The sequence below is a fragment of the Pleurodeles waltl genome, chromosome 11 (genome assembly GCF_031143425.1).
Source record: "Pleurodeles waltl isolate 20211129_DDA chromosome 11, aPleWal1.hap1.20221129, whole genome shotgun sequence".
Taxonomy (NCBI): Eukaryota; Metazoa; Chordata; class Amphibia; order Caudata; family Salamandridae; genus Pleurodeles; species Pleurodeles waltl.
The window spans coordinates 819,681,871-819,826,049 of record NC_090450.1 but is presented as its reverse complement, the minus strand read 5'-3'; the positions used below and the strand labels follow the sequence as shown (position 1 = coordinate 819,826,049).

Genomic DNA, 144,179 nt, shown 5'->3' with positions numbered 1-144,179 from the left:
CGCAGGGGTTCCGAAAATAGACCAGTGTAAGTATTTCCATTCAAGGTGTCATCTTAGGGATGGGGAGAATAAACAAATTTTGTAAACTTCAAGAAAAGTAGGAATTACAATCCTCACAATTTCACAGATGCCTAGAAATAAAGCATGCAGTGGACACACTAGAAGAGGATTGGTTGTTACTTCCAGACTAGAGCCCTCTGTAAAGAAGGGTGCTAGATGAAGCACTGGGAAAGGGTGTGGTTTTCCAAATTTAAAACATATACTAATTAACAGCGCCCAATACAGCTTATGAAAACGCAGACAGAAATAGCAGGAAGATACTGGACTGAGAACAGCAATAAGTCATACAAGAGAAAGACCAGTTTGATATCACCTGTCTCAAATGTTAAAGCACCTGTCTCAAATGTTAACCAGAATAGGGGTGTTTGGACAAAATATACAATTTTTAATATTGTGATACATAATGTTTCTGCCACAAATATCATTAGTACAGAAATATCAACTCCCAGAATATTTTTGTCAAGAACATTTCTTGGTATATAATATCCTTTTCAATACTATTATGTTATTTCATGTTGTATACTAAAAGATAGTTGTAAAAATACAGTATTTTTAATTAATGTAAGCATTATGCTGTGTACTATAACTTGCAATTCAAAACATTTAATTCCGTTTTCAAATGAAGTTAGTAATTGCTAATGTATTAGTGGGTTCTTGGGGAATACGGTGGGAAGTAATTTAAACTATAATATTTTTAATTGTGCACTGTAAATTAAATATTTAATTGAGAAATGTTTATTTTGATTGCTTAACAGTTATTTTATGCATTTAAGTTTAATTTATTATTTTTAATGTTTTATTTTAATTTTGGTTAATTATTTTTAAAACAGGAGGGGTTGTTTTCTGTTGGACTTCTGTTGGGGAATAGGGTCAGAAAATATTTAACTTCATAGCAATTCTATGTTAATCCTGATTGAGATTTAATTGTTTATTAATTATGTAATTGCTTATTAATTGTTTCATTTTTTAATTGTTTGTTTAATGTTTCATTAAAAAAAAAATTATAGGATAGTGTGATGGGTCGCTCCGTTCCGACCCACACAGTTCCCTTACTTGTGCTGACTCTGCCACACACGACCTGGTGCATACTGTAGACCCCGGCGATTTGATTGGTCGCTTATGGCAACCGCGGGACCAACTGCGGGTTAAAAGCGGAGCGTCAGAGATATCGAGGAGAGAGGCGAGCGGGAGTGAAGATATACGAGTGACAAAGGAGGAGCAAGAGGACGAGGAACCCACCATCGAGGAGGAGGACGGCCGGAAGACGGAGCCGACGGGAGCTGGAGTACCACGGAGGAAACTTGGAGACAGCTGGCCCGGGGAGCCTGCTCCTACGCCGCCACGCTTCCGGAGAAGCGTGGCCTCTCCAGGTACGGAGACGAAAGCGGGGAAGGGAGGCGGGAGGTGAGAGGAGTGGGGAAGTGTACTGCCATTTGATAAGTTTTGTTTTGACCAATGACTTTGTGTTTCACCACTGCGCATATTAGTTGCTCAATGTTCACAAGTAGCACATGGTATGTTTTTTTCAGTTTAGCCGCCTATGGGCTTTGACATTGCATTAGTCATTACATTCTGTATTCTGCCTATTGGCTTTGACATGGCATTAGCCATTACTTTCTGTATTCAGTTGAGCCGCCTATGGGCTTTGACATTGCATTAGCCATTACATTCTGTATTCTGCCTATTGGCTTTGACATGCTGTATCCAGTCTAGCCGCCTATTGGCTTTGACATTGCATTCCTATTGGCTTTGACATGATGTATTCAATTTAGCTGCCTATTGACTTTGACATGCTATTAGATATTCTGCCTATGGGCTTTGACATGATATTATATATTGCATTTTGTATTCAGCTTAACTGCCTATTGGCTTTGACATGATATTCAGCTCCGCTGCCTATTGGCTTTGACATGATATTATACATTGCATTTTATATTCAGCTCAGCTGCCTATTGGCTTTGACATGATATTATACATTGCATTTTATATTCAGCTCAGCTGCCTATGGGCTTTGACATGATATTATACATTGCATTTTGTATTCAGCTCAGCTGCCTATGGGCTTTGACATGATATAAGACATTGCATTTTGTATTCAGCTTAGATGCTTATTGGCTTTGACATGACACTAGACATTGCATTTGATATCTAGGTTAGCTGCCTATTGCCTTTAACGTGGAGTTAGACATTGCAGTTGAGAATCCAAGCTGTATTTTTCCAAGCTGTGTTTTTGCACAAGAGAACCAAGATGTTTTTCTCACAGTAGACTAGACATGATAAGAGAGAGTACATGGGTGTTGTTTTCTTTGCTTGAGCTTGGGAACAGGAGTAGTCTTGGAGACCTGGCCAGTCTCCAAAAGGCTTGCTCAGTTTCCCAGGTCTGAGAGGAGGGGGCACACCTTTGTAACGAATGTAACAGGCTGCAGAGAGTCAGATTCGAATCTGCCGGACCTCGTGCTGGAGCTTGGCGCAGGCTGCCAGCAATCCCGTGTGGGTAGATGAATCTCTCTTTCTCGCGGCTGACAGGGGTCATCAGCTTGCAGACCTTAGAAAGATGAAGCTGTAGATAGTTCCCACACGGTGAAGTATTTGTTTTGCTTTGCATTCAATATCTTATAAATATAACCTGCTGTGTATATTGCAAACTGATATATTTTGTTTGATTAACGCGGACTTGAAAGCTACTAATTCGTCATTCATAAATATTGTGGTTGGGGAAGAATTAACAACAATAAAAGTCTTCTTTGACCTCAGAAGTGCATTTCTGTTGTGTTATGTTAGTGCTTAGAAACTAGATAAGAGGAAAGCACTACAGGAAGAGGAGGGGAAAGAGGGGAGAAGGGGAAAGGGTGAACGGGCACTTTTGATGGTGAGCACTGTGGGGAAAAGGGGACGGGGGCAAGAAAACAATAGCAGTCATTCAGATACAGAAAAGAAAGGGAAGAGAAATATAGGAAATACGATACCAAGAAGATAGAGCGTACGCAGGAAGAGATTCACGATTAAGTACACTAAACAAATAAACGAGAGAAAGAGAGAGAGAGAAAAAGAAGAAGAAAGACGGAAAACAGTACATAAGCAAGAAGCGCAGGACGCAAAGAAACAGGCAGGAAGGAAGTCTGCCAGGAGTACCAGAAGAGAGACAACACAGGCGAAAAGAAGTAAGACAGTCAGAAGACAGCGGAGACAGGGACAAAGAGAGTGAGAGAGAAAAGGGAAAGACAAGAACAGTTAAGCCTTAACAAGCCCCCCCACTTACCGTATCTATTTATTTTCTTGTTTCCATGCTCCCCGCGAGGCCTGGGAAGGAAGAAGGAGGACGAGCCAAGAGGTCAACCCGAGGACTACTCTACAACCTACTGCTATTCCATAAACTTTATACATATTACTCATCGTATAAACTGTTTCAAGAACCAATAAAAGACAGTTCTTTGAAACCACGATATTGCTATTCAGCGTCATAAATCTGCCATCCTCGCACAAGTGGTGTCAGAAGTGGGATTTTGAACCCCACACACACGGAGAAGAAGATGGAAGAAAAACCCACCATGGCGGATGTAATTGCTCAGCTCGCAGAAGGACAACGACATCTACAGTTGATGTGGGAGCAGCAAATGAAAGACGCCAAAGAGGAGAGAGAAGCGTTACAGACGGCCCTTAAAAGTCAGGCCACAATTATGGCCAACAATCAACTGGTCCATGAAACTGCCATGAGTAAATTAACAGAGACCATTGCACATACCAAAGTACATCCGAATGTGCCGAGCAGTGTTCTACAAAAATACCAGGATCAGGAAGATCCGGATTCATTTTTTCTTAATGTTGAAAGGGTGGCCAGTACAGCCAACTTGCCCGAAGACAAATGGGGCCAATATATAGCCCCATTATTGACTGGACAATTACAGGCCACTTATCAAGCCATCAATCCCATGGGCACACTCCCCTACAAGGAGATCAAAAAGACTGTCCTAGAAAGGATAGGACTAGACCACGAAAGTTATCGGAGCAAATTCCGACATATGAAATGGGGATTACAAGAAAATCCGCGTGCCTTATATTACCGGGTCCAACACGCGGCGGGACGTTGGTTAAGGCCCACCGAAAAGACTCGGGAAGAAATGTTCGATGTGATTGTATTAGAACAATTCCTGGATGCACTGCCCTCAACCACAAGAAATTGGGTTCGGCAACACCCAGGATTAACTAACGAAACGGCAATTGATTTAGCCTGTGCCTTCCACAGGAGCCCAGATTTCAAAACCACCCCTTATCGGAACCCTGGACCATCTCCTGCACGGCCCAATATAGGGAAAATAACGCCTTCACGACCCCTAAGTTCCCATGAGCCAGAGAGAATCCGTAGTCCCCATCCACCTCCAGCCTCGTATACGTCTAGCGGACCTCAATGTTATAATTGTTCTGAATGGGGTCATATCGCCCGCTTTTGTCCACAAAAAAAAGACATAGAAGAACCCATGGAAATTGGCGTCACCAAAGGCAGCGTTTTCTGGGCTGGGGAGGCTAGGCCTACCTATACGCTCCCCATTTGTCTAAATGGACAAGAAAAAGTAGCTTTAATTGACTCTGGATGCAGTCAGAGCGTCATTAGACAAAACCTAGTAGAAGCAAGGCACACCATACCCCATACCCAGGTATTGATAGCATGTGTCCATGGTGATCAGTCATATTATCCGGTAGCTAGCATTCGATTTCAGTGGAGGGGTGAAGAAGAAACCCTCAGGGTTGGGGTGTTGCCACATCTTGAAGAAGATATTATTATTGGGACCGACTATGTAGCCTTTCCACAATTATTGCACAAAGCCGGAGAAGAACATCTGATGAGAAAATGGTGGGAGGAAATACCCTATGATATTGAAATAGCTGAGACTCGCCCGCTCAAACCCCACGTAAGCAAAAGACAGAAAAGAGTCCAGAGACAGCAATATTGGGAGGAGAACCCAGGGAACAAGAACTCACCAAAAAGCACCGGAAAGGTATATACCGTTGCCGGGGACTTTAGACAAACACAGAGAGAGGATCCATCCTTAAAGAATGCCTGGGAAAAGGCCCTTAATCGGGAGGAAGTAGGGGTAGGACCCACATTTCACATACATAATGAACTGTTATATAGATTGCCCCAGTCAGGAAATATGGACCGGAGACAATTATTAGTCCCTGGGAGGTACCGAGAGCAGGTCTTACAACTAGCCCATGGGGAGACAGGGGAAGGGCATCTCGGAAGAGATAAGACTGAGGCAGCGGTCCTCCAGCGATTCTATTGGCCTGGGGTATATGGGGATATACAGCGGTATTGTCAAACCTGTCAGAAATGTCAATTCTATAATCCAGGAATGCAACCCCCTGCCCCTTTACAACCCCTCCCGATTATAGAAACCCCTTTTTCTCGTGTAGGAATGGATCTTATTGGTCCCCTCACCCCATCTACTAGAGGAAGACAGTATATATTAGTCCTGGTGGACTACGCCACGAGGTATCCCGAGGCAATCCCGCTTCCCAGTATGCATACAAAGGTAGTGGCCCAAGCTATGATCGAGTTCTTTTCAAGGGTCGGGTTCCCTAAAGAAATTCTGACTGATCAGGGTACTCCTTTCATGTCTAGATTAATGAGGGAGGTCCGTGACACGTTGGGGATAAAACAAATCCGGACCTCGGTTTACCATCCCCAAACTGATGGACTTGTGGAACGATATAATCGGACCATTAAGTCGTTACTTAGGAAGAGCGTAGCAGAGGACGGAAGAGACTGGGAAAAAAAACTACCACTCGTATTATATGGCATACGTACACATATCCAGACTTCCCTTGGACATAGTCCTTTTGAGATGTTATTTGGTAGACCTCCTCGAACCCTCCTTGATATGTTGGTAGAACAATGGGAGGAAAGAGATGAGGACATAAAGGATCTACTGACCTATACTAAAGACTTAAAAGAGAATCTACAGGCGGTTTGGGATAGAGCCCATGAGAATTTAAGAGAAGCCCAAGACAGGCAAAAGAAGAATTATGATGCTAAAAGTGTGTTTCGTACCCTTAATGTTGGACATAAGGCTCTAATCCTTCTCCCCAGTTGTGAGAATAAATTGTTAGCCCGATGGAAAGGACCATATGAAGTGTTAGAACAAATCAACCCAACAACATACCGGTTGGCTCTTCCCCATCGACCCCAAAAAGAACAAATCTATCATATAAACTTGTTAAAAAAATGGCAAGAGACTGAGCATAGCCATAAAATCCAACATATCATGACAGAGCAGATAGAAGACATTCCTATCCCGCTCTTTCCTTTTTCCCCAATGAAGGAGACGATAAACCCCGGATCAATACCTCTCTTGCTGACAGTTATCAAACCTCTCTCTCTCGAATACTTACCACCTATGCAGATATATTCTCCCGACAACCTGGCCACACTAATTTAACCGAACATAGTATCAGAACCAAGAGCGAGGCAGTTGTAAGACAAAGACCCTATAGGATTCCGGAAGCCAAGAAAGCTGTAATCGAACAGGAAGTTACTAAAATGTTACAATCCGGGATTATTGAACCATCCAGTAGTCCCTGGTGTTCCCCTATAGTGTTAGTACCCAAGCCAGATGGAACCACGCGCTTCTGTGTAGATTATCGGAAGGTGAATGAGCTCACCTACTTTGATGCTTACCCTATGCCTCGCATCGACGAACTGTTGGAGAGAATAGGGCATGCCAAGTTCATGTCTACTTTAGATCTCACAAAAGGATATTGGCAGATCCCCTTAAAAGAAACAGACAGGGAAAAGACCGCATTTTCAGCACCCTCTGGGTTATATCAGTTTACAGTTCTCCCTTTTGGGCTACACGGAGCCCCTGCTACCTTTCAACGGCTAATGGATATGATTTTAAGGCCCCATCGCTCCTATGCCTCAGCCTACTTAGATGACATTGTAATATTTAGCGACTCATGGACTGACCACCTCCAACATTTATCAACAGTGCTACAGACATTGAGGGAAGCTCACTTAACTGCCAATCCTGAAAAATTTATGTTAGGCTGTACATCAATCAAATACCTGGGGTATGTCTTAGGACAAGGAAAAGTCCGCCCTCAAATTGAAAAAGTTGCAGCCATAAAACAGATTCCAGTACCTAAGTCAAAAAAAGAAATACGCTCGTTCCTTGGGCTCGTCGGTTACTACAGGCGGTTTATTCCTGGGTTTTCGACCATAGCTGAGCCTCTTACGAATCTGCTAAAGAATGGGTCTCCTAAAACATTCTCCTCCTTACCAGAAGCAGGTATGCACAGTTTTTTGAGGCTTAAGGAGGCCTTGGCTACCGACCCTGTGTTGTGCTGCCCGGATTTTGGTCGTCCTTTTATCTTACAAACCGACGCTTCTGATGTTGGTCTAGGGGCCCTGTTATCACAAACCCAACCTGATGGGTCGGTTCACCCTGTTCTGTTTATCAGTAGGAAGCTTCTTCCCCGTGAGCGTCCATATCCCACTATTGAGAAGGAATGTCTTGCCATTAAGTGGGCCATTGAGTCTCTTCGGTATTATCTCAGTGGCCGTCCTTTCACCCTCCTGACTGATCATGCCCCACTTACTTGGCTGTCTCGTCATAAGGATACCAATCCTAGAGTCCTGAGGTGGTTTCTTTCCTTACAACCCTTTTCGTTTCAGGTGTTTCATTCTCCGGGACGTCTCATGGCCAATGTTGACTTTCTCTCCAGATGTCCTTCGGATGAGCGTCGTCTACAGACGCTCTCTAGGGGGAGTGTTTGTGATGGGTCGCTCCGTTCCGACCCACACAGTTCCCTTACTTGTGCTGACTCTGCCACACACGACCTGGTGCATACTGTAGACCCCGGCGATTTGATTGGTCGCTTATGGCAACCGCGGGACCAACTGCGGGTTAAAAGCGGAGCGTCAGAGATATCGAGGAGAGAGGCGAGCGGGAGTGAAGATATACGAGTGACAAAGGAGGAGCAAGAGGACGAGGAACCCACCATCGAGGAGGAGGACGGCCGGAAGACGGAGCCGACGGGAGCTGGAGTACCACAGAGGAAACTTGGAGACAGCTGGCCCGGGGAGCCTGCTCCTACGCCGCCACGCTTCCGGAGAAGCGTGGCCTCTCCAGGTACGGAGACGAAAGCGGGGAAGGGAGGCGGGAGGTGAGAGGAGCGGGGAAGAGGAGGGGAAAGAGGGGAGAAGGGGAAAGGGTGAACGGGCACTTTTGATGGTGAGCACTGTGGGGAAAAGGGGACGGGGGCAAGAAAACAATAGCAGTCATTCAGATACAGAAAAGAAAGGGAAGAGAAATATAGGAAATACGATACCAAGAAGATAGAGCGTACGCAGGAAGAGATTCACGATTAAGTACACTAAACAAATAAACGAGAGAAAGAGAGAGAGAGAAAAAGAAGAAGAAAGACGGAAAACAGTACATAAGCAAGAAGTGCAGGACGCAAAGAAACAGGCAGGAAGGAAGTCTGGCAGGAGTACCAGAAGAGAGACAACACAGGCGAAAAGAAGTAAGACAGTCAGAAGACAGCGGAGACAGGGACAAAGAGAGTGAGAGAGAAAAGGGAAAGACAAGAACAGTTAAGCCTTAACAAGCCCCCCCACTTACCGTATCTATTTATTTTATTGTTTCCATGCTCCCCGCGAGGCCTGGGAAGGAAGAAGGAGGACGAGCCAAGAGGTCAATCCGAGGACTACTCTACAACCTACTGCTATTCCATAAACTTTATACATATTACTCATCGTATAAACTGTTTCAAGAACCAATAAAAGACAGTTCTTTGAAACCACGATATTGCTATTCAGCGTCATAAATCTGCCATCCTGGCACAGATAGTTAAATCCTTTTATTGTTGATAATTTCTATTTTAGTAGTTGGCTGTTGGTTTTGAAGGGAAATATGGTGTGAAGTTAATTAAAGTACACATAATTTTATTTTAATGCTAATTAGTTTTTGATTTTTAATTAATTTGTAATTGTTAATATTGTGTGTAAAATGTTTTGCTTTGTAATTGTTCTATTTAAAAAAAAACAATTATAGCATATTCAATGTTCACATTTTTGTTAGTAATGTACGTTTTAGTAGAGGGCTGTTGGTTTTGTGGGGGGGTAGGGTGGTCGTATATTGAAATGTTATATTATTTGTTAAGAATAGGTAATTGATAATTGTTTATGTATCTTTTTAATGGTGGAAAAAGTGCATACATTAATTGTTTTACTTAATCATTTAGGGCCTGATTAGGAGTTTGGTGGATGGAATCACCTGTGCGCCGAACGTCCGACTGGGAGGATGCTGCCATGCTGGCTACCTACCCGCCGGACTTATTACAACTTTCCCCTTGGGCTGACGGTCAGAAACCAAGGTTTCCACCCGTCAGCCAAGCGAGAAAGTGGCGGCAGCATTGTCGCCAGCTTGTAATCGAGCCAGCGGCAATGCTGCTGCCACAAGAGGCACCAGCACAGCAGACACTGAGCATTGCAAGGGTGCTGGGCAGCAGACCCCTGCACTGCCCATGCGAAGGTGGGCATGTTCGAGAGAGTGTTAGAGAGCAAACATTATTAATAAAAATAAATCACTAAAACGCAATGTGAACAAACGTGTACTGAAACGCCTAACTGAAAAACGTGTGTTACAAAAATAAATGTGCAACGTTTAATATGACTGACATGGTGGACACCATAAACAACATACATTATATGAATTAGTAATGTCTAATGAAAACCTATTTTGATTAATCATAATTATATGTACTAAAGAAAATGAATTATTTTCAAAATAATGTTTAAAATTATTACTAAAAAGTTTTATTTTCTTCGTGTATTAAGCATTAAAGAAAAGGCCTACGTTTTAGTAATTTTCTAGAAACACAGGGTTTAAATGTGTGCTAACTTTCCAAAATAATGTTTCTTCAAACATCCTGTGTGACTTGCATTTTTCTGTCTTGTGCTCATGTCTCATTTTGTGTAGTTCCTCAAGTTAATAGTTGTATCTTTTTAACAAAAAGCTTTAGTCTTTAGCTGGACGCAACATGTCATGTTTTAATGTAGTTTAAAATGTAATTTTTCTACGGAAATTGCTGACTGGGGAGAGGGACGTGAACTAATCCTGGTTGCAGAGAACGAAAAGAGATACATATGAAGCGCAGATAATGTTTTATTGGCTGTACACTAACCCACCTCATAGTCTTGTCTGATAGAGGCTTAGTTAGTAACATTTGGCACTGTAATATAGAAAAGTTTTAGGAGAAGTAAGTTCTTAGAAGATTCCATTTAACTTCAATTCTATTTAGATGGATTTCTGTCTTTGCTTATGAGTCTATCAGTTCAGATACATTAAGGCCCACTAAAAAATAGGAAGTTTTCATAGAGTAAATGGCGCTACCTGCCCTTGATTAAGGCCCAACTTTACTGAACTGTTTTCCAATTCATGTTTCTAAAATTGTTGCTGCCCAATGAAGACCAGATGCTTCGTTGATGAAGACATCGCTGCCTTCTGATCCATTTAGGAGAGGTATAACCAATGTGCATTTGTCTTTCTTGCAGTTCTTTCTCTTTAGAAAATCCAATAGCTTATTTTGGTTAGCACCATAGTTAGATGTTTTCCAAATTCATTTTGCCTTACTTTATTTTTGCAGAAAGCCCACACATGCTTTCCAATTACATTAATAGTTAGGAATGCCTAACCCAATGTTTAAATTTGGTTGTTTATAAATGTATTTGTGGTTATTTCAACTGCACAAACTAAATGTATGATGTTTCTATTTTCCACTTTATTCTGTTGTTATTCTGCATTGTTCTTTTGGAGTGTCTAATGATAAATGCTTTGTTTAGACTGAAATTCTTTAGATGTTTTGGCCAACCTATGATGTTTTGGTACTTCTATCATTTGGTCTTGTGTAAGATTTTAGCATTGTTATTCTAAAGGGCAATAAATGTACAAACTTGACTAAACTGGTGTGGAGATACATGGGTCATGGTGTGTATAAATTACTGACTCTAATTTGGCAATGGTTTTGACGGATTTTATTGTTAAACTTTCTGATTCCTATTGGTTCACAGTTTTATTACTGGTTGTAGACTAATTCACAATGTTAGGGCATTTCATTACCTTACTAAAAATACCCACAGCTTTCGAATTAGCCATCATCTTTTTGGAAAATCTCTTCTGGCTTTACGACTGATCAGTTTCTATCATCCTAACCCTTGGTTCTCAGTCAGTCAGTCAGTCAAATAATTTTTATTTGGCAGAATAATAGCCATAAAATTATGCAATAAAATGATCAGTTAATACACAAAAAACTTCCCACTTATTGAAAATAATTAAAAACAAGTCTTAAAAATTTCTGCAACCACATATATAAAACAACTGGTATTCTTATAAACATTACAATGCCCCTTATCTGTGTCTAATCCCCACGACACAATTTCCACAGCAACAAGAAATGTTTCCGAGCATCAGAATATATGTGACAAAAAAGAGTAAAGTGCAATGTGCTTTGTTGGGAAACATTGTCACATGGGCAACTTGGTGAAGCTGGGCTCCAGTCTGCTTCCCTGAGAAATGCCACTAATAAATGTAATATGTTAACATGGAATCTTGTAAAATAAAATCTGAAATTTGCATCAAAAGTTGATTGTAAATAAAATTCACAACCCAACAATGTTTTAATTATATTGAATTATATTGTAATTAGCACTAGAACAAAGTTTATTGAAATTCACCTGAAGAAGTCTAACCTGCCTTTTGTTAAACACCTCCTTCACCTGAGACACAGCCTTGCCATTTCAATTCTCAAGATTATAAAATAGTTCCGGGAGACCTAAATCTATGAAGTCCATTTTGTTTCAGTTAATCCAAGGAATCGCCAAAGCATTATCCAGAGAAAGACAGTCAACCAACACATCCCTTGATAGGTGTGCTCCTGTGTTTCCCCAGACTCTAAACCAAAGTAGCAAAGGTTCCAGCTTGATTTTATCTACCATAGGGGTCAAATCCACCTCAGAGTGACATGTAAAGGATGGGGTAGATTGAGGAACAATAAGTAAATGTAAGTACCCCGTTCCATAGTAGCCAACCCTCAGTTCCAACTGGGATGAAGTCACCTAAAGCATTTGCTTGATAGGGCCGTGGACTATGGGTAGGTCTCATGACCGCAGCCTCTGTACATGTAAATTTGCAGTTGCTGTAAGGTCCATGATAACCCAAGGGGCCCTTTTCTTACTACAGGAAGGTCACATGATAAAGACGTACAAATACTAGTGTGAATGACATTAGATTGTAGGAACACTTTCCCGTGAGAGCGCTCTTACTCTCTTTCAATAAGGATTAGGTTCATGTTTTCTTTTTTGGTCCTGATGAAAAGCCACTAGACTTATAAGGCGTGCTAGAAATGGGGTCTCTAGTTGGCAGTGGTTTGCACCCTGTCCAAGTGGAGACCCTCACTGTAGTCAAGGTAAGGGAGTCACACAGCTAAGATAACCCCTGCTCACCCCCTTGGTAGCTTGGCATGAGCAGTCAGGCTTACCTCAGAGGCAATGTGTGAAGTATTTGTTCACACACACACACAGCAACACAGTGAAAACACCAAAAAAGTACTCTACACCCGTTTAGAAGAATAATAGCCAATATTTATCCGAGTGAAACAAAACCAAAACAATAAAAATCCAACATACACAAGTAAAGTTATGAATTTTTAAAACCAAGGTTTCAGCCTGTCAGGCCAGCGGGAAAGTAGCAGTATCATTGTCACTGCCCGCAGGGGCACTGGCACCCTCTAAATGTGCACTGTTTGCACAGCAGACAGTTCTCATTATGAGGGTGCTGGGTAAGGGGACCCCTGCACTGCCCATGCCATGGGCTTGGCCAGTGCAGGGACCCCCCCTGTGCCCCCATGCACCTGTTCTCCACCAGCATTTTCATGATGGTCAAACTGCCATGAAAAGGCTTGCGGAGAACAAGGTTGTAATTAGCAGGGTATGCAGCACTGCCCTGGCTGATTACAACCTGCATCCACTGTCAGCCCATTGGGATCACCAAACCCGGTGTAGGCGGCGGTACCCTATTGGTCGAAACACCAAGGTCATAATGTGGTGGTTGGACCGCCACAGCAGCATGGTCCAGACTGCCACCGTGAATCTGGCGGCCTAGTCAAAAGACAGGGGAACCAGACCAAGAGCTGACAGCCCTAAGCAAGGAGTGGAACACATTGGCCATTTTTTTGTAGTATTTTTAGTTAGACACACAGGATTACATTTAGGAGAAGCTCGGAACATTAATTCCTGTACCTTTCCCCCTTGATCTTAATCTTGACATTGGTACCAGCAACCATATTAAAAATATTGCAGCAGTACCCACAGCCAATTTTAACATTCACCTTTTCCAGGCTTTCACCTCACTATATACTGGGGCAGAATCTTCACTCCCACTATCACTTTGGCACACAACGAAAATACATCCAGCAAAGAGCCATAGTGGGGCCCGTTTGGCATTACAACGACAGCCGGACAAGGAGCAAGCCCGATTATGTAACATATCACCTAATGATGGGTGAAGGCACTTGCTCCTATCAAGCAAATGTTTAGGGTGACCGTGGCCTCACTCCAAGCTGGAACTGCGGTTTAGATACTATGAAACAGTGTACATTAGGTTATTTATTTGTTTAGTTTTGGTAGACTGTACGTTGGACCGTTCAAAACCTCCCAGTCCTTACTCGTCTTTGGTAGACTAAGGAACAGTCAAGATTCTTTGCTCATATATCCTCAGACGCCTGCTCCATAAGTTGTCACAGAGGTACACTTACTTTTGTAAATGTTAATCATTTCTTCTACTGGCTTGTATACCAGCTGGCTAGCAAAGGTGAAAACTGACACCACAGCTCTTTAGCATTGAATTGTCCCATTAGTATACAGTCTGTGCCAATTTAGGTTGTAATCCAAAGAAACACCAAGATAAGGAAAGTTTTAAACCTACCTGTTTCTGACCCACCCAAATAAATCACTGTTGTTTTAACGTTTTTGGGACCGATACTCATCATGAAAGATTTGCTAAGATTAGTTTTACGGTCTAACCCCCTCTCCCAAAAAGATATAAAAGGCATCTAGTAAGATCTGCAGACCATTTGCTGTTCTTGAAATTAGAACCAGTTCATCTTGTACCGTAAAACCAGTAAAACACTAGACTTCAATTTTGGTAGATCTTTACCTGCATTACTGAAATGAGATTCTAGACCATGGATATAGATGAGGAACAATACAAGGGCCATTACACAAACTTGGCTGACTCCAGCGGAGATTTAATCATAGGAGAAAGTGCATCCTCTGTTCCCTATCTGACCCTGACTATACAATCCTAATGCATCCTTTGAACTACTCCAATTATAGACTAGTCGAATTCCCATCCTGGCCATAATGTCGCAGAGCTTTACTCTATTAACCATGTCAAAGGCAGAGGAGAGGTCCATAATTGCCTGGTGAATGGAAACCCTCCTGGCCTTGACATACATATCAATATTCAACTGGAGATTCAGGCACTGCTCAACTGTGCCACTCTTGACAGGGCATGATTTTTCCTTCAACCATACCTCAAGTTTGGCTGCAATGATCATACCAAGTATTTTGAGTGAACTGTCAAGAAGGAGAATTGGGTAATTGGGTGGTAAGAAGACGGGGAATGCCTAGCTCATTTTTTTAAAATGGGGACAACTACTGCTTACCTCCAGGATGAAATAAGCTCCCCTTTTATAGAAGCTTTAAAACATTAGTTAAAATAGGAGCCCAAAGTGCATTATTGAATTTAAAGAGATCTGATGAGACTCCATTGGGTCCAGGGACATTCCCACAAGGTTCTGATTAATGACAGCAATTACATATTTAATTCCAATAGTTTCATTGAGGTTGGAATGTAGCTCCAGGTTACAAGCAACTGCTTCTCTACTTTCTGCGTTAGAAGCCCTGTTTCCTGGATTAAAAATACTGTTAAAGTGGTTTATCCAAACCTCAACACAAATAACAGTATCCATAGAAAGCAGAATCAGCTACAACCGTTAATGAGATCCTCTTTCCTCAGGGCCTTCTTGTGTCCTACTAGCTCCCTCCCTGTGACGGATCGGACCAGGCCGACCCGCACACCAGTATAACTTGTGATGTCTCTGCCCCTGGCAGCACGGAAGCAACCCTGGGAGACCCCCTTCCCATTGGCTCCCTGCCGAGGCCACGGAAAATTGACACCGTAAAAGGGGTGGTTCCACCCATTCAAAGTGGAAGAGAAGGGATCCGGAGGAGGAGATCGAGGGAGCCGACGGGAGAAAGAAAGGAAGAGCAACGGGGGACGACTGAAGAGGAAGACACGAAAGACGCCTGGAATCCTCTTCAAGAGAGCGGATCGGAGCCGGAATCAGGATCCTTGCGGACCTGACGCAGAGACGAGGACCGCTGGCCCCGGGGAGCCCACGAGTGAGCCCGCCACGCTTCAGGAGAAGCGTGGCCAAACCAGGTACGGGGTTTCGGGACAGGGAGAAAGGAGCGGGCGGCGGGCGGCGGGAGGTGGGAGGAGAAGGGGAAAACCATGGGCACAGCACTAAGAGCACAGACAGGGAGGGGGGGGATAAGGAAACAGAGGGAAAGATATGAGGACCCAATGTAGGGAGGTAAAAAGGAGCCTAACATAGGAACAAGAAGAGAGAAGGAAAGAGGAACAGACCAAAGAGGAAGAAAGAGGACACTAGCGAGAACTTGTACGCCAACTATATAATGGACAAATAAAAGGAGAAGAAACATAAAAACAGTACGAGTGAGGGAGAGGAGGGGAAAAGGAAAAAAACCCACCAGCACCAGGGAAGAGGGGTAAGACAGGGGAAACAGAGTGACAGAAGAAACCAGAAAAGGCGAAACCAAGTAGAGTGGAGGAAAAGAAAGATAGAGAAACCGCGTATTGAGACAGTAGAGTGGAGAGAAGGGATAGAGAGAAAAAAAGAAGGGTGAAAACCAAACACTTACCGAACCTATTCTTCTTCTGTCCCCACACGCTTCCTGCGAGGACTCTGGAAGAGAAGGAACGAAGGAGACGAGATTAGCGGCCAGAAGAAAGAAGACACTCATCAACTCCTACCTACAAAGCATCTTACAACAACAGTATTTACCCTGTACAAAGACCAATAAAGACAACCTACCTAAACAAAGATAGGTAGTCTGGTGTATTTGTTTGGCCAACCTCGTACAAAGTGGTGTCAGAAGTGAGATTTCCGTCTACCTAAACCCCAGAATGGAGGAAAAACCCACCATTGCGGACGTCATAGCCCAGCTGGCGGAAGGACAACGCCATCTCCAGTTGATGTGGGAACAACAGATGAAGGACACTAGAGAGGAGCGTGAGGCCTTACAAACTGCCCTTAAAAGTCAGGCCACAATCATGGCGAACAACCAACTCGTCCATGAGACTGCACTTAGTAAACTAACGGAAACCATTGCCCACACTAAGGTATACCCCAATGTACTGAGTAGTGTGCTACAAAAATATCAGGACCAGGAAGATCCGGACTCCTTTTTACTTAATTTCGAGAGGGTAGCCAGCTCAGCTAGTTGGTCAGTACATTACCCCACTGTTAACAGGACAGTTACAAGCAACATACCAAGCCATTAATCCTACTGGTACTCTCCCATATAAAGATATAAAAAAGACCATTCTAGAAAGAGTAGGACTTGACAGCAAGAGTTATCGGTCAAAATTCCGACACATGAAGTGGCTCCTGCAGGAGAGCCTGCGCACCCTCTATTATAGGGTACAACACGCTGCTGGGCGATGGTTATGTCCCACAGAAAAGACTCGTGAAGAGATGTTTGACGTCATAGTATTGGAACAATTTTTGGATGCCCTGCCTACTTCCACCCGGAATTGGGTTCGCCAACACCCCGGGCTGAGCAATGAGACGGCCATTGAGCTAGCCTGTGCTTTTCACAGGAGCCCAGACTTCAGGGCCAACCCCAGCAGAAACCCCGTTCCCTCCCTGGTGCGCCCCAGTATAGGAAAAGGAGCCACTCCACGACCTCAGGGTTCACATGATCTTACACCCCATCCGCTCCAAACCTCATTTCCCTCAACCGGACCTCAGTGTTATCATTGTTCAGAATGGGGTCACATCGCACGGTTTTGCCCTCAAAAAAAGGACGTGGAAGAACCGATGGAAATAGGAGTCACAAAAGGAAGGGTATTATGGGTAGGAGAAACAAAACCTACATATACCCTCCCTATCCTTCTCAATGGAAAGGAGAGGATAGCTTTGGTAGACTCAGGTTGCAGCCAGAGCGTTATACGTCAAGACCTGGTTGAGCCCAGACAAGGATTACCCCAGTCCCAAGAATTAATCGCCTGTGTCCATGGGGACCAAGCCTATTATCCAGTGGCAATCATTAATTTTCAGTGGAGGGGCGAGGATGAAAACCTCAAGGTGGGGGTGTTACCTCACCTTGAAGAAGACATTATCATCGGGACGGACTATGCGGCCTTTCCTCTGTTGTTGATCAAAGCAGGAGAGGAACATATGATGAAAAAATGGTGGGAAGAAGTACCATATGACACCGGGATAGCCGAAAACCAGCCACCCAAACTCCGTTTAAGTAGACAACAGAAAAGGATTCAGAGACAGCAATATTGGGGAAAAGACTATGAAAGCAACGAGACAACACCAGGAGCCATGGGCAAGGTATACACAGTGGCAGGAGACTTTAGACAGAGCCAGAGGGATGATCCCTCCTTAAAGAATGCATGGGAGAAGGCACTGAGTAACGAGGAGTCTGGGGTGGGACCGACATTCCACATACATAATCACCTATTATATAGGCTTCCCCAGTCTAGTAATGACAGACTGAAACAATGATTAGTCCCTGGTAGCTACCGACAACAGGTTTTGCAGTTAGCACATAGGGACCAAGGGGAAGGGCATCTAGGAAGGGAGAAGACCAAGGAGGCAATACTCCGGAGATTCTACTGGCCCGGGGTCTACGGAGATATACGTAGATATTGCTCGAATTGTCAGAAATGCCAACTATACAATCCTGTCACTCAACCCCCTGCCCCGTTACAACCCCTCCCAGTTATAGAGACCCCATTTTCCCGGGTGGGCATGGACATTATCGTCCCCTCATTCCGTCCAGTAGAGGTAGACAGTACGTCATGGTGTTGGTGGATTATGCCACTCGCTATCCCGAGGCTATTCCCCTCCCCAGCATGCACACGAAAGTAATAGCCCAAGCAATGATTGAGTTTTTTTCGAGGGTCGGCTTCCCTAAAGAGATCTTAACTGACCAGGGCACCCCTTTTATGTCCCAACTTATGGGGGAAGTCAGCAAAACCTTGAGGATAAAACAAATCAGAACATCAGTGTATCACCCCCAAACTGACGGTCTCGTGGAAAGATACAACCGGACCATTAAATCTTAACTCAGGAAGAGCATTGCTGAAGATGGAAGGGTTTGGGAAAAAAACTACCCCTTGTACTCTATGCAATACGCACACATACTCAAACATCCCTAGGTCATAGTCCATTCGAACTGTTATTTGGCCGACCACCCCGCACTCTTCTCGAAATGTTAGTCGAACAGTGGTAAGAGACGGACTAGGAAGCCAAAGACCTCCTTACTTATACTAAAGAATTGAGAGAGAATTTACAATCGGTCTGGGAAAAGGCCCACACTAGTCTCCGAGAAGTCCAAGAAAAACAGAAGAAAGGATACGACACCAGAAGTGTGCTTCGTACTCTTAACATAGGAGACAAGGCACTGGTCCTCCTCCCCAGTAGTGAGAATAAATTGTTAGCCCAGTGGCAGGGACCATACGAAGTACTAGAGCAGATCAACCCCACAACTTATAAATTGGCTCTTCCACATAGACACAATAGAGAACACATCTATCACATAAATCTGTTAAAAAAATTGCAAGAATCTGATAGCATAAAAAGGGTTCAACACATCACGACTGACCATAGAGAAGATATCCCATATCCATCCTTTTCCCCTTCCCAAGGACAGGAGGAGACCAGGCCCCAAATAAATACATCCCTTCCCGAGTCACATAAAAATTCCCTCTCTCAGACCATAAATTCCTATACGGATGTATTTTCCCGACAACCCGGACATACCCCATTAGCAGAACATAGCATCCGCACCAAGAGTGAGTCAATAGCAAGACAAAGACCCTATCGAGTCCCCGAGGCCAAGAAAACCCTAATTGAGCAAGAAGTCCAAAATATGTTACATACAGGGATTATAGAGCCATCTAGCAGTCCCTGGTGTTCTCCTGTGGGATTAGTACCCAAACCGGAAGGGAATACTCGGTTTTGTGTAGATTACAGGAGGGTCAATGAACTCACATATTTTGACGCATATCCGATGCCCCGTATAGACGAGCTGTTGGAAAGATTAGGACAAGCCAGGTTCATGTCCACTCTGGACCTGACGAAGGGGTATTGGCAGATCCCTTTGAAAACAGGAGACAAAGAAAAAAACACATTTGCAGCACCCTCCGGGTTGTATCAGTTTATTGTCTTACCCTTTGGGTTAAACGGAGCCCCCGCCACATTCCAAAGATTAATGGATAAGGTCTTACCTCCCCACCAACCATATGCGGCAGCATATTTAGATGACATTGTAATATTTAGCAAAACATGGTCCGACCACCTCAAACACTTAACAGCGGTCCTACAGGCATTAAGGGAAGCCCGGTTAACTGCTAACCCCGAGAAATGTAGACTGGGATTTACCATGATTAGGTATTTAGGTTACGTCTTGGGACAAGGACAGGTCCGTCCACAAATAGAGAAGGTGGAAGCCATTCAACAGATCCCGGTACCGACATCAAAAAAAGAAGTACGTGCCTTCCTCGGTCTGGTAGGGTACTATAGAAGGTTTATACCCCAATTCTCAACCATAGCCGAACCACTAACCAACTGGCTGAAAAATGCTACTCCTAAAACCTTCCACTCCTTACCCGAGGCAAGTCTACACAGTTTCATCTGTCTCAAGAATGCCTTGTCTACTGACCCGGTGTTGTGCTGTCCAGATTTCCGTAGCCCCTTTTATTTACAAACTGATGCTTCAGATGTGGGACTGGGGGCTGTGTTATCCCAACCACAACCGTACGGTTCTGTCCACCCCATCTTATACATCAGTAGAAAACTACTCCTGAGGGAAAACCACTATCCCACCATTGAAAAGGAATGTCTGGCCATTAAGTGGGCCATTGAGTCCTTACGTTATTATCTCAGTGGACGTACCTTCACCCTCTTGACAGATCATGCACCGCTCACCTGGCTCGCCCGCAATAAGGATACCAACTCACGGGTTCTAAGATGGTTTCTCTCTTTACAACCCTTTTCCTTCCAGGTGATCCACTCTCCGGGCCGTCACATGGTGAATGCTGATTTTCTCTCCCGACATCCTGCTCCTGAGCGTCATCAACAGACGCTCTCTAGGGGGAGTGTCTGTGTCGGATCAGACCAGGCCGACCCGCACACCAGTATAACTTGTGATGTCTCTGCCCCTGGCAGCACGGAAGCAACCCGGGGAGACCCCCTTCCCATTGGCTCCCTGCAGAGGCCGTGGGAAATTGACACCGTAAAAGGGGTGGTTCCACCCATTCAAAGTGGAAGAGAAGGGATCCAGAGGAGGAGATCGAGGGAGCCGACAGGAGAAAGAAAGGAAGAGCAACGGGGGACGACTGAAGGGGAAGACACGAAAGACACCTGGAATCCTCTTCAAGAGAGCGGATCGGAGCCGGAATCAGGATCCTTGCGGACCCGACGCAGAGACGAGGACTGCTGGCCCCGGGGAGCCCACGAGTGAGCCCGCCACGCTTCAGGAGAAGCATGGCCAAACCAGGTACGGGGTTTCGGGACAGGGAGAAAGGGGCTGGCGGCGGGAGGTGGGAGGAGAAGGGGAAAACCACGGGCACAGCACTAAGAGCACAGATAGGGACGGGGGGGAATAAGGAAACAGAGGGAAAGATATGAGGACCCGATGTAGGGAGGTAAAAAGGAGCCTAACATAGGAGCAAGAAGAGAGAAGGAAAGAGGAACAGACCAAAGAGGAAGAAAGAGGACACTAGCGAGAACTTGTACGCCAACTATATAATGGACAAATAAAAGGAGAAGAAACATAAAAACAGTACGAGTGAGGGAGAGGAGGGGAAAAGGAAAAAAAAAACGCCAGCACCAGGGAAGAGGGGTAAGACAGGGGAAACAGAGTGACAGAAGAAACCAGAAAAGGCGAAACCAAGTAGAGTGGAGGAAAAGAAAGATAGAGAAACCGCGTATTGAGACAGAGTGGAGAGAAGGGATAGAGAGAAAAAAAGAAGGGTGAAAACCAAACACTTACCGAACCTATTCTTCTTCTGTCCCCACACGCTTCCCGCGAGGCCTCTGGAAGAGAAGGAAAGAAGAAGACGAGATTAGTGGCCAGAAGAAAGAAGACACTCATCAACTCCTACCTACAAAACATCTTACAACAACAGTATTTACCCTGTACAAAGACCAATAAAGACAACCTACCTAAACAAAGACAGGTAGTCTGGTGTATTCGTTTGGCCAACCTCATACACTCCCCCTTTGCTCATTCTTGCCCCCACCTAGATGCAATGAGAAAGTACTGGGCAAAGCAGTGGGCTCCGATGGAGTAGGCTGAAAGACATAGCCCTTGTAGGTGGAGCAACAGAACACACAACTGCCGGTGGCTGGGCACACAGAGTAGTTCAACTTGGACAATTTGGACTCAGTTTTCAACAGACGATCCAGAATTGGTTCGACCTTGCCCATCAATAACTCAAGGACCTTGTTGCAGAGATCTTCCATTACATCTGTAGGTTTGTCCTTTTTTACAACCCAGTCCCATACAGGTGGAAAACCTGGACAAGCATGGCCTCTTTGTATTTGTCCCACCTTCAGCTCTCTTTCTTTTGCCTGCTCTGCCCCTTTTTTTTTAACCCCACAAAGATGAATGTGGGATTTCACCCCCTTCCCCTCAGGTGTCTCAGAAGGGGCACTAAATAGGGCAGTAGGTGGATCAGTTGTGGGCTCTACCTCCCCTGCATGAGTGTTTACATCCAAACTCAAGTTAATGGTAAGGGTTTCTTGTGTTGCCAATAAACCACAGGGAGATGTTAAAGAAGGGGAAGCAGGGACAGGTGGCGCTCCACCAACTCAGACTCCTTTTTGATGACTCCAACCGCCCTTTGCAGATAGTCATCAAGGGTGGTGCCAGGAGCAGATTTGGGGGCGACCTCATAGGGCTTCTGCTTCCCCATTTGATGGACACAGGAGAAATGTCACAAAAGAGTCCACATAAGAAAAACAGAGTAGTCATCCAGCATTGATGAAAGGTGATGAAAGAGGGCCAGCCCAGTCTCGCCTACACTGGGCTCTGAAAGGCACAGATGGGCCCGTTCTTGGCCTGGTCTTCACCTTGGCATGTGCTGGATGTGCCACGCAGTAGTACTGTGCTGCTTTTAAGCACTTGCCTGGTACTGAGTGGGTGAGCTCTCTGTCACGCAGGATACTGGTCTCCATAGTCCTAGGCCTCCCAGCAGTTAAATTACTGTCCCACACCGTAGACTTACTGTGCTGTTTCTTAGTGCCTGCCTATCACTGAGGCTGAGAGGGGAGGCCTCCCTGCTGCACAGGATACTGGTACCCATAGTTCTGGTCCCCAGGATGAAAATTACTTTCCTGCACCGCAGGAGTACTGTGCTGTTTTTAAGGGCCTACCTGGTGCTGGGACTAAGAGGGGGAGCCTCCCTGCTGCACAGGATACTGGTGCCATAGTCTGGGGCCACTAGCCTTCAAATTACTGTCCCAATTGATTGAAAATTTTTGGGGAAAAAACTAATCAAAAACAACTAGTTACTATCCTCAAACAGGTGGACAAACAGGTGGACTTAATCAGTCCATTAAAGAATATCTTAGATGTTTCCTGATGATTCTCCCTGTGGAACTGAGTATATCTATTGCATTGGCCGGGTTCGCTTATAATACCTCTTTGCTTTCTTCAACGGGCACATCTCCATTTTGCTGCACCTAAGGATATGCCCCCCCTTATGCTTCCTCACTGTGCTGCTACTTCCCCTGTATTCCCCTAAAAGAAATCAAGCACATTCGGTATAAGAACATTTGGTGACTCCTAATACAACTTACAAGAAATATAGGGACAGAGTCAGACAGGCTTCCCCACATTACAAAGTGGGAGATCGGATGTAGTTATCCACAAGAATTCTCTCACTCCTGGGCACAGATAGGAAGTTATTATCTAAGTTTGTGGGATCCTTTTGGATAACTCAGTTGGTATGAATTATGCACATTTAGCTAAAGTTGCCAGAGAGGTGGGAAAATCCACCTGGTAGTTTATGATTCAAGAGTCAAACTAACTGGGCAAATCACAGAACGTTCTCCTCCCACAATGGTAGATGTGTACTTATAGCAGGCAGAAGAATATTTTGTAAATTCTTAAAATAGACATTGGCAACTACAGTGTGTGGTATTGTGTCTCTGATAGTTTAGGGGAACCTGCCACTTTTGTACATGTACCACGTTTGATAGATAATGCATTGCTAGGTATCCTGACAAGACTACCCCTGAAAAGACATACTGGGGGTACATTTTTCAAGCAGTGGGGGAGGGTTACTGTCAAAATTAGTATATGGAAAGACTCAAATGATTTGTTTGCTGGTCTAAAGAGCATTGTGAAAGCAGGACAAGAGAGGAAACAGAAGCTACATGTCCCAACAAGCCTCACTCGAGGGAGCTAGAGAATGTGGAGAACCAGTAGTTGGTAACTTCGGGGAAAGTCTAGACCACTAACGTGGAAGTGTACTTGCTTCCTGGGCAGACCTATCACTTCAGAGGTTTAGTAGCAGAGGGTTTCATAAGCCTCAGGTGAGCATGCAGTAGCTATCTGGCAACATTTTGTGTTGTTTTACAGCTTCCTGTTTTGAGTTTGTCACAGTGTACAATCCCTGCACTTTTATTGTGTTGCCACTGTGCAGTTCCTTGGTGTAGTGGGGCTAGACAGGATAGTTCCCTTGTTTGTCGGTGTCTTGCATGTTTCAGTATTTACACACTCTGTGGGTTCCTGGGGTTTGAAATATGTGTCCCAGTCAGTATTAAGTTCATCAAAGCACCATCTGCTACAGAGTTTGGTAGGACCCTTCTGTGTTTTGTAATGATTCTGTCACCTTTTTGTACCCATGGTTCTGTGATATTCATGTGTTTGCTTGTTCTGATTAAGTTCCTACTATACCACTTACCTGTGCGGTTTCCTTCCCAATTATCCAAAGTAGACAAAAATCAACCAGTCTCTCTCTGTCCCTTCCTCCTTTTCCCTACTGAATCTCTGTATGGTCTAAGTATTGTTTTGATAATCAGAGAGCAGGAGAAGCTGGATTCTCATCCGAACCACAGGTCGACTCATAAAGCTTGACACCTAGCCTAGGGGGATGCATGATGATAAAACATTCTGGGAAAGAGTAAAGAGTGAAATGCTCCAGGATAGGATGATCTAACATATACAAGATTATATTCTGTTCCTTGGTGTTCGCGGTTGCTAAGCGTCACAGTATGAGAAACTGGGGAAGTTTCATGACACACAATATGGAGCAATGAAGGTGAAGGATGGATAGGTGCATGGAGGCTGAAAAAGTAATACATAGGGAGAAAAGGAATGCACAAATGCATAAGAAAGTTTCACAAATATGGAGGTTATGGAGAGAACACATAAGATTGACAAAGGAAGAGTAGCCTCTAAAAGAACAAATTGCCTGTATTGAGGTTTTGTAGTGCTGTGTTACTAAATAAAAAGCAATCAAAAAGTTTAGAAAAAATGAGACTGGACTGGGGATATCTAAAGGAATACTAGGATCTCTAGGGGCTCACTGAATGACATCTGCTGGTGGTAATAATGAACTGAAGGCATTTAATGGTGGGTTGAGGGGTTGTGAAACATCTAATGTCGTTGTTTGAGGACCAACTGAGCTTAACGTCTCTGAAGGCATGCTCAGGATCTCCAAGAGCAGCTCTCTGAGTGTCTGAGGGTGGGTGTCATGTGTCTTAGAGTTGACTGGAAGGGCCTGCTGACGGACCAAGGATGTCTAGGTTTTGCTAAATGAACTCCTGAGAGCTACAACTACAGGAGGTGCCAGACAGTGAGCCTTTTGAGCCTTATGTACTCTGACCCTGGGGGCCACGGGATGTTGTAGGACTAATCTGATGTGCCTGATAGACAGTGGAGAGCCTCAGATGATGTTGATGGTCTCTAGGTGCTATCTAAAGGTGTACAAGGGCCAGTTGGAGGTTGTTAAACCTCTCTGAGGGTAGGCTGAAAGTATTTATGGGTTAACTGGATATGTCTGAAGCAGTGTCATTATTAGGTTGTGCAGCTGGATAATTCTACCTGAATACAGGTCCTTGGGTCTGTGATAAATTCCTGGACCCAGAAGGCAAGCAAGTGAGCAAGAAGGAAACAAACAAATCTCCCTTTCTCCAAGCCTAGAACATTGCTAACAAGAATGGACCATGAAAGAATAACATTTACTTTAAATGTTTCCTATATCTACCATGTTTTCAGTCTGCCTATGTCTGACATGTCAATACTTTATGTGCAGACACTTTGTACGACACTTCATTACAATTTAAACACAGTATTTCATGAGATCACTAAAACAATGAATCCCTTTTGTGGAAGGTAATTTCCTACAGCAATGTAAAGGGCTACAACACTCCTAAAGTACGAAGTAACTCACCAATATCTCGTTTCTAATATGATAGTCAGGGAAACATCTGTGTACAATAAAGAAGACAATATTCACGTTATTTGTAGGCAGTATGATCAATGGAGAGAGGTCACCTGTAGTACCTTCTCATCTCCTACCTCCATTCCTTATACTTTGGCAACACCAGTCTGGCTTATGCTTAAGAGTTGATTGTACGCTACACTCTTATATATCGAGATCTCTGTTGTACTATATGTCTCTTTTTTCAATCCCCCCCAGGGACGTCTGGCACACATCAGTTGCAGAGACTCCTGACAAATGTATCCCTATGTAGACCTTTCACATGCACTCGGCACCCCCTGCCTTCACATGGACCCCTAGCATACAGGGCTAACCGCAGAGACAAATCACCTGCCTTCCCTGTGTCTACAGAGTTTCCTGACACACCGTGTACCCTCAATTAATTTATTAACACATCCTTCAGTTTCTATTCTGAGTCTACTTTTATTCTAACGGCAATACAAAACCATAACACCTCACTCCAAGGACTACATTCCTCCCTTTTTGCTGAGACTCGCCCACTCACAATCTTCTCTCCTCCTTGCTAGAGTCATGGAGGGGGCTGAGCCATGTAGGGTTTTTTCTTTGAGCAAAGGGAAATGAAGAGGCTTGGAAACATCATATCAGAAATCTAGGGAGGAGAAAGGATTATTGCCTAGAAGTACTATGGTTCTGGTTACAAAAAGACATCACAATTGAGACCAGTCCTTTTGTGACCAGAAGTGTATGTTTTGAACTGGCCTATTTTCTACTTGGTCGGTTCACAAAATAAAGATTCAAATTGGGCCACAATCTGACTTAGTGAATTGATATTCATTAGGTAGGTTGCAAATTGTGACTCAATCTGATTAGTCATAATCACAGGGTTGGTGGGCTGCAAGGGTGATCAGACCACCATGTATGTGATTGAGTTTAAATAAAGTAAAACATTTTTTTAAAAACAGACACCATCGTTAAAGGTAATAGGGCTGCTTTAAGAATAGGAAAAAAAAAGTTTTTTATTTTTAAGTTTAGCTTGGATGTTGGTAGTGAAGTTAGTAGTGATCCCCTGGACAACTCCTTACTCCCCCTGAAAGGTTGACCCCAGCATACAAAGTGGACCCCTTGCCTTTTGCAAATAGGTTACCAACCAAGCTTGCGAGTTTGTAACTTTTCAGTGGTTTTCAACCCAAATTCCGGTCACAAACCATTGATACATCCGATACCAAATTGCAACTTGGAAGGGATGTCTATAACATGTCCCTTTTAAATTGTGATTTGTTATCCAATCGCAAATCCATCTTAGAAGTCAGTAAAACTTAACTTACTCCTAAAATGGGTTTGGTCCATGGAAAAAAAAAACTTTTCCTGTCACGAACATGGAATCTGAGTATTTCTGATTGCAAAATTGTCTTATACATTAAGTCCACGGTGTGCAATTTCTCTTACCCCATCTCCATATTCAGAGCACCTTTATGATTGATGTGCTCACTGACGGGGCCCTGTGCCATTTCACCACAACACACTCTCCAGGCCTGGGAAGCTGTGGCTAATCATTGTTTTTGTAGAGTAGATGACTGTAGTTTCCCAAGCAACTGGTAAGCATGGCTGGAAAGACTAGCTCAGAAAGGAGTTGGTGCTGATTGTGGCTTCGTCAAAAGGGAGAGCAAAGATTTAGGAGGAGCATGGGATGAAGGCTGTGACTGGCTGGCAGCAGGTCATGCCTACCTAAAAAGGTTGCAGAGTTCATGTATGATCTAGTCAAGGCAAAGATCCCTTCTGGAGCCAGCTATTCCAATTGTAATAGTATTATGTTCCTGTAGAAGAGATATTTAGTAACTCTATGCTCAGCTGAATACTGTGGAAGGATTCTTATTTCAGGTTCCATTTTGTGACACTTAGAGCCTCATTTACAACTGATGCATCGGCTCTGATGCGTCAGATTTCTTGCGCTGCCCTGCGCACCCCCCCCCACGACTCCATGGTAGTGCTGTATTTACTATACCAAGCTCAATGGTGCACAGCTTCCACAGATGCGTCAGAAATTCTGACACATCTGTGGTGCTACAGTCACGCATTGCTGGACTAGCATCAAAAAAATCCAGCAATGCATGGAAGGCTCCCATTTTAAAAAGCCTTTTGTCTGTTTATTGCCTGTTCTGAGCAGGCATCAAATTTTTGATGCAGTGAAGGCACAAAACGATGCAGTGAAATCTTGAAGATTTCACTGTGCCAGTTTTGCGTGGCTCTTAACGAGAGGATGCTATTGTTATATACATTGTACCTGGTGCAGGTATAATGTGGCACAAGGCTTTACAAACTGATGCAATGGGCCCGTTGTGCCAATTTGTAAATGTAGCGCACTGTAGGGGACTGCTTAGCGCCACCATTGCATAAAAAAAATGATGCAATGCTGGTGCTAGGGGCTTGTAAATAAGCCCCTTAATATATAAGCTCACCGATTGTCTAAAGGCCTGACGGCCAGTACTGAGCATGCAGTGACCACAAGGCCTTGAGAAATAAAGGAAATCATGAAACAATGAGTGTACTGCCGCATTGCTTCAGTTGTCAGATTGCATGTCAAACAATTAACAGAAAGTAAATTGAGGTTAACACTGTAACATGGCTGAAAATGTTGAGCAACCCCTCCCCCAACCCCGCCCTCCACGTTATACCCCAGTATATTTTTTCAATAGCTCAGATGTGTAGGCCCTGCAGCTAGAAGTGAATGTGATTTACCAGGTTCCACAGATGATCATAACTAAACCTACCACTGAGCAGGAAGAAAAAGCAATGATGACCATATTCATGCCAATCTACTTGTATCAAGACATTACAGAAAAATATATTTGAAAGTAAACCAAGGGCAGAGTCTAGTGGTGTCATGACCTTACCAGATCCTAAATAGCCCTACTGGGATACAAGCACATTATATCTAGGTTTGACATTTATTCTAGCCACAAGAAAAGCTAAACTAACAGGTGCATACATATATATATATATATATATATCTTCCAACACTCCTTCAAATAACAGGAGACCCAGGACACCTCCAAGGTGCAAATCAATTTATTTCAGCACACAAATCCAACGTGTTTCGGCAACAGCCTTACTCATGGATCCAGGAGTAAGGCTGTTGCCGAAACGCGTTGAAATAAATTGATTTGCACCTTGGAGGTGTCCTGGGTCTCCTGTTATTTGAAGGAGTGTTGGAAGATTTATGAGGGCCTCTCGGAGCCCACCCAGGACCGCTGTGTGGAGTTCCTGCAGTCCGAGACTTTTTTATGTGAATATATATATATATATATATATATTTCCTAGTGGCGGTTGTCACTAGCTAGTTATAATTAGGACTATGTTTCCCTAGAAAAAGCCTTTTTTGACTTGCCTATATCTTTGGCACCGTTTGACGAATCTTCACAAAATTTTCCCCACAAAGTGGCCCGGTGATCCTTGTTGCGCACAGGAAGTTTCGGGGTAATCCGTAAAACGGGGGCCGAAAAAAAGGGGGCTCAAAAAATGTTGTGTTTCCCGTGTTAATTCCCATAAGACATGTGAACACATCTACAGCCCGAACCACTGGACGGAATTACACCAAATTTGGCAGAAAGCTAGCTGCCAGTATGCAGATTGTGCTTTTTGTAATTTGGTGTAAATCCATTTAGTAGTTTAAGAGATATTTAAGGTCAAGTAAATTTGTAAATTTGTATATCTCTGGCGGTGAATATTTCATGATTATTTTGCAAATAATTTGTGAAAATTCACAAATTTTTACGAATACACATGCGAAAACAAGCATTAAAATTGGCTGTCTGCAACCTGACTAGAAAGTTGTGACTGCCATTTTATTTCACTGGACATGGTCCCAGAGGGTGACAATTCAAATTGAAAGTGGCATGAGGGGTCAGGGTGAAAGTACCCTGGCCCCAAGGGTGTCATAAAGGTGTGTTTTGGGGCATATTATAAGTTCAATATAATTTTGCATCATGGCGTGCGATAATCACAAAAATTCGCAAATTTCCAAGAATTATTTGCAAAATATTCCTGATTATTGAAAACTTTTAAAGAAAAACCACAGACTCATTCATACACTAATTCATTCACTCATACATTCACTCCGAGGCTCAGGCACCTACTCACACACCCACTCTGACACTCATGCACTCACTCAGATCCACTCATAGACTCACACACCCACTTTCAGACACATTCAGACACTCACGCACCCACTCACATATCCACTGACTGAGACAGGCCCTGTGGCCAACCTGCGCTGCACACGACCAAAGGCGGGGTTGGGTGGTTATAAGGACTTGGCTGCAAGGCCTTGCTGCAAGGCCAGGCCTTGCAACAAACCCCCGCCGCGCACGGCCAAAGGCTGTGAGCCGCAGGGGTTTGAATAACGTATACAGTAGTAATTTAAATTACTTTATGTTAAAAAAACATAGAAATTCACCGAAAAAACAAAGGTTACAGGGACGTTATAGTAATGTTCTGAGTTTACTCGTACAAAACCATAGAAATTCAGAAGTTATGGTTAGAGTTCTTTCAAGTAACTATAACTCGAGCCCTAAGGTAACTATAACTCATGCCTTCACCATGCACAGCTAATTACTCCACATATTATGTCATTCATGAGATCTTATATGGTATCTTTGATATCACTGCAGCGTTTGCAATAACATTAGTGATAAGAAAACTGTGCGTGGCATGGGCGCGAGTTATAGTTACCTTAAGACAAGAGTAATAGTTACTTGAAAGAACTCTAACTATAACTGCTGAATTTCTATGGTTTTGTACAAGTAAATTCAGAACCTAACTATAACCTCCCTGTAACCTTGGTTTTTTTCAGTGAATGATATCTATATTGATCAAGGGAGCTTGTACTCCAGACGAAACGTGTTGGTTGGTTGATTGTTGTTTTGCCTAAATAAACTGATCTTTGGATGAAGACATCGTGTGACAGAGGCGTTTTTTCTGCTGGAGAAAACACAAGAAGTTATTTTGGAAGGGATTTGCGATCCCGTCTCTGTCTGCCGTATGGGCGCAGACGGACGCGAATAAGAAAGGAAATATATATATATATATATACATATATATATATATATATCGGTCTGCGCCCATACAGCAATATATATATATTACCTACTGGCAGTCGCCAGTACGTAGGTATAGTTAGGACCATGTTTCCATAGAAAAAGCATTTTTTCACTTGCCTGTATCTTTGATGCCATTTGATGAATCGTCATGAAATTTTCCAAAAAAAAAGTGTGCCAGTGATTCGTGTTGCACACAGAAAGTGTCTGGGTGATCCGTCAAGCAGGAGCCAAGAAAAAGGAGGAGTCAAAAAATGTGTGTTTCCCATGTTAATTCCCATAGGAGCTTTGACCACAACTACAGCCTCTACCACTGGACAGAATTACACCAAATTTGGCAGAAAGCTAGCTTTCGGTACATAGATTATGCTTTTGGTTATTTGGTTTTAAACCGTTCAGTAGTTTGAGAAATTAATGGAAATCCAAATTTGTATATCTCTGGCCACAACAGCTTCCCAAATAATGATGAGCTTGTGCAGGGAAATCCAGAGCTCTGATTGGCTGGCAACACTTCAACCAGGAAGTGTTGGCAGCAATCTTGGGACACAAACAAAGTTAAAAAATAAGACAAGAGGGCAGGATAGGGACACCCTGACTCCTTAGTTCTGGTGCTGGGGTCCCAGAGAGACCCCCCTCGGCAAAAAAGCACTTTTAAAAAAAAGTTTTTGATATGTATAATGCGGGGGCTGCACAGCTCCCCCTCACCCCAGGGACCATTGCCTCCCCAGGGCAAAATGTAGTAATTTAAGTTGAGTGGCAGTCCTGTGGACCACACCTCCCAGAGCCATGGGTACCCCCACCTCCCTGGGGCTAACAGAATTTAATGAGCGTTGCTGCCTACCCGTCCCCCCTCCGTAACCCCAGGGACCGCCACCTCCCTGGGGCTATATTTAAATGAGATAGGGGATCTATTGCGGACCCCCTGCCCCGGGGACCACCATCCCCCAGTGCAGAATAGAATGTTGAAGGAGCGCCGCACCCCCTCCACCCCCCCATTGTGGAGCCATAGATGGCCCTGAGGACCACCACCCCCCAGGGCCAGCTCCGGCTATGTCCCAGGATGCCCACCCCCAGGACATAGCTGTTTGGTCTGACTTGGCAGCAACTTTGACAGCTGCCACCAAGTCAGAGCAAATACTTTGCTCGCAGCAAGGGCTGCAGACTGATTTTTAGCAGCTCTCTGTGTGCAATGCCAGCTACCACAAGAGGTAGGGAGCTGGCTGGGGCTGCGGGGGTCTTCAGGCTCCCCCGCGGTCCCCAACGCACACTGTGTGTCCTGCAGTGCACCAAGGATTGATGGCTGGGCCCCGGTTGATGGGGTTCCCGGAGTTGAAACTGGCTGGGGAGAGGGGCTGAAAGGTCTATCTATCTATCTATCTATCTATCTATCTATCTATCTATCTATCTATCTATCTATCTATCTATCTATCTATCTATCTATCTATGTTAGATAAATAGATAGATAGATAGATAGATAGATAGATAGATAGATAGATAGATAGATAGATAGATAGATAGACAGACATATATATGTGTGTGTTTATATTAATACCTACCCATACTTATATCTGTAGTCCTGTTCATTGTAGAGACTCCCTATGTTACTGTAGAAAAACTCACCTAGGTTGCCGTGACTCCCAGTGTAGTGCCTGCATTGTAATGACTCCCGTTGTAGAGCCTTTTTTGTAATGAGGACACACAATTTTTAATAACATATTGTATAGTCATAGATTGTAAATTCATTGCTGGGTTTTACACTGGCTGGAATTGGAAAATCGCTGCCCTCACATACTGAAAATTCTGTGTGTATCAAGTGTAACTGAACTGTCAGGAGAAATAGTTTAGCAGCACACACGAGCAGCAAACTTACTGGAAAGAAAAGAAGGGATGGCAAGATATAGATTTTGCATTTCAATGCCATGACAATTATTTTGTGTATACACGTATGTGCTCAAATATATTATAAAAGATTCCAAAATAAACAATTCATAACAACTTAAACAGAACCAAAACTTTTTGGGTAATTTCCTCACAGTCACAATACATTCTCATAAATTGCTTTACAGTTTATTTGCCCCCATGTTAAGTGGTATTTTCATCCAATTAGGTTAATGTGTTTGAAAATGCACAACCCTTAGTGCTATGTCAGTGCTGGTATGCCTGCAGAGGTATTCTTTCCGCCTCTCATTCGGAAACCACAAGAGCGTGGGTGAGACAACCTCACCCTAGCTCACCCTTAGAACACAGTTGGGTCTTTGGACTTAGTGAGGAGTGTAGTACTCAGATTCGGTTCAACACAAATCAACAACATAGAAATCATAAACAAATTTGAACACCGTGAGTAGTTTCACACTAAATCAGACTCTAAACTGAATAAAGTTTCAAAGCTTTATTACAATCCCGATATCATGGTAACGTATATGGTGCGCAAAACTAAGTTACAAACATCCATGAAAACCATAGGCTGACCGAAACGTCTAAAAAGATTTAACCTATTAAACATTTATACTGTTAAACACTCTAAAAGAGTAACATAGGTTAGCAAAACCACAATATGCTCATCAGTATCAAATTTCAAAGCAGATGATGGGGACATTAGCAAATCATCAAAATTCAGTTAATAACATTCAGATTTCAGGGCTGGGCCATTCCTATCAGTAATGCGAATTTGGACTTGCATGTGTGGGAACGGGCTAACACATGCGGACAAAAGCAACAGAAAAGGACAAAAATAATTTGGAGAAAAGCATTAACTAGGGTAACTCACTATAAAATATGCTGGTGGAAGTATCTAAGCTGAAAAGGAAACAAGAAGCCACATTTAGTTATACCTCTTCTTATGGGACAGCAGGCAGAGATACTTCATCAGACAGAACGTTCACCTTCTCCCGGCATCAGTAGACAGCAGCATCAAGAAGGTGCAGAATACGGGCTGCACATAGGATAGGTCAGCAGTTCAGAATTGATTGGGCGTATTAATACTGAACAGCATAAGCAAATGGGACACTTAAGTATACAACTGTATTCATTAAAAGTTAGCTAAAGGGTGGAGGGATTTAGAAGAAATAGAGAACAGCATTCAGACTGGCTCTAGTAGGGAGTGACTAGAAGGACTGATGAAGCTAACAAACTCTGGGTAACAGACAGACACTCCCCAAAATCCAAAGTCACTCACTAATTAGAAATATCCATGGTCCTCTTGATTGGTCCTTCAGGTGGGGTCATCTCACTCACTAGACTCGACATCCAATGGCTGTCAGTGGCACCATCAAGTTCGAACCTTTTCCAGATTTTCTCAGGAAATTGCATTGTCATTTCAATTAATTCATACAGTTCCAACATAATATTACACTTTCTATTTGTTTGTTACTTCAGAATTCTTTCTCGCAATACACAAAATGGGCTAGGCAGTTTTCATACAGAAATCATGAGTTTCCTGTCTTGTTCAACAGCTAGAACAAATATTATTATATAGTTATCATTGAAACATGTTTCTCACCTTCAATACAATGGGACATTCAGTATCCAAATCAGCAACCTAGGGAAAGATTTCAGGTCAGAGGGAACAGAATTAGACAAGTAATTTTCCTCTACTGCTGCAAGAATGAAACTTTGGCCCAGTTCAGCTAAGGAATCCTAAATGCACATTAATACAATTAATAAACATTAATCCTATTGCGCACCTACCAATTTAAATCAAAAAAGCAAAGCAAATTATTTTATTGCAAAGATTATTTATGACATATTAGAACAATTTAAACGTGCATTTATTTTTCTGCACACATATAACTCATGTTAATAGAGTTAATTTAAACCAGTACAAGTACGATTAATTGATATTTATTTAATACTCATGATATGCTTCACTTCTACCGTTCCTCTTAAAATAATACTTTTACCATTAATTCATGTCAGTAACCCACTCAAATATGAATGCATGTTTGCAGCTTCATGTTAAAACATGATGTTAAACTACGAGTGGCGAACAAATTGTCCACCATGAATTAAACTTGCACATTTTACATTTCTGTGTTATTTCTCTGTTAGGAATTGTAGGAAGTTGGCTCTGTATGTGCTATTTCAAAGTAAGGAATAGCATGCACAGAGTCCAAGGGTTCCCCTTAGAGGTAAAATAGTGGTAAAAAGAGATAATACTAATGCTCTATTTTGTGGTAGTGTGGTCGAGCAGTAGGCTTATCCAAGGAGTAGTGTTAAGCATTTGTTGTACATACACATAGACAATAAATGAGGTACACACACTCAGAGACAAATCCAGCCAATAGGTTTTGTTATAGAAAAATATCTTTTCTTAGTTTATTTTAAGAACCACAGGTTCAAATTTTACATGTAATAGCTCATTTGAAAGGTATTGCAGGTAAGTACTCTAGGAACTTTGAATCATTACTTTAGCATGTATACTTTTTACATAAAACACAATAAGCTGTTTTAAAAGTGGACACAGTGCAATTTTCACAGTTCCTGGGGGAGGTAAGTTATTGTTAGTTTTCACAGGTAAGTAAGTCACTTACAGGTTTAAGTTTTTGGTCCAAGGTAGCCCACCGTTGGGGGTTCAGAGCAACCCCAAAGTTATCACACCAGCAGCTCAGGGCCGGTCAGGTGCAAAGGTCAAAGAGGTGCCCAAAACACATAGGCTTCAATGGAGAGAAGGGGGTGCCCCGGTTCCAGTCTGCCAGCAGGTAAGTACCCGCGTCTTCGGAGGGCAGACCAGGGGGGTTTTGTAGGGCCCCGGGGGGGACACAAGCTAGCACAGAAAGTACACCCTCAGCAGCGCTGGGGCGGCCGGGTGCAGTGTGCAAACAGGCGTCGGGTTTTCAATGGAAGTCAATGAGAGATCAAGGGATCTCTTCAGCGTCGCAGGCAGGCAAGGGGGGGGCTCCTCGGTGTAGCCACCACCTGGGCAAGGGAGAGGGCCTCCTGGGGGTCACTCCTGCACAGAAGTTCCGTTTCTTTAGGGGCTGGGGGCTGCGGGTGCAGGGTCTTTTCCAGCCGTCGGGAAATGGAGTTCAGACAGTCGCGGTCAGGGGGAGCCTGGGGATTCCCTCTGCAGGCGTCGCTGTGGGGGCACAGGGGGGACAACTTTGGTTACTCACAGTCGTAGAGTCGCCGGAGGGTCCTCCCTGAGTTGGTTGTTCTCCACCAGTCGAGTCGGGGTCGCCAGGTGCAGTGTTGCAAGTCTCACGCTTCTTGCGGGGAGTTGCAGGGGTCTTTAAATCTGCTCCTTGTAACAAAGTTGCAGTTCTTTTGGAGCAGTGCCGCTGTCCTCGGGAGTTTCTTGTCTTCTTCTAAGTAGGGCAGTCCTCACAGGATTCAGAGGTCGCTGGTCCCTTGGAAAGCGTCGCTGGAGCAGGTTTCTTTTGGAAGGCAGGAGACAGGCCGGTAAGTCTGGGGCCAAGGCAGTTGGTGTCTTCTGGTCTTCCTCTGCAGGGGTTTTTCAGCTCAGCAGTCCTTCTTCTTGTTGTTGCAGGAATCTAATTTTCTAGGGTTCAGGGTAGCCCTTAAATACTAAATTTAAGGGCGTGTTTAGGTCTGGGGGGTTAGTAGCCAATGGCTACTAGCCCTGAGGGTGGGTACACCCTCTTTGTGCCTCCTCCCAAGGGGAGGGGGTCACAATCCTAACCCTATTGGGGGAATCCTCCATCTGCAAGATGGAGGATTTCTAAAAGTTAGAGTCACTTCAGCTCAGGACACCTTAGGGGCTGTCCTGACTGGCCAGTGACTCCTCCTTGTTTTTCTCATTATTTTCTCCGGCCTTGCCGCCAAAAGTGGGGCCTGGCCGGAGGGGGCGGGCAACTCCACTAGCTGGAGTGTCCTGCTGGGTTGGCACAAAGGAGGTGAGCCTTTGAGGCTCACCGCCAGGTGTGACAATTCCTGCCTGGGGGAGGTGTTAGCATCTCCACCCAGTGCAGGCTTTGTTACTGGCCTCAGAGTGACAAAGGCACTCTCCCCATGGGGCCAGCAACATGTCTTGGTTCGTGGCAGGCTGCTAAAACTAGTCAGCCTACACAGATAGTCGGTTAAGTTTCAGGGGGCACCTCTAAGGTGCCCTCTGTGGTGTATTTTACAATAAAATGTACACTGGCATCAGTGTGCATTTATTGTGCTGAGAAGTTTGATACCAAACTTCCCAGTTTTCAGTGTAGCCATTATGGTGCTGTGGAGTTCGTGTTTGACAGACTCCCAGACCATATACTCTTATGGCTACCCTGCACTTACAATGTCTAAGGTTTTGTTTAGACACTGTAGGGGTACCATGCTCATGCACTGGTACCCTCACCTATGGTATAGTGCACCCTGCCTTAGGGCTGTAAGGCCTGCTAGAGGGGTGTCTTACCTATACTGCATAGGCAGTGAGAGGCTGGCATGGCACCCTGAGGGGAGTGCCATGTCGACTTACTCGTTTTGTCCTCACTAGCACACACAAGCTGGTAGCAGTGTGTCTGTGCTGAGTGAGAGGTCTCCAGGGTGGCATAAGACATGCTGCAGCCCTTAGAGACCTTCCTTGGCATCAGGGCCCTTGGTACTAGAAGTACCAGTTACAAGGGACTTATCTGGATGCCAGGGTCTGCCAATTGTGGATACAAAAGTACAGGTTAGGGAAAGAACACTGGTGCTGGGGCCTGGTTAGCAGGCCTCAGCACACTTTCAATTGTAAACATAGCATCAGCAAAGGCAAAAAGTCAGGGGGCAACCATGCCAAGGAGGCATTTCCTTACACAACCCCCCCCCAAACGAAAGAGGATGAGACTAACCTTTCCCAAGAGAGTCTTCATTTTCTAAGTGGAAGAACCTGGAAAGGCCATCTGCATTGGCATGGGCAGTCCCAGGTCTGTGTTCCACTATAAAGTCCATTCCCTGTAGGGAGATGGACCACCTCAACAGTTTAGGATTTTCACCTTTCATTTGCATCAGCCATTTGAGAGGTCTGTGGTCAGTTTGAACTAGGAAGTGAGTCCCAAAGAGGTATGGTCTCAGCTTCTTCAGGGACCAAACCACAGCAAAGGCCTCCCTCTCAATGGCACTCCAACGCTGCTCCCTGGGGAGTAACCTCCTGCTAATGAAAGCAACAGGCTGGTCAAGGCCATCATCATTTGTTTGGGACAAAACTGCCCCTATCCCATGTTCAGAGGCATCAGTCTGCACAATGAACTGCTTAGAATAATCTGGAGCTTTTAGAACTGGTGCTGAGCACATTGCCTGTTTCAGGGTGTCAAAGGCCTGTTGGCATTCCACAGTCCAGTTCACTTTCTTGGGCATTTTCTTGGAGGTGAGTTCAGTGAGGGCTGTCACAATGGATCCATATCCCTTCACAAACCTCCTGTAATACCCAGTCAAGCCAAGGAATGCCCTGACTTGAGTCTGGGTTTTTGGAGCTACCCAGTCCAGAATAGTCTGGATCTTGGGTTGGAGTGGCTGAACTTGGCCTCCACCTACAAGGTGTCCCAAGTAAACCACAGTTCCCTGCCCTATCTGGCATTTGGATGCCTTGATAGAGAGGCCTGCAGATTGCAGAGCCTTCAAAACCTTCTTCAGGTGGACCAGGTGATCCTGCCAGGTGGAGCTAAAGACAGCAATATCATCAAGATAAGCTGTGCTAAAGGACTCCAAGCCAGCAAGGACTTGATTCACCAACCTTTGGAAGGTGGCAGGGGCATTCTTTAAACCAAAGGGCATAACAGTAAACTGATAATGCCCATCAGGTGTGGAGAATGCTGTTTTCTCTTTTGCTCCAGGTGCCATTTTTATTTGCCAGTACCCTGCTGTCAAGTCAAAGGTACTTAAGAATTTGGCAGCACCTAATTTGTCTATGAGCTCATCAGCTCTTGGAATTGGATGAGCATCTGTCTTGGTGACAGAATTGAGCCCTCTGTAGTCCACACAAAACCTCATCTCTTTCTTTCCATCTTTGGTGTGAGGTTTGGGGACTAAGACCACTGGGCTAGCCCAGGGGCTGTCAGAGCGCTCAATTACTCCCAATTCCAGCATCTTGTGGACTTCCACCTTGATGCTTTCCTTAACATGGTCAGACTGTCTAAAGATTTTGTTTTTGACAGGCATGCTGTCTCCTGTGTCCACATCATGGGTACACAGGTGTGTCTGACCAGGGGTTAAGGAGAAGAGTTCAGGAAACTGTTGTAGGACTCTCCTACAATCAGCTTGCTGTTGGCCAGAGAGGGTGTCTGAGTAGATCACTCCATCTACTGTGCCATCTTTTGGGTCTGATGACAGAAGATCAGGGAGAGGTTCACTCTCTGCCTCCTGATCCTCATCTGTTACCATCAACAGATTCACATCAGCCCTGTCATGGAAGAGCTTAAGGCGGTTCACATGGATCACCCTCTTGGGGCTCCTGCTTGTGCCCAGGTCCACCAGGTAGGTGACCTGACTCTTCCTTTCTAGCACTGGGTAAGGGCCACTCCATTTGTCCTGGAGTGCCCTGGGAGCCACAGGCTCCAGAACCCAGACTTTCTGCCCTGGTTGGAACTCAACCAGTGCAGCCTTTTGGTCATACCAAAACTTCTGGAGCTGTTGGCTGGCCTCAAGGTTTTTGGTTGCCTTTTCCATGTACTCTGCCATTCTAGAGCGAAGGCCAAGTACATAGTCCACTATGTCCTGTTTAGGCTCATGGAGAGGTCTCTCCCAGCCTTCTTTAACAAGGGCAAGTGGTCCCCTTACAGGATGACCAAACAGAAGTTCAAAGGGTGAGAATCCTACTCCCTTCTGTGGCACCTCTCTGTAAGCGAAAAGCAGGCATGGCAAGAGGACATCCCATCTCCTTTTGAGTTTTTCTGGGAGCCCCATGATCATGCCCTTTAATGTCTTGTTGAATCTCTCAACTAAGCCATTAGTTTGTGGATGGTATGGGGTAGTGAATTTATAAGTCACTCCACACTCATTCCACATGTGCTTTAGGTATGCTGACATGAAGTTGGTACCTCTGTCAGACACCACCTCCTTAGGGAAACCCACTCTGGTAAAGATACCAATGAGGGCCTTGGCTACTGCAGGGGCAGTAGTCGACCTAAGGGGAATAGCTTCAGGATACCTGGTAGCATGATCCACTACTACCAGGATATACATATTTCCTGAGGCTGTGGGAGGTTCCAGTGGACCAACTATGTCCACACCCACTCTTTCAAAGGGAACCCCCACCACTGGAAGTGGAATGAGGGGGGCCTTTGGATGCCCACCTGTCTTACCACTGGCTTGACAGGTGGGGCAGGAGAGGCAAAACTCCTTAACCATGTTGGACATATTGGGCCAGTAGAAGTGGTTGACTAACCTCTCCCACGTCTTGGTTTGTCCCAAATGTCCAGCAAGGGGAATGTCATGGGCCAATGTTAGGATGAACTTCCTGAACAGCTGAGGCACTACCACTCTCCTAGTGGCACCAGGTTTGGGGTCTCTGGCCTCAGTGTACAGGAGTCCATCTTCCCAATAGACCCTATGCGTTCCATTTTTCTTGCCTTTGGACTCTTCAGCAGCTTGCTGCCTAAGGCCTTCAAGAGAGGGACAGGTTTCTTGTCCCTTACACAGCTCCTCCCTTGAGGGTCCCCCTGGGCCTAAGAGCTCAACCTGGTAAGGTTCAAGCTCCAAAGGCTCAGTTCCCTCAGAGGGCAGAACTTCTTCCTGAGAAGAGAGGTTCCCTTTCTTTTGCTGTGTTGCAGTTGGTTTCCCAACTGACTTTCCTGTTCTCTTGGTAGGCTGGGCCATTTTTCCAGACTCCAGCTCTACTTTTTCACCCTGTGCCTTGCACTGTGCTCTTGTTTTCACACACACCAGTTCAGGGATACCCAGCATTGCTGCATGGGTTTTTAGTTCTACCTCAGCCCATGCTGAGGACTCCAGGTCATTTCCAAGCAGACAGTCCACTGGGATATTTGAGGAGACCACCACCTGTTTCAGGCCATTGACCCCTCCCCATTCTAAAGTAACCATTGCCATGGGATGTACTTTTCTCTGATTGTCAGCGTTGGTGACTGTGTAAGTTTTTCCAGTCAGGTATTGGCCAGGGGAAACCAGTTTCTCTGTCACCATGGTGACACTGGCACCTGTATCCCTCAGGCCCTCTATTCTAGTCCCATTAATTAAGAGTTGCTGTCTGTATTTTTGCATGTTAGGCGGCCAGACAGCTAGTGTGGCTAAATCCACCCCACCCTCAGAAACTAGAGTAGCTTCAGTGTGGACCCTGATTTGCTCTGGGCACACTGTTGATCCCACTTGGAGACTAGCCATACCAGTGTTACCTGGATGGGAGTTTGGAGTGGAATCTTTCTTGGGACAGGCCTTGTCTCCAGTTTGGTGTCCATGCTGTTTACAGCTATGACACCAGGCCTTTTTGGGATCAAAGTTTTTACCCTTGTACCCATTGTTTTGTGAAGAGGCTCTGGGCCCACCCTCCTGTGCAGGTTTTTGGGGGCCTGTAGAAGACTCTTTACTATTTTTAGTTTTGGTTGTCTCATCACCCTTCCCCTGGGGAGTCTTTGTGACCCCTTTCTTTTGGTCACCCCCTGTTGAAGTCTTGGACACCCTTGTCTTGACCCAATGGTCCGCCTTCTTTCCCAATTCTTGGGGAGAAATTGGTCCTAGGTCTACCAGATGCTGATGCAGTTTATCATTGAAACAATTACTTAACAGGTGTTCTTTCACAAATAAATTGTACAGCCCATCATAATTACTTACACCACTGCCTTGAATCCAACCATCTAGTGTTTTCACTGAGTAGTCTACAAAGTCAACCCAGGTCTGGCTCGAGGATTTTTGAGCCCCCCTGAACCTAATCCTGTACTCCTCAGTGGAGAATCCAAAGCCCTCAATCAGGGTACCCTTCATGAGGTCATAAGATTCTGCATCTGGTCCAGAGAGTGTGAGGAGTCTATCCCTACACTTTCCTGTGAAAATTTCCCAAAGGAGAGCACCCCAGTGAGATCTGTTCACTTTTCTGGTTACACAAGCCCTCTCAAAAGCTGTGAACCATTTGGTGATGTCATCACCATCTTCATATTTAGTTACAATCCCTTTAGGGATTTTCAACATGTCAGGAGAATCTCTGACCCTATTTATGTTGCTGCCACCATTGATGGGTCCTAGGCCCATCTCTTGTCTTTCCCTCTCTATGGCTAGGATCTGTCTTTCCAAAGCCAATCTTTTGGCCATCCTGGCTAACTGGATGTCCTCTTCACTGGGGCTATCCTCAGTGATTTCAGAGGTGTTGGTCTCTCCTGTGAGGGAACCAGCATCTCTGACTATTATTTTTGGAGTCAGGGTTTGAGGGACCCTGTTCTCCTTAGATAGGACTGGTAGGGGGGAATTGTCCTCCAAGTCACTATCCTCTTCCTCTGAGTTGCCACCCTCAGAGGGGTTGGCCTTTTCAAACTCTGCCAAAAGCTCCTGGAGCTGTATTTTGGTAGGTTTGGGGCCCATTGTTATTTTCTTTATTTTACAGAGTGACCTTAGCTCCCTCATCTTAAGATGGAGGTAAGGTGTGGTGTCGAGTTCCACCACAGTCACATCTGTGCTAGACATTTTGCTTCTAAAAGTTGGAATACTTTTTAAGAATCTACAACTGGTTCTAGAATCTAATTCAAACTTTTACAAACTTTTAAACTCTAAAAGAAATGCTAAACAGGGACTTAACACACAAGGCCCTAGCAGGACTTTTAAGAATTTAGAAAACTTTTCAAATTGCAAAAATCAATTTCTAATGACAATTTTGGAATTTGTCGTGTGATCAGGTATTGGCTGAGTAGTCCAGCAAATGCAAAGTCTTGTACCCCACCGCTGATCCACCAATGTAGGAAGTTGGCTCTGTATGTGCTATTTCAAAGTAAGGAATAGCATGCACAGAGTCCAAGGGTTCCCCTTAGAGGTAAAATAGTGGTAAAAAGAGATAATACTAATGCTCTATTTTGTGGTAGTGTGGTCGAGCAGTAGGCTTATCCAAGGAGTAGTGTTAAGCATTTGTTGTACATACACATAGACAATAAATGAGGTACACACACTCAGAGACAAATCCAGCCAATAGGTTTTGTTATAGAAAAATATCTTTTCTTAGTTTATTTTAAGAACCACAGGTTCAAATTTAACATGTAATAGCTCATTTGAAAGGTATTGCAGGTAAGTACTCTAGGAACTTTGAATCATTACTTTAGCATGTATACTTTTTACATAAAACACAATAAGCTGTTTTAAAAGTGGACACAGTGCAATTTTCACAGTTCCTGGGGGAGGTAAGTTATTGTTAGTTTTCACAGGTAAGTAAGTCACTTACAGGTTTGAGTTTTTGGTCCAAGGTAGCCCACCGTTGGGGGTTCAGAGCAACCCCAAAGTTATCACACCAGCAGCTCAGGGCCGGTCAGGTGCAAAGGTCAAAGAGGTGCCCAAAACACATAGGCTTCAATGGAGAGAAGGGGGTGCCCCGGTTCCAGTCTGCCAGCAGGTAAGTACCCGCGTCTTCGGAGGGCAGACCAGGGGGGTTTTGTAGGGCCCCGGGGGGGACACAAGCTAGCACAGAAAGTACACCCTCAGCAGCGCTGGGGCGGCCGGGTGCAGTGTGCAAACAGGCGTCGGGTTTTCAATGGAAGTCAATGAGAGATCAAGGGATCTCTTCAGCGTCGCAGGCAGGCAAGGGGGGGGCTCCTCGGTGTAGCCACCACCTGGGCAAGGGAGAGGGCCTCCTGGGGGTCACTCCTGCACAGAAGTTCCGTTTCTTTAGGGGCTGGGGGCTGAGGGTGCAGGGTCTTTTCCAGCCGTCGGGAAATGGAGTTCAGACAGTCGCGGTCAGGGGGAGCCTGGGGATTCCCTCTGCAGGCGTCGCTGTGGGGGCACAGGGGGGACAACTTTGGTTACTCACAGTCGTAGAGTCGCCGGAGGGTCCTCCCTGAGTTGGTTGTTCTCCACCAGTCGAGTCGGGGTCGCCAGGTGCAGTGTTGCAAGTCTCACGCTTCTTGCGGGGAGTTGCAGGGGTCTTTAAATCTGCTCCTTGTAACAAAGTTGCAGTTCTTTTGGAGCAGTGCCGCTGTCCTCGGGAGTTTCTTGTCTTCTTCGAAGTAGGGCAGTCCTCACAGGATTCAGAGGTCGCTGGTCCCTTGGAAAGCGTCGCTGGAGCAGGTTTCTTTTGGAAGGCAGGAGACAGGCCGGTAAGTCTGGGGCCAAGGCAGTTGGTGTCTTCTGGTCTTCCTCTGCAGGGGTTTTTCAGCTCAGCAGTCCTTCTTCTTGTTGTTGCAGGAATCTAATTTTCTAGGGTTCAGGGTAGCCCTTAAATACTAAATTTAAGGGCGTGTTTAGGTCTGGGGGGTTAGTAGCCAATGGCTACTAGCCCTGAGGGTGGGTACACCCTCTTTGTGCCTCCTCCCAAGGGGAGGGGGTCACAATCCTAACCCTATTGGGGGAATCCTCCATCTGCAAGATGGAGGATTTCTAAAAGTTAGAGTCACTTCAGCTCAGGACACCTTAGGGGCTGTCCTGACTGGCCAGTGACTCCTCCTTGTTTTTCTCATTATTTTCTCCGGCCTTGCCGCCAAAAGTGGGGCCTGGCCGGAGGGGGCGGGCAACTCCACTAGCTGGAGTGTCCTGCTGGGTTGGCACAAAGGAGGTGAGCCTTTGAGGCTCACCGCCAGGTGTGACAATTCCTGCCTGGGGGAGGTGTTAGCATCTCCACCCAGTGCAGGCTTTGTTACTGGCCTCAGAGTGACAAAGGCACTCTCCCCATGGGGCCAGCAACATGTCTCGGTTCGTGGCAGGCTGCTAAAACTAGTCACCCTACACAGATAGTCGGTTAAGTTTCAGGGGGCACCTCTAAGGTGCCCTCTGTGGTGTATTTTACAATAAAATGTACACTGGCATCAGTGTGCATTTATTGTGCTGAGAAGTTTGATACCAAACTTCCCAGTTTTCAGTGTAGCCATTATGGTGCTGTGGAGTTCGTGTTTGACAGACTCCCAGACCATATACTCTTATGGCTACCCTGCACTTACAATGTCTAAGGTTTTGTTTAGACACTGTAGGGGTACCATGCTTATGCACTGGTACCCTCACCTATGGTATAGTGCACCCTGCCTTAGGGCTGTAAGGCCTGCTAGAGGGGTGTCTTACCTATACTGCATAGGCAGTGAGAGGCTGGCATGGCACCCTGAGGGGAGTGCCATGTCGACTTACTCGTTTTGTCCTCACTAGCACACACAAGCTGGTAGCAGTGTGTCTGTGCTGAGTGAGAGGTCTCCAGGGTGGCATAAGACATGCTGCAGCCCTTAGAGACCTTCCTTGGCATCAGGGCCCTTGGTACTAGAAGTACCAGTTACAAGGGACTTATCTGGATGCCAGGGTCTGCCAATTGTGGATACAAAAGTACAGGTTAGGGAAAGAACACTGGTGCTGGGGCCTGGTTAGCAGGCCTCAGCACACTTTCAATTGTAAACATAGCATCAGCAAAGGCAAAAAGTCAGGGGGCAACCATGCCAAGGAGGCATTTCCTTACAGGAATTTTAATTGAAAATTAATTAGTCACCATATGCTAACTTCTATGCCACTAATATATTAGTAAAATTTGATCTCTCTCCTTGGCAATGAGAGGTTGAGTCCCATCAAGTAATAACTAGTTTAAAATGGAGCAGAGGTTGGGATGTTTCAGCTCATTGATAACAAAAGCATTTCAGATTCTCTAAAACTCTCTAAAATTCTATGATCTCTCAAGATCTTACCAACCACTGTAACACCAACATACTTCCTCGGGTGTGGCCAACTCTATGGAAAACCTGTTTTTATTCAGAGCTTTTACTACAGTCATTGCTGTTTCAAATCACTGTAATTAATAGTTGTTTTGTGAGCTCTTTTAATAGGACTCAAATCATCGACTTTTGAAGAATGAAGGATTTCAGCAGTGAATGCTTATTTAGCTTAGCTATCTTGCTGGATCTGTTCAGTAAATCTATTTAATTCAAGGTCATATGGTCACATTTATATAATTAACAATCTAATGTGCGTAGTAATATCTAGTCTTCTCTATGCAATGGATGTTATAACTTTCTATCAAGCATCTTTTTCAATGCAATGTACATCCATAGATGTAAAACCGTAACGAGTACAAAAAAACACTGACTTGGAAATCAAAGTCTGAAAATAATGATTTTATAGAAGAAGCAATATATAATAAGGAAATATCAATGGTTGGAACAAGATTATTTCAATGAATTTTGCATATTTTAAAAACTAAAACCATCAGAAAACAGGGAAGTACCTCTCTGCATATATATAGGCTCCGAAACTCCTTCATTTGCTTCCACCCTAGCAGCTTGAAGCAAGACCATACTTCATAACATTCAGTTGCTCTTGAGAGTTGTAGTCTGGAATATCAAGTAAAAATACTGTTATTCCATAACATTGTAGACAACTTACTGAGGATAAAAATATTGCAAGGTAAGTATGTATAGGGAGATATAGATTTAATCTTCTGAATTCCACTTTTACATACCTACAAGATACATTTATCATCATAAATACCTGTTGATAATTTTGTAGTGAATGTTTTGGCTGTGATATTAGGGTAACGATATTCAGTGCTCAATATTCAGGACCAACACCAGAAATGAGGACCATTGGCCAAAAGGGAGACACCACATTGCCCTTATACATATTAAAATATGGTTACTATATACATTTACAATTCTTTCTACCAGCTAGGATCAGTGTTGTAAGTCACTATCCGCTGCATGCCCCTGAAGACGGAAATAATGCCAATCCAACATAAAGAGAAGGATCAAAGAGGTATTTCCACTGCATTCCTTGGTCGGAAAGTATCAGTGTTTTAGTGATCCTCTGCCTATCATCTAACAACCTTTCAGTTCCATTTATCCTCTTTAGAGTGGACATCCTACAAAGGACCCTTGCAATGGTGAAGGCAGAACATTTGTTAGCTTCTCTAGATCTTCCCCCTTGTGTACATACACGGTAAATTTCACCTACATTTCCAAAGATATCAGTGATTTGACTTACAATATCGGTTTAGTGCTCTCCACTTTTATTCTCAAGTAATTTCCATCAGTTTTCGTCAAGATTGTAGCTCCCTTAGTATTGAGTTCCAACACCAATGGCAGCATAGTTTTCTCCGCAAACCCAACAATAAGCTACTCTATTATTTGTCTGGGTATGAGAGAGAAAAGTGCAGGATGAGGTTCTGCGTCATTCCTCAGATGCACAGTTCCTTCAAGACTGGGAGAAAGCTCATCTACCTCCCGTCCAGGAGTACGGTCTTGTCAGGGCCTTTCTTTAAAAAAACTGGATGACAAAGGAAAGGATTATCTGCTTTGATTCTTAATGACAAGGAGTCACATGATTGGACATGGGTTAGAGTCAGGTAGACCATGACTATTGATTTTTAGGTCTAGGTTTTGACAGTGAAACTGCCAAAGAGACTTACTGATAACAGGAAATAGAAAGTGGGCTTTGGATCATTTCAACCATTATCTTTCTTCAACCAGCCTCTTTTAGTTGTTTGTTTGAGACTTTGTCAATCATGTCTTCGTTCAAAACAGTAGCGTATTCATATTTCACCTTATACCATTGACTGTTTGGGTGTATCTTTCCTCCTCCTGTCAACTGTGTGCATAGAACAGTATATATTGCTATTGTTTACAACAATAACCTGTCTGCTCACTTTCTACTGATTCCCTCTCATATGTCTCACTCTAAGCATATTAAACCCAGACCCATCCTCATGGACTTTGTCAATTAATTGTTTTCTAGTTCTGTTCGCTCAAGTGTACCTGCAACTCCTGACCTAGAATCTGCTGCGCTTCTTACATCCTTTTATGTAACATTTGATTCACATATTAAAGAAACAAATTGACAACTGTCAGCCGACATATTGGCAGCTGTATTCATGCTCTAGTCTCCCCTACTCGTATTGATATTGATATATTTATATAGCGCGAATGCCTGAGGGCATCTTGGTGCAGTAGTTTGCTAAATACGGTGCTGGACAAGAGGACTGTTTAAAATAACCTATCATAGGGGAAATGAGAACAGCCACGTTTTGAGAGGTTTTCTAAAACGGGACAGGTTTGACTGGCGTTTGAGAAGTCCCAGCATATTGTTCCAGAGTTGAAAGGTAGTGTAAACAAAGCTTCTACCATCCCATGCCATTTTCTTGCTTTTAGGGGCATTGACTGTGTTGAAGACTGCAGAGTGCAAAGAGATTCTCAGCATGTAACAGGAGATTATTTTTTTCAGGTACTTAGGGCCTATACCATGGAAAGATTTATGTGCCAAGCAGTGTCTTAAAGCCACTTTTTTTGAGTGGGAGCCAGTAGAGTTCCACTAATGCTTCTGAGACAGACTTGAATTTAAGGATTCTCTTGTGGGGTCGGGCTGCTGCATTCTTAAGTGACTGCTGATGGATATTCAAATATAGGACATTACAATAATCCAGCCTGGACAGAATCAGAGCAGTGACTACTGATTTCTGCAAGTCGACTGGAATAAAAGAGAGGATTTTTCTCAGAGTTGTCAGCAGAAAAAGAACAAGATGAAATAAATGTATTAATCTGGTCTATAAAGTATAATCTGGAGTCAAAAATCACCCCCAGATTCCTGACTGTAGACACTGAAGTTGGGGGAAGGCCCAGAGTCTGAGGCCACCCAGATTGGTTCCAGAAGGCAGTGCCCTTACCAAAATGAAGAATCTTGGTTTTATCCGAGTTCAGCTTGAGGCTGTTATTACTCATCCAATTAACAACTGCACCCATGCAGCCATTAAAATGGTGCGCAGCCTCTGTTACATCACTGGAGATTGACACTACGATGTGTGCATCATCTGCATATCTACTGACTGGAAGCCAAATGTACAATGAGCGAAGAAGATCAAGAGCTGATTCACCAACCCCAATCTCCTCTAGGAGCTCCAACAGGACAAAATGGCTCACGGTGCTGAAGGCTGCGGAAAAGTCCAACAGGATCACCACTGCCTTCCCTCTGTTGTCCAAAATGCTTCTTAGTTCCTCGGTATCCACTACCAAAGCTGACTCAGTACTGTGGTTTGGTCTAAAGCTGAATTGTGCACTATCCAGGATTCCACTTTTATCCAAAAAACTCAGAGAATGCAGTGTTCGTATGCTTATTGAGGACATATGCTGTAAAAGGAAGGCAAGAAATAGGGCAGTAGTCAGTGGCGTAACGAAACTGGAAGGGGGCCCCTCTGCACAGAACATGGAGGAGGCCCCCCTCCGGACTCATTTGGGCGAGGTGCTGTGCTGGGGAGGGGGGGGGGGGCTGGAGCGCGGGGGCTGCGGAGGCCTTTGTTGTGTCACTGGCAATAGTCGTTTTCCTCATTTGGGCCGAGAGAGAGTTTTTTTTACGGAGGGGAAGAATTGAGGCATTTGTCCACTTAGAAGGAAAGTGACCAGAGTTAGTAATTGTATTTAGTAGAATGGTAGGTGGAATGCTACCGACTGTGCTATGTCATGTAGAATTTTTGGTGGGCAGGAATCGGACGGGGCTCCTGACCTCGTATGTTCAATAAGTTCTATTACTCCTTCAGTGGTAAGATGAAGAAAATTTCAGAATACCATTTTTTGGGTCTGTCCAGTCTACCCCAGAAGTCATAGCTGTAACAGTTCGGCTAGAGTCCAATTTTCCTCGTATTTCCTCAACTTTATTGTTAAACTATTCCACCTACTTATTGCATGGCAATTGGCCGGGAAAAAATGTTCTCTCATCGGGTTTTTGGCTTTTGGAGAAATAATTGGTTTTGTGAGCAATAATCAGTTTTTTGTAATCCTGGATGTATTGATTGTATCTCTTCCTTTCCTCAGTGCAGTAGATTCTTCTCCACACATTCTCCTGTCTATGACATTTCTGTTTTAGTGTCCCTGAATTTAAGGGAGAACCAGGATGCTGTGGGCCTTCTTCTACAGCACTTAATTTTTTGAGAGGAGCGAGCTTGGCCACTGCTGCGTTAATCCATTCAGAATAGTTACTTGATTCTACATGTGTTTGTGCTCGTAAATAGAGTATGAGTCTTATCTAAGATGTTGATCAGTTACGATTTATTGATTTTATTTCAGGTTTGAACCTTCTTGCTTTGCACAGTTGTTTTGATTACGGGATTTAAGGTTGGGATTTTTAAACTAAAGTCAACGGCCTTATTATCTGACCAGGTGATTGGTAATGTGGCATGGATATGTAGATCTGGGTTATTTGAAAAAATTCCATCTAGCTTGTGCCCCGCTACATGTGTAGTGGTATTCACCAACTGTTTAAGAATAAAGCAATTCAGAATGGCAATTAGTTGTTCTGATTCTTTGTTATTAGAGTCTTCCAAAAGGAAATGAAAATCACCTAATATGGTGAAATTTGAATACTGCATACATGAATCCAAAACAATCACCTAATTCATCTAAGAAATTAACTTTTGGGCCCGGATACCTATAGCTCAATAATCCATTAAAATTGGATTTGTTAGTTTACATCTAAAGGAAAGGGTTTCATTGTCCACTCTTGCAGACTGTTCACAGGTGACATTGAGGTGGTCACAATGAACCACCACAAGGCCTTTGCCACGCTTGCCAGCACAGTCTAATCTAGTGATAGCATATCCTGTTGGTAACACCATTGCTATGTCTGGATTCGAAGTCTCGTTTGCCCAAGTCTCAGTGAGAAAGGCTACATTGGGGGTATGGGTAGCTAAGTGATCGAATAATTCATATTTATGCTTGATAAGAGAGTGAGTATTAATCAAAGTACATTTTAATCTAATAGCACCAGAGTCTGAGGGCAGGGGAGATAGAATGTTGCCCAGGCATGCAGATTGGCGATAAATGTTCCACCTGGCAATCAAAGTGACAATGACTGCAGTGAACATTTTCTGGACCCTCACAAGGGTTAAAGCTATAACAAAGCAAATGCCTACCTGTATTAAGTTGCAGCAGCAATTTCCTAGTGTATTTCTGGTGGTAAAATTGGCCTGGGGTCCTGGCGCATGGTGAATTTCGGGTGCAGACGGGAGCAAATGACCTTGCCTTTGACTCGTCAGTGGCGCGCCTGCTGCGTGTATCCACTGCGCATCCGAAGGATAATTAAATAGGGAGCCCAAACAAAAGACTAGGCCGCCTACCAATATGGCGTCTACAAATGGCTCACCTCAATACCAGGTTCTGAACACGGCCAAGAGCAAAGTGCGAGGTGCAGGTATGGCGCAATGTGCAAATCTGTAAAAAACTAATATTAAAACAAGTATCAAAAGGTTTGTAATAGATATTTCAGCCCCCCCTCAATACAGTACCAATGTGATTTTTACAGACTCTGAGTCCCCATTTGAAGGCTCCTTAGTGATAACAGATGGCCATGGTTGAGGGGTGGCAACTTGGCTGCTGCCAGGATCAAAGGTGTATCAAAGAGATGTTATGTTGTGGTGTGGTCAGTTTTATGTATCCTTTGCGCGTTAGCTTTAGGCTTTAGGCCTTCGTGCACTTTGCCCTGGATGTATTTTATTCCTTTGCTCGCAGCATAGAGCCTCTGTGCACTTTGCTCTAAATGCTTTTTATTCAGCTTTGTACTGTTATTTTTCAAATAGCCAGTTCTACGGTCTTGTTTTATTTTTTAGATCACACTGTTTAGCCTACTTCAGCACTGGAGTTTTCAATAACACATTCTTGTTCACTCTGTGCTTCAGTCAAGGATACAGTCTGGTACATTGCCGATAGACGTGGTAGGAGTTTAGTCTTTGGCATTCTTGCGCAGGGACATTTTGTGATCACACTGACATGTTAGTTATAAAAACACTTCCTTGTCCTAATAGAGGCAAGAGGGAGATTCCGACCAGGGAACCACAACTAGACGCTGACTGCCTCGTTGCAGTTGCTGAACCAGATCACAGGCCTTTGCTCAGGTATGAGGGTTGATGGCTTCCCAGGGAATCTAAAAGGCAAGTTAGAAGCTTAACATGCTGTGCTCGAAATAGAACTAACTGAGAGAGAGTAGAATTTATTAACACCATGATAGCGTTATTCTTATGTTTCACTCTCCTTGTGACTATTTCAATCCTACTGCGTTGTATGGTTCTGGTTATTGCGGCTCACGCCTTAATATCTAAAATACAGTCGTTTTATCAAAACAATCTATAAAACTCAAACTGCCTTTGTCATTTGTATATGAGATCATACTGTAAATGAGAGAGCGGGTTTGGATCTGAGTGACCACGACTTCCCTGAGAAGTTCCCAAGATGTCATGCGCTCGGCTGCCCAATCATCCCTTCCCCATGGGAGAGATGAGGCACTGCTAGTTAGCCGGAGCAAAACCAGATTTAGGGTGACAGAGGTCCTTCTAAGTGGGTCAGACTCAGTCCCCCACACCAGGAACGATCCCTCTACCTAGAAATCCAGTAGTCTCATTTAGGATAATGAGAGCCCACGCGACATGGCGCCGCCAACGATTGGTCTGGCTCTAATTTTCGGGTCCGGCTGCCTCTCTCGGTCTCATATATATATTGACTCCTCGGTTCCGTTAACAGAGACGTCCGTGGGGCTGAGGATTTCCGCCACCACAATATAGGTACATCCTATTGTTTTGTGGTCGGTTGTTCAAGCTTGAACTCTGAAAGGAAAACCCCGATATTGGTGTGCCTTCTCTGACCTAGTGCTGTTTTTATAATGGCGAATCCTCAAGTAGTGAATATAGCGCTTAATATGCGACACCCGCTCACGGTACATCTGCTAGCACATGGTCTAACGAACCAGGGGGGTCCAGTCACGTTTGTGGTGGACGCCCATGCAGCCTATAGAACAGAGCTTTTTTATTCTTGGGTCGCATTTCCAGCAGTTGATGGGGGTACACACACTTTTCATGATTACACTATTGCGAATGTCCCTGGACAATACAGGGCGTATGCATACTTAGAGATACCTTTATCTTATCAAGAACACCATAATTGGCTTGATGGCGCCCTCCCACACACAGAAGCACAAGTTAGGTTAGGTCCACTGAGTAATGATGGTCCTACCTGGCCTTTATTGGCTACATACACATCATATCCTGCGGTTGCTAACTTGGCGGTAGCTGAAGTTCGTCGTTTATATATAGACTTAGCGACTACATGTAGAAGATTAGTTCAGTTTGTAATGCAGACACTAAATACAAACACAGCGCGTGCTGCTCCGGCGCAACCACATGCGGTGGTTCCGGGTATCAATCCGGCCACTGTACACTCAGTTATGGGTAAAGTACCGGCAAAACGAGAGGAAACTCCATTTTGGCTGGCGCAAAAAATTAATACGCTGGAAGCAGTGTTTCCCCATACGGGACCTCAGGATAAACATAGAATATTGACGATGTGTTTGCCGTATGGAATGGTTCCTACTGTGGACCATTGTAATACCTGGGGCACGGTGTTTGCCGCGTTCTACACTACAGCACACGGTACACCAACATTGGCTAATCTACCGGAAGTGCTAAAACAAATTCAAGATGAATATGGGGCAGCCCCAGCCTTGGATTTAGGGATGCAGCTGATGGGCAATTTTACCACAGTTTCTTCTATTATATTGAGTAATCTCAAGGGGGAGGCAGTGGCACTAGCGGTGCGTATGCGTCTTCGAGACGCCCCGAAGCTTAATCAAGAGCGGGAGCTGCCGAGAATAATAGCGGAAACATATTCAAGTATCTGTCGGGATAGCCTAGGGACTAGACCGCAGAAACCACAGTTGCAGGGTAAAAGTAGTAAGGATACTACTAAACAACAGCAACCTGAGGGTACTGAAAAGCGCTGGGAGAAAAAACAGCAAACACCTAAAAAAGACAGAGGACAATCTCCGCAACCGGAGACTCCACAGAATAGGTATAATTTCAGGAATAGGGATAATTTGAAGACGCCTGATAGATATCAATATACTGATGCACGCCAATCTCGTTCCTTTCAGGACTCATCGGAAAAGAGAAATGAGAGAGGTTGGCGGTCAGAGCGGAGAACAGAGTACGTGAAACCGAGACAGGAATCACAACGCTCAACTGAGGTTTCTGTCAAGAAAGAAGAGAAACCGATCCAACAAAAGCAGCAATTTAAAAAGAAGAAGGTGGCGGCAGTCTCAGTTAGACATGCCACACAAGAAGAGAGTTCTCTTGAAGAACAAGACGTGGGCGTTAGCACTGTTAGACAGCGCGGCAGAGGTCACAATAGTTCGCCGGAATCTTCTAGAGCATCTGGAGGTGAAAGCAACTGATGACTTCCTACAAGTCAAAACAGTAGATATGCGTGTCTCTGATCCCGATAGAGTTTATACAGTAACTTTACAATTAGAAGGGGACATTGAGCGCACTATAAACGCCATCTTTTGGGACCGTATGGTCAAATTGTATGACATTCTGCTGGCCGAACGGGATTGGTCCCCAGACTTTGTTCGCGACTGTCCAGTTGGGGAGGAGGTTATTACACCTTCATTCTCACCACTTGTTCCGGGAGAACTAGCAGAGTCCTATAGTAATACATTGGCTCTGGCACAAGCACCCGCCTTATATAGAAATCATGTGGGGTGGGATATGGATTCACCTTATCATGTAATTCCGATAAAGGGCGAACCTCAGCCGCAACCGCAATATCCTATAAAATTTGAGGCAAGGGCATCGGTGAGGAAAATACTTACTCAATTGGAGTACCAGGGAGTTATTGAACCCTGTGTCTCGCCGATGAATAATCCCTTATTTCCTGTAGCTAAACCGGACCATTCTTATAGGATAGTGGTGGATTACAGACATTTAAATGGACATACACGCACATATGCAATACAAAATTCACACAGAGCAGCGCTCATGAATAATATTGTGCGTAAGAAATACAAAACGACATTAGATATCTCGAATGGATTCTTCTGCCAAAATATTGCGCCCAAAAGTAGAGACTTTACGAGCTTTAGTGCGTTTGGCTCTCAGAAAAAGTTTTGTTGTTTGCCTCAGGGGTATAAGAATAGCCCAGGACTGTTTTCGGCTCGTGTGACTGAAATTCTGCACGAGTTGGACCCTGAAGCTTTGTCATATGTTGATGATATATATCTGACAGATGATGAGTTACTGCAACATTTAAGGCGGGTAGTCCGCATTGTTGTGGGATTTGCCGAAATTGGCTACAAATTTAAATTTAAGAAATCAAAAATTGCCTTCTTCAGCGTCATTTTCCTGGGATATGAGTTGTCGAATGAGGGCAAGAGCTTAGCGCCACACTTTTTGGAAAAATGTGCACAGTTGCAACCTCCTAATACGATTCGGAAACTCCAGTCGTTATTGGGGTTTCTAAATTTTGGCAGAACGTACATTCCTGATTATGCTACACGTATAAAACCATTATACAAGTTGATTCGCCCGAATTTCTCGAGTAGATTTTGGACGAATGAACATACACATATTCTTCGCGATTTGCAAACTGATCTCTTGATTCGCTCGAATTTCTCGAGTAGATTTTGGACGAATGAACATACACATATTCTTCGCGATTTGCAAACTGATCTCTTAGCAGTAAAGCATTTACACACTCAGGACAATAAAACGCATCTGGTCATCAGGGTTATACCTGGGGCCGTTGGGTTTACGTATGTCACCTTTAATGAGGGTGAGACGGTCCCGATAGCATACAAGTCCCACTTGTATTCTGCTGCAGAACAACGTTTTGCACAGACTGAGAAAATTCTCACTGCAGTACAGATGCCTGTGATTAAAGAACGACCTCTTGCCCAGGGCCAACGCATCATTGTTGTTTCCCCAGTTCCAGCCTTAGAGGCTGTTACAAAAGCGAGTGTTCCTAATTCGAAAGCTCTACACCCACGATGGATACAATGGGCAACGTCTTTAACAGCCACTGATGTAGATTACATATTTGACCCTAAACTGCAGACTCAAGAATTTCTTCAATATGAAATAGAGTACCCAGTTCCCGCTGGCACATTGCCTATTGATCGATATCAGGTGGTCATGTACACCGCTGGTTGGCTCTGCGCAACCAGCGGTTGGGAGTAAACAACAGTATTCTGCTGCATGTGCGGTGGTGAGCGGCTATATGGCGGGGGAAAAGTTCTGCCCCCAACATACTTATACACAGACCTTGGGAGACTGTACGGCACAGTTGGCTGAGCTGAAAGCTCTGTTGTTAGCCTTGGAACATGCAGATCCCGCAATATTTACACTGCTGGTTTGTGATTCCTATTATTGTGTTCAGTCTTTCAATTAATATTTACATTACTGGAGGTTGAATGGGTTCAGAGATTCCAAGGGTAACACCATAAAACACAAATTGCTGTGGGGGAAGGCTGCGAATCTGAAGGAAACGCTTCCTAAAGTCCATGTTGTGCATACCCTTGGACACCAGCGCATTGGAATACACGTTGCTGGGAATACTTTGGCTGATGAAGCCGTGAAATCGGCAGTGGCAGTTGCCACTGTGGCCGCAGTAACTTGTTCGAGTTCCAAATCAGACACAGAGATTTTGGCTGCCATAAAGGCTATGGCTGATGGCACACCATTTCCTAAAGGATTCCCTTCTAAATATAGTTCCTGCATGGGTAGTATGCTGAACGATGTAGTTAAAATTCCAGGCGTTGGTGTGCGTGAAATGCCCAATAAAATTGAGCGACCTCGATTAATTAAATCAGCACATGAGGGGGCGGCTTCTGCACATGCAGGCGTGGCTGCCACCATTTCACTCTTACAGGCTCGTTATTGGTGGCCTGGTCTCTATAAGGAGGCAAAGCAGTATGTCCTTTGTTGTGATATCTGCCAACAAATTAAAGTTTCAACGGCTAGATGCCTGCAGCAGACGTCCCTTCTGATATCAAATAAACCTTTACAATGTGTGTACTTGGATCATTGTGGTCCGCTGACACCAGATAGTGCATACAAATATATATTGGTAGCTGTAGATTCGTGCTCCAGATTTGTGTGGGTCTGGCCACAGCGCTCGGCTGACGCTCAAACTGTTATTAAAGATTTGTGCATCTTTGTCGATACATATGCAGTTGCGGCTTTTCATTCGGACCAGGGCCCTGCTTTTGCCTCTAAGGCATTCAGGGACACCATGGCTTTGTTGGGGGTCCAGCTCCAGTTCTCGTCTCCATTTCATCCCGAGGGAAATTCTGTTGTGGAGCGTTTAAATCGCAATTTAAAGCAATCCTTAACGCCCAGAGTTATAGGTATGGGTCGTAGTTGGCTAACTCACCTGTATGGAGTACAGAGAGCACTTAATAACTTGCCTAGAAGGTCCCTGGGGGGTCGTACTTCATATGAGTGCCTGTTTGGAACACGAATGTATGTTCCTGATCTAGATGGTCCTGATGTGGAGTCGGCAGATACGCCCTTTGACATAAATGATCGTGTCAGTGTTTTACAGGATTTACAACAATTCCGTGAAGATAACTCTTCTGCCAGTGCTGCCTCCACAGGAATTAAGGATGAACCAGTAACGCCTACTGGTTGGATTCCCAGAATTGGGGATCTTGTGCGTGAGAAGGTCGCAGTGAAAAAATAATTTGGCCCTTCATATCGAGTGCCAGTCCCTGTGCTAGGGATCCACGGCACAAGAACTGTGATTTTGCCACCGCTGCAAGGGGCCAAAGGAAATCGCTTTGTTTCCATTGATAATGTCAAGTTACAACATGTGGCCGATTTTGCACAGCAGACCAAGAGGGACGCCCAGTAGTTCCGGAATCCCTCTCACTACTGGGGACGAAGTTCCGCTGCAGATGATTTGCACCGACGATATTTTATCTCCGAGCTTGGGGAGGGTGGAAGCTGATCTTGCGATTGTTCCACTGACGGCGAATAATTTGGAATCTTTTGATCAAGTTGCTGTGAGTTCTACTGATATTGCTGAACGTGTAGTCTACAGCTTGCCAAGGCGAGAGCCACCATCTGCTCCTTTGTTTACGGTTGCACCTTTTGCGAGAACTGCCTCCGGCTGCTTCAACACCACTGATGATACCGTGTCGGACTCCTCGTCCTCTTCAACACCAGCCCTGGGTCCACGTAAGCTGCTGTGTTGGCTCAAACATACATATTTTGTTGTTCCTTGGAACTATCTGTGGCTTTTCATGACTGTGATGACTTTTTTCCTATGGCTGGTGTTTGTTGTTACCTTTTTTCTGGTGATACATGGTCATTTTCTTCCTGAACGATCTGAGATCGAGCACGTGGAGAAGGTGTTGAAACCTGTGCATTTTTCATCACATATGGTTCGTAGAGACTTGTCCTTTGTGAACATTTCTGCTGTACCAATTACGGATGGGATTGTGTGGGATAGAGTAATGTTTGATATATATGGTCCCACTGAAATAATTCAAATACCGTATGTTTTCAAATTGTCGATGAATTATATCATTATACCAGGCATTGTATTTGATGATTGGGATGTAAAGACGGTTGATTCTATGTTGACAGAATTGCAATATTATACTGTCTATGAAAATGAGGATGCTTACCAATTTAGAGATAATTATAGTGACATGTTTTGCTACAATTAATATGGACACCACTTTATTCATAAAGCTAGTAGCCCTAAATCAATATTTGAGTATATGCAATGGGAACATTGCCCGACTCCTCCACAGGGGAGTTCTAAAACGTATTCGATAAATTTGCATATTTCTCTGGGCATAATCAACAGAGTGCTAAGTCTTACTATTTTAAGGTTACTCCGCATGCTAATAAGCAAATGTTATTGACTGATACTAAATTACTGTATTCAAATTTGTTTGTATCCAAACTTTCGTTTGAGGGGTATGAATACTGGACCAAAACTGTTGATTTGAAAAGTGTCTGGGGAATGAAAAATTGGCAAATGCGGGGTATGGACACATTGTTTAGGGCATGTATTATTCCTGTCCAAATGATTTTCTTAAATGATACTGTACAACAGACTAGCTGTTTGGGCTTAGCAACAATTAGAGACTTGAATTTGCCTAGCGTACCTGTCCCTTCCAAATTGAAAAATTGGCAGCAATATATTAATGCCACGTTTAGTGAGCTTACAGACTGGGTCCAGAATGGTACGCTCAACACTTCATTGAGACGTCCGGGCGGGTGGTTATTGTGGCCCATAGACACTAATGAGTGTCATCAACGTTTTGTCACCTCTTCGGGGGGGTTCAGGACTAGTAGGGCAGACCCTCGCTACATATCACCAGAACATGCTGATATCATTACTACATATAGTGTGGGGAAACTTTGTCAACAATGGTTAAAGTCATCCACGCTAGATGCAGTTAAGTCGCATCTCACGTTACTGTCTAATAATACTGACTTGCAAGATTTTTTGTCAGGTCCAAGAGTGCCCCGGAAGAAACGTTTTTTTTATGAAGTGTACAATGAGATTTGGAAACTTTCACACCAAGAGGCGGCGGCCCGGTTGAGGCAGATAGATCAGGAGAATTTAAAACAAGCATTGTCTGTTGTGGATAATGGAATGCATACCCTATTCGACCGTGTATATACGATTGATAACATTGTTTCCTCTGCTGTAGACATTATTAAATCAGATATGTCTTCTTTATATCATGGGCAGAGTGAAACGCGGTCCATCATGCAGTTGGGTTGGACTCTACAGACGTTAAAGGCAGGTCGCGTTCCGTGGCAGCACATCCGAGCAAGGGAGATATTTTTTTCCTTTAATTTGACACGTCAACAACAGCTGATGGCTAAAAAGTAAGCGACGTATGTTATGTTACATATTGAAAAGTTGGAGAAGTTGCCTTTTACTGTGGCTGAGATTCCGTCTGCTGAGTGGTTGATTCACGGTGTTATAAATTTGCCTATTTCCACTCTGCAATTCACTTCTTGTTTGAAGCATATTCCGGTGGGTAGATATGAGAAGTTGGGAGACAGTTACATACATGAGGTGTGGGAGCTTCCCTTTTTATACAGATGTCTTAGTGGTATGAGGGAGGTTTTTCTTAGCGGAAGCGAATGCGAAACTTCTGTCAGCCATTCGATGGTTTGTAAGCAGCTGTCTTTGCATGGGGCGTGTAATGCCTCGGTTGCGAACTTGGCTTGCTATCTTAAGGGAGTTCCAGTCCCAGTAATTAAAAACACTTTCCAGGTGCTTTCAAACGGCAGCTAGGTCCTTCTTAACAGTGAAGCCTGTTGTGGCATGTGTGCCGGAATAGCTTACCTAGTCTTTGTCACCAAGGCCGTTACGTGCTGCGGGAATGTGTTGTTTCCCCCCACTCAATTTAGGGAGTTTGCGGACATCTGGCCTCATATTGCTATTTCCAAGGTGAATTTCGACAAGTTGAGTTGACTAAAGGCTCTATTGTTTCAAAAGCATGTGGCTCTTACATCTGCACGCGAGACCTACGCACTTCAGGTGGCGAGGTCATCAGTGGAAATACAGTCCCTAGTAAATACTAACTTTCCGAGCCACTTTGGTGAACTAGTGGGACGTATATTTAATGCGTCCAGCACTTGCACATTTTTTCAAAGCCGTTGGTGTTGGTTTTGCTCATACCTTCTCTTCCATATTCGGTTTGATACCTTCGGCTATTCATTCTATTTTCGGAAGCATTTTGGGGGGATTTCCGATTACTTTGGCTTTGTTGGCTGGTGTTTTGCTGTTGCTGTTGTTCTTCCACAATGGCTGTCCCACCGCAACGAGATCCAATATTGGCGCTCCCGTCAGCGCAGCTGTGTCGTGAACGCATGATGCAGCATTTTGGAGCAACACTCCTGGGACCATTGGAGTGTGACTGGTCTCTGTCATTCCGACCAGTTTTGGATTGTGTGCAACCCGTGTTTCGTTGCCTTTGGTGCTCGTTTGGACATGCACTGGCTCTCTGTCTCTCACTGCAGCGCCCCCCAGTGGTTGATGCTAATCTGTTGATGTTCCCGATTAGGGCTTATTCCCAGACTTGTGCACTGCGGTTGCGTTTGCTTCGTGAGGCAGTTTATGAGATTCCCTTCCTGGAGGAAGATGGTATTGTCTCTTTCATTGGCCCTGCACGGGGTGCCGCCCTGGATGGTTCTGGGGCTTTGGAACACACCTGCTCCATGATAGTATTTGGCATGGATTTTCCAGTGTTGACATCTGTCGAGGTGGAGGATCTCCTGCTTTCCGTGGCTTCCATTTAAGAATTGGATTTTTTGTAATTGACATTTTAATGATTTGGCTTTACCGTCACATGCTTACAAATTAAAAATTTGTTTTATGCTTTGGGGTCCTCTGGACTTGTCGAAATGTATTTTGTATATTTTTGTATCTGGGGCATATTATTATTTTTCATTTTTGATTAGAACCACTTGCTACCGACAAGGGGAGGGTGTAGTGTGGTCAGTTTTATGTATCCTTTGTGCGTTAGCTTTAGGCTTTAGGCCTTTGTGCACTTTGCCCTGGATATATTTTATTCCTTTGCTCGCAGCATAGAGCCTCTGTGCACTTTGCTCTAAATGCTTTTTATTCAGCTTCGTACTGTTATTTTTCAAATAGCCAGTTCTACGGTCTTGTTTTATTTTTTAAATCACACTGTTTAGCCTACTTCAGCACTGGAGTTTTCAATAACACATTCTTGTTCACTCTGTGCTTCAGTCAAGGATACAGTCTGGTACATTGCCGATAGACGTGGTAGGAGTTTAGTGTTTGGCATTCTTGCGCAGGGACATTTTGTGATCACACTGACATGTTAATTATAAAAACACTTCCTTGTCCTAATAGAGGCAAGAGGGAGATTCCGACCAGGGAACCACAACTAGACACTGACTGCCTTGTTGCAGATGCTGAACCAGATCACAGGCCTTTGCTCAGGTATGAGGGTTGATGGCTTCCCAGGGAATCTAAAAGGCAAGTTAGAAGCTTAACATGCTGTGCTCGAAATAGAACTAACTGAGAGAGAGTAGAATTTATTAACACCATGATAGCATTCTTATGTTTCACTCTCCTCATGACTATTTCAATCCTACTGTGTTGTATGGTTCTGGTTATTGCGGCTCACGCCTTAATATCTAAAATACAGTTGTTTTATTAAAACAATCTATAAAACTCAAACTGCCTTTGTCATTTGTATATGAGATCATACTGTAAATGAGAGAGCTGGTTTGGATCTGAGTGACCACGACTTCCCTGAGAAGTTCCCAAGATGTCATGCGCTCGGCTGCCCAATCATCCCTTCCTCATTGGAGAGATGAGGCACTGCTAGTTAGCTGGAGCAAAACCGGATTTAGGGTGACAGAGGTCCTTCTAAGTGGGTCAGACTCAGTCACCCACACCAGGAACGATCCTACTACCTAGAAATCCAGTAGTCTCATTTAGGATAATGAGAGCCCACGTGACAATGTAATGCTGTCTTATGCCTAATTGTATAGCGCTCAATCACTCGTGAGGGTATTTAAGCGCAGTGGCGGCCGTCCTTTAGGGCAGAGGGGCCACACCCCCCCACCTTTTGCCCCTCATGAAGAGTGTCTGTCAGGCTGAACAAAGGCCAGCCTGACAGACACTCTTCATTTTCAGCTCAGACAGCCAGGAGTGATCCATGCCCGATCTGCGCAGACTCCTGGCTGCCTGAGCTGAACTTTGCTGGGCTGAGGAGGTCACAGCTCCTATGGGCATGACCTCCTCGGCTCAGCAAAGGTGCCTCGAGGCCCTCCCCTGGGTGACGAGGAAAGCGTCACCCATTGACACTCGCCCTGGGCGCTTCAGGTTTAAGCCGTGAAGCGCCCAGGGCGAGTGTCAATCAGTGACACTTCATCACAGAATGGGGTGGGGTCAGCAGTCTCACTGACCCCATCCCACTCTGTGACGAGGCTGGGACTGCTGCCTTCCCTCAGGGCAGTCCCCACCCTCCTGGGACCTGGAGGCTGAAGGTAAGTGTGTGAGTGTGTGTGTGTGTGTGTGTATGTGTATGTGTGTGTGTATGTGTGTGATGTTTTAAATTGAATGTTTGGTGCGCGCGTGCATGTTTGAGTGTTATGAGTGTTAATGGATGTGCGTGTGTGTGTGAAAGAATGAGTGTGTGAGATCTTTTAAAATGAATGCTGCATGCGTGCCTGTTTGAATGGTATGAATGTTGTTAATGAATGTGCGTGTGGGCGTGCGTGTCTGTGTGTGAAAAAATGAGTGTGTGTGCCCTGCCCGCCGCCACTGTTTAAGCGCTTTGCAGGTGTAAGGCGGCTATCTTCCTGGTGAACTTATTCAAAGAGCCAGGTCTTCATCTTTTTGCGGAACTCGAGTAGCATAGAGGAGGCTCTGATATGTGGTGGGAGATCGCTCCATGCGTTGGGAGGGAGATGTACGAGAAGGCGCAGTGAGAGTCCGGCTGAGCAGAGCTGCCTGGGAGGGCTTCTAAAAGGATTCCAAGATCATACAGCTGGAAGGAGCTGGATGTAGTACAAAGGCTGTTGCTAGAGTTTCGGGTCCTGCACGGAGAGTTTAAAACTCTAGCTTAGAAGTACTAACCATCAGAAGACACGTCACTGCATGAAAATGTAAGCATTGTCTTCGCCAAACAGTAAAAAAATTATGCGGCACCATGTTACAATCAGACGAAAAATGCTATTTTAACGACAAGGCACTCAAGACACAACCTCTAGTAGAAATGTCTGCACAAAGACAAACGGCCAAAGGGAACCCACCTAAAATTGTGCATGAATTACTAAAGTTACGCTTGGGAATATCACATGATGGTCACCTTGGCTGTTCTTTGCCCTTGGTTTCATCTGACACTCGTCTGCCACATTTAGCCGGTTGGTGCTACCAGGCAGATCCGGTTTGGGGTGAAATTTTAGAGGTGTTTGCGTTCGTCGCACTCAGTTAGACCGCTTTTGAATTAATTACGAGAGGTTTGGCGCTATGCAACGCAAATCCATTTAGTGTTGCGCTCACATGAATTTTGAGGAACAAAATCTAATTTTGATTGGAAAGTTGATCGATGCTACCTACCGTTTGCACAGCTTTGAGTCGCGAGCAGCAAAGCAAACATAGAGTAAATCAGGGCCTTTGTGGGCACTGAGAAGACAACAACAAAGGCATATATATACAGGGAGTGCAGAATTATTAGGCAAATTAGTATTTTGACCACATCATCCTCTTTATGCATGTTGTCTTACTCCAAGCTGTATAGGCTCGAAAGCCTACTACCAATTAAGCATATTAGGTGATGTGCATCTCTGTAATGAGAAGGGGTGTGGTCTAATGACATCAACACCCTATATCAGGTGTGCATAATTATTAGGCAACTTCCTTTCCTTTGGCAAAATGGGTCAAAAGAAGGACTTGACAGGCTCAGAAAAGTCAAAAATAGTGAGATATCTTGCAGAGGGATGCAGCACTCTTAAAATTGCAAAGCTTCTGAAGCGTGATCATCGAACAATCAAGCGTTTCATTCAAAATAGTCAACAGGGTCGCAAGAAGCGTGTGGAAAAACCAAGGCGCAAAATAACTGCCCATGAACTGAGAAAAGTCAAGCGTGCAGCTGCCACGATGCCACTTGCCACCAGTTTGGCCATATTTCAGAGCTGCAACATCACTGGAGTGCCCAAAAGCACAAGGTGTGCAATACTCAGAGACATGGCCAAGGTAAGAAAGGCTGAAAGACGACCACCACTGAACAAGACACACAAGCTGAAACGTCAAGACTGGGCCAAGAAATATCTCAAGACTGATTTTTCTAAGGTTTTATGGACTAATGAAATGAGAGTGAGTCTTGATGGGCCAGATGGATGGGCCCGTGGCTGGATTGGTAAAGGGCAGAGAGCTCCAGTCCGACTCAGACGCCAGCAAGGTGGAGGTGGAGTACTGGTTTGGGCTGGTATCATCAAAGATGAGCTTGTGGGGCCTTTTCGGGTTGAGGATGGAGTCAAGCTCAACTCCCAGTCCTACTGCCAGTTCCTGGAAGACACCTTCTTCAAGCAGTGGTACAGGAAGAAGTCTGCATCCTTCAAGAAAAACATGATTTTCATGCAGGACAATGCTCCATCACACGCGTCCAAGTACTCCACAGCGTGGCTGGCAAGAAAGGGTATAAAAGAAGGAAATCTAATGACATGGCCTCCTTGTTCACCTGATCTGAACCCCATTGAGAACCTGTGGTCCATCATCAAATGTGAGATTTACAAGGAGGGAAAACAGTACACCTCTCTGAACAGTGTCTGGGAGGCTGTGGTTGCTGCTGCACGCAATGTTGATGGTGAACAGATCAAAACACTGACAGAATCCATGGATGGCAGGCTTTTGAGTGTCCTTGCAAAGAAAGGTGGCTATATTGGTCACTGATTTGTTTTTGTTTTGTTTTTGAATGTCAGAAATGTATATTTGTGAATGTTGAGATGTTATATTGGTTTCACTGGTAATAATAAATAATTGAAATGGGTATATTTTTTTTTTTGTTAAGTTGCCTAATAATTATGCACAGTAATAGTCACCTGCACACACAGATATCCCCCTAACATAGCTAAAACTAAAAACAAACTGAAAACTACTTCCAAAAATATTCAGCTTTGATATTAATGAGTTTTTTGGGTTCATTGAGAACATGGTTGTTGTTCAATAATAAAATTAATCCTCAAAAATACAACTTGCCTAATAATTCTGCACTCCCTGTATATCAGTAAGACGGGTGTCACGATTTACTACCACCTACAACTTGCTTCACTATTTCAAGGGAGCATATTTCCCCACGGCAAAAGGGGTTGTTGAAAAACGTTTTCTTGCAGTTTCCTACACCTCATACGATTTGAAGTCGATCGCTGCTCTCAAGTTTCGCATGTCCATGCGTGAGCAGCTCATTCAGTCCAAATTTTTTCTCTGCATTTTAGGCCTCGATTTTATCATAGGATCAACTGGACTTCAAATCCCAGAATGCAAAGTAAATTAGTTAATTTGGATGAGCCACTCACACTTGGAGCTGGTGAATTTAGAAGCTTTGTGTATTTTAGGCAAAAAAAGCAGACAGAAACATTCCAAAACAGGTGACCGCGTTGGGTAAGGTGTTTCTCCAGGGGATACATACTTTTCACATACAGAAAATAGAAAAAACTATTTAAAATGAGATGCCTTACGGTGAATATTTCAGTGCTGTCATTTTACGGTCTTGAGAGAAAGAAGGGGCGAGATAGGGGAAGGGATGTAGCCTCGCAAAATGTAGTAAAATCCACCATCTGGTAAGTTTGCGGGCCCTGAAGGGGCGTTTTGCAGGTAGTTCCCCGCAGTGAACCCAACTACACTTACAAGTGCAGATGCAAGTGTCTTTTTAGAGAAGGCAAATGGCTCAGGTTTTGAATGTCCATTTGTGAGTAGCTCATGCAAGCCAGTTATTTTTTATTTGCATTCTGTTACTTGTAGTCCTGTTTGCTCTATTATAAATCCAGAACTACAAGTACCAGGTTGCGAAGGAAACAAATAGAATAGATGAGCTCGCTACTCCCACATGAACCTTGGAACACTTCAGCGCATTGATCATAACCTCCATACTGAAATGGTAAAGAAGAGGGAACGTTTTCTCAACGAACGAAGCTATTTTTTATTTTCCTGTGGAGAAAAAAAAGAATATGTTCAAATGCAAATTAGGCATGATTTGCCTATACACAATCCTCATACTGGAAAAAATGTGTGAAGTAGCAGTACTCTTGATGTCTACGACTGTGATACAAAAGTTAGGGATCGCCTTTCAATGTATGAAGAACTCAATATGGTCGGATTTTGAAACCTAAATTGGAAGAGGCTGATGTGGGTGGAGCTCTCTCTCTCCCTCCCCTCCTCTGTGATTGATTGGTCACCTTTCCCCGTTCCCCCAGGGATGAAGGCAGCTGCACGTCATTAGATGCTCTTATTACATACAATGCTCTGGGAAGCGTGAGGTGATCAGTGTTTCTAAGATGTTGCTGTGGTTTTGGCTTTTGCTGGCATTCGGTGCAAGATGGGTCAGTGGAAGACCAGGTAATGAGCGCATACCCAGGTGCGTTTTACTTTAAAGAAGTTGATTTAAAAAAATGGCAATATCAGCCATGAATTCGCGACCCTGCTACTTCTGCCCCGTAACAGCTGAAAGTATTGAAACATATGAGCGGCAGGCAACAATGGGCTTGATAGTTTGCCATTTTGGAGGCTGTGGAGAGGGCGGAGGTTTGAGAGGACGGGCACTCAAGATCGCTTCGATTCTCTTTTTGAGGGGTTGTGTGAAAGGTGGGGGGAACACTGTCAGTAAGGTTACAAGAGGAGCGCGCTTAGCTGGTTTTCAGAGAAAATTCTGAACCTGCCGAGGTCAGTGGGTGGTGGTGGGGCCTGTAAGTGATAATGCGGGGCTGGGGAAGGATGGGGTCGCCGATGAGGGTACGTCATAGAGGCCTGGGTGGTGGTCTGCAGGAGAAAGGTCTGTCCATGTCAAGCCTCTCTGCGGCATGGCTGTCAGTCTCTGTGTTGTGAGGATGCATAGGGACGAATTGTGAGGGGCCTTTAAGTGTTATAAGCTCTCGTCTCAGGGCTGGGATAACTTGGTCTGTAGTGTGGTGTCAGAGCAAGGGGTGGTTGGATGATGTATTTTCAGAGGGCTGGGATGGATGGGTCTGGATTGTGATTTTGGGGATAAGGTGTTGGGTAAGTGAATCTTGCAGTTAATAAATTGTAATCCTTTTAGCAGAGCACAGTGAGCTATGAAGGACGTGAAAAACTCCTACACATTGCAACCCTGGCTGTTTTATGCAATAAAACATCGTGTACGTTGATTTACAAGCTTACGTGATTTATTGCCCATGTATATTATGTAAAGTGCTCTGACACTGCACTGGGATGAGTACTGTGATAAAAGAAACAAAATAGTTGTATTTACATAGCTACTAACAATTCTGCCACTTACAGTGCATGCATCTCTCTTATAACCAGGGACTGAGCAAAGTCAAAAGCATGCCTCTCTCCAAGTGATGACCAGCTGTAAGCCTTTCTTTAGCCTCCTTTCCATTTGCATCTAAGTGTGAGCCTCCTGACCACAGCCAACCAGGATGGGACTGGAACAAAAGGAGGCTTGATGGCCCCTTAACTTAAGCCTTTATCTTTGGCACAGCCAGAGTTGAAGATAAATACTTTTTTTTTTTTTTTTAAAGTCTCCTCCCAGCCTGCATGTTGCTGCTTAGAATGAAAGAAGTGCAGGTGCTGCTAAACGTGTCTGAAAAATGACACTGGGATAAGTTCAGCTTGGGAAATAAGCAAAGTCATTCTTCACAAACAACACAGTATCACTTCTGTACAGCAGGTCATAAAATATTATAAATCCAAATAGTAAAGAGATTTGGACTGTTTCTTTCCCATGTTGCGCAGCTGCTGTGCTTCACAGTAAAAAGCATATATATATATATATATATATATATATATATATATAGATATATATCTAAAGCCAACAGCATTACCGACATTATTTCACTTTTTAAGAAAATAAATCACCATGCTGTGCTGCTGTGCAACATGGTAAAAAAATGAACGAACCAAAAAAAAGTTTACATAAGCAAGACCTATTGGCTTTGTCAATGTTTGTTCTCCATTTCAATGATTGTTCTTCCACCCATCTCCTTCACTGTACTTACCTCATTCAGCAGCTTTCTGCGTATGCTCTTCAACTATTTTGTATAATATTATAAGCTTTAGTAAGCCGGCAGAAGTGCCCTTAATGAGCATTTTAGAGGGGCCGAGTTTACCAATCCACTGGACCCAGTGGCAACCAGGCTGTGTAGCTACTAAAGTTGGGGGTTCACCACGCCACTGGTTGTGTCTGGGCTTCTGCAGCACACCTGTGAGCACCTGTGAATGTTGCATGCCAAGCTTTTAGTGTTGGTATATAGTGCAATCTTACAGGCTTTTGGGGTCACGGGTAAGACATATTTTTGGGCCCCTTGTTCGAAGCAACTTTCTATTTCTCACTCATTTTATGCTACTTATAATGCCACACAAAATTAAATTAGATGGTAAACTTTTAGAAATGGTGGGAAGTAAAAAACATAGCCTAAAACCAGGGTGCCCAGAGATAGTATGCGAACAGTGCCAAAAGAAAACCATTTCTTTTAGCATTTCGATTTGTTTTCTGTACCAATATTTCACGTGGAATTCAGTGCACAGCCAGCCTGCTTTCTGATTGTGGGGAAAAATATGGTAAGGGTAACAATCCTGATGGATGGTTTGTGGACCAGTGCATTCAATAAAGATTAAACAGGCCCTAAGCATATAGCGCTTGAAATTGCAGCTTTAGGGCTCAGCTATCTGTATTCAAATGTAAATCCTCCTTCATAAGTGGAACTATCACTCCAATAGAGAAAATACAAACACTCCTCAATTATTATTCACCATTCCTTTGGGTGAAATCTGGGAGTTTTCTCCTTATTTCTTTGCCTCTCCTTTGTTCTCCTCTGTTTGCACTGGTCCGCTTAGTTTTTTCAGGAAGAGAAATAAGGGGGCGGGAGATGGAAGAGCTGAATAGTACATAGACTATTATAACACGTGAATTGGAGGATGAAATTGGATATAGCTAGAGATGAGGGAGAGAGAAGAGTGAGGTGGTGGCCGAGGCAAGGTGAAGGGAAATAAATACCAGATAGCTAGAAAGATTCATAGAAGCCGGAAGCGATGGAAAAAGAGAGGTATTGACACAGATGTTTTAGAGTGAGATCGAGAGAGCTAGAGATAAGGAAAGTGCATGGTAGATATGTTTTCTGGGAAACCCCAAGGACTTTGGTCGAACGAAGTAAGGTAGAAATTTGACTCGTAAGCTAGAGAGAAGTAGAGACAGAGTTGTGAGTCAGTGAGAGATGTACACGGAGATGCAAGATAATGAGAGGGTGAGCTAGCCAAACATAAAATGAGAAGAGGAAAGACTAGTCAGATAAAAATAGTGATTTAGAGAGAAAAGTGAGATGGTTTGAATGATAGAAAAAGAGAAGAGGTGTAGAGAGACTGAGGCGAGATTGCTAAAGAGGTAGAGAGAAGAGGGTGAGAAAGAGACAGCTAGAAAAAGGTATCCTCTACATGTGAGGCAGAGATGTATAAACGAAGAAAAGCAGAGGTGTGGTAGCGATGGTGAGTTGAAACAAGGAGGTGGCGCAGAGAGGGAGAGAAAAAGTAACAGTGACTACTGCTAGCATGGAAAAGTTGTGGGGCAGTGAGGGGGGCAACAAAATAAAAATATAACTTACCTGCTGCCTCTCCACCTCACTGCTCTCTTCAGCTACTGAATTCTGATGCACAAAGGCTCCCAGACTCCACTGCGCCAATCCAACCAATGCTCTCATGCTTGTATTACCCACCATGAGAGAGGCGCTGGGATTGGGAAAGCGGGCTGGTTTCACACTCCAGCAGGTACTGCGAGACTGTGCTTCTGAGCCCTGCTGATGTGCATGCTAAGATGGTGGGCCAAACCAACATGCGCGCTGGCAGTGACATGTGCCCCCCACTCCGCCAGCTGCTGATGGTCCCGCCCTCGAGACTCAGCTGTGGCTCCTACAAGCAAAATAAATTATAATAAACAGTGGCGTAGCGTGGGGGGTACTGGGGGGGGCCGGCCGCACCGGGCGCAACAACTTGGAAGCGACTAAATCCACGGGTTAGGGGGTGCAAATTACTTGCCTTGCCCCGGGTGCTGACAACCCACGCTACGCCACTGATAATAAAGCAGTTTTATTATCTGCTTTGTTATCATTTTATTTTATGCCTTGATCTGGTGGTTCCAGCAGAGGGGCGACACTCCTCTGCCAAAACGGAGGAGCCGCCCCAGAAAAGTAATGATGGCTGGATTAAAAAAAAAAAAAAAAAAAAAGGGAGACAGAGAAAAAGAATTCGCAACTAAGAGGAGTATGTGAGGTAGAGGGATTGGAGGCAGAAAGAGATGGAGATGGAGGTGCAGTGATCCGAGAGCCTGAAGAACGCATGTGAGATCTGTGGCAGTGATAATGAGGTAGTGAGCAGTGGAGAAACAAAGCTTGGGGAGGCGCCCTGCAAAGGACATGGCGGAGGCTGTCAGGAGCTCTCAGACCAGGGTACTGTGCCGAGGGACCCCCTGGAGCTTGCCCCCTCATCCAACCGCGGGGGTTGTGGAGACTAATGTTATGCCACTGGTAATGAGAGATGTAAGAAAAATGAGCTGCCGTGCAAAGTTGGGTGGAGTGATTGTATAGAGAATGGGTTGAGCGTGAGGTAAGCAATAGGCAGATAGAGAGAGATGAGGTGAAGAAGATGTAGCAGAGGCGTAGGGAGGTGAGATGAAAGCAGAAGTGAAGAAATGGATGAAGTAGAGCGAGGGAGTAGAAGTATAAAGAATGGTAAAGATGTGAGCTCGAGAGTGAGAGGCAGCTAGAGTGGGGTGTATTGACAGCGGTAGACATAAGTGAGGTAACAGTTGAGTGGAAGAGAGTGAGGTACATACCTATATACAATAGGTAAAGAGAGAGAAAGGGGTAATGAAAGATGAGTGAGGTTGAAGAGGTAAGGTGAACTAGGGAAGCAGGCATGAGACAAACAAAAATATATATTTAATTTAATTGCCAGCAATTAGCTAAAGCAGGTGGGTTAAGGTTGGGCCAGCCAGGCATGCAAACTAGGCATCTGTGAAAATGGTATCACCAACTATCAAAAATTAATCTGATTCATACACACCTATTACTCTGGGAATTCTGACTTTCCTGATCATTTTACAGGAAGCTAATTGGTAGGTGGGATTCTTGGTTAATTGCCTAACTTGCCCATGCCCAGGGCCACTGGAATTATGCGATTGTGCAGCTGTGGCATTTTTCACATAATTATAGATTTGCCACATAATCTACAATTTGCTGCATAATATGCAGATTTTAACAGAATAAATTGATCAACGGTTCAAACATTACTAAAAACACAGCAACACATGATGCAGCACAGTGGAAGGCCCTTCACAAAGATTGACTGATCACGTCTGTTGCTTATTGTTATCTTTGTATGTTAAACTGGTACCAGTCAGGTGCAACCAATGCCCAGTGTTAAGCCTAAAACTGGCAGGATAATGTTTTACTATCACAAAATGTGCCCCATTAAGCCTCATAATTTGACTTTTCTTGCCACTTAATTTAGTCAATTCTGCTGCATAATTTGGCCCTCCCCAGCTGCATAAGTCCTGCGGCCCTGCTCCTGCCTTAAAATATCTGTGTTGATATACACTATATTATAGGTAAATGCAGTGGGTATTGTCTGGCTAGGGTTCAACTACTATTGTGGCGTAGGACTGTGCAGCATATCGCGGTCCTAAAAGTCCATGGTATCACACCACAATCCTCTTGCGGTGAACTCTAACAATCCTTTGTACTTTGTAACTCTTATAGCTCTGTTAAGTTTCTCGGTTTTAGAAATGGGGTCTTTGATTGGCAGTCAGGTTACCCCCTGTCCAAGCAAGGACACTCACTCTAGTCAGGGTAAGTCACACACAATCCAAATTATCCTGTGCCCACCCTCTGGTAGCTTGGCACTGAGCAGTCAAGCTTAACTTAGAAGGCACTGTGTAAAGTATTTGTGCAATAAATCATGCAATAACACACACAGTATCAACACCACAAAAATACACCACACAGGTTTAGAAAAATATAGAATATTTATCTGATTAAATGCAGGTCAAAACGATCAAAATTTGATAAGTACACGTTGAAATATCACTTTAGAAAATGATAAAGAGTTTTAAGTTCTTACAAGCAAGAAGTGTCTTTTGCAAGCACAAAGTACCTGGTTTGCGTCTAAATTATCCGCAAGGAACCGCAGAGGAGAAGGTGCATGGAAAACTGGGAGGTGTGCATTGGTTTCTCTGGGCGCACACAGATGATGCGTCGATATTTTCCACGCAGCAAGGGCTTTGCGTCAATTTCCGACGTGCTGACTTGGATCCTCTTCGGGTTGCGGGTATTTGGACGCCCTGGGGACGATGTGGAGAAATCCTGGGCGTGCAGGGTGAAGTCACAGGAGCTTCATCGATCCAGTGGGCGATGCGGGGAAATTTCTGTCGCATGGCAGGCGCTGCATTGATTCCTCCCGCAGAAAGTCTGGCTGCGTCGTTCCGGCTCGGCTATGCGTCGATCCATTGGGCTGTGCGTCGAAGTTCCAGTCACAACGTCTATCTCCACTCAGGGAGCCGGGCTGCGTCGTTCCAGTTCGCCGTCAGATGATTTTCTCACCGTGATGCAGGCTGTGCATCGTTTCTGGCAGGCTGTGCGTCGAAATTTCGCTGCACAAGGAGTTCCTTGCAGAGATGAAGTCTTTTTGGTCCTGAGACTCCAGAAAACAGGAGGCAAGCTCAATCCAAGCCCTTGGAGAGCACTTCTCAGCAGAGCCAGATGGCAGCAAGACAGCAGGGCAGCAGTCCTTTGCAGAAAAGCAGTCAGGTGAGTCCTTTGGGTAGCCAAGCAGTTCCTCTTGACAGGGTGTAGGTTCAGGTCCAGAAGTGTCTGAGTTGGTAGGGTCAGAGGCCCTGTTTAAATACCCAAATGTGCCTTTGAAGTAGGAGAGACTTCAAAGAGTTGCTTAGAAGTGCACAAGGTCCCCTTTTAGTTCCATCCTATCTGCCAGGGTCCTAGTAGGGGGTTTGGCAGTCCATTGTGTGAGGGCAGGCCACTGTGCTTTAACATGTAAGTGTCAGGCCCTCCACCTTCCCAGCCCAGGGAGACCCATTCAGTATGCAGATGTGTGCAGTTGTGACTGAGCATCCTGTGTTTGGGGTTGTCTGAGTGAAATTCACAAGGGGGCTGTCAACTAACCCAGCCAGACGTGGATTGTAAGAGACAGAAAGATTTAAGTGCAGAGAAATGCTCACTTTCTAAAAGTGGCATTTCTAAAATAGTAATATTAAATCCAACTTCACCAGTCAGCAGGATTTTTGTATTACCATTCTGACCATACTAAATATGACCTTGTTACTCCTTTCAGATCAGAATCTACCACTCAAACAGCATGTGAGAGTAGCCCTAATGTTAGCCTAAGAAAGAAGCAGGCCTCACAGCAGTGTAAAACGAATTTAGGAGTTTTACACTACCAGGGCATATAAACTACACACACATGTCATACCTTTTCTCTACATAGCACCCTGCCCTATGGATTACCTAGGGCCTACCTTAGGGTGACGTATATGTAGAAAAAGGGGAGTTTAAGGTTTGGCAAGTACTTTTAAATGCCAAGTCGAATTGGCAGTGAAACTGCACACACAGGCTTTCCAATGGCAGGCCTGAGACATGGTTATGGGGCTACTTATGTGGGTGGCACAATCAGTGCTTCAGGCCCACTAATAGCATTTAATCTACAGGCCCTGGGAACATGTAGTGCACTTTACTGGGTACTTTATAAGTAAATTAAATAAGTCAATTCGGTATGAGCCAATGTCACCATATTTTAAGGGAGAGAGCATATGCACTTTAGCACTGGTTAACAGTGGTAAAGTGTGCAGAGTCCTAAAACCAGAAAAAACAGTGTCAAAGAGTGGATGGAGGCAGGCAAAAAGTTGAGGGTGACCACCCTAAGGCTGTCAGGTCTAACACCCGTGTCCACGAGTGAGAAGTGCATACATCTATTCTAGGTTATATATGTATTTATTTTTGGCAGTTTGGGAACCGTAGCGTTGTTTACCCCATTATGCAATCATAACTACAAGACCCAGAATGAAATGGAAAAATATCTGGACTGGATTAGCTGCTTGTGCATGGACCTAAAATCGTTTTTATAGTTACTGTTTAAAGTTGTTTGTTGTTCTTGGGTTCCCCCAACTAAGACCCACAATGCAAAGATGATGAGCTGGCAAGTTTTTGGTAGGAAAAATGTCCCTAGTCCAATATTTATTATTACGCTTTGGTGTATAGGCACCGCTGGGCTTTGCAGTGCTATTTCACTAGAAATGTGCCAAGTAGCAGGAAGTAGCTGGATACGTCATGTCCTTGATATGCCAAAGAAGGGATTCAGCCTTGCGATAATGCTTTGTCTGGAATGCGGCTTCCCTACACACAGATGGGTAAGACTTCAGTACCCCTGCACAAGGGAATAAGTGACAAGGAGTTTTCACACAGAAACGCTAATTTGCTCCACTCAGTCCTAATGATCACAATATTTATAATGTGCTCTTTTCGAGTCTAAACAGTGAAGGAAACTGCTAATTTCTGACAGTGGTGTCAGTATGCACTTAGGCAGTTGATGTGAAAGCCTTTTTTTAGGCCTGGCTTGACAAAACAGACGGCTAAAATACCTATTGAAATATCCATTGTTTAAAATGGATACTTAAAGTAAGCTTTGGCTCCAGTCTGAAGAGTATTGGCTGTTTGGTGTATCATTCCCCCTGCCATGGTGCGCTTCACTTGCAAGGCATGAGGTATTGAGTGACTTTTGCATGTCATTGGGACACTAAACCGCTTAGATTTTTTGTAAACAGAAAACATTAATTTCTGTTTTCTTTCACTGTAATTTTTTTAATGTTTTCCTCAAAATACAAGCAATACCTAATAGTGTTGCCAAAGCTCATTTTATGCTGAGTTTATTAAAGTGTCTGATGCGAGTGTGAGTCGAGGGCCCTATGGGCTCTTGGTTTGTAATTTGATGTTTCATAGAAGAAAAGCATGGTTGTTTCAGAAAGGTGTGGTTTTTTTTTTTTTTTTTTTTTTTCTGTAATCATATCTTCTGCTCTTGTTCTTTCAAAAGTAACATATAATCTTCACATTTCTGTAATGTGTGTGTGTGTGAGCTCATTCTTTCTCCTCCCCTCTCTTTCTCTCAGTGGCAGATTTAATATGGAGGTCAATGGAGTTGTTTTGTTTCAGGAGCCTCCTAGTGCACCTCTGGTCTGGTGTGTGGGTGATAAGTGATAACGTTAACTAAAAATAGGGTGTGGGACCAGGTGGGGCAACCAAGTAGTGGCTAAGATGGCATCAAGAGCGTTGGTTGCATGTGATTAGTAAATGAGGTGTGGGTAGAATTGTGGGGTGGGGTTTAGTGTCTAGGGCGTGGGAAGGGGTGTAATGCATGGGTGTCATTTAGGGGTCACTAATGGTGTCTTCTCCCTTGCAGCCCGTGGTACAGACTTTGTGCCCCGTGACCTCAGAGGCTGCATAAACAGGGCCATGGACAGAAGGCAACCAGTGTTCTGAAGGGCGTGGTTTATTTTCTGCAACTCTCACTGGGAAATTACATTTTAGCAATAATAAAAACATTATTTAGAATGTAAAATAAAATGAAGCAAATTAAAAAACATAAATATTTTTTAAACACGTTGCCTCGATCCATTGTTCTCAGTACTTGAAATGTATGTGTTGTGATAGTTGTTAAAAGTGCCAATAAAACAAATCGTATTAAAAATAAGGAGTGATTCATACCAACGGGGCAGTTCATATTCAATAGGTGGTCCATACAAATTCATACCATTGGGCCGGCCCATTATTTCTTAAGTGTCTTCTGTGTGCATTTCCGTGTGATTTAGCCATACGTTTTCTTTTTGAGATAGACGCTAGGCTTTAGTGACATCATTTAGCCTGTCATCAAAATCATGGCATAAATACCTGGGATTCAAGGACAAAGGGCCATCAAATTATGTTAGTTCCTATGATGTCATTGAGGTTAAAGTGCGTATGATGTTCCTTCCACTACCCCTGGCATTTTGGTGATTTGACGTTCATGGTGTAGCGATCGGAAAGGGCGTGATGTTGGGACAGAGATCTATGCTTGGGGCTGGTGGGTTGTGACAGAGGTGGGGGGAATGTGAGGAGTGGTTAATGTGGAGACAGTGCCACAGGTGGCAGATGGGCAGTGAATGGGGTAGGGTAGTGGTCTGGCTGTGTGGACAAACACTGGGAGGGAACAATGGTGTCTGGGCCGGTGGCTAGGTGGGTCAAGAGTATGGAAAGTGAATGAGGTGGGGGGAAGATGTTGGGTGGATCATGTCCACCTTTCCCATCCCTGTCCCTTTACTAGCCTTCCCCAAATCTGATCCCAGTGGCACACCTCTCAATGTGCACACCCATGTCAACCCCATCACTTCCAGTGTCTGACTTTCCCTGTCCTTACACTCCCAGCCCCTGCCACCAACCCACTCCCGCTTGTGGTTTTAACCCATAAAAAAAAAAATATATGTATATAATATCTTTCATCCGTAGGGGCCTCCAGCCCTGCAGGGCAGCCTTGGTTAAAAGAGATGGGGCACCCTGTTAATGAATACTTCACAAAGAAAGAAACATTTGCCAAAGCCCAATTCCAAAGCAGCCATACACTTTATTGCAGTGTACATAGTGCAGCATTCTCCATTATCCTAACACATTCCTGCTTTAAATAGAGCTTTGAACACACACACATATATATATATATATATATATATATATATATATATATATATATATATATATATATATATAAATGTCTTTTCTCTTTCTCTCGGGGTAGGGGTAGTTTTAAGGGAAGGGAGGGGTCAGTTTTAAGACTTGGGGCAGGGAGGTTAGAGTAGTTTTAGGGCAGGGTCCGGGGTTTAGGGCTGGGGGGGCAGTTTTGAGTGGTGAGGGTCACTTTTAACGATCAGGGAAGGGTATTTGGGGTCTGGGTAGTTTTTAGCAGGTGTCAAGAGTTTTAGGCCTCAGGGCGGGGGGAGGGGAAGAAATAGTTTTATGGGCAGGGTGGGTTTTGACACAATTAGAGCAGTCATCCACGCACTCGTCAGCAGTAAACTAGACTATGGCAACACACTCTATACCGGAATAGACCAAAACACACCAAGCAAGACTCAAGAGAATACAGAACGCCGCAGCCTGACTGATCCTGGACGTCCCCCACCACAGCCACATCTCTGCCCACCTGAGAGACCTACATTGGCTCCCCGTCAACAAATGCATCACCTTCAAAATCCTGACCTATGCATACAAGGCCCTCCACAATGTCTGAACTACCTACCTCAACAACGCCTCTCCTTCTACATACCCTCCCGGCAACTCTGCTCAGCACAACTGGCCCTCACTACCATCCCCAGGATCTGGAAGAACACGGCTGGTCGCTGTGCAGACCTGGAACACCATGTTGCTCCACCTCAGGCAGTTGTATCCCGCCCCCCCCTCACTGGCTCAGTTCAGGATGGACCTCAAGACCTGGCTCTTTGACTGATCGGCGTCCCCCAGCTAGCGCTTTGAGACCCCTTGGGTAATAAGTCACGTTTTCAAAATGTTGATTGATTTTGTTTAAGGGCTCAGGGCAGGGGGGGAGGAGCAGTTTTAAGGGCTGGGGCGGGGTGGATTGCAGAGCTCGGGTATCTGGTATTAGGGCGCAGGGCAGAGGGGAGGGAATTTATTACTCTACAAGCCTGCTTTTACAATGAAATTAATTGTAAAGGCATGTGTGGTAAAGACGCAGTCTTGGTTCAAAGTGCGTTGTTTAGGCATGCGTAGTGCAGGCATGCATGGTTGTGTCTTACAACCCCGTCACGCACGTTCCCATCTATCCCTCCAAGAATTGCCACAAAAAAGTTAATATTTTGTAATCAATTCCTGGAGGGGCACATTAGAGCGTGTGATAGGCCTCCACACTTTATTTATGGCAGTTTTACATGGCGCCAATAAAAACTGTAGTAGAACTCCGTTTTTGTTTGTGCTGTGTTATTAAGCTGCCAAAAATGAAATGCCAATAGATAAGATTCAGACAGATTGACTTCTATATCAATCGAACTCAATGGGGAAAATACATTCTCCCGACAATTTTTTTTTTTTTTTTTTTTTTTTTTTAAGTCTTCCACTTGCCTGCTCTAAATTGTTGCCATGTATGCCCCTCAGGGTACATGTCACATGTGGCCACCTCTGGCACCAAAACCTGCCACTTCAAGCCTTCACGGTTTTATATGGGAGCAATTCTGTTTGCACTCGACGAACCTCCACGGGTGCAAACCACACAGTGTATTTCAAATGGCTTCCGATAGAGTCCAGAAACATATTCAAGCTGGCTTGCTTAGTACACAAAATTAAGCACACGGGGGCAGCAAACTACCAAGCATAAAAACTGGTCCTTTCAATAGGCTCTTACCCACTGCACACACACTGCGTACAGATCGTTAAAAGGCGAGCAACTACAAAAACACTCACAAAATCTGCATTCTCATTCCTTATTTACAGGGAAAAAAACACTAATGCGTTACTCTGAAAACAAACATTGGCAAAGCAAATAGGCCTCGCCTTTGAGACATATTGGCATATCGGGAGTAAACCAGGCCCCTGAAGCCCCAAGGACTCAGTTCAACCCTCTAGGTGGCCCCCAACCCTTCAAGAGGTCCCCTTTTAGCTCAAGACCAATGAATAGCTGTGTGACATGGGAGACCATTCTGCGGGGTAGGCCCATCCTTTTTTTGCAGCTGCCAATGTGTTTTGCTTATGCTGTTCAGCATGGTCATTGCTTAGTTTCACAACGATTTGTAGCCACCCTGTTGCTGTGCAGAATTGCTAAAAATAATTTAAGAAAGGGCTATGACTGATCCAGTGCTAATGCAATTTTTTTTTTTTTTTAAACAAGCCCTTTTTCTTACTAAGTGTTAGGCAAGCAAGGCGCTATTGCAGGCTGAACCCTAAAAATTAGTGGATTAACATTTAGGCAAAACAACACAGTTTTAAAGTGAATCCTAGCAGAGCTCCAAAAAATATGAATGCCAAGAATGCAAAGCTTTTCTGAGTATTTATGTACTCTTCTCTTTACATCAAGGTGGTCTGATACAAATGAAAGCAAAACAAAAAGGAAATGTACTTTACTTTGGACTCAAATATAGTGCAGCAGAAAAATTGATAACGGGCAAAAACAAGCAGTCACGTCCATGATGGCATCGGACCTTGGGAAGCAGTGACGTATTCCATGACAGAGTACAGGCTGGATGGCTCAATTCAGTTCAAAGCCCCAAATGCTGTAAAATTGCACGGGGGTCAGGTTCGAGTTTCGGCACGGGCTCACCATTCTGTGAGTCTGAGCAAATCCCCTAATTCCACCAATCTTAAACAAAAAATATAAAAAGCATAACATGGATGACGCGTAACTGGAGCTCATGTAAAGCACTTCAATACCTTGGGGTCAAGATTGCGCTAAAGGGGAAAGAAGCTTAAGGGCGAGGGGTGGAGAAAATAAATTGTACCTTAATCATTGTGTGAACGGCAGATGTCCACTAAATTAAGTAGAATCGGTATGTGCTTGGTCCGTGCTCCAGGAAGGCAATTGAGGTGACAGCTTAGCCTGCACAGGCCAATAAAGGGGCACAAAATAAGAGTGACAAAGGAGCCTACGAATAGTAAGCAATGGGTGGGCCCTCAAGCCCCTTATTATACACAATAATCTCGCAAGCGAGAGCCCATGCGCTATCACAGGCTCGACCTAAAACAATATTCGTGATGGCGAGAATCGCCGAATAAACATCTGAGCTGAAAAATATTTGTCCCATCTGCTTTCATTTAATTCACCCAGCTGGCCTTGCATTTTGTTTGGTGAGTCCACCATTTTTTGCATCCAGTGGATGACAAAGTGAAGCGCTCAACATGTGGAAGGTGCCCATAATTTGTTGGTTTTGCTGTTGTAATTGTTCAACACATTTGTTAATGCATTTTGACAGCCTTGCATAACATCCTAAAATGTTTTGAAAACTGCAGTGTTAATTAGTGAATAATGTTCCTGATATCTTGGTTTAATATTTAATGAGGCTAGCTCGATGTGCTGCACAGAAAGAGTGCTTTAAAATCACTGCAGGGGTCATGGCAGGCAAAGATACAGACTCTGGGGGAATCTTCCACCTAAACTTCCGCTCTGGTTCTGTAACGTGAGAAAGGAATGCCCATCCTGTTGAACCACTCCAAAGTGGTCATTATTCGGCTGGTTGCAGGGTCCAGTTCACTACCCCTAATTTAAATTTAATGAAATAATCTGGGTCTCATTGGTAAGAATGGATCAATGGTGGGCAGCATGTCTTTTTTACATAGTTAGTATCTCCTCCAAAATATTATTTAACTTGTTTTTAACAAGCCATTTTCTTCTTTCAAAAGATGCTTGGTATTTTAATTATGGAGAATTTTACTGTCAACCGTTATACAGAGATGTTACTAACAAGTTTTCGGTTAGTCTAAATTCTTCTACTGTTGTTGACACATGGGAACTCAAGTGTATTGAACCAGGTTGCTTCTTTGTTACACATGGCACTGTCCTGTAGATTGGAAGAAACAGGAACATCATAAAAATGTTTCCAATTTAAATAAAATAAAAAAATCTGGGTGATACTAAATAAATGAATGGACAGAAAGCAAGGTTCTATCTGAAAGAGCAGTCTTTCATCCCAAAAACTGGTACATGAATAGTAATTAGCTCCTTGTCAGTCTTCCTTGCCACAACAGTAACAAAGTGAGCTTCAGCTGTTCCACAGAACCCCCTCAAGCAAAATCAGCATTTCAGTCTTTCGCATCCCTCCCTAATATGGCGGACCTTCTTTACCCTTTACCTAATAGTAAAAGAAGGCTCGACACAATTTTTTTTTTCTAGCTTACGCATCAAGAATTTTCAATTCTATTAAGGACATGGAGGCGAGGATTATGCTGTCTCTTCCTTTACTGACCTTTCACAGCAGCCAATAGTACAACAGTTAAACAAAAAACTTCATATCCCATGAAACACATGGGCACATATTGTGACCTAAGAGTATAACAGTGCTGACCCACAACGTCACATCCTCTTTCTTTGTCCAACAGATAACAAATAAACCACATTCTTGAACTTCTTCTGTAGATGTTGGATCCGAAATTTTCTCCAACCTTCCAGAATCTGAAGAATTACTTCACCTAGGCAACTGGGCAAACCCAATATCCTACGGAATGATGAAATAACACTGTCGTTTTCCCCACAGATATCAAGATAAAAATTCATTAATTCTTCTGATCAGATCCTAGGAGAAACAAAAATAAATAATAATACCTCCTACTAAGAAATCTTTCAACAAGAAATTCTTTAAAATATATTACCAGCTATAAACAAGGGAGGGTCTGAAACATTTTATTTAAAATACACATTTGAATATGACTTCCAATATCAATAATGGGTGGGATAATCCTCGCCTCCTATTAAGGACACCTTAATAGAATTGAAAATTCTTGACGCGTAAGCTAGAATTTTTTTAATTTTAGGTCAGGACCGGAGGCTCAGATTATGCTAGTTCAAAGCTGATTAATAACAATAGATGCAACATCAACAAAGGGTTTAAAATAAAATTTAGGAAAAGTACATTCAGAAGACCAATCAGCCGTCTTCATAATATCTTGCAAACTGGAACTTAAGACAAAAGATTTTGAGGCCATAGCCCCTCTAACAGAATGGGCTCCAAAATGATCGGTATTAATACCCGCTTCTCTCATTAACCATTTAATCCACCTTGAGAGAGTGGCTGATGCAACTGGTTTAAAGGGTTTCTGTAAGGAAATTAACAATTGACCATTCATGTTCTGTCTGAACTCTTCAGTTGCCAACTCATAATCTTTCAAACATTGTACCACACATAATTTTGAATTATCCGGATAGCTAGAGTAGGTTACTGACCTGCAATTAGTCTTGGTTCTTCTGGAAATAGAAAATGTAACACCCTCAGGAGAGTATACTCTACCAGACAAGTCCAAAGCCTTGACATCCGAAACTCGCTTACAGGAAATCAAACAAAGCAACATAGTCAACTTCGCTGAAAGTTGTTTGCATGATAAAAATGTATTGTTAGGCCAAGAATCTATACATTTTAACACAATGTTCACATCCCATAACATCTTATATTTGGCCTGAGGGGGATTAGAAAAACAAATACCTCTCAATAACTCACAGATAAGCGGGTGTTCGCCTAATTGGTTTGCCATCAATAGGTTTGTGCCCAGCTGAAATAGCTGACCTGAACTTATTAACAGTCCTATAGGCCAGAGGTTCCGGCCTCCAACCGAAGAACCTCGGAATCTGGCAATTGAGACGAGACGCAAACAGATCTACCTCGCAAGGTCCCCACTCCTGCATTATCTGTTGAAAGATAATCGGATCCATTCTCCAAGCGCTGGCATCCATCCGGTATCTGGAATACCAGTCCGCCACCGCGTTCTGGGATCCTGGTAAATATTCTGCGACAATAACTAACCTGTGGCTCAAGCAATAATGCCAAAACTCCTTGGCTATCTCCACTAGGACTCTGGATTTTGTTCCCCCTAACTTGTGGACTTATCTCACTGCTGAGATATTGTCCATCCTGAGAAGGATGCAGCAGTCTGTCTTGTGAGGAGATAAACTCTTTATCGCAAAAGATCCCGCTAGGAGTTCTAGGCAATTGATGTGGAGAGATTGCTCTGTCGCGGACCAGCGGCCTCCAGTCACCACTGATCCGCAACGGGCTCCCCATCTCCACTGGGTGGCGTCTGATTCTATCACCACCTCTGGATGGGCTCCGAAGATGGCACTGCCGTTCCACGCCTCCATATGGTGAAGCCACCACTGGATCTCCTCTCTGACTTCCGTGGATAACTGGATCAGGGCTGAGTAACTCAATCCTTGTCTCAGATATTTGATTTTCAACCTTTGCAGAGCTCAATAGTGAAGGGGAGCAGGGAAGATTGCCTGAATGGAAGAAGCCAAAAGGCCCACCAATCGCGCAATGTTCCTTAAAGAAATAGTCGGACTGGATAGGGCTGACCTTAATTCCCTCTTTATATTGTGAATCTTCAAGGAGGGAAGAATCAATTGAGCCTGAAGAGAGTCGATCTTGAAACCCAAAAACTCTATCACTTGAGTTGGATTCAACAATGACTTCTGTGCATTGATAAGGAAACCCAAATCCTGCAACAGACTGATTGTGCAGTTCAAATGAATCTATAAAATCAATGGATCCTGGGCCATCACTAAGATGTCGTCCAGATAAATGATCAAGCGAACCCCTTTGGTTCTCAGATTTTCCACTACAGGTCTCAACTTCATGAAGCACCACGGTGCTGAGGATAGGTCAAATGGGAGAGCCGTGAATTCCAAAAATTGACCCTTCCATTGGAATTGGAGGAATCTCCTGTGAGGGTGAAATATCAAGATCGATAGGTAAGCATCTTTTAGATCTAATCTTACCATCCAGTCTCTTTCTATTAAGATATCCCTTAGCATATGAATCCCATCCTTCTTGAAGTGTCTGTACACAATTGAAGTCTTAAGTTCAAAACCAGTCGATGACGACCTTCTTTTTTGTCTACTACAAAAATGGGATTGCAAAACCCAGCTGGGTGACGGGTTGAAAAGACTACCGCTCCTTTTGTCTAACATTTGCACTTCTGCATCTATAAACCTCTGACTTTCGAGGGAAAAAATCATTTGAAGAGGAGGATTCAATTGGCATGGTGTGCTGATGAACTCCAGATGAAATCCTGATACCGTCTGAAGAATCCAAGGGTCCCTGGAAATCTTTCTCCAATTCTCCCCACACAAGCCCACTCTTCCCCCAAGAGTAACCTGAGAAGGGTGAATAAGGCTTACCAGCGTAGGAGGCGTCCTGAATCGCTCCTTGTTGGCCTCTGCGATATCCTCTGCGAAATCTTGGTCTACCACCTCTGGGACGAGAGGGGTAGAAGGTGGCATCGGATTGATCACCTGCCCAGTTACCTCTTCCTCTAGGGTAATAGTTTTGGGGACTTGAAAAGGATCCCCGGCCGGGCATTCATCCGCCATAACGTCCGGCCCTGACAAAAAGGCCTCGTCCAAAGACCTTTTTGAGGGACAATTGTGCTTTATTGAGGGTGGAAAAGGTAGAACAAAATTGAGCTAACTCCTTACTAAAGGATGAACCAAATAGAAGACCCTCTGCAGATGGACCCGCTTCCGGTGAGGCTAAATCTATTAGTTTAGGGTCCATGCATATGAGAATGGATTTTCTGCGCTCAGCTGAAATAGCACAGTTAGTGTTGCCTAATTGGCATAAAGCGCGTTGAGCCCAACCCAACAAGACGTCGGTATCAACAGGAATGCCTGATTCTTTAGAAACTGCTGCCAAATCCAAAATGTTTGTCAGGGGGCCCGACATGTCTAGAAGTTTATCCTGACAAGAACGCCAGGATCTATCTAAACCTTTTTTAGGATCTTTAGAAAATGTTTTCAGGAATGTAACCATAGTTGGAACAATCTCTGCTGTATCAGCTACATTATTCTCTAAATCAGGTCTAGACATTCTGCCTTGAGGCTAGTACGCACTTCCTTATCATAACTCTTTCTCAGATTAGCATGTACATATTGCGCAACTTCTGCAGAAGGGAGCCAATTGGAGGATCTGGGGTGAATTATCTCCAAGGGGTCCAAGTCCAGTAAGTGAGAAGTGGGATTCTTTTTCACCTTCTTACTGGGGCCTGGAGAAGTCAGGTCATCCGAATCCTGATCAGAGGAGTCACCTGAAGTTGAAGAATTATTCAAATGGCTATACTTATGCTCCTCAATACGCTTCTTGCGCAGTTTTTCAAACACCTCAGCATGTATATCCTCTGAAGGATCCTCGCTCGCGAGATTCTTAGTTTTAGACTTGGATTTTGAGGTTACTTGCGGATTACTCCCCTCAGGAATAATAGGTGTCTTATCTGACATCCAACCTTGAGAGTGGGCATATTCCAATAATTGTCCCGAAAATGGACCCAACGCTCTCACCAAGGCATCATTCACAGACTGTTGCACTCTAGAGTCAAGCGCCTCAACCAAATTAACTTCCAATTGGTTATCTATATTATCAGGGTAATACCCTGCATCTTGGTCACTCCATTGAGCCATTGTACAACAGTGTATTGAATAATTCACTAAAAAATTAAAGGGGAGTAAAAAAAAACCTTACAAGCACTCAGGATGAGGTAGAAAAATGCCCTAAATAATGAGTGGAGGGAGCTGCCAGGTAAACACTCTAGACGGAGCCTTGTTAATATTTTACAACCCAGAGAATAAACTGGGCGTCAGGATACGTCTGAATTAACGAGCCGATCTCCAGAGAAACCCTTGGGGAAGAGATCGGCTTGTAAAAACCGCGCGCGTCGAGCAACGCCTGTTAGAAGACAGACTACGTGCTGCACGCGTTAGCCCTCCCACTCCACACTTCTAATTTAAAATATCGGGCACATTCAAGAACAGTTAAATGACAAACAAAGCGCGCGCAATCGCAACGCTGATTTTTTTAAAAAGAAAACAGTAAACAATCAAGGTATTATAATCACAATATACGGGAGAAAAGATAGTAAGTCACTTATCTGCAGCAAAGAAAGAGGATGTGACGTTTTGTGGGTCAGAACTGTTATACTCTCAGGTCACGATATGTGATTGGTACATGTGATATGTGCCCATGTGTTTAATGGGATATGACGTTTTTTGTTTAACTGTTGTACTATTGGCTGCTGTGAAAGGTCAGTAAAGGAAGAGACAGCATAATCTGAGCCTCCGGTCTTGACATAGAATTCCCACCCCAACTTCCTGTTTTTTTTTGTTTTTTTTTAAATGTTCCGAACTGCATAATCTTCAAGTAAGTTGGGGTGAGGTCTTGTATTAATGGGGCCATTTGCTCCGTTTATTGAGGTCCTGCTGAGCGGACTCGCTTTTTCCAGTTTGGGCAACGTTGTGTGTCAGACTGCAGATAGGTGATTTGATAGCCCTGCAGTGGGCTTTTACCGTTGTCTTCCGGGGGCTCTGCTGTAGTGGGTTCACTTGTGGCAGAGCCCGGCCTATTTAACGCCATTGGCGAGCTGGGAAAGCAGGTTGTGCTGCTCCCGCTTCGAGACAGGCCGGGACTGCTTGCTTTGGCACGCCGCGTGGTTGGGCCTCTGGGCAGCCAAGGTTTTCCATGGGAGCCTGTGGAGGACTCGACCTTCAGAGCCTGGGACATTGCTCCATGTTGAGCCATTCCGGTCGTTTCTAGATTGGAATGTGGAAACTGCCAATGAGGCGGCTAGAGTGTGCACAGTATGCATACTTTTTCTTTTCTTTTTGTCCTCAAGACTGCTAGGCAACGAGGACGACTGGGTCCAGCATCCTTGTTGCCTGGTGATTATTTAAGCTGCTTTGCCAGGTGCATTGACCGGTGTGTTTTCTGTGGTACGAAGGAGTTTACTGGCGGTATGCAGGAGCAAGCAGGCCCTAGTCAACCACAGGCTGCTGCTCCCTCTTTACAAGAAGTACAACTTTTGATTCAGTCTGCTATGGCTACTGCCTTTAAAGAGAGGGATCAGCAGGCAGCCGCAATGGGTCTCCCCTCTTCTGTAGTGTCCTGCTGGACATGTTCTAGTGTTTTTCCAGCCACTCGGCTGAGGGCTGGCTTGCCATCTACACCCCACACCCACCCAACCCAGGCGTCACCGGTCAGGTGACCCTGCCAATAAAAAGGGCCGGGTGCACGTGCCCAGGGCCAGTTCTACCGACCATGATACTGTGTCTGCGTGACTTCTTTTAGTAGCATGAGGGCCTAGGGCCCCCAACACTACATTGGCGATGAGTGGGTACAGCAACTCCACGTGGCCGCAGACAACTACTTCTGCATTGATCTGGAGGGAGCAAGACAGTGGCCCGGTGAGACAGGTGCCCGCCCTGAAAAGATGAGGGAAACAGGAGCTGTCTGGCACTCCACCGAGCATGAGGTGAGCCCGGGGGTACCCTCCACATCGAGTAACACGGCCCGCAGCGCTAGGGAAAGCTGCTGCGACGTGGGAGGTAGAAAAGGGTGCTGCCATGCACCACAGGAAAAATGTATGCGGTAATGCCCAAGGCTGCCCCCCCCTTTGAAAATGCTCATGGTCAAAAGTGCGACCCGCAGCGTGTGGGAAGGCTGCAGGGGGCACGCATAATGTGTGAAAAAGTGAGGGGCACTAAGCAATGCTGGGGTCAGTCGCCCCTTCCCCCCAAAAAAGAATGCGCGCCGCAACGTGTGCCATGCTGCTGCCGCGCTTTAAGGAAATGGTGCGATCGTGCACCAAGAATAAAGAAAATGCCCAGGCCATTTTCCCCTGTTATTTTGAAATAATGGTGCTGTTGCGCACCGAAGAAGAAATGCCCAGGGCCACCCCCACCTCAAACATGCCGTCAACACGGCCCGCAGTGTCAGGGAAGTCTGCTGCAGCCAAAACGAAGTAGAAGGTGCAATGGTGCAAACAAGCACTGAAACAAAGTGAAGTACGATGGTGCAGACATGCACCAAAGTAGAGAAATCATGGTGCACAGCCCCCCACAAACTTCAAAATTCGTGGAAGGAAGAGAAGAGGTGCTGACAAGCACCTGGAAAAAAAAAATCTAACTGCCCGGAGCACCCACCCCCCCCCCCCCCCCCTTCACTGAACTTCATGCGCCTGCCTGATACCTGCCTCTTCAAACGAGGCTGAGAAGGAAAATTTACATTTTGTTGTGATGTTGTACTTTTACTTATTTCTTATGTACTAGGGATACGTGTATGCAAGGCCTGATTTGGATTAGGCCTGGAACCTCATTGCCCCATTTCTTCGAGCGCTGGGCCTGGAATCTAGACTGCTCATCGCGTTACGGCTTCAGTTGGAAAGGAAAGATGCAGTGTTCTGTGAATAGCCGGCATACTTACTTCCTGTCTCTGCGGTCTGGGCTTGGAATCTAGACCGCTCACCGCGTTAAGGCTTCAACTGGAAGAGGAAAAAAAAAACGACACTTGTTTCATTTTCTGTGGCTCATGATCACCACTACTCTGGTTGATTTCGATGAAGGAAGTTGGAATTTTATTATTATTATTATTATTATTATTAGTAATTAATTAGTTTCATTTTTGCATCAATTGACTCATATGCTGGGAAAAAAACTTAATTGTGTTTTCTCTTCCACACCCACTTATAAGCATAGAGGAAAATAAAATAATAAAGGGAAAAGTAAAGCTAACTTCTTCACTTCTACCACCATGGCTACACCTACTATGTCACAACCCCCTCTTTTTTTGTCGGACAAAGGTGACCCCATTCTACCCTGGAAACGGTGGAAAAATCTTTTTGACTCTTACTTAATAGCCCTAGGTGGAGAAAAATTCTCTCCAGCCAGGAAACAATCAGTTCTTCTACATAATCTTGGTATCGAAGGCAGGAACATATACGACAATCTTGAACCTTAGAGCATTGGTGGGGCGGACGGTGAACCCGGAGATGTTTACGAGATGTCTATGGCAATTCTTGCAGCACATTTTGAATCCAAACTTAATGTAGTGTTGGAAAGACATAAATTCTTCGCCAGGTCTCAGGGTAGTACAGAGAGCGTAGGGAATTTTGTTGCTGTCTTACGCACATTAGCACGCACTTGTGATTTTGGTGAAATCACAGATTCGCTGATTCGTGACCAGCTTGTGCATTGTACAAATAACAAAAAAGTCCAGGAGAAACTGTTAACAAAGAACCCTGACTTGAGAGAAGCAATTGCTATTGTCGAGGGAATGGAGAGTACCAGCAATTGGATCAAAGAAATGATTCTTACCAATGGAGACGGTCTCTCTGTTGCGCAATTACCAAGGAACCAAGAAGAAAGTTTGAAGATTGGCAATGACAATAAAGCTCAAGGGTCTTCCCAAGAAAAAAGGAGACATTAAAGTTTTACGTTGTTATAGTTGTGGCAACATGGGGCATACGGCGAATATTACCAATTGTTTTGCACGTAATTCCTTATGTAGGAAGTGTGGGAAGAGAGTCCATTATGCTAGAGTTTGTAATAACAATAAAAATACCGTAGATCTGGTCACAGAAAATGTCAATAAGATGGTTTTATATGTAGGACAAGAAATTGATCATATCAAGCATAATTCTAACGTGGTAGATGAGGGACCTTTGATTATGCCTGAATGCACCATAAAACTTGATGATAGAACTGTTACTGTTCTAGCAGATTCGGGTTCGCCCTATACAATGGTTGGTGATAAGAACTGACAAGATATTTTTGGAAAGTCTCACATTCCCCTTGTTAAGCCTGATATCAACCCGGTCAGTTATGGGGGTGCCAGAATTGAGGTGATTGGTTACAGAGTGATGAAAATCCAATTCCAAGATAGTCACCATGGGTAAGGTTTACGTAGCCAAACGTGGTAATAATTTATTAGGATGGCGACACCAGCGGGACATGGGTATTAAATTAGACCCTAATTCTGACAATCAAGTGATGGTGGTAAAGGATATCAGTGACTCATTAGGGATTTGCAAAGAGTTCCCTGGTGTTTTCAGTGATAACTTAGGGTGTTTAGCTAATTTTGAACACAAAATCATTCTAAAAAAAAAAAATCTGTACCCGCTGTACATAAAGTCAGAAGGGTGCAGAGAATGATGTTGGAGCCTCTGAAGGCAGAACTCAAGAGGTTGCTTAAGGCTGGGGTTATTGAGGAGATTGAATCTTCGGAGTGGTTGGCTCCAGTAGTTTTAGCACCTAAAGACAATGGGAAGCGTATCCGCATGTGTGTGGATCTCAGAGACCTTAACAAAATTTGATGGTACGTTGTATTTTCAGGATGACATTTTGGTGCATGGCAAAACTGTGGATGAACATGACAAAATATTAAGGTTAGTTTTGAACAAGCTAGCAGAGGCTGTGCTTACTGTTAAGAAGGGGAAGTGTAAGTTTAGAGTTACTTCAGTGACCTACCTAGGACATACCATTTCTGGTGAGGGAATAAAACCCAAATTAGAACTTGTTGATTCTATAGTTCGCGCGCCTGAACCCAAAGACAATGTGAGGTCTTTCTTAGGTTTGGCGGAGGAGTTTTACTCCAAATTCATTCCCAACTTTTCCAGCGTGACGCAACCTTTTAAGAACTCTTTTGAAAAAGGGTTTTGAGTTCATCTGGGGGAAGGATTGTGCGGCAGCTTTTTCTTTTGTGAAAGACTGTATTGGAATGATGCCTACTTTAGGGCATTTTGATGTGTGTGCGAAAACCTTTTTGTACACAGATGCTAGTGTCAAGGGTTTGGGGGCTGTGCTGATCCAAAAGGTAGGTCAAGATGAGAAAGTAATAGCTTTTGCTTCTCGTTCCCTCAAGGAGGCTGAACAACACTATTCAGTCATAGAAAGAGAGCCACTTGCCTGTATGTGGGCGATCAAACACTTTAAATTCTACTTGTGGGGCCTACCTTTTGTTGTAAGAACAGACCACAGACCGCTCGTCCACATTTTTTCTCCAAAGAAAAATGAAGAGCTAACCCCGAGAATTCGTAGGTGGACTGAAGGGTTGTTAGAGTACAATTTTGTTGTGGAATATGTGCCTGGGCCGAAAAACGTTGTAGCAGATTTCTTATCCCGTACTTCGGTTGATAGTGAGGAAGAGGTAGAGGATGAAGTTACTATCAACTGGGTAAGAGAGATGGCTATCAATAGAGAGGAGTGGGAAATGGCTCTGGAGAAGGATCCGGACAGGCATAGGCTTAGAGAATTCATTGTTAAGGGATGGCCAGAATTTAGAGAGATTCATGATTCATTGAAGGGCTATTGGAATGTGAGAGATGAACTTTCCTTGAATGGAAGTGAGTTATATAGGGGAGACAAATTCGTACCTCCGAAGGATTTAAGGAACAAGATTGTGAATCTAGCTCATGAAGGGCATTTAGGCAGGAGTTTAACCAAATCTAGACTTAGAGCCATTTATTGGTGGCCAGGGTTAGATAGTGAAGTTAAAGCGATTGTAAAGGATCGTTTGAATTGTGCGCGCAGCAATAAAAGCAAGAAGGTAGTTAGAGCGCCACTCTCCCCTGTAGAGGTTCCAGAGAAACTCTGGGTTAAGCTTGGCCTAGATTTTATGGGTCCTTTCCATCTTTTACCACCGAATGAACGTTATGTTTTACTCATGGTGGATTATGCATCCAAATGGGTGGTAACCAAATGTGTGAATGTAGTTGATACCCGTACAGTAATTGAATGTCTGGAAGAAGAATTTTCTAGAGAAGGTATTCCCAGTCATTTGGTTACAGACAATGGGGTACAAATGAAACATTTCTTAGATTCCCTGGCTATTGTACACTTGAAGACAGCTTTGTATTTGCCACAAGCTAATGGTCTGGCTGAGCGGATATTGTGACAAGAACTCCCTTAACTAATATCTTGAGGGATTTGTGGTGGGCACATCGCAATACTCCAAATAGTGTTACCAACATAGCCCCTTTTGAGCACATGAGGGGAAGGGTGGGTTGCACCAAATTGTTCCCGGCATGGTTCAATAACACCTTAGCACACGTCAAAAGGGACCCGAGTAAATTTGATAAGGCACCAAGTCTCCAGGAGAAGTACCAACGTAACTACAAGTTGCGTTTTGATGCCAAGCATGGTGTTGCTAAAGTATGGTGGAAGGTAGGTGACTTGGTATTAGTAAAGGACCCGTGTTTTAAAACTAAAGGTAGATCGCTTTTCAAGGGCCCTTTCCGCATCAGGGAATTAAAGAAAAACATTGTGATCCTAGACAATGGAGATGCGTGGAGTATGTCTAGAATTACCAAATGGACAGACTCTCCAAATTTGGAAGATCAGAGGAAAAATCACGTCACTGAAGCTTTCAAGGAGTTTCCGCGTGCCAGTGTACCATCCAGGATACGTTCCCAACCATCCTGGATGAAAGATTATTTATCTTGACTCTACTTTGCGAGACTGTTCTATTGTTCTACAAATCTTTGTTTCCACTGCATTGTTATTAATTTTTGGATCGTTATTTAATGCGAAGGGGGGGGAGGTGTTGTGATGTTGTACTTTTACTTATTTCTTATGTACTAGGGATACGTGTATGCAAGGCCTGATTTGGATTAGGCCTGGAACCTCATTGCCTTCTATGTTCCAGGACTTGATTCTGGAGCCTGGAGAAGCCAGGGGTTCCAGGAGCGACGGTTGAGGGAGTGAAGACAGTGGTGAGACGGAGTCACATGGATCCTGTTGGGTTGGCTGTATTTCTAATAAATCTTACTGAACGTCTACGATGTGCATCATATCCTAACACATTCTTCAAGGGAAAAAGAAAAGAAGACAGAAAAGTGCAAGAAGAAGAAAAACTGCACTTACCTGAAGCCCCCACCAGCCTGACTAAGTGCTCCCGGCAGCATGCCCTCCTCACCGGCATCGGTTTCAAACAAACGAGGCCCAGTAGGGAGAAAGACTGTCTTCAACCTAGAAAGAAGTGCACTAGTGGCATCCAGTGGCCAAAGTTGGTGCTGCACCCTGTTTCTGTTTAAAAGGAAAGCAAGCATGGAAGAAGGCAAGTTTACAGCAGCACCCCCAGAAAGTGACTGCTCCAGACCAGCTGCGCGCCTGCGGACAGAAACGGCGCAGAAGACAAATGGCGCAGAAGATGGCAACGACGCATACGATGCTGCACAGAGAAGAAGACTGCAGCTGTCCCAACCAAGCTGCACTGGTGAGAAATGGACGTAAGTGCCACGTGAGGCACGAGGAGAGCGTGCATGGGCTGCGTAGCCCCTGGCTGCCATCCACCACCATCGCCGAAAGAACGTCATATGCCCGAGCAGTGTTAGTGTGACCATCCAAGCCACCTGTCACCGGCTGCTTAAAGCAGATGGCATCACTGCTATCATCTGCACATGAGGAAAAGAGACTGCACTAGCTATGGCGAAGTCCCTCCAATCACACTCACTCCAGCAACATAACTTGTCGTCCAGGTCTCCGGATGGCAAGCACCATCATTGCCATGTGCATCACAGTATCCATCAAAGGAGCAGTTAAACAACCAGACTGGAGTCCTACACTGTTGCTTTGATGCTCTGAAGAACCAGTCAACCAATGATCACCTGCTCACCCTGCCTGTATCCTGCTCTCGGTGGCAAGAGCGAGTTGTGACCCAGACCCATCTACCCCTGTGACTGCACGAGCAACTAGGCAGTGGCTCCTAGGAGGTCTTGCAGCTGCCCTGACGTGGCACACAAGCAGCCCCAGTGCAGACCGCAAGCAGTCCTGTGGCAACCCAGACAAGGGACCCCCCCCAAGCGCGAGAGAGGACTTGACATTGCCCCACCGATGAAGTCAAGGAGACAGCAAGGCTGTGCAATGGAGACTCCAACAGGTCACAGCACACCAAGACTGTCTTCAGTGAATTAACACGACACCAGCTAGACTTCTTCCTGGCAACATGAGAGACCATTTCCCTGAGACCATCTGAGAGCCCACCTACACCTGGTCCATGTTGGCAAGTGCCCTGACTACGAAACATCCACCCTTGTGGTTGCATGAATGAATTGACTGTGGCTCCTGTCGAAGAGCCTGCAGATGGCCCACACGCATCCCAACACAGTCCACGCCAATCCCGTGGCAAACCCATTGAAAAGGCCTCAAGGAAGTTCCAGAGTGAAGAATCCACAAACAAGAGGTGTTCTCGAAGCAGCTCTGTCAACAAAGTGTCAGGATGTACAAAGGCTTCAGAGGAGGACTTCACGCCATCACAGATGTCATCCGTCTTCAAGGGATTGTCCTTCATGAAGCCAGGATGTCAACAAGCGTATTCACAGCGGACTCCACCAACGCTCTTGATGCACCCAATTCGACTGACACGCCCAATTCAAATGATACATTCAATTCGAACAAATTGAAATGTAAGAATCACCAGCCTCGCCACGAGTGCCTACCGGACTGAACCAAAGTGCATCAGTGGACACTGAACCAATCATCTGACTGTTACAGAGTCCGGACTCCATCCACACAGTGTTCGTGCCCAGCTGTACCTGGTTAAATTATGGACTTGTGTGGAGGTGTCCGGGTTCTCCCAGCTGCAGCTGTCCCCTGCAATACTGCGGCTTGCTTTCTCGAGGCAGAGACTGATGGTGGTGTTTTTGTTACTGTGTTTTATTTTACAGGTTGGACTTTGTTTTGTTCCTCAATAAAGTTTTGGAGGAATGTAGTGTCCTGCTGGACAAGTTCTAGTGTTTTGCCAGCCACTCGGCTGAGGGATGGCTTTCCATCTACACCCCACACAGGCGTCACCGGTCAGGTGACCCTGCCAATAAAAAGGGCCGGACGCACGTGCCCAGGGTCAGTTCTACCGACCATGATACTGTCTGCGTGACTTTTTAGTAGCATGAGGGCCTAGGTCCTCCAACACTACACTCTTCTAAGAGACAACGCATTGACACTTCTTCTGGTGCGGATAAGGAGGAGGGGTAAGATGATGTCAGAGACAGACCTGTGCAGGAGCAAGAACTGAAGGAAGTCCTCTGCGTAGAAAAGATAACTTGGCCTCGCCTCACATGGCAGAGGAGTCAGAAGATTTTTTTCTGCAATATCAACATAGGTAGCCTGATTACCTCTCACTGCAGCTTCCATTAAGAAGGTGATGGAAAACGACTGACAAGACATTGACAAAAATGATTTTCCCTGTTTTGTCCAAAAGGTATGCAATCCATGACTTTGTTAAGGATTTTCTACTGGCAGTGAAGGTGGATCCCTTGATAGCAGGGCTGTCTTCTCAAAGCACTATTTTCTCAGAGTATGTCTCACCCATGATCCAGTTGCCAAGCGGGTGGATTCGGTAGTGAAGAGGTCCTATGATACTTCAAATGTTTCCATTAGCGCATCTGCTTCTCTCTCTTACACTGTCCAATCAGTGATCAAGGTTTTTCAGAACCTGTCAAAGCTCATGGATCAGTGGGCAGATATCATCCGTACCATGGGTTTGATAGAACAACAGACTCTGATGTTGTTGGATATTTCATTTGATACTTTGGGGGCAGAGGCAGCTTCAGCAGATGCTGTGACCCAGGCCAAAGGACAGGTCTGGCTAATAAATTCGGAGGCGGAGGCTGCTCAGAAGGCTTTGCTGATGAAGATTCCTTTTTCGGTAACAAAGTTGTTTCACACGCCTTTGGAAGTGGTGGTAAAAAAAAAAATCTGTGGAGGACCATAAACTTTTGGGATTAGCTGGAGGTCGTTTCTCTAGTGGGAAAACAGCATTTGGTCAGTTGATGTCATCCAGGGGCTATCAGCCATTTCGAGGGAGGGAAGGAGGCTGGGGTGTCTCTTCCTCTGATAAGTCCTGGCTCAGCTCCCTAAGGGTGGAGCCCTTCATCAATCTTCTGACTATCACCACAGCCCTGACAAGTCCATTTCAGTGGGTAGAAGGTTGTCTTGGTTCTTGGAGATCTGGCAGCAGTCAGTCAAAGATCTTTGGGTCTTGTGGCTCATATAAGAAGGCTACTCTGTGGTTTTTGATACTCTACCCCCAACCCCCGAATTTTTTTGTTCATACCTCCCTTCCATCCAACCCTGTGAAGAGGGAGGCCCTCCTGTTTGGGGTGCAAGAGCTGCTAAAAGGTGCTATAAGACGAGTACCTTTCTGAATAAGGGGGAAGTGGTAGCGTCCCTGGATCTTTTGGATGCGTATCTCCATATCCCGGTCCATCCCTCATCCCAGAGATTTCTCCAGTTCTGCATAGGCCTGGGCCATTACCAATTTCAAGTACTTCCTTTTGGGTTATCCTCATCTCCCAGGGTGTTCACTAAGGTTTTGGAACCTTTGTTCAGGGTGATTCATGTGGCTGACATTCACGGTTTTCCATATCTTGATGACTGTCTGATTTCTGACTCTTCTTTTTCCAAGGCGACCAGTCATTTCCAGGAAATGTGCAGGATTCTAGAGGTCCACAGGTTTCCTCTAAACTTCAAGAATTCCTGTCTAGTCCCCACGCAGATTCTGATGTTTATTTGGGACCGCTTGGACATGATTGCAGGACTTGTCTTTCTTGCACAAATGAGGAGGACTCTAATATCAGTGGTGGAGGGCCTGCTCAGTCCAGAGTCTGCCCCAGTGTCTGTGTGGTTCAGATTGCAGGGTTTTATGGCAGCGACCATCAGTGTCCTAACCTAGGCACATTTATATATGTATCCTCTCATCAACCATCTGCTGGCACATTGGTCCCTTTGCTCAAAATGGTTCCATCTGCCAGTGCTGGTGTCTCCACTGATCAGCTGGCATTGGCATGGTTGAACTGCACAAATGACTGTGGGGGTCCTTTTTCATGTAACTCCATCCAGGGTGGTCAACACGGATGCCAGAAAACTGGGCTTGGGGGGCACCTTGGGTTCTTGGTCAGTGCAGGGGAATTACAGGAAAGTGAAAGCTGTTCAGTTGGCCTGTCTGGAATTTGTCCCTCACCTTGGGGGCCAGCATGTACAGGTTTGAACCGACCGTCATGTGTTAATGGGATTCATGAATCACCAAGAGGGTTGCAGGGTGAAGTCCCCATGGCTCCTGACCTAGGAGATCATGGCATGGGCGGAGAAGACTGTGTTGTCCCTGAGGGCGAGTTATCTGCTGTAGAAGGAGAATTGGGAGGCGGACTCCTTGTGCAGGGTATTCTCTCCGCTGAGTGCGATGTCTCTGACCAGGAGTGTGTCCCATCTGTTGCAGAAGAGGATTGGTTATCCATAGATGGATTAGTTTGCAGAAGAGGACAATGCTCTCCTTTCATGTTTCTGCACAAGTACTCCCTGCGAGAATGCGTTGAAGACGGATGCAATGTCCTTCCTGTGGATTGATGTACACTTTTCCCATGATTCCAGTGATTGGCAGGGTATTGGCCAAGATCCAACAGGACAGGGCCGATTTGATAGTCGTGGTGCCAGGTGGGTCAGGCACCCTTGGTACCCGCTGTTGAAGGTTTTGCTGTGGGGGACATTGGCTGACTGATTCAGGATCACCCTTAGCTGCTGAGAGGTCCTCCTCTTCCAGCAGGAGTGTAGCAGAGGTTGCACCTTCAGGTTTGGAGATTGAGAGGTTCAGTTTGTTGGCCTGGGACTGTTCCACTGAGATGGTGTCCTTGATTCAAAATTCACACTGTCCAGCCACTTTGTGGTCCTGCTCGCGACATTGGGCTTTTGTCCAGATGGTGTCTTGACAAAGGTATGAACTCTGAGTTGGTTGAGCCTATGAAGGTTTTGGATTGCCTGTCTAGTGGTTTTTCTCTGGGGATGGCTCCATCCACGCTGCAGGCACAGTGGGCGGCTTTGAAAGCTTTTTGGAGTCCGCATTTGGATTTTTTTGGATTTGTTTTTGGTTCGTTTGGTGTCTAGACTCTTCCGTACTTTTTTTCTCCAGCATCCTAGGTTGGTGTGTTCGGCTCCAGCTTGGGATCTGCCCTTAGTCTTAAGGGCCCTTCAGGCACCTACGTTCAAACCTTTGCAGGAAGTGGACATCAAGTTCTTAACTCTGAAAGTGTTTATTCGGGTGGCAGTTGTGTTGGCTAGAAGGATTAGGGAGCTGGGTTCCTTTCTTCGATCTTCACCTTTTTATGAAAGTTTTTCCTGATTGGGTTAGGTTATGCTCTGATCCTAAGTTTCTGCCAAAGTTTCCTTCCATGGCGAACGGGGTTCCGTGAGGTGGTTCTTCTGGCTTTCTGTTCTGAGCCCCAGTTGGAAGTAACACTTGGATCGGCTGGATGTGAAGCTTGCAGTCTTAGTGTATCTGGAAAGAACGGCATGCTTCCAGAAATCAGACTGTTTGTTTTTGACCTTTGGTCCAGTGCGGAATGGCCTTAAGCCTTCTAACTCTACATTAAGCAGATGGATGAAACAGGCTATCCTACTCGCTTATGAGGCGCAGGGTTCTGAAGCGGGGTCCCAGATCCAGGGCAGGTCTACTCTGAATTTGTCTGTTTCCTGGGCATCCTTTAAGGGGATGTCCATTGAGGAGATCTGCGATGCTGGCACTTGGACTTGCCCTCAAATGTTCACTGACCACTATTGGGTGGTGTGGATTTTGTCTCTGCTGTGTAGGACGCAGGCACAAGCGGTTGATTATTTGTATCCTTGGTTTTGCTTCTCATGGTTGCACTTCTTGGATTTTTTTGTGTGTTCAGAAATAAATATGTTTGCTTGCACTTCTTTTTTTTTTTTTTTTTTTTTTTTTTTTTTTTTTTTTTTTTTTTTTCTTTCTGGTGGTTTCTTGGTACCCATGAAGCTGGGTCTGGCTTGGGTATCAGCTCACTTTTTTATTATTGTGGCGAGAGAGACTGACAAACAATTCAAACAGGTTTTCTATAACGCATGGCTACCCAAATGAACATCCCAGTGCTTATTGAACAACCACTCCCAAATCACCAGCATAGACTTCCTGAGAACTCGTATGCCAAAGAGAACTCATATACCAAAGAGATATGACGAGGAGGTAACGCCCACTACTTACCGGTAATCTTCATTACTCTGAGTCATGTCTTCCTTGCCACAGATGGGTTCCCATCCCTCCCCTCCCTTCCCTTGTTCTTTTTGTCTTCATGTGTTGTGGGACTTGGGAGAGGAACAGGAAGTGGGTGGGTGGGGGGTGGGTGGGCCTCCTTTTATGGTTGGGTAAAAGAGTTCGGCCATATTAGGGAGGGATGGGGAAGACTAGAATGCTGATTTTGCTTGAGGGGTTCTGTTGGAAAGGTGAAGCTCACTTTGCTACTATTGTGCAAGGAAGACATCACTCAGAGTAATGAAGATTACCGGTACGTAACCGGGGCATTAGTGAAGTCTCACTGTACTTAACTGTTTTCCTGTCAGATAGGTCATCCAGGCAGAGGACAATGGAACAGAACCTGTATCAGCAACAGCAGATGCCTGCACTAGCTACATCAGTCATAACAACCATCAATCCTGATAGCTACCTCCCAGGCAACAGGCATACCCACTGAACGAGAAGCAATATCCAAGACCTGGTACAGCTCACTGGTGTATTCCGTCAAACTCACAGGGTATATCCCCCTTAGTCAGATATACTTACCCAGTAAAGACGCGTTCCTTATCCACTGAATGGACAGCTCAACAAAGCAATTCATACCCCAGTCTATGATAACAAAATTACAGTTGTTTGAAGTCACTCAGGAACTACTGAAAACCTGCCTAGTGTGCATGTATGTTTGCCCGGCCCGAGACGGCCAGCCAAACATACATGCGCACTGAGGGGGAATGCTCTGCAAACCCCTCCCCCCCCCCTCCCTCTCACACCTGTGGCCCCTCCCTTTTACAGTAAAAACATAATAAACATCATAGCGGAGGAGCCACCCCTGACATAACGTGTGCTGGAGTCGGTGCCTCCGTGGGCACACTGTGCTCCGCAGATTCGTCAAACGTTTCTGCATTACACACACTTCCCCTAGGTGGGATAAGCAGGTGAGTATCCTCATTTTTGCCATCCGGAGTTACAATGGATAGTGGGAGTTTTTCCCCAAAGGCGCCTCTATTGGTACATAGATCACCCCTTATCGCACATGCACTGTGGTGAAAATAAATATTTGGGTGCCAATCTAACCCTTCCTACAGCCCCTCATTTACACCAGCGGATACTGAACTGTCATCTGGAACTGCTTTGGCGCTTTAGTGTTAACCACTTAGCGCACAGCAGAAAGTGATCGGAATCGTGGCACTCCTTAAGTTAGACAGTGCAAAGCGTCATCCATATAATTTCCAGGTCTACTAACATTTTGCCCATCTACCTCGAACATCTCTAATATACCTTTTTACCTTTTCGTAGACGCACTCTTGCGTCTCACCTAGCCTGCCAAGCCATTAGTTACATTGTGATGTCAGAGTCCTGACGTCAGAGTAGCATGTAAGTACTTCATCAGGCCAAGAGATGCGGCACGCACCCGGCTAAGCATGGGCATGGCACTTCATAGAGACGTCCCATGTTTTATAACATGCCACATCTAGGTACGTCATTCCTAAATTCATTACCCAAAGAAGGGGTTCTCGTTTTTAAAGGTCTGTAGGATCGCAGGCAGCCTCGTCCCGCGTGCTACACATACACTTCAACATTACATGATACATGCACTGTGTACAGTGCTGGCCTGGCTGAGGCCAGTTTGAGTACTGTGGACAGTGTGCCTGGCTGGCATCTCTGATTTCTCCAGTGCTTGGGGAGCTAGCCTTGCCCAGCAAGACAACATAAAGAATGCCTTCCCAGGAGATAGGCCCTGCTGCCGCTCTCAACAGCGTCGATGCCCTCCTGGGCCTCTACTTACGTCAGAGGAGTGCACGGGCAGGAAAACGCGCGCCCCTGGGAGAGGGCAGTTCCTGGTGGATGGCAGTGCTCGAGATTGAAGTCTTACTGCTGTATGTGGTGGGAGGCTGTGGAGAAGGGTGATTGGCGCCTCTGCACAACCTCTTACTGCAGAGAGCTAGAAGTAATGCATGCCCGAGGAGTCCGCAGCATTAAAGGAATGGAGCCAATATTAGAAGCACAGGATTACCTACTCCATTAAAAGTACTTTAGTGAAGATTAGCTCCTGGGAGTACTCCTTTTAAAGCACTACAGACCGGAAGGTGAGTTAACTCTAGGCCTTTAAAGTACTGGAGACACCAAAATGAGACAATTAGACATGATATGTACATGGTACAGTACAATTAGTTTAGGTGCAATATACAGTAAGTTACAGTGTCTTGAAGGTCTGTGTTCACTATCGCATACTATAGTTTCACAGTGAACTTACACTAGTAGTTATTGAGTATATAGTTACACAGTACACTTAATGTTATATAGTGTTTTACATAATGTGTTTATAGAGTATAGGTACAATTGTATAGTTGCACAGTGAGTTTACACTGCATGGCTGTATTTTTGTGGTATAGTACCTATAGCTACACAGTACAGTTCCTTACATTTAAAACGGTGTTATAGTTATAACTACATGATGTAGTTGTATTGTGAATTCACAGTGCATAGTTGTATTCGCTGTGGATATCTGCATAGTGCAGTTAGAGTTGGTGTCCACGCTCAGTCTGTAGAGGTGTAAATGGTGCTGAGGTTGAAGAATATGACTTTGAGGCCTATTGCACTCTCCCAGCGTTACCTTCTGTGGAGCCCTTCTGTGGGGAAGCTTCTGCTGCGGGTCTCCCTTCTCCCGTCAGTTAGCCTCTCTGCTGTTGACTACTCAGATCAAATCTTTGCTGTTTTACTGCTAAAACAAGAGGCAACGCAACCTCCAAAAGCTTAAGAACTATGCCAACAGGAACTTCCTGTACCACATAGTGTGTGTGAGGGGGAGGTATAAAGGGGCCACATCACGAAAGTGCTGAAGCACACCATTGTGTACTTGTCCTTTCAGGGGCTCAGTTTAAACTCGTGTCTAGTACACATGGGCGGGGAGCAGACCTGGCCTTGGCTATCCATGGGCGATGGTGCCCCCTTACACACCTACCAGGTTCCTAATGTTGGCTACCATGATGAGGCATCTACTCCGCATCAGCCGATGCAACCGTTTTTGTCAAAGTCCTCCCCGTGGAACTTTGACTCACAGTTCCTCCTCCTCCAAGAGGACCTTGGCTAATACAGAGAATGTGTGAAAACACCCCTCTTCCAGAAAGTGTTGTGGACTTATCCAGACTTAATTTCTAATATCACTTTGATTGGATCTTCCCCCTCACTGTCAAATCCGTCTCATACGATAGTGCTCTGTGACAGTAAAAATACTGAATTACCTTTGATGAATGTATGCATAATTGTTCTTTCAATCCTGTATAGAAGAGTGCCCACTTTGTTCCATCTTTTCTGTCTGGAAGCAGAATGCATTGTTATAGCATAAAAAGAGAGTTGCTATCAACATTTTCTATTTCATTTCTTCAAGGAGGTCAGCACATCTAATTCCATAAGGTGTACTACTTTAGAAGATCTCATTAGCATTTTTAGTTAAAAAAAAATCACAGAATGTTGAACTCTCATTGAGACTAGAACCCCATTCCCTTTGTTCAAAAGTCGGCAGCTCTGGCCGTATCGCCACATTTCCCCCAGTAGGAGTGAGGGTACATTTAGACACAGAGCATCAAGATGGCCTGACCGAAGGCTGGTGACAGACCTTGGAGAACCATGACTGGAGAAGGGAAGGGGTTGGAATTGACACATCTTTAACCAGTCACAAATTGCCTCCATTCCAGCTTGTTTTTGAAGGGACCGCTTGTGGGTGGAGAACCTTGGACACAATCATAGGTGACAGCATAGCTCCTGAGAGGCCTAGGTGGGAAGCACACCACAGTTGTGAGGCACATGCCTGCTGGAATTTGTGTGATCTGTTTGTGTTCTAACCTGTTGTTGTGTGTGACTTTGTGTGTCAAATTTAAAGAAGGTGAATCAAAAATAAAACCAGGTGCCACTGCCCAAAGAAAAGAGATGAGTGATGACAAAGTCAACCAATGATAAGTAATGGGCGGGCTCGAAGTCCTTTTTAAAACTCTAATTAACAAAAGATCTTGTAAGCGACGGCGCATGTGTTGGCTCAGGAGAGACCTAAAAAAGGCTTAAAATCCATCTTTTTTGATCATCACATGTGACACGTAGCTGGTCTGACGCCACAACTAGTAGACAAATGATCAGTGGATATTCTGAAAATGTGTTTGTATAACCTTCCTACAGGACCAGGCCGGGAATTCCCCTGGTGGATGTGAGCCCTTTGAGGTGTATTTTGAAAGTGTGGGTGTGACAGACCTTATTTGATTTTTGTATTATTGTGATGAGGTGTCACGTATAGGGTAAGCCATCTATTACCCTCAGAGGTCGACTTGGATCTTTGAACTCAGAAAGGAGTGAAAAATATCCAATCGGACAATATGAGCCAATAAACATCACATAATCAATTTAGAGTCAGTAATTTAAACACACCATGACCTATGTGGCCATGAATCACCACACCACTTTAGTAAAGTTTAAACATTTATTGCCCTTTAGATTAACAATGCTAAGATCACATAAATCATAAGCAAAACCAAATGACAGAAATTCAGTAACATCACAGGCTGTCCAAAATGCCTAAAGAATCTCAATCTGGCTAAAGCATTTCTCATTAGACACTCCAAGAAAACAATGCAAAATAACAGAATTAAGTGAAAAATAGAAATAGCATAAATTTATTTTGTGCAGTGGAATAAATCTCAATCATTTAATAAAGAGTCAAACTTAGATATTGGGTCAGGCATCCCTAACTATTACTCTAATTGGATAAGCATGTGTGGGCTTCATGTAAAAATAAGACAAAATTAATTTGGAAAACATCTAACTATGGCGCTAACCAAAATAAGCGGTTGGCTTTCTAAGAGAGAAAAACCTGCAAGAAAGACAATACACATTGCTGATCCATTTAGGAGAGATATAACCAATCAGTTGTGTCTTCATCAGTAGAGCGCAGGAACAGCAGGTCTTCATTAATCAGCATCAGGACATGAAAGGGGAACAGTTCAATAATGATGGGTCCTAAAGTATCGGAACTGTTAGAATCATAAACAAAAACACATCGAACTCAGAACAGAACTGGAACTGAACTCATAAAATAAAATGAAGAACTGGCTTACATCACCTAAAGCTTTGCTATATTAAAGTCCCAAAAAGTTACTAGCTAGGCTTCTACTGGACAAGACTATGAGGTGGTTTAGTGTGCAGCCAATAAAACAACACCTGCACTTCAGATGTATCTTTTCTCATTCTGTGCATCTAGGATGGATTTACACTGTCACTCCTCTCTCCTCTCCGGTCAGCAGCTTCCGTGGTTAAGTATAATTTTAAAAAAGCAACATGAACCACAACATTGAGCACTGAGGCTCATTGTTTAAAACTAATAGTTTTTTTTTTTTAAATATTTTTTTTATTGTTTTCTGCATGATCATGCCATATACACACAGAATTGCAATTGTTCATTACACCTCAATACTATACAAGTTAGGCAGTACTCTATATTGGGATCACAATCAAGCAAGTTAACTCAAAACCCTCAACTACCCCACACCCTCCCCATACTGCTTGTGGTAACTCAGGTCTGAGCATGTTGTACATTCAATATCTACTATCTTTTGTTGTTTGTGTATCCCATTATATTCCTCAGCTTTTTAGGGATGTCGTCCCGTTCGCTCTTCACAGGTGTTTACATGTTACACCCTAGGCCACCCACACCCCTCCTTCCAGTGTGCTACAGTAGGCCCCATCAACTCCCAACACTTGTATATTTTTTTTAATCATCATTTAGTGTATTTGGTTGAGTATCCGGCCCCCCCCAAGGTCCTGCAGCATCATAGCCCATGGCCGCTACATCCTCTGCTAATTTGTCATCTGTGCAGACATATTTCATCCAGATTTATTCCACTGTTGCCCATTCAACAAAATCTCGGTACCAATCTCCATATTTTGGGGGGTAGGGGATGGGGTTAAGCCATTTAATCGCTACGTGATGTTTAGCCAACAAGAGTCCCCGCACCATAAATTTGTGGCTTAAATGTTTCCCCCTACAAATAGGCAATAATCCCAGCAGTATCACCTTGGGAGTACGTACCAATTTCCACGCTGCAGCCATTATTATACTTTCCCAGTAGGAATTTAGAACCTTACATTGCCATACAATGTGGAAAAATCTGCAGAAGTTGCATCCCAGCGCGGGCATCAAGGGGATCGCGCAGGGTATATACGCTAAAGAATGTTCGGGGCTAGTTATGTTTGATGGTCATAGTTATATTGTATGAGTTTAAGCCTAGCATTTTAGCTGCTAGTCTTAGCCCTTTCATACAGACACATTCATTCTGCAGCTGAAACGTCCTCTTCCAGCACCGCCCCCAACTTACGCTGCGCCGCTGGAGTAATACTAGGAGCATCCTCCCTTAGTGCTTTATAAAGGTGTGGAACCAGTCTTGGCTGACCCCTCCCCCAGGACAATAATGCATCCAGGGTGGCAGAGGTCGGGGTTCCTCAGGAAATCCAGGCCACTGATACCGCACCGGTGCCACCATCTTTGCATATTGTAGGAATTGACCTCCCCACCCCACCCCCCCCCCCCCCCACCCCAAGCTGAAATGCGTCCACTGCATCCTGCTGGGCAATTAATTTCCCCCCAAGATGGAGATCTCCCGCTACCTCACATCCTCGTCTTTACATCGCTTCATAAAGATGTCCTGAGCGACTCCCGCAAAAGCCTGCGTATCCCACATGGGTACATCCCTAGAGTAAGCGTAACCACGGAATACAGAGGACACCACCCGGGCCCACACACTGCAGACGTGCTTCACTATGTAGGGGGCCCTTCCCTCATTGCTCAGTTCCCCAGGAGCAGGGCCATGCAGGAATGTGGTCTGCACCCATCTTGCCATAGTCTCTTCTCCCAGTTATCTTCAGGGTCAAACCAGTGTATCGAATGCTGCAGTTGAAAAGCAAAATAATATAGCTCCATATGAGGGAGCTCAATCCCCCAGGGTTCCCATGTTTGTTGCAACATATTAATTCCCACCCTTTTTCTCCTACTTGCCTACAGCAATTCCAAAATTAGACTATCTAGTCATGCAAAGTGCGATCTAGGCACCTCATATAGTGTATTCTGCAAGCCCTATAGGTAACCATCTTAGTAATGGCTGCCCTGCCCCTCAGGGTAAGCTGCAACTCCTTCCAGAATTTGACCGAAGTCCTCAGACTCTCTAGTACTCTGTCATGGTTGAGGTCATAGTATTCACCAGCCGTATGCGCCAATCATATCCCAAAGTATTGAAGGCCCCCAGCTCCTCATGGTAATCCAACCATCGGGAGAGCATTGGTTCCATCCCCAGCCATAACTCCAATTGGGACCATGTAGTATTTATGAAAACTTAGAGTCCAGAACACTCCCCTAATTCTCCCAGTGCTTGTAGAAGTACAGGAATCAATGATTCTGGGTGCAGCACATAGATTAGCACATCGTCTGCATAGAGGGAAACCACATGGGTATTTCTCTCTCTCCCCCCCCCCCCCCCCCTTCCCAATTTGTAGACTCCAGGAGTTCAGCAGGTCCCGCAGATGCGCTGCCAATGGCTCCATAGCAAACAGAAGTGGGGACATAGGCAGCCCTGCCGCATCCCTCTCCTCAACTGAACACTCCCTGAGACCACTTCCCTCAGTCCGCACACAAGCAATTGGTCTCCGGTACAAGAGTTGGACCCAGGCAATATACTTTGGGTCGAACCCCATCATAGCCATAACCTGCCAAAGATACCCCCAGTCCACAGAGTCAAAAGCCTGCTCTATATCTAGGAGAGCAAACGCTACCGGCTTGTGCCACTGTAAATACGTGTGATATATGTTGGTAAGGTGATGAATATTAAACATTGTACTGCGATGAGGTATAAAACAACATTGATCCACATCAATCAATCAAGGATTTATAGAGCGCACTAATCACCCGTTAGGGTTTCAAGGCGCTGGGGGGGGGGGGGGGGGGGGGAAGCTACTGGTCATAGAGCCATGTCTTGAGGTGTTTCCTGAATGTCAAGAGGTCTTGGGTCTGGCTAAGGTGGAGCGGTAGGGAGTTCCAGGTCTTGGCGGCTAGGTGAGAGAAGGATCTTCCTCTGGCGGTGGTGCGGCGGATGCGAGGGCGAGGCTGGCTGAGCGAAGATTGCAGGTGGGGGTGTGGAAGATGAGTCTGTCGTTGAGGTAGGCTGGACCTTTGTCGTGGAGGGCCTTGTGTGCGTGGATGAGGAGTTTGAAGGTGATCCTCTTTGATACTGGTAGCCAGTGAAGGTCTCTGAGGTGGGGGGAAATCTGGTCGCGGCTTGGGATGTCCAGAATGAGGCTGGCGGATGCGTTCTGGATTCTTTGCATCTTTGTTATGAGTTTGGTTGTTGTTCCTGCATATAGGGCGTTTCTGTAGTCCAATCGGCTGCTGACCAGAGCGTGGGTGACAGTTTTCCTGGTTTCGACGGGAATCCACTTGAAGATTTTGCAGAGCATGCAGAGAGTGTTGTAGCAGGAAGAGGAGATGGCATTGACCGGCTGAGTCGTGCCGAGTGTGGAGTCCAAAATGAAGCCTAGGTTGCCTGGGTGGTGGGTGAGGGCGCGGTTCCTAGGTAGGTGGGCCACCAGGAGTCAATCCAAGTTGAGGGGTTGGTGCCAAAGATGAGGATTTCTGTCTTGTCTGTGTTTAACTTGAGGTGGCTTGATTCCATCCAGCTGGCGATGGCGTGAAGTCTGTTGTGGAGGTTGTTCTTTGCAGTTGTAGGGTCTTTTGTGAGGGAGAGGATGAGCTGAGTGTCGTCTGTGTAGGAAACTATGTTGATGTGGTGGGTTCTTGCAATGTTGGCGAGGGGGGGCCATGTAAAAGTTGAAGAGCGTGGGGCTGAGCGAAGATCCTTGGGGAACGCCACAGATGACTCTGGAGGCTTCTGACAGGAACGGTGGGAGGCGGACTCTCTGGGTTCTGCATGAGAGAAATGACGAGATCCAGTAGAGTGCCTTGTTGTGGATTCCAGCGTTGTGGAGGTGTGTGCGGAGAGTGTGATGACATACTGTGTCGAAAGCTGCAGAGAGATCCAGGAGGATGAGTGCTGCTGTTTCTCCTTCGTCGCACATGGTCCTAATGTCGTCTGTGGCAGCAATGAGTGCAGTCTCGGTGCTGTGTTTTCTGCGGAATCCGGATTGGGAGGTGTTGAGTACCTTGCTGTCTTCCAGGAACCGGGATAGTTGGCTGTTTATGATTTTTTCGATGACCTTGGCTGGGAAGGGGAGGAGGGAGATCGGCCGGTAGTTCTTGGGGTCGTCTGGGTCTGCCTTTGGTTTCTTCAGCAGGGCGTTGATTTCTGCGTGCTTCCATCTTTCTGGGAAGGTGGCTGACTCAAAGGAGCTGTTGATGATGTTTGCAGAGATGGGGGGCGATGATGATGTTTGCAGAGGTGGGGGGCGATGATGATGTTTGCCTTATTGAAGATATGGTGTGGGCAGGGGTCCAATGGTGATCCAGAGTGGATGGAGGCCATGGTGGTGGTGATGTCCTCTATGTTGACGGGGTCCAGGTGTGGAGGAGGTGGGTGTTGCTTGGAGCGTTGGGTTCTCGGGTGTTTATAGTCAGCTGATGGGTCTGGGGATTGAAGCTATTGTGGATTTCTTCTATCTTTCGATGGAAGTGGGTTGCCAGTGAGTTGCAGAACTCCTGTGATGGCGAGGGTTCGTTGGAGCAGGTCCTGGGGGAGACGATGCCGAAGAGCTCTTTACTGTTGTTGGCGTCAATGCGGTTTTTGAAGTGGGTCCTTTTGGTGGTGCGGATCAGTTGGTGATGTTTGCGTAGGGCATCCTTGGTAGGGTCAAGGTGCCAGGTTTTTTCCACTCTGCGACATAGCTGTTTGGATTCCTGTAGTTTTGGGGTAAACCAGCTGGCCTTGATTCTGTAGGAGGTGTTTTTTTTTTTTTTTTTTTTTTTTTTGAGCGGTGCAAGGGTATTGGCGCAATCTTCTATCCAGCAATGCAGGTTCGTGGTGGCTGTGTTGAGGTCCGGGGTCCCAAGGGGTGGGGCCCGGGCGAAAGTGGAGATCAGTTGATCCGTTGATTTTTGCTCCAGTTGCGTCGGGGGGGTTGTGTGCGGTGGTGGTGAGTGACTGGATTCTGGTAGGAGAAGTGGATGCAGCGGTGGTCTGTCCAGCTGAGTTCGGTGGTGTGGCTGAAAGAGACGTGGTTGCTGGCTGAGAAGATGGGGTCGAGTGTGTGGCCTGCGGAGTGGGTGGGTGTAGTAACGAGTTGCTTGAGGCCGAAGTTTGCGAGGTTGTCGATTAGGTTGGTGGTGTTGATATCATTGTTATTTTCTAGGTGGAAGTTTAGGTCACCGAGGAGGATGTAGTCTGAGGCGAGGGCTTGGGAGCTGATGGCGTCGGCGATGTTGTCGCAGAACTGCGGTCTGGGTCCAGGGGGTCTGTAGACCAATGTTACTTTGAGTGTGTTGTTGGCGTTGATGTGGATTTTGAAGTGGAGGTGCTCGGCGGAGTTGATGGTGTTGTGGGAGTTGGTGGAGACTCTTATGGTGTTTTTGTGGACTATGGCGATTCCTCCTCCGGGTCTGTTGATTCGGTCTCTTCTGGTGATCTTGTAGTTTTCTGGTATGGCTATGGCTACGTCTGGTTCCGAGGCCCAATTTATCCAGGTTTTGGTGAGGAATGCGACGTCTGGCGAGTATATGGTCAGGAGGTCCCAGAGTTCAATTGCATGTTTGTGGACGGAGCGGGTGTTAAGTAGGATGCATCTTAGGCAGTTGTCTGTTTTGATTTAGAGTTTGGAGGTTAGGTTGCAGGTGAAATTGCAGGCTTTGCAGGAGAAGGGTCCTTTGGTGCACGTCGATGTGGACTGGAAGCAGATGGAGGAGCGTCCTGGATTAAGGGCGTGAAGTTCGTTGGCAGTGTAAAGGTGTTTGGTGGCGCGGGAGGCGTGTTGGCCAGGGGGTCTGGTGCTGGGCACGGTCTTGGCGCAGACGGGCTTGCCTTTGGCTGGCATAAGAGGGGAGGGAGTGGCAGCTGGGAGGAGGGAGAGAAACCTCCAATGGGAGTGCGGGGGCGGGGGCAGCAGGAGTCAGGAACGGGAAGAGCTCTGAGGAGGAGGGAGGTGGGTGGGGCCTTACGGGAGAGGAGAAGCCAAAACAAGCCCAAAACAATGGCAGCACTTACTGGAGCAGTGGTGAGGAGGAAGTGACCTGCCTGCAAGGATGCAGGGTCAGAGGTCGCTTCTAACCTCGCGCTGCGGCTGGCATAAGAGGGGAGGTGGGAGGGAGTGGCAGCTGGGAGGAGGGAGGGAAACCTCCAATGGGAGTGCGGGGGGCAGGGGCAGCAGGAGTCGGGAGCGGGAAGAGCTCTGAGGAGGAGGGAGGGGGGCGATCCTTCCGGGAGAGGAGCAGCCCAGACAAGCCCGAAACAATGGCAGCACTTACTGGAGCAGTGGTGAGGAGGAAGCGACCTGTCTGCAAGGATGCAGGGTCAGAGGTCGCTCATGGATAAGAGAGGCCAAGTGCGGAAGCAGACGCGCCGCTAGGATGCTGCTTAGTATTTTAAAGTCTACGTTCAAAAGGGACAAAGGTCTATATGCAGCAGGGTCCATCCGATCCCTGTCCGGTTTGGGGATAAATGCCACCCAAGCCTCCCTCATCGAGTCCGGTAATCTACTACGGGCTGCCGCCTCCTGATATACCGCCAATAGCTTCTCAGCAACAATATCAACATATTTTTAGTAGAACTCTACTGGAAGGCCCTCAGTCAGGTGTCTTTTTTACCGTTTTGTTACTGCTTTATGGCTTCTTGTATTTCTTCCCGATCGATGGGGGGCCTCCAACAGGGCTTTGGCGTCCTGCGTTAGTTGTGGGAGGTCTTGGAACACCGTATTTATTGCTACCTGTGTAATACTCTTCTGCCTGTACCGTCTACTAGTGCAGTGACAGGTGTGTGGTCGGCATGTTGTTTAAGCAGAGGTGCCAAGAGTGTGCCCGCTTTGTCGCCCTCCACTTGTACACGCCGGCGGTATGCCTTATAGACATATCTTTCCAGACGTCGCCAGTCCTCCAGTAGCACCCGCCCAGCCTGATGCCATTTTCCCATTCTCTGCGGCTGCGTTGGAACCATTCAATCAATCAATTAGTACTTGTAGAGCGTGGCTAATCACTTGTTAGGGTCTCAAGGCACGGGTGGGGGAAGTGGTAAGTGAAGAGCCAAGTTTTGAGGTCCTTTCTGATTTGGGAAAGCATGGGCGATCTTCCGAGGTGGATCAGGAGGGAGTTCTAGGTCATGGCGGTGAGGTGGGAGAAGGACCTTCCTCCTGCTGTGGCCTTCTGGGTGCGTGGGACGGCAGCGAGTGCGCGGTCAGCAGAGCAGAGGTGCCTGGTGGGCGTGTAGAAGTGAAGTCTTTGGTTGAGGTAGTCTTTGGGAAGGCCCTTCTCCAATCCCGGAGCTTGGCCTCCTGGTCAAACACGTCTTTTTCGAGTTGACATCTAACTCCATAAGTAGTCTGTATACTAAGACCCCTGATCACAACTTTCATCACTTCCCAGTCACAATCCCTAGTCGTGGATGTTCCCCAATTTGCTTCAAAGTATTGCGCCTATCTCGGACTGCCTTGGCAAACGGGGCATCCGTTAATGCCTCCGGCCGTAGCCGCCACGTCAGAACAGTGGGTCATTTATAACCTTTATTTAATTGTATTAGGAGAGGGGAATGATCCACTATGTAGTGGTGCCAAATATGCAATAGCTTGTATCTGCGGGGATGGGGTCTCGGATACTAAACAATAGTCCAGTCTGCTGTGTTTGCCGCTGGGGTGTAACATGAGAACGCCCTAATAGTAGGGTTCCTATGTCACCAAAGGTCCTGTAGCTGCAGTTCTCGCATAGTATCCAACAACTGACTAGTGAGGTGGGGTTTTGTGCGTTGTCGCGGAGGATCACAGTCTAGCATACCATCTAGGACACCGTTGGAGTCTCCTGCTAATATAACATCTGCCATTAGATATGGGGAAGCAGCCCGTGCTACTTCACCAAAATAGGTTCCACTATCTACGTTTGGGGCATACACATTTATCAAGCATAAGTCCTGCCCGTCCAGGGTCCCAAACAATACCACATACCTCCCCTCTGGATCCAATACATGACCTGTGTGTTGGAATGGGAACCCAGGGGCTATCCAGATTAGTACCCCCCTCGCAAAGCCAGACTAGGAGGTCGCCTATAACTGGCCCCTCCATTGTTTTCGGAGACCAGGGATACAGCTCCCCCATGTATGTGTCTCCTGCAGCATGGCTATCAAGACATGATAGCGTCGGAGGTAGGCATGTACCTGGCAACACTTAACAAGCTGAGTCAAACCTCGCACATTCCATGGCATTAATGTGTATGTGTCTGCCATAAATGAAAACTAGGGTACATTTCAAAGACAGTTATTCTGCATATCAGAACCAGGAGGTAAACTTTCCCTGTGATCATCGCAAGCAGTAAAACCCTTTGATAAAGAACCAAAAAACGAACAGTCCCCAACCCCCCCCCACACCCACAGGCAGTGACCCAACCCAATCCTGTGTGAACCATACGGGTTAGAGGCCATCGGGCCCTGTCTCATGACCCAGTTAAGCAATAAAACCAGATTAGTAACTTATTGATCAATTTTATATATAGCATTATGTTTCATCAGAGGTCATCGCCAAGCCTAACCACAAGGCTAGCCTCCAGTGGCCAGAACTTTGCATGCACCCCCGCGGGAGTATAGAGCCAACTGGACCCTCGCAGTGGCATAGGAAATTTCATATTTCTTAATAATATATACATCATCTTATAAGACTAGCCTAAGTTTGGCCAACCGCAATCATTCTCATAGGCCGCAATTCTGGGTGCGCCGCCCTGCTCGCCAACTCTCACAAGGTCCCTGTTTTTCTGTCCCAGGGGCCCGACGGGGGTCCCCCACGTGGAAACACCATGTTCACCCATTCAACTGCCTCCTGTGGGTCTGTTAAAAAAAAAAAAAAAGGACTTTAATTGTGAATGACTCTAAGTTTTGCCAGAAATACCAAACTGTAGTGCAAATTTAATTCTTGCATCTTTTTTTTGACGTCCATAAAGGATTTCTTAAGGTTCTGCACCTTCTGGGAGTAGTCCGGGAATACCAATATTTGGTGGCCTTTGTAGAGTGGCTGTCCATCATTTCGCGTGTGCTGTAGGATCATGTCCTGATCTCTGTAGTGGAAGAAACCAGCAAAAATAGCACACGGCTGCGCCTCTGGGTGAGGGGGAGGCATCCAGGCCCTGTGGGCGCATTCAACATTGAAGAAGAGGGCCCAGCACCACTCACTGGGAGGGACCCTGCCAGGTTTCAGCCCGCTCCTCCCCAGGCTCATCCATCAGCCACGCTGCCACCGATCAGCGTCTCCCCAAACCTGGTCCTCCTTTCTCGGGGTAGCTGCTCACTGCAGTAAAGACCACACCACTCCGCGTTCCAGCTGCTGTTTTCTTTTATTGCTTACCCTGTTACGTTGTGGTGCATAAGTTGAGCTCAGAGGCCCTCATCTTTCTGTGGTCTTGACTCAACATTACTGATGGGGGGAGGGGGGGAACTCCATCAGGACCCAGCTCGTTCCCCACCAGCTTCATCCAACATCAGCTTCTCCACCTGTGCCGCTACTGAGCACTTCCCCGGATCTGGCTCTCCATCCGTGCCAGACCGCCTCCCAGCCGTTGCCCACCACTCCTCACCATCGGGGTTGCCACAATCCCCGGCCCCAAGGTGTTCCCGCGCTCGTGGATTCCACACTGCCGCCTGCCACATCCGTCAGCCCTCCTCCACTGTCCTGCTACCCCGGTTCCATCTCCTCACCTTCGCAGTGGGGCAGGGCCGCCACCACCCATGGCCGTTTAAGTCTGTCCCCAGGCCTGGGAAGCGCAGCGCAGCGCTCAGGCCGGGCCATAGCCAAAACCCAGGTCAGCAAAGCAGGAACCGTTGTTCCATCGTGTCCAGGCCGAAGCCCCCGACTCACGGTGTCGCTCAGGGAGCCACAGTAGGCCGCAGCTGGGGCCTACTCGCATCCTTATAGGCCTCGTCGGGTTGCCACCAAGGACCGTCCCAGGTGCCTACGCACCGGGCGTCATCCCCTGATGCTGTTTCATCGCTGATGGGAGGATATTGATGCAGGATAGGTAGGATTATTCACGGGCCGGCCGGAGCTCAACAAAACTTGTCTAGTCAGCTATCTTATTGGCTCCCTTCCCCCCCCCCCCTGTTTTTATCTTGAGGAAATATACATCACGAGCAATAAAAGCAGGACAGAAATTTACACTGCGCAAGTCACACACGGTGTTTTGACGAAACATTATTTTGCAAAGTTAGCACACATTTAAACATTGTGTTTCTGGAAAATTACTAAAACGTGAGGTCTTTTAACTAATGCTAACCATGAAGAATAAAATATTTCATAATAACTTTAAACCATTAACCTTTAAGTACATTGTATCCCCTTCTGTGCCGAGGAGGTAATGGTTACATCCACCGGCACAGTGCTACTGTGCCGAGGACGTAACCATTACGTCCTCGCACATGAGCTCGGAGGGAGCTAGCGATCCCTCTGTGGGCTTCCCTCCCACCCCCACAAGGCAGGGATGGAAGGGGAAGCCCTTCCCCTTCCACCTCTGACCCCCCCACCCCCCCACGTGACATCTGCGTGCTGACCTCATCAGAGGCCACCTCCCCATCGCAGTGGAAGCTCAGCTCCCAGTGCGATCGGAAGAGAAATGCAAAGCATTTCTCTTCCAATCATGTGATGGGGGCCTGAGAGGCTTCAAAGGGAAGTAAAGGAATTTCCTTCCCTTTTGAAGTCTCTCAGAGCATTTCAGAAGCTGGATCGTGAAGCGATCGGGCTGCTGAAATTCCCACTAGACACCAGGGATTTTTTTGAAATCAGGAAATTGGCATAAGGCGAGCGACCCCTTGGGCAAGGTTCGCTCCCCAGGGAGGCAATTTTTTTCAAGGCCTTTTCAGATCGGCCTATTGTTAGGCCGATCTGCCCCTGGTGGGGAGGGGGGAGGAGGAACCTTGAGGCACCAGAGATAAAAAAATGTTTGTTTTATTTTTTTATATAGAGGTGGGGAGCGACCCCCTTAGGCATGGGTCGCTCCCCTAGGGGGCAAATTATATTTAGGCCATTTCTGCCCCCTTTGGGGTGCAGAAACCTCTAGGCACTTTTTTTTTTTTTTTTTTTTTGCCCCAATTTCACGCAAGGGGAGCGACCCCTTAGGCAAAGGTTGCTCCCCTGGGGGGTGGGAATTTATTTTAGACCATTTCTGCTCCCCTTTGGGGCAGATCGGCCTATTTCTATTGGGCCGATCTGCCCCCAGGGAGGGCAGAAACCACTTAGGCACCAGGGGTTGGTGTGTTTGTATGTGTGTTTTTTCTTTAGGGGGGCAGCCCCTTGGGTAAGGGTCTCTCCCCATGGGGGCACATTACTGTTCGCCATATCTGCCCCCCTTCGGGGCAGATTGGCCTATTTTGGAAGGCTCATCTGCCCCCAAGGGGAGGGCAGAAAGCCCACCAGAGACCAGGGAAGATTTTGTTTCCAAAATAAGAGGTTGGGGGTAAGGCCATACCCCCACCCCAAATAAATGGGGCCAAAGTTGTTCTGCCCACCAGTGGGCAGATGGGGCAATTACCCCTGATCCACACCCCGTGGGGACAGAAAGTCTACTAGATGCCAGGGAATTAAAATAAAAAAATAGTGGGGTGTTGGCTACCATCCAGAATGGTCAAATATATAAAGTACACTGTTCCAAAAATTACATATCATCCTAGGGGACCACTGGTCTCAGGAGCAAGAGCCCTCCAGCATCACAATGGATGAATAGTATCATCATCGGGGAAATGCTCCACACCAAGCTGGCACTGCAATGCCTGGTGGGCACCCCAAATGGGGGGCTCTAGACCATATTCATATAATCAAGACTTGTAAAATCTGTTATACAGTCAAAGATGCTTACATTCAAGCACCAGTGCAAAAAAGAGGTAAAAAAGAGTTAATTAAAATTGGTTATACATCTCCCAAACAACATCATAATTTTAATCAGTATAATGAAGATGAAGACCAAGGTTAAAAACAAAAATTGAAAGTCATATGTAGAGTATAATGCTCGTGGTACTTTCACAGAATACTAAGGGCTCCTGGTTTTTATAGGGCCTTTAGTAACAGGTCAACATGTTTCGCGTCTATCGGTCCATCTGGATCCATTGACGCTTCATCAGGACCAAAAATGAATCACCTCTTCACAAAATACAAAAGAAAAAGAAACAACCACCTCTTATAGGGTAGATAAACCGGTAACTTACATTTAAGTACACTGGTTACATCAGGTCACCCTAGAATAAAAACATATAAACAAATACTACACCAGAAAAAACCCAGAAAGTGGTTAATGGTGCTCAAACAAATAAAAATTATATATAAAAAGTGATAGGTCCAAACTGAATATGTGCAAATGAGCTTACCATCCCCAATTTGAGAAAGGGCCCCCTGGGAAGCACGTTCCTAGGACTCAGATTGACACTGAATGTGATAAATAACAAATTTTTAAATTAAATGTACTCAATTCACTAGGGTAATTTCAATTGAGTTAAGAAGATCGATTTATATACAATGAGTAGCCCAAAAATAGGTAATCTTACTAAAACAAACAAACCCATTTCACGGGCCAATTAGACCTCGTTTGTTGGTCAAAAATGCTGAATTTATATATGCTGACATTTCAATAATGTGGTACCTCGCCGCCGCGTATTATAAAAACTTACGATTTTGTCGCTGGTCCAAACTGTGGACCTAACCTCTGGAACGGTGTCCCGAACAACCATCTGCTTCTCTGTCTTTCGGTGCGCGCGCGTCTCAGAGTAGTAAAAATGAAAAAGAGACTACCAGTATGTAGTCTCTCAAAGAATAATCAAAATAAGACAGACCCTCATAGGAAAGAGTTGGGGTCCTAACCAGCTGGAAAAAGGGTTTGTTTCGAAATAAGCTCTACTCGTAGAGCCAGATAAACAAAACAATTAAGGCAAAGGGGAAGTGAAGTGAAAAGGGAGGGAGGGGAGGGGCGCAGTGGAGGCAATAACAGCAAAATTAAGCAAAAATGAGTAAAGTATACTCACACCATATAGAAATTGGTATGGAGTTATATAAACCAGTATATAGACTACACTATATAAAGACTATGGTGAATGGTGGACATCAAGGGGCATAAGCTCATTATAATGAGAGTCCTCTTGAGAGGGACGTGCATGTGTATAGATCATTCAGCCTTGAAAGGAGAGAAACGACCAGGGGATATCATCATTTAATCCCCGTAAGTGAGTACCCAGTTTGTACACCCATCTTTGTTCAATCCTGAATAAAGTCCCAGGCAAATCTGTTCGCACTATGGGTGCTTCTATTACCACCCACCAAAGATCATCCGGGAGTGTGGAAATTCCAAAAAATGACCACTAAGTTTAGTCGTTATTCTGTTGCATCTAATGTTGCTTCTGTGTTCATTGATACGTATCTTTACGGGTCTAGATGTCATCCCAATATAGCGTAAATCATAAGGACATGTAATCATGTAAATACAGTTCCTAGTGTTACAATTCGTATGTTTTTTTAGGCGCCAAACACCCACAGGGTCCAAATTAAGGGTCAACAGATGTCTGGTAAGGGAGCACACATTACAATTACCACAAGGATGGTGTCCTGCCACAGGGGGAAGGCTCCATAGAGTCGTTTGGGTAGGGATGTCACGTTGGACTTGTGGGCGTATGTGGACCACAAAGTCCTTAATGTTGGCAGTGCGTTTTGAAAGCAAATAACAGTCTTCTAATGTCATGACCCACACTAGTGAGAATTGACCATCTCTTACTGATCAATTTCTTGATTGCATTCGATAAAGGAGTGTAGGTGGAAACACATGTTAATCTAGTTTGTGGCCCTTTCTCAATATTGGCCAACAAAGAGTCCCTGTTGTTATTTCTGGCTCTTTTACGAGCCTGGTTAACTATCCTTGGGGGGGTAATGCCGGTCAAAAAGTTTGCTTTGAAGAGAGGTTGCCTGATGATCAAATTCGCGGGATGTGCTGCAATTACGTCTCAACCGTAAAAACTGGCCAACCGGCAAATTGTCCCTTAGAGATTTGGGATGATGACTCTCATAGAGGAGGAGAGAGTTACGATCAGTAGGTTTTTGATATACACTGGTGGATAGTTTACCCTCATCAATAGTAATCATCAAATCCAAGAAAGGTAGACAGCTAGATGATACAGTGGCGGTAAATTTCAAAAAGGGATCCAAAGTGTTGACCCAAGTTATAAAATTGTCTGCCAATGTCAATGAACCCTGCCATATAATCAGGATGTCGTCTATGTAACGACGCCATAATGTAATATGGTTGTGGTAAGGATTAGTTATAGGTAAGATATGGGTTTTCTCAAAATCGTACATATAGAGGCAAGCCAGACTTGGAGCGAATGTACTGCCCATAGATGTTCCTTGAATCTGATGATAAAGTTGATCCTCAAAAGGAAATACGTTTTCGGTCAAGGCCAGTCTTGCACATTGCATGATGAAAGATACAGGTGAGGAGAGATCAGTTGATACTTCTTGCAGGGCCGACTCGACAACCTGTAGAGTCCTCTTTTGTGGGATATTCGTATAGAGTGCTTCCACATCCAAAGTAATGATGCCTTGTACAGTGTTGGAATTATTGATAGTTTCAATTAGTTTTAAGACATCTTTTGTGTCTTTTAAATAGGTAGAGGAATCCTTAACCAGTGGTTGCAAAAAGTGATCACAAAAAATTGATAATGGTTCCAAGACTGAACCCAACCCAGAAACAATAGGGCGACCCGGGGGCGGTGTCCTTCCTTTGTGGATCTTGGGTAAGCTATAAAAATATGGATTTCTAGGATGGCGTGTATCCAGAAATTCGGCCTCCTTTGGTGAGATCCACAGATTGTTCCTAGCTTCTTCGATGAGGCATCTAATCTGGGTCTGTAGTCTAGCAGTAGGATCATGCATTATTTTGGCATAATAAGAAGTCACTCAAAAGGCGTAGGCACTCACATCTATAATCGGTGGAGTTCATGACCACAATAGCCCCGCCCTTGTCAGCTTGCTTGATGGTTATGTCAGGATCTGATGACAAAGACAACAAAGCCCTCTTCTCTTTATTAGGGATATTAACATATGCCTGTTTAGGATGTAGTTTGTCTAGGTCAGCTAACACCGCTTTTTCAAAGGTCAAAACCTCACTAGGCATTGTAAGTGGTGATGGAGCAAAGGTTGAAGGTTTTTTTTAGACCAGAATCCGATGGAGGAGGTTCCACTGGTTTATCCTTGAAAAAGAAATGTAGACGTATCTTACGGAAGAACTGGGCAAGTTCAATATGTAGCCGGAAAAAGTCTTCGTCCGGGGTAGGAACAAACCCTAAACCTCTATTGAGTACATTGATCTCATCCTCCGTAAGTTGTCTAGTTGACAAATTAACGACTAGGTTCTTATCAGGGGTTTTGTGGTTTGACTCCTGGTGATCATCCAAGGTTCTTCTCTGGACCACTGGATGTGCCTGCCTCTTCCTCTCCTTCTGCCTCTGCCTCTGCCCCGGCCTCTGCCTAAAAAAGGTGCGAATGACATCATTTGGCATGGCTGGAAGAAGGGATAAGGTGGTTGCCAGGGCATTGGTTGGTGCATCGGATACGAAGGATAATTATAAAAAGGTTGGGGTTGGTTGTCGTCTGTGCTCCATCCATCAGACGATGATCCACTACTGTAGTTTCTAGGTTTCTTAAAGGAGGAAGTAGATTCGTCCGAGGAACGGGACTGATTGTCCACATCATAATCCTCTTTTATGTAGGGGTAGACTTTTTCTCGACTAAACTTAACAATGTCTTTCTGGAGTTTAGTAATCTTCTGCTGGGTTAGAAACTCCTTGGTTTCGTTTAATTCAGCAGTGATCTCAGAAAGGCGGCTTTTGAAAGCAGTCAAGGTGATAGTGGTTTTTAGACTGTTCTCTATGGTGCTAATTTGGATGGAGATGGTATCAGCCAGCCGCCTGGAAGTGTTGATGATTAAAACCAGCCAATCTCTGATACACTTCCAGGCTATCTGAGCCCAGTCCTTTCTGAAAGCTAAGTCCTGTAGAAAAATGCGCGGAATGTTTGATACAAGAAGACCATTAGGTGCGATGTTTGCACGGAGATATTCAGTCATGATAATCCCATGCATGACCGTTTTTATGAGTTCTCGTTTCAGAGTGGATAATTTGTCCCAATCAGTTTTGAGGCTGCCCGAGGGAGCGGACCCATCATTACTGAGGATGGATGGTGTCTGTAAAATAGCTGAAACCATCTCATCATCATAGCTAAGACCCTGGAAATTCTCCATTTTGGAAATCTCAACAGGGCCACGTAGAAATCAAAAAAGAAAGGTAAAAGGTCCCACAGCTAGGCTGCTGTACAGAAATCTCAAGAAACAAATTGGGGGAGGGACCGGGAGGTTGAGTGGTCCAGTGTACAATCTCCCAACCAGAATGGGCCTGGTTATGCCCCCACCCTAGCTGAAGGGGGTAACAGTCATTCAGCTCTCCCTCGCACACTAAAACATCTTATCCCACGGCAAGCAAGAGGACATTTGATCATTTTGGGTTTTGGTTTTACATTTGGGCCATGAGAGCTTGGCTAACTCTCAAAATTGTCCCACTTGGAATGGTGAGGGCTGCACTTTATGGACTTTGGGGCGCTGCCATGTAGAAAAAATGCACAAGACCTAGATTCATCTGAAAACTAAACATCTGGGTGATTCCAGGGTAGTGTGCTTCACATGCTCCCTGCACCATTTTCTTACCCACAATGCCGTGCAAACCTCCAACTTTGCTGGAAATCGCACATTTTTCCCACATTTTTGTGTTGGAACCTTCCGGAATCTGCAGGAATCCACAAAATTCCTACCACCCAGCATTGTCTCATTGATACTGATAAAAATTCTGCTGCACTTGTCAGCCTAAAAATGTTTTTTTTCAAACTGCCCTTTTGGACCCGCTTTGGTTCCCCCTCAATTTCAATATGTTTTTGGCTCTTCCCTGGCACAAGCACTTGGCCACCTACACAAGTGAGGTACCATTTTTAAAGGGAGACGGAGGGGAATGTTGGGTGGTATGAAATTTGTCTCTGTGTGGTGATCCCACAAATAAATGTGGGATTTCTTTTTTTTTTAAGCTAAATTTGAAGTTTGCTGAGGATTCTGGGTAAGAAAACATTGGGAGATCCATGCAAGTCACACCTCCCTGGATTCCCTCGGGTGTCAGAAATGTCTGGGTTTGGTAGGTTTCCCTAGATGGCTGCTGAACCCAGGACCAAAAACGCAGGTGCCCCCCGCACAAAAGTGAGGTACCATTTTTATCGGGAGACTTGGGGTAACGCTGGGTGGAAGGAAATTTGTGGCTCCCCTCAGATTCCAGAACTTTCTGTCTCCGAAATGTGAGGAAAAAGTGGTATTAGCCACATTTTGAGGTTTGCAAAGGATTCTTGGTAACCGAACCTGGTGAGAGCCCCACAAGTCACCCCATATTGGATTCCACTAGGTGTCTAGTTTTCAAAAATGCGCAGGTTTGCTATGTTTCCCTAGGTGCCGGCTGAGCTAGAGGCCACAATCCACAGCTAGGCACTTTGCAAAAAACATGTCAGATTTCAATGTAAAAATGTGATGTGTCCATGTTGTGTTTACTGTCGCGTGCATTAGGCCTACCCACGCAATTGAGGTACCATTTTTATCGGGAGACTTAGGGGAATACAGAATAGCAAAACAAGTGTTGTTGCCCCTTGTCTTTCTCTACATTTTTTCCTTCCAAATGTAAGACCGTGTGTAAAAAATATTTCTATTTGAGAAATGCCCTGTAATTCACCTGCTAGTATGGGCACCCCGTAATTCAGAGATGTGCAAATACCCACTGCTACTCAACACCTTATCTTGTGCCCATTTTGGAAACACTTGTAGGATCTACACAAATTACCCCTTGCTGAATTCAGAATTTTGTCTACTTTTCAGAAATGTTTAGCTTTCTGGGATCCAGCATTGGCTTCCTACCCATTTCTGTCACTAACTGGAAGGAGGCTGAAAGCACAAAAAATAGTAAAAATGAGATATATCCCAGTAAAATGCCAAAATTGTGTTGAAAAACGTGGTTTTCTGATTCAAGACTGCCGTTCCTGAAAACTGGGAAGATGGTGATTTTAGCACCGCAAACCCTTTGTTGATGCAATTTTCAAGGAAAAAACCACAAGCCGTCTTCTGCAGCCCTTTTTCCCCATTTGTTTTGAAAAAAATGAAATTTTCGCTGAATTTTGACTAATTTCTTGGTCTCCTCCAGGGGAACCCACAAATTCTGGGTACCGCTAGAATCCTTAGGATGTTGGGAAAAAAAGGACGCAAATTTGGAGTGGATAGCTTATGTGGACAAAAAGTTATGACAGTCAGTACATTTAATTATGATTACTCAAAATACATTTCATTAGACATTATTTTTACGTGTAATGCAAACTGTTCGTTTATTTTTCTAACGTTTTTTTCATTAGGGTCTTTAAAAGCATTATATTACACATTATATTTTAGTGACACAATTTTATTAATCGTGTTTGCTCTCTAACAAAAGCAGAGAGCTACTTTTTGCTGTAGGCACAGGGAGGCTTCAATAGAGAAACGGCGAGGGCAGAGGATGGATTGAAAGAGAAAGTGCAAGGAGACAAAAGGGAGGATGGTTTGATCACAGCTTTTAAGATGATCAGTGGATAGATATTCCAGTTACTGTAGTTTTCCCCAGGAATTGGTATTTAACATTTGCTTACGTTTGCTCTCCTGTCCTGGTGGGCCTGGTCCTTGCTACGTAAAAAAAAAAAAAACGATTAAACTGTTCTTTATTTCAGGGATTAACTTAATAAAGAGAGTTTTGGGCGAGTTGCGGTACAGTGAAACGCAATGTCACAGTCCCAATATCTACTGAAGGATCCCAGTTACTCAGTTACATGAGTATACATACTTGTAATGTAAACCGAATCAAATGAGTGGAAAATGCACACCAGGGTACTAAAACACAAAAGCAAATTCCAAACTATGTCACAGTGAGCAAGTGGCCACACTATGGCAAGCTCAAGTTGGCAAGTGTGATCTATGTAGATTTTAAATTCTGTACGACTTTAAACCCAGAGCCACTGTATAAATACATAAACAGATACATTTTCCACTATTTGCAGCATTGCAATGCAATACGAATACAGTCTTCGGAGTTCATTAATGGCTATAGTTCGCAAACCTCTAAGGATACAGACACTGTTGCTGAAAATGGAGGATTATGATCTTTCCACCAAAATAGGATCCTTTGAGTTTCTTCGGAGTTAAAAAAAAATATTTGAAAAGCTAAATGTTACTGAACATCTAAATAACTCATCTGACATAAAAAAAAAAATATAAAGTTATCAACAGTGTCTTAGGTAAACACTAAGCCACGCCAGGGGGGACAGTGTCTTGGAGTTAGTGCGCACATGCAGGGGTACGTGGAGGTAGGCTGACCCAAAGAGGGGTGAGGGCGGTGCTTTGATACACATGGGAGTAACAGCCCGAAAGCCCCCTCAAAGTTGACTAGAAATGTCCCTCGATCAGGATAGTGAGTTAGCTAGCTGTGTGGTTGACCAGCAGACACAGCCAAGGGAACAACAAAGAAATTGATAAATATAATAACTATTGGTGCAAAGAAGAGTGGACTCACCAGCCTGTGTTTTAGTATATAGGACCTTGCTAAATACCTGGACTAATAATGTCTTTGGGAATAAGCCTATAGGGCCTCAGAATATTTGTCTGTGTCCATATTTAAAATAATGATATGATAGGGCTATGGGAGTGTTTTCCTACAGAGAACTATATGCAATTTGTATTCCGCTCATAAGCGTAAGCTAATCATTATCGGTTTGTGTTCTGGATTCAGTCCGACTCCATGACATACTGGTCACCATGACACTCTGTCGAGCAACAAGTCACTAAGCAACCAGGCTTTACCACTGATCATGTGACTGCATATTTTTAGATGACCACATAGACCGTACCTTCGGGAAAAATACCAAAATATATTTTTGAAAACAAATATATTGCCTAAGTGGATTTTTTGCAAGACTAGCATACTAGAACTCCACCTACTACCTAACTCATATGTTATCCTGTATAAATAATTTATGAGCTATACATATACTCAAGTTTATTCCTTAGGGTGAACCGAGTTGACCCTAGATATCCGAAAGCAGCAAGTGAGTTTCATTTTATTTTTTTTAAAGATTAAATATACTCTTTTTCAGTTTAACAAAATACATGAGCGGATACATTTGTTGGGTGGGCAAGAGGGAATGTCACTTTTAAACTGTCAATAGTCTTTTTATAGCATGTAGGATAGGAGATGGGGGTCTAATGGCTAGAGCTGTCGACTTTGGAAACTGGGAAACCAGGTTGAAGTCCCAGCCATGGCTCAACTTCCTGTGTTTCTAGGCAAATCACTTAAGCTCCCCATGCTTTAAAAAGGGGGAAAGTGTAAAAAGTTCTGTTGTGAGGCACTCTGATGCCCTCTGGCCAAGTTCCCACTACATTTGACAAAAACGGCTACTGGACTAGTGTGCTCCAGCCATTCTTCATTCATATATATATAAATATATATTATTTATGTTTCTTGCGTGAACAGACAAAGCTTGGATTCTGCATTTCATATTTGATATCTATGGTGGTAAAATGAGTTGTAGGAAAATGTGTTCAGCATCTCCAGAAGAACTTGTGAGGTGTTTGGGCTGTCCATATATCCTCAAGACTAATATAGTATAAAGTTAGCTCCCGTTTGCTTTAGAGATGTTGAGGCTGCCTGGAATGCATGAGCATTTTACATCCTATGAAAACTCATTAGGTTTGTGTTCGTCTCTTCATAAAATGTAATATGTGAAAGTTAGAGGAAACATCACGTATCACAGTAAGATCAAAAAATAAAATAGGGTATATTAAGGTATCACAATAGGTTAATCAGAAAGTCAAGTTTTCTTTACAGTCCCTGTTATACCTTAGTTTATAGAGATTCAAGTGTCAATATGTTTGAAAAGCTATTCCCAAGTATAGAATGGATGTGGGTTTCGACATCAGACTCATATTGCTTACGTTCTATTTAGTGCAGAGTTTATATCAACTACAGAATTAGCCTGGGGGAGTCACTTTAATATTTAACCTCACACCACTTGTAGCCTGAATTGATAGTACTAACTCAAGGTTGTGTTTAGCATTTTTTTGTTCAACACTTACTGTATTCTTATTTACACATCTTAAATAGAAACTGCAAAAATATTTATACAAATATGAAAAATGTTTTATTTCCAATTTTAAAATTGTGTACTTTTCACAAAAATCAATGAGAACAGAATAGCGCCAAAAGAGGAAATCTACATATCGGGACTGCTAGATCAAAAAAAGAACACCTCTTACACATTAGACAGTTCAGTCTTTGCAGGTTGAAGTTTCGGTCCCCATACCAATTTAACACAGGACCATCATCCGGATCAGTACTAACTCAATAAATCACCGTACTAGTTTGAAACTATATTTAGACAAATAATATAGAAGATATTAATGGCCTCAAAGTGCAAAATATGTTTTCCAAACAAGAATACGATTTCCCATCGCTTCACTTGAAATCCAAGTATATTTTTTTAAGAATAACCATACAGTTGTATTTTTCATAAAATAGTATAGTTGATCAATGTTCAATACAGACATCCAAAAATACATCTTAGAAACTGTATTAACGAGAACTAATATTGTAATAAAGCTGCTGTACATCAGTAGCTGAGATACACTCACTAAACAATACATTTTATGGAAGCAATATATATTGGGGAGCCTATGGCTAATAATGATCGCCAATATCACAAATCTTAGGCAAGGCTAATTGACTTCCATCCAGTCGCAAGACTTTAAGACTTGGTAAAATAACATTCTGAAGCAAGCCAAATTGCACCATTAATATTGAGTGTCTTTACTTTATAATCTACCATTCTAATTACAATAAATGACACCGACAATTAACAGCACAAAAACATTTGTTATGACTCATGAAAACCACAGGTTCACAAATAACCTACAAAAAAGGGAGGCACGTGCCATCATAAGTTCCATAGCCAGTTTTCACTACTGAGACTTATAACTGTTAATAAACCCACAAGAACTCAGTGTCAACAAACAAAACAGTGATTTTCCAATCACGGATCACCTATTAATAACTTCAGGTGAGCTGAAAAACACTGCTTACTAAAATTAGATAGATGCAGTAAACAAACCTGCTGTTTACAAACACATTTGTGTGCAGTCGGTGAATCAGCAAGCGCCTGGTAACCATCCACTGAGCTGTCATGAAATGGTAAGGGAAAACATTATACTACAGGCTGAATGAACCACAGTTACTTCTCGAGTAGTGAGCCATGGGTCTGTGTTAGACTCACCCAATTTCCCATAGTCGGGCATACCAATCATCCTTTAGAACATTTGTGAAATTAACTTCTAATCACAATTATCAGTGTGGCGAAAGACTTTAACTGTGTTTGAGTACTACAACCACTGACAATTCTATGAAGCCAAAAATGCAGCCTTTCCATCCATATGCAGACCTGCCAATTGCCACAGTGTGACACACAATATCAGTTTCCTTTATACAGTCACCAATGAGCATCCAAAAATCACAAGGTGGCAGGGAAAACAAGCTGGAAACAACTGCTAACCGTCCATTTCCAGCTCGTTTTGGAAGGATTTGAATGGTTAAAGTCCATTAAGGGAGTGTGAAAACGCCCCAGGACATCAGCAGCTGCCTCATTAACCTTTGTTTTCTTTACGGATGAGGGGCTTGGAGACAAACGTGCCTAGGTTATTTCTAGGCATGAGGCCAACGCCGCTCCAAGGAGCCGCCGCCCTCTTCACAATGTGAATTTGTTTTGATTTAGTTGACAGGTCTGCAATGGTGTACTATGTCGTCTATTTAAACAACTAGCCAACAAAAGAACCTGGCATCCACTGAAACTTGGTGATTTTGTGCGACAGAACCATTGTTTACATTTAAGTCAGCTTTTATTTGCAAGAGCGTTTGGTAATCGCCTTTATGGAACCAGTCTCTGGAATTAAGTATGTAGAGTCAGTTAGAAGCCTCTTTGAAGGTGGCCACGGCACTGTGTGCACCGCACTGGCAACTTAAAATCGTTATTCTGCTGTTGAAAAGGAATTGATACTAGCCAATGCTGAGGAAGCACACCTGTTCCACACGTGAACTGTTGCCATGTTTTCCCCACCATGCCATCATGATTCTATATGTTGTTGTGCCTGCTGGCAGTGCCCACTCCCTCCACTCCTTGTTCCATACATTTGTGTTGATAGAATCTTGGATTTTAAATCCTGTGACAGTTGTGCATTGCTGTTCGGCTTACTGGACCCTGGCCCTGCAAGTTCTTGGTCCTGTTGGAGTGTGACCTTTAAAATTGATATTAATATGAAAAGCTTGCAATATAATGTGTAATGAAGCTGCATAGAAAAATGTTTGTGTTTGAAATGTGCCCACGGGGAGTGGCCACCAATGTATACGATTACTAATGAAACTGATCAATGATGAATTAACAATGTACTAATGTATGACTTTGTATTGACATATTAGAATTAGAGTTATGTATTAGGGGTTTGCTAAGTTAATTACTAGGCCTTAACTTAGCGAGGGTCTGGGCCTAGCTGCCTGGTCTCATATTAATTGTGTTTTCCTAACGTGCAATGTGCTGTTTTCCTGAAGGCTATGAACCTGTACTTTTCCAGAAGCTAGGGATAGGTGTGTGTAGCTGTAGGAAATTCTTTCTCATGGGACCTGACTTGCTCAGGGCGACATTCTTGTGGAATGCAAAAGTGTAATTCGCAACCGGTGCAAGGTCGCCTGGACTAGGAGAAGACAATGGAACTATTGACTGGAGCGTGAAGTGTAACTCTTCTTACCTGACATTCCACCCGATGAAGACGTCAATCACAGAAGCCAATCGACTGCATGAGAACTGTTAGGTGAAAATTCTAGTAAGGTGTGTGGAGAATTATTGGACAGATATAATGATGCGCCAAATATTGCCCAATAGGAAATTTGAGACTTGTTAGATAGTTTTGATATAACTGCGTGACCCGAGGAGAAAAGGAACAGTCTTCGCCATTCTTCGTTCATCCCTTGCCATTCTGAGAGGCTTTGTCTTTAGCCGTCTGATACTTTAAACCAGCCTCATCTTACTTCTTGTCCGATATACACTTCTCCTTATGAGGGAAGAGCCTTGCTCTTATCTATGCCCTACTGAGACTTGCCTGTCCTATTTTTGCTGATGGCGAATCGACTGATGTCCTGAGGACGAAGACGGACGCTGATTGCTGATACGTTGGAGTGGCAACTATCTGATGAAAACTGTAATTGGCCGTTTGCCTTTTCTTTCTAGGTACCAACTGCTCTTTTGATAGTCCATAGTTAGATGTGTTTCCAAATTTGTGTTTGCCAGATTGTTTTGCATGAAGCCCAACATGCTGATGCTAATTCGAAGTTAGTTAAGGAATTCACTAATATCGGATGCAACTAGATAAATGAATAACATCTTGCTTTGTTGAATAAGGTACTAATGTTACTCTGCTAAAGCTGATTTATATTAACGTTGTGCTTTGTTCTAAATGTTCATGATCTATGCCTAGATAAAGTTTTGCTCTGATTGCCAAGCTATAGTAGTTTTGATGTGCTTGTTGTTGAAACTAATAAACATATTAGATTGTAACTAATAGGGAATAAATATCCTAACATAGCTAGATTTGTAGTTGATATTCATGGCTGAAAGGTCATGGTGCGTGCGGTGTATTGATCTATATTAGCTTGATTGATTAGTTATTGTGAATACTGAGGGGGTTATTGACCTATTGATTGTGATGCCAAAAGATATCTCATTCTGGGAAGTCTCCAAACGTGGTCAAAAGGTTCATTGGCCTAGATGTGTCTCCTTGTAAGTTTACTTATCAAGGTTCTGACGTATTATCAGTCCCATCCGCAGTGGCGTAACAAAATGAAGGCCCCTCCCCCCCCCCCCCAGCAGAATAGAATGAGGGGCCCCTGAACCTCCTATATTTTATAGATATTTATTGATCTTCAGTTGAATGGGGGGCACCTTGGGTGTCTGCCCTTCCTCCTTTTCTCTGCAGAGGCTGCAGGGGGCCTGAGTAATGCCCCTGTTCATTGGTTTGCTATGCTTAAAGCTTCGTTACATTTTTACAGCTGTTCCTGCCACACGCTAGCTTTCTTTTACCTAGTGAATCTTTTATTATTTTTTTAATTTTATCTGTACACTTATGCTTCTCATTGTTCGCTCACGATTGCCTGAACTTTCCAGAGATCATTTCCCAGTCGTCATTACCAGCACGTGTTTCACTACTTCCCTTCGTTGCTTCGTCAGGGCAATCCTAATCTGGATTGTTTATACGTTTATGGATCTCCCTATATAATTGTCCGACTTATTGAAAACGCTGATTTCCTTGTAATTAAAACAAAACTCGTTTTCATTTAGCATAACTGGTGCTGTCACCTTTCAGCCGCAATGGGCAGGGTTGTGTAAATGTCACATGGCACGAGCCTGTATCCAGAGGCTGGCAGTAGGCACTTTTGTGTAGATGGCACAAGTGTATACCCAGAGACTGGCAGTGGCTAATTTGTGTGGATTTAATATAGCAACAGTGTGTATCCAGGGGCTGGCACTGAGCACTTCTGATTAGATGTTACATGGCACCAGTGTGTATCCATGGGCAAGCAGTAGGCACTGTTGCGTAGATGTCATAGATAACCCAAGTGTATCTAGGGCCACTCTTGCGTAGATATCACATGGCACCAGAGTGTACCCAGAGGCTAGCAGTTGCCACTTGCTTAGATGTCACATGGCATCAATGTGTATCCAGGGACTGGCACTGTTGCATAGATGTCAGATAGCACCAGTGTATATTCAGGGGCTGGCAGTGGGTAGCGTTGTGTACCTGTCACATAGCACCAGTGTGATTACACGGTCTATCAGTGTGCACTGTTGTGTATATGTCACATAGCACCAGTGTAATTACACGGCCCGCCAGTGTGCACTGTTGTGTATGTCACATTGCCCCAATGTGTGTCCTGCGGCTTGCAGGGAGCATGTTTGTGTACACTGTATAAAATAGGCGGCATTCATCTTAAATTGTTTAGCATGTGCTTTAAGACCCTTTAACTGATGCACGCTAACTTAAATAGCGCTCAGGGACCTCACTGAGGTATCCCAGTGCCATGATCAGTAAGTGTGTTGTGGCCAGAACGGTGTGAACTGTAACCAAGTGGGTGATATCTAGACATTACTACTGATTTGAAACATGATTCAACATTGCATTCTTCACCCCAGTAACAGGTGAGGAATTGAACCTTGATGCAGATCTGGGCATTGCCACTGCTTTAAACTCCACGCCAGAGACTCCTCTGAAGGAGGTACATATGGGGCATGAAGACCTCCATGCAGTCCTGATCCTCTTAAACGGTGAGTACTGCACTATCTGGTTGACTGTGTTGTGTCGGTGTCAGACTGTCCTAAAAATCAGTCATGGACAAAATTGGTTGGTGAACCTAGTGTCACCCATTGGACTGTCTGCCATGGCTAATGGAACACAGAGGGCAGCTGCCACTGGTAATTGTACTCACTCACTGCAAGTTTCAGCATATAAAGTGTGTCCATTACACATTGCAACATTTGAACTTGGGTTGGACGTGAAAATGTATCAAAAAAGCTTTTAATGAGGCCTTGGTGGAAAAAAAAAAAAATTACCAAAAGGGTTGACCTTTTTTTATTTTTAGGTTTATTCAGTGAATATAATTCAAATAACAGTAGTAATGCAGCCAACAAAAATAGTACAAAACAGAAACTAAATTGTGTGCAAACGCACGTGAATTGTCTAAGGAAAAAATAGCTAGGCCAGATTAAAGACTTAATCAAGTAGCCCATTCACTTACAATGACTAACAACCTCTTCTGCCTGAGAGAATGTGTGCTCCGAGAGGCTATGAAATAAGGTGCGCGTCGGGCAAGCCTGATAATATTCATGAATAAGCCAATGGTGCAAGTGTGCAAAGTAAGTTAAAGTGACCCGAAAAGCCCAAATGGAGTGAAAAATGGCTCCGAAAAGAAAAAAGTGACAAACACTTGAAGCTACATATACTGATGTGCACAATATACTTTATACAGATCAAACTGACTTTTTTAATGCATATCATTCTGTCAGAAGCCCATTTAGCAAAGTGGATGCTATATATAAATACATTTCTTTTGCTTTCCCTCCGGACACTTGTATCTTTAAATACAAATACTAGATTATAGAAGCATTCCTTATTTATATAGAGTGGCACCAGAAGTAAAATGACAACTTGCATAAATTTATGTTTTGCACATCATTCTTTCTGCTGGTGTCTTGCTAAAGGATGCTTCACTTTTTAATTTTTTAATTGAGTTTTAAATAGAAAATAAACATTGGATTACACCAGTAGGCAGTATTGCAGTCACAATGCAAGGCAACTCCAAATTTACTTGTTAAAAGCACTTTTTGTGAAAGAATTCTGTTTAATTGGGCCTGCAAATCTTTCCCTGCGGATGTATGATGGAACCACGCATGCCGGAACAACAACTGCGTTGTTTCCAGGAATGCCTTTACAATGATTTTTTGTTGTAAAGGCATGCCTAGTAAAGGCATATGTGGAACGTCATGCGTGATTTTCGCATGCCACCCACCCTAAAAACACAACTACCCCGACCCCCCCCCCCCCACCTACCCCTAAAAACTACCCTGATACCCCCAACCCACCCTGAGCCCTAAAACCAACCCCAAGCTCCCTCACCCGCCCTAAAAACAACTGACCCAACTCCAAAAATAAAACTACCCCGCCCCTAAAAACAATATTACTCTGCCCCCATCCCTCCCCCTAATAACCCAGCCCCCACCCGCCCTAAATACAAAATGACCCTGGCCCCCCACCCTAAAAACAAAACTACCCTGACCCCCCCCCCCCCCACCACCCCCTTTAAATTTTTTTTTTTTTTAACCCAAACACCTTTTAAAAACTATCACTAAACCCTCCCCCAGCCCCCCTCCTCTGCCCTAAATACAAAATGACCCTGACCCCCACCTCCTAAATACAAAATTACGCAAAAAACTACCCCCAGCCCCACTCACCTGACTACATCCTCTCCCGATGCGGACTCTTTTTCTCTGCCTTAACCACGCATATACGTAGTTCAGCACATGTGTGGTTAAGCAGAAAAAAGGGTGTTGTTAACGCAAGGGTGGCTCCGCTTGCGTTAACAACGTTGTTGTGGTTCCAGCGTCGTTGTTCCGGACGTTTCCCTTCCCTGCTGTATCAGCAGACAGCCCGTCCCAACGGTACTAAACATTGCGTCTGTGTCCTATGCACACCCCATAGAGAAAAAAAAAGTGAACATTCCAACTCTCGTCTTTAACATTGACATTTTAGGAAAGAACATATTGCTCAGGGAGCGTCCTCTTGGCTACATATCTCTAACATCAAACATCATAATTCCCTGGTTGGGCACGGTGGGGGCACAGGAACGGTAGCAACCAGTCAAGGCTCGCAGCGCATGGAAGGGGTGGGGTGGCGCGCAGGTGGGGGAATGGGGCAGAGGAGGAAAAATTAATTATACATTAAAATTATTAATTAATTTGACTAAACACTTATCTGCATACCGTGCCCCGCTCCGCTCCTCCGGCTCCTAATCTGCTGCAGGCAGTCACCGGCTCCCAGCCAATCCTAACGCTTCTCTGAGCGATGTCAGGATTGGCTGGGAGCGACCAGCCAGGGTTCTCCCAGGCAGGCTGGGTGCCTGTGCTTGTTCTCTCCAACCCAAAACAGTGCAGGGCTGGAGAGAGCACACTGCGCACGTGTGTTTGGCCAGCTTGAGACGGCTGTCCAAACATACATGCACACTGAGGGGGAGTGCTGTGCACTCCCCCCACACTGCTCATCATCCCGTGGCCCCACCCCTTTATAAGAAAACGATAATAAACATAGTTAATTATCGTTCTCAAGGAAAAGTTTTGCTGGTGGGGGAGGTGGCTGATGCTCCTCCGCCCTAACAGAGGAGCCGCCTCTGGTAGTGACCACCTGTGAATTCCGAGGGGTGTAGGGTACCCATCATCAGTTACACACATGTTCAAACTTCTGCCCTGACCCTGTTTCGCATCCTCAGTGCCACAGGACAGGAAGCCAGCTACAACCATGTGCAATAGTTCCCCAATTGGTTTTGTGCACAGACCCCTTGACTCCGCAATGCTGCTCCTTCTGCTGCATCTTACGTTCCCACCTCCGTCTAACATCTATGGTGAGGCGGGCCATGTAGTGATTTCCAGTAGCGTGCTTTGTCTTTGTGCTATTCCCAGAGCCAATCAAACTAAGTAGGCATATCACAGCTGTACAGAGTTGCCATCGACCAAGGGTGTGCTCTAGGTCTGTCGCTACCTATGCACAAAAGCACCCTATGACAGGCTATTCCCATACCATATGTAAAAAGCCTATATCTGCCACATCGCCAGATCCCACAATCGATCGAGGAGAGAGAGAAATCAATTATCCTCAAGGGAATGATGACTCACCCCAGCATCCTGGACATGTCTGAGATCTGAAGGACTGTCAGTCCACGCTCCATATGGTCTCGGCCTCTTATACTTTGAACAAACAAGAAAGGAAAATTCTAGAACCTCCCTCTCACTGCAGAAGTTTATTTATTCAAAAAAAGCCGATTGCTTTAGGCCAGCTTTGAAAATAACACTTTGGGACCGGCTACAATCCCAAGGTGCCACTTCAAAACAACTGTTCCCTGCCGTCTTAGTACATTTTTTATCAGTCTAAGCCCTTAGTGGGCAAGAACATGAAAAATAAAAACATGAGCACGTTGTACAATGTGGAAAACTACTTGCAGCTTTTAGCGTGGCAGTGGCTAATGCTAAAATAAAGTCAATAGGCAAAATTAAGCTGGTGGCCAGTAATGTGACGGTGTGCTGCTAGGCTAAGTGCAACATGGAGTCAGTGGTCAAAACACCAATATCATTATAGCACTATGCACAGAAGTGGGGATCTGGTGCTTGGGGCCAGTCTGGTCCCCAGTAACATTCCCAGCAGTGCCCCTTCATTTTGGGCAGCTCCGAAATCTCCCAGGTAAGCTGTATGAAGCCCTGCCATCAAATGGGCAACACACTGCAGCTGCACTGCAAAGTAATGAAGTTCAGTGTTCTAGACCCCTAGTCCTCCTATAGCAGTCAGCCTCTGAAGCGTGTAGAGGGACACCTGGTTATGCTGTCCGTCCCAGATCACTTCCCAGATTAGACAATCAGTGGTTTTGAACCATGCCCTTGGCACTGAAATGGGTAGAGTTGCAAAGCAATAGAGGACTCTGGGTGGCATGACCATTTTCGCCAGTGCTACCTGCTTCAGCATCCTCCAGGATGCTGCCATACCTTGGATGACCCGGAGTGCTCTCCCAATGTTGCCCTCTTGTATATCATTGTCCATGTGATAGATCTGCACCCCCAGCTATTTAAGAGCTCTCAGCTCCCACCTGAGTCTAATAATTAACACCTCCTCTGGGGGCTCCATCGAATGAAGGGGACACGGGCAAAGCGCATGCTTTTTTTCAGTTTGGTCTAAGACGGGGACAAAGTCAAACTCCTCCAATAGAGAACATCCTGTGCTGGCATCCTCAAGCAGAGGAGCATATCAGCAAATTGTCTGCATAAAGTGAGACCACATGTTCCCTATCATGTAGTGTAATTCCCCCTCCCCCTGCCTCTTTTCTGAATCAAGTATGCATATGGCTCAATCCACAAGTGTGAACCGCATTAGGGAGAGGAGGCAGCCCTGCTGTGTACCACGTTGGACCCTGAAAGGAGTTAAAGGTACGCCTACCAGTGCTCATCTGTGTACTTGCATCCGCATATAATGGTGCTTCATATCAAGCCCATCACTCTCCCAGGGCCATCTGGGTGATGACCACCTAAAGGTAGTTCCACTGCAATGAGTCAAATGCCTTAAGCCCACCGAGAACACCAGCACCTCTGAAAAGTGTTCTACAACAGCCTAGTCTAGTACTCTGTAGAGTCGCCTAATATTGTGTGCCGTGTTGTGGTTAGGTATACATCCATTTTGGTCCTCATGCATCAGGACCACCAGATGAGGCTGAAGTCTGTTTGACAGGACCTTCCTTAGGATTTCATAGTTGAGGCTGAGCATCGATAGGGGGCAATACACCATTACATTGAGGGCATCCCTTGTGAGTTTAGGGATGGAGACTGTGAGAGCATCCCTATTTGACTCCAGAAGGCGCCCACTATCCAACACCCCATCGTACATTTCAGCCAGCCACTGGGCCACGTAGGCAGTGTACACCTAATAACATCAAGCCGGGTGTCTTTCCACCTGGTAGGTCCTTTGCGGCTGCTCTAATTTACCGTTCCTCAGTAGGGGTGCCCAGTGCCTCTAGCTCCTCGGGTGTCAGCCACAGGAGAGCTACTTGATTCAAGAATTCATCAATTATCTCCCCTGCCACGGGGGTGTCTACTCCGTACAGTTCCTCATAATGGGTTTTGAACACCACATGTATGTCTGTTTGAGAGTGTACCAGTTCTCCTCTCGGGATAGTCCGCTGGGGTAATGTCCGAGGAAAACTAACTCATGATAAATTTCTATTTTACAGGGAAGAGTAATTTGTGCACATTTATTTATTGTTAGCAGCACAAATGTAAACATACTTTTACATTTGTTAATCAGTTTTCTCACTAGAACATCACACGTGTCACCCTGTACCCATGTAAAATGTGCTTGGGCTGAGTTTCGTATCCTGATCACCTCATGTGATGCAAACCTTCAGCTATCCAACCCAGCACAAATTAGACATGTATGAATTTAATTCATGTATGAATCTTCTGTTTACAATTCCATCCACATTAGCTGGCATGAGAACCGAGGCATCAAGAAATGGCCGTTTATTTAATTGCTCAAGATCAATGCTGGGCTTCTCTCCGTGCCTGGTGTTGGGCTAGGATATACAGGGAAAGTGTGAGCAGCATCATAGACTGTGCTCTGGTTTGAGCTTTAGGCTGGTCTGAACTGATCAGTCAAATTTATTGTGTTGGACTGTCCTGGCGTCTGACTTGGCATGACTACACATTGGGCTTGATGAAAACTGAACAGGTTACCTATTGTACTGTAATGTAGTACAATATTTATATAGGGCTTACCACCCCCATAGTGCCTGTCAAAGACTTTAGGATCCGAGTTCAACCCTTAAGTGAAGTCTTTCATTCTCCCATGGTATTGATAAAATGTATAACAGTAGGTTATAGCACCCGTTAGTTGAGTATTTAGAAATAATCCAGTTTGTGGTATTACTGTTGGAAGTATATTAGCTGATTAGTCAAGCCAAAGAAAATGTGATCTATTGTGGTAAAATATGTTATTAACTCTTGAAGATGTGTCTCCACCTGGCATGTATCTATCTCGTCTGTATACAAAAATAAACCACAGTCACCATAAAGGTTCCATAATTATCAGGAAAGTCACAGCGCACTGGACAACCTGTTCCCAGATCTGTGAAATTCTCTGTAAGAATGAGACTTCAGTGAAGAATCACCCCTCTTTCTCTTGGACTATAGCTGCAACCTATGTGGTCTGCACTACATAGGCTTGCAGCACTGTGATCTTGAGAATTCACTATTTTCCCTTTTGGTCTGCCCACCCCTGTCCCTCACAGGCGGCTCACTCAAGATGATCCTTGTGGCCTGAGGTAGCCAGGGTGCCAGTAGGATTCTTGCTGCAAAACATAGTTCCAAGATGGCCTTTATTTGGATGGTAGAAGTTGTTCTTTGCACTTCTATACTTGTGAGCTATCAATCACCTGTGGTCACAGACATGAGCACCATGTTTGAATGCTAACCTTTTGGTTAAACGGTGATTGAGGTCTACATAACCAGTATGTTCCTGACTTCAGGTTTGGACCACAGACGCTTGGCCTGCTGCGTTCATCGAGTAGAATCCTAGTTGTAAATCACTAATCTTCGATTACCTATGGGCCTTAAAGTGAATTGGATGTTAGATGTGCGGATTTGTGATCTCTTATGGTCCGAGAGGTGAACTGCAGGTGTAGCTCCTTGTCCCCGAGTCGTTTCAACATTTGTGAGCTTTGATGAAATATGCATCAACAATGAGTGGAATTTTGGTTTGCAGGGAGATTTATCGAAGCAGTCGATTAGAGATTGGGATATTATGGTTTGTTTTGTGTATTTCCATGTTCTCTGCTTTCTAGATGACCTCAGTTATGGCAGAAGATACCAGACATTCCAGTGGGGCTTCCCTATTAATCTCGGGGCACGTGTGGACTCTGCTTCGGGGGAGGCTCTGAAAATCTACATTGATGAGTGTTATGGCGCTCCCACTGCAGACTTGAAGACGTCTGGGAAAAGCTACGCGATAATCCACAACTACGGGTCAGTCATGGGAGATGCATGGGGGTGAAGAGGGAACTTGGTGTGGTAACAAGAACAGCTTGGGGCAAAGGCCATAATGAGGTGTAGGTTGGGGAAGAGGAAGCTCGTAAGGCAGTGGCTTAAAATGTAATAATGTGTTCCGCATACAATGTAGAGTGGTGAGCAGCGATTTATAAAATTTACTAAAAAAAAACTAAAACAAAAAAACAAAGTAGCGATGGGGAAGTGGGAGAGGCAGGAAAGGGAAAGGATAGAAACAGAATAGAGACAGAACTGGAGAAAGGTTAGAAGGCTTGATTAACTTGGGGGCCAATGATGCATTAAATGAGGTTATGCCATGATGCATAAAGGTCAACGGCAGAAGCATAGAGGATGGGGAAGTAACATGAGCATGAGACACTGGGCAATGACTGATCAAAGGTAAGTGATGGAGAACAAAGTAACAGCAGGGAAGAGTACAGGACATGAGATTTATTTAAGATAGGATGAGGATAGGGGACAGTAATGCAACAAGGGTAGAGTGCTCTGTAATGGAGATAACACAGGACACTGGGTAGTTGAAGGAGAGGATGTGGACACAAGTGTATCTAGACATCACAGAAGAAAAGACCACAAAGCAATTAAAGTTGGCTACTGACAACAGGGGTCAACCCTGAAAAGTATGTAATGTGTGAGCTGAGTTAATTACATTTTGTAAGCCTCTGAATATGGCGTTCACTTTGTTGGCAAAGAAAGGGAAGGGACATACTTGCTCTTCTCAGACCAAGAATAGAGAAGCTACTGGGCCAGGACAGTGATGTGCAGCTCATTGTAAATACACTTTCATTCTACTCCCTCTGCCATGAAATGTGGCAAACCTATGTAAGAATCTGACAGGATGGAAGATACAGACATCCAAGGGAGGGCAGGATGTGCAGTGGAGGTTTGATGGCTGGAGAGGGTGACAATAGGTGGGAGTGGAGATTGAGCCACCATAACACATTTCCTGACTCATCCTGAAAGCCTACTCCTAGAACTGACACAGCTCATTATAGATGACCTAGTATCCTTGTTGCATGCTAACGTGGCGTGAGCTGTAAGGCATCTTGGTTAGGACATGTATAAAAAGTACTCAATCAATGGGATCCACCTAAATAAATAGGATATAAATGCTAATTGCTACTATCTTAACAATTTCCCAGGAAGTTTATTGTGAATCACACAAAACAAATAGGATTTCACGTGCAACAATTTACAAAAGTAATGTCGTCATTTATTGTTTTATTTCTTTTTTTATAAATTATTACACTCAACACTATTTACATACCACTGTTTTCTCTTTAAAGATACACTGGAATACCTATACGAACAATGGTAAATACTAAAGATTTTTAAAAGTGAGTGTGAACATGCTCTATTTACAACAGTGCATCTGACCGAATTGTGTGCTGCTATGCCAGGCATTGTGCTTCTCTCTTTCTGTGGTTGAATCCTTGTTGAGTTATTGGACTAATAAGCCATACAATCCACCTGCACTCTGAGTGGTACAGAAACCTGAGAACACGTGTGCAGCATTGCTAGCAACCCCACATTTAAAGTGTTACTCTCTACTGAAGAAGAACATATATCTTGAAACTAATTTCTGAAATATATGTATAATTACATTTTAGAGTTGTAAATAGTGATGTGTGCAATCATTTATAAAACGTTTTTTTTTTTTTAATTTTTTTTTTTTTTTTTAAGAAAGCGTGGAACAGGGTTCGACCTCCATTTTTGCAGGAAACATTATTGTGCCACTAACATAGATAAATGTCTACCTGTGATGTCTTGCTACGATGCCCGGCAGAGGGCAGTAGCCCAAATGTACGGGCATGGGGTTTTGAGGAATTTAAATCTACAGCTGATTTTCTAAAAATCCTTAGATACTATCCTAAAACTTGTCCACCTCACTGCGGTAGCAGATCATATGTGACCAACCTCCACTACCCAGGATATCCCACCTAAACACCGATTGAGCATTCCTTCATTCTTTTTATTCGAAAGTTCAGGGGGGATTTGTATATCAACCAACTGCTACTGAATTGGTGGCAGATTAAACCTTACAAATGCACCTGTCTTGCACTACCATAAATATTAAAACTCTGTGAACTATATTGTCGCCCAATATCTATGGCTATACCTGTGCACAAATCACGGCACCTGCCACCACAGGGGCAATCCTGAAAGGATTGCATGCAAAAAGATATGGATAGTGCACCACTGCGCAAAGTCAGTAAAGTCTAGTAACACAACTTTGTCTTTTAAAAATCTTCATTTTTTATTATTGCTTTTTCTTGAACAAACGAGCAATCCGCTAACGCGTTTCGTCCTACACAAAAGGACTTCTTCAGGGCTGAAATGCAACAAAAAAAGAATGTATATATCACACCAGGACAGAAAAGACACAATAAATACAAAAATAATTTAACAACAAAAAGAAAATATACAAAAACATACAAAAAATATATACAAAAAATCACCTAATACACATACTTATGGTCATAAAGATCTCATAATCATAAGAAACAAGGGACACATGCTACCAGGAATGTTATTCACACATATAGTCGATGAAGACATATATATTAATATATCACATGACACATATTACTAATATTTACAAAGGCAAAATACAAAAAACAAAATATAAACGCCAGCTTTTTTAAAAAGGATATGATCTACATAGTTCTAAAGATTTTTATAATATCTCCATCATTCTGTAACTTTAAACAATATATTGAAAAGAAAAAATAATACATTTTTTATATAGAGAGAAATAAATATATCAAACACATCATACCTTATATTTGCATGGTCTTTAAATTGATTGTCTTTTCATATTATTGGAATTAAATGTCCAACCTATTATTAGTAAAAAGAATGACAACACTATGTAATATCCCACGGATTGAGAAACGAGTAACAACCAAAATTATCGACTACCCACACATAAATTTTATATTTTCAAAATTTTCAAAAGACGGAGAATTTAAAAAGAGGTCAACAAACTCCATAAACAAATAGCCCGACAGAAATGGCCAAAAATGCCACAAAGAAAGACCACCAAAAGAGCCCATAATATAATTTAAAAAAAACACGAGAAATTGCACTCTAAAGATAATAACCAAAGCTTTTTAGAATAAATATATAAATATAGCTATTTCTATTTTACAAAAAAACACAGCTCATAAACCATAACCCCACAAACCTAAAAGTGCTTAGACAAAAACATATATTTATAAATTCTAACACCACACGTACTAATATGCTATTAATTTGTGTTATTACTACAAAACAATCCCAATGGGAGAGGAAATTAATAGGCATACTACAAAACAGTGTTCCACAGGATGACATTTACAAAGAAAAGGCATTTGCGATATATTTAAATTTAAATGCCTAGTCATCGATAATACTGCCGGAAAGGTCCGTGAAGCACGTGAAATTGCAATCAATTAGTAACCGCTTACCCCATAATATAAGGGATCAGCCACGTCCGTCCCGGTCGGCAAAGAAAGTAAACTGAGCCCAGCTTGACATCCGCTTTTAAACCCTGGGCAATCTAGATAACAAGATTATTTGACAAAGGTTACTATGGCGACCGTTCTGGAATAAGAATAGTCGCCATCTTAGGTAAACAGATCGTCCATTTTTTAATGGTGTCATCCATTCTATAAACAGATGTATAGGATCCATCTATCATTATATGGGCTTAACAGGAGTTTTGATAAAGCCCTAAAAAGTAAAAAGAAACTGATACTCTATACTAAACAGGACCCAAGATGCATATAAGTTGCTATTGCGACTATTATACGATAAAATGACTCTTCATATCACATAAATGTCGGCCATTTTGAACTGGTGTCAACTATACTGAGAACCAACGGAGCCTAAGACATTCTTATAATAAAGCCCTAAAGTATAAAGCTTACAGACTATGCCATGGTATATTAACGTGACATAGGAAGAGCCACGAAAAACTGATTGTTTTAAAATGGGGTGTCAGCCATCTTAGAAGGATGTATTCAATAACGTAGATGGTGGCAAAACAAGGAGGAATATTGATAAGACATTGTTGGGGCTTGAAAACGATTTTAATAAAGCCATACATGATAAGAAGAGAAAGATAATCTGTGATGAATAACACACAGGAAACATACCCGTCGCTATAGCGACCATAGTACCATTGAAATATTCGCCATAATGGATAAAGGCATCGGCCATTTTGAACTGATGCCAATTATACTAAATGTATGTTGGATATATGACAATTATGGCTCATCATCTATTGAGGGTGAGTATCCAATTCAGAAAACCCTAAAATTGTGAAATTCTATAAAGAAATTAGCCAACGGGGAAAGAGCGAGAACAGAGACCTAACAAGCGATGCCTATTTAAAGGAAATAATGGAATTCTTCATCTGTATTGTGGCCCTTACTCACGGCGCGTAGGTGGCATATCCATGCTGCCTCTCTGCGCCACAAGGTCAATTCTCTGTCACCCCCTCTTTTGTTTGGTGGTACTGTATCAATCCCATGAAGCAGATATTATTGTCATCTGTATGTTGTTCCAACATATGCAGTGACAAAGGATATCTAATGTCTTTATTCTTAATTACACAGACATGTTCTTGTATACGGAGTTTGAGAGGCCTTATAGTGCTCTCAACATAGATTTTACCACATCCACATCCTACAATGTAAACAGCATATCTCGTTTTACAGTTGATGAACTGTTTGATTTCATAGCTTTTACGAGAATTGTAGCAGAACTTTTTGATATTATCAATACCCAAGCTACAGATGTTTCACTCATGACATATAAAGAAACCTAGTGAGCCCATAGGTAGCCATGTAAATGATTTATTTGTAGCAATATAACTAGGGCACAAGTGATACCCAAGGGTTCTACCCCTTCAATAGATTACCTGAGGATTTTCGGAGATACAATTACGAATATTAGGTATTTCCAATAGTAAATGCCAATGCTTCCTAATGATCTTATATATTTAATTACTTGATGTAGAGAATTGGGTAACCAATCTCACAAGTCTGCTCCTTTCTTCTTTTGTCACTATTACTATTATTCATTAAAAGCGTATTGCTTCTCATTAGTTGTCGTCCTCGCTTTTCTGCTTTTGTCAGGTTATGTTTCCATAGCCTCGATTTCTGAATCTTTGTTTGGCTTTATCGACATGTGTAGTGAATGTCTTGTTGGTGCTACAATTGCGTCTTATGCGGACCATTTCTCCGAAGGGGATATTGTTGATCACAGACTTAGGATGGGCACTGCTGGCTTGTAGGACACTGTTAAATTTTGAGAAAAATAGCATTTTATGAAAATTCGGGTCTGTTAACATTGTCAAATTTAGTTCATTTAATTTCCGCCAAATCTGCTTGGTCAGAACTACACCTCCCTCCCCTCTCTTAAACATTTGGTAGTTATCCGACCATAGACATCAACTTTCTCCACTGACAGCAGATATTTATTCCAAAACTTTTTTTTTTTTTTTTAAATATATAGAGGGAGTGCTCTTTACAATTTTTTACCAGATCATTTCTACACAATGTATTCTTAGGATCGATATGGTGTAAGGCATGATAATGAACCCTACAAGACTACTACAACCACATTTTACTACTGCTGATTAGAGAATCTATCCCTTTCAAAGATTTTCATTGATCCTTTATCCCATTCAACCTGATCTAAATAAGTTTCAAATACATATAGGGGACTCGTATGTTCTAAAAATGTACTTTTCTTTTTTTTTGTTTTAAACATTCTAGTATCCTATCTCACATTATAAGGGGAATTAGTTAACCTTGGAGGTTTTTGCTTTTGACTTCTTTAGTCATGGTCTATCAAATCATTATTTTTGTAAAATAATGAGTTAACGCTTGAAAGAGCCAAACCTCCTTCCTCCATGCTCCTATATAACCACAAGATCAAATGCCTTTTGTGTGTCCAGCAAAAATAATGCCACTGGGAAACCTACCTCTAAGCAAATGCATACAGATATTCAATCAGATAATTATTGTTTGTACAAAGTTGCCGTCCTGCAATAAAACCATTCTGGTACATGTGAATCAGGTACTAGTTTATTGAACCTATTTGCAACCTACTTAATTACAATTTTGTAGTCACAATTTAAAAGTGTGATAGGCCAATAGGAGTTTGGATCTATAGAATCTTTACCCTTTTTAAGAAAGCAAACCACATTCCCTGAGTTAAATGACAGAGGGTGCACTCAACCTTTTTAAAATATACTTGACAATGTCCAGCAGATAATGGTTTAAAATGTTTTATTAATACTTTAGAAAATTCAGGAGGGCACCCATCTGGACCAGAAACTTTGCCTTCAGGTATGCTCTTCACCACTTCCTCCAATTCTTGAATGGAGATGGTTTATACATAGACCTCTGATCTACCTCTGACAGTGCTGGATTCAATTCAAACC

General features: G+C 44.4%; 2 long non-coding RNA genes across 2 annotated transcripts; one reads left to right on the top strand and one right to left on the bottom strand.

Moving 5' to 3' along the window:
- The first annotated feature begins 66,784 nt into the window (after positions 1-66,784).
- LOC138265042 (uncharacterized) lies at positions 66,785-137,616 on the top strand. The gene is made up of 3 exons (XR_011199303.1): positions 66,785-66,852; positions 130,571-130,702; positions 137,524-137,616. It is a non-coding gene; the product is annotated as an uncharacterized lncRNA (long non-coding RNA).
- Positions 137,617-139,708: 2,092 nt separating this feature from the next.
- LOC138265040 (uncharacterized) lies at positions 139,709-141,684 on the bottom strand. The gene is made up of 3 exons (XR_011199302.1): positions 141,193-141,684; positions 140,523-140,584; positions 139,709-140,075 (listed from the first exon to the last, which is right to left on the bottom strand). It is a non-coding gene; the product is annotated as an uncharacterized lncRNA (long non-coding RNA).
- Positions 141,685-144,179: the final 2,495 nt, after the last annotated feature.